Source organism: Arvicola amphibius, chromosome 7 (assembly GCF_903992535.2).
Source record: "Arvicola amphibius chromosome 7, mArvAmp1.2, whole genome shotgun sequence".
Taxonomy (NCBI): domain Eukaryota; kingdom Metazoa; phylum Chordata; class Mammalia; order Rodentia; family Cricetidae; genus Arvicola; species Arvicola amphibius.
Genome location: NC_052053.1, coordinates 34,080,303 through 34,224,481, shown reverse-complemented (window position 1 = coordinate 34,224,481; position 144,179 = coordinate 34,080,303). Strand labels below are relative to the sequence as shown.

Below are 144,179 nucleotides of genomic sequence, written 5' to 3'. Positions count from 1 at the left end.
TACTTCCGGTGATAAGGAAGGTCTACATATTCAGAAAGACCAACCATATGCCTACAAGCATACTCTCTTCTTGATCATGTAGCATTTTCATTGTACCTGGCCTTATGCTGAGATCACTGACCCATTCAGAATTATAAGAGATAAGGGTCTAGTTTTAGTATTCTTAAAACTCAAGTTTTGAGTGGACTACCACATTTCCCATCAAAAGGATCAAGAGAATTAAAAATCTACCAAAAATTTATTAAAGTAACTACAAATACAGAGTCTGGGTATTTTCAAATATCAGTGTCTTATGTACATATATGCATATATAAATGTTGACATGTATATATATATATGCATATATATATATATATATGGGAATTTGTTAGAGTGACTTATAGGCTGTGAGCCAGGTATTCTAGTAATTATTATCACTCAACAGGAAGACTAAGAGTCTGGTATCTGTTCAGTCCATAAGACTAGATGTCTCAGTAGTCCGTATCTGGTGTTGGAGTTCTGCATTATTCTGAGAGAGCTGTCAGTTTTCAGTCTACATTGGAATCCCGGAGAAGTATGTTCCAATACCAGAGAAGAAATAGTTTAGCAATAGGACAAGTGAACTTGTGAGTGAGATTAAGGGCAAACAAGAAAAATGCATTTTTTAAAAATATTGAGTGCCACCAAAAACTATTCCAAATTAAGGGAGGCTTTTCCCACCTAAAATCCAGTGAAGAAAATCTATCATAGACAAACTTAGCTGCTTGGGTTTTAGTTGTCTCCAGAGTAGTCCAATTGAGAAGCAAAATTAGCCATCACAATGGCAAAGCCAATGTTTTCTTATATTTTAATGGAAAAGATATTTACTTTTTTTGGTAAAGTTCTCCAGAGGGACAGAACCAATTATATGAATAATTGTAAACATTTTTACATCTAATTTATTAATATACCATTTATCATGCTATATTCATTTACAAAATATTACTATATAACATATTAAGTCAAAATACATGTATGTGTAAATAGATCAATATTAATCAATTTATTGAGTCAGCTTTTAAATGATAGCAACAGCAGAAGAGTAGTCTCACAATGACTGATGGCCAGAAGTTTCCGAGAGGTTCGCTGGTCCCTGTGACATGATGAAGACTTAGAAATATCAGTTAGTTCTGGTATCAGTGAAGAAGTCATCATCATCATCATTACCAGCAGCAGCCGCACAAATTAATAAGGCAGCAGAACAAAATCTCAAGTAAGGTGGCCTTTCTTTGGTCACTCTACCAGAAGATGCCTCCCATAATTGTGCCATGCCTTTCCACATCAGTTAAGGATGTCAGAACACTTTAAGAAGGGCTCCCTCCTCAACTGTTTCTAATTTGTAGTATATTCACACCTAAACCAACCATAGCCAGATTGAATGGCCCACATCTTTAGTTCAGACACAGGCAAGTTGATCTCTGGAGTTCAAGGTCATAAGCTCTCATAGGAAGTCCAGATCAGCTAGAACTATAGAACGTGTTTCTACCCCTTTCCTCTCAGTTTCTGTTTCTACCTCTTGTAAATGAAGCCAACCATAGTAAGTGCTTAAGCTGTAACTCACTAAACTAAGATACTGCAAATGTAAAATAAACAATTTATTTTTCTGTGAATTTGGTAATTCAGTCAGTGTTCTAGGAAATTTGATAAAAGAAAAGGAATCTAAGGAACAGAGGAAGTCACTTATATCCTTAACTATATCCATATTGGGTTTTTTTCTTTGTTAATTAATAGAAATCTTTTCTTTCTTTTTTGCTGAATATATTTATTTTATTTATTATTATTATTATTAAAAATTTTCACCTCCTCCCATTTCCCTCCCCCTCCCCCCACTTCCCTCTCCAGTTCAAAGAGCAGTCAGGGTTCCCTGCCCTGTGCGAAGTCCAAGGTCCTCCCTCCTCCATCCAGGTCTAGGAAGGTGAGCATCCAAACAGACTAGTTTCCCACAAAGCCAGTCAATGCAGTAGAATCAAAACTCAGTGCCATTGTCCTTGCCTTCTCAGTCAGCCCTTCCTTGTCAGCCACGCTCAGAGAGTCTGGTTTGATCACATGCTCCATCAGTCCCAGTCCAGCTGGCCTTGGTGAGTTCCTATTAGATCAGCCCCACCGTCAGAGTGGGTGGGCGCACCCCTCACGGTCCTGACTTTCTTGCTCATGTTCTCTGGAGGCTGGAGAGATGGCTCAGCAATTAGGAATGCTGGCTGTTCTTCCAGAGGTCCCGAGTCCAGTTCCCAGCAACAACATGGTGGCTCACAACCATCTGTAAGGGTGCCTGCTTCTGACAAGTAGGCATACATGCAAGGAGAACACTGTTCTCATAATAAATGAATATATCTAAAAAGAAAAAAAAAGGAAATAAGAAGACACGAGAGCAGCTGTGGTGGTATATGCATTTAATCCCAGCACTGAGGAGACAGAAGCAGGCAGATCTCTGTAAATTCGGACCAGCCTGGTCTACAGAGTGAGTTCCAAGACAGGTTCCAAAACTACAGAAAAACCCTGCCTTGAAGAAAAAAAAAAAAACAGCAAACATGAATGAATCCAAATGTGGCCTTTCTGCCACCCTCTAAGCCTATGTCTTCTTTCCAGTATGTGGGGATTACTGTCCCTCAAGAGCTCCATGGGAAGAACTCTCATCCCTTAACATCATAACATGCCAAATTGCATTGGCAATCATATGGATTAAAGTCTCACTGTACCTTTAAAGGAGAAACACTGAAAGGAATGCAGATTTCTCAAAACAAAACAAAAAAATAGATTTAAAATCCCGAAAGAGGAAAAGTTTAAGCACTGGAAACAAAAATGGGCAATACTTAAAATAATGAACAAATTCAAGCTTCATGTATGCAGGGTAGAGTGGCCTTGGAAACCAAGGTTCCATCAGCTTATATAAAAAAAATCATTTTACTGTTACCAGCAAGATTTTCAGATTTGATTTGTGCAGCTTTTAGTATTTGAAGTTTTGTTTGGCTTCACATACTGTCATTTTCTTTCTAACCTTTTTTTTTTTTTATTACAGAAACAAGATTTTGTTTAAAAAAAAAAGCACCCCAGAACCTTAATCATATGCATGTATAATGTCATTTTGTAGGGCTTACATTTTTAATGTAGTCTGATGGTCTAAGTCAATGTTCGCCTGAGATTCTCTAACTGAAATAACATGGAAATTTTGTAACCTGCAATTATAAAAAAACATAGTTACAGGAAAGAAATTTTTCCAGTCTCTTCTGGGAACTCTACATAACTTACTTATTGACCCCACATTTGATTTATAGCAAATGGAATGAATTGCCATCAAAATCCCCCAAATTTAATTATTCCCATAGGTCACAGATCTAAAATGTGCTGTAAGAAGTTCAGGCTAGAAGCATCTAAAATCTTTAGTGTTATCCAAGTCCTTTAATGGACAAAGAACAACAAGAAAATAATGTCAAGAAGGCTGGCTCAGTGATTTGTTTAAGATAGTAAAACATTAATTCAGAAGCCGTGCTTTCTTGCCCATCCCTTGGTCCCTCATACAAATACATTTTCTCTAAAACAGACAAAATGCCACAAATCCTCAGCATCTTAAGTTGACTGTGTTCCTTACCCTGAGAATGAGATATTTTTCAACATTAATGGTGGGTGCTGTGGGACACAGAAATTTCCATTAATTACACACTGCATTTTACAAGATCACGTCACACTAGTGAGGGAGAGAAACAGGAAAGAGAGGGGAAGTTATCTGCGTTCTAGCATATGTGCCTTAAAAGACCGCATTAGAAGGTCTGACCATCTTAGCCTTTATAAGAAGTACAATCTTTGATCTGAGATTTCATACTGAATTCGGGATTATTTATATCGAAAGATTTATTACAAATGCATGCATGTTTTTAAAGGTTTGCTTATTTATTTTATGTTCATGTGTGCTCTATTGGCATGTACGACTTTATTCAAGAAGGGGGCATCAGATTCCACTATAGATGGTTGTGAGTCACCCTGTGGTTGCTGGGAATTGAACTCAGACACTCTGGAAGAGCAGTCAATGCTCTTAACTGCTGAGCCATCTCTCCACCCCCAAGTGCATGCATTTTTACTCCAAGTTTTATAACGTTCTGTGTGTTAACATGAGAGATTTTCTGCTAAGGTATCAATTACCTGGAAACGACCTCTGTAGTGCTTTAGCTTGTAGGTTTGCTTAGGGCCAGGTCCTGAAAACAGTGTATTGTTACTTAGCTTCTTAAATGCCAACACATTTTTTCTTGGACAGTGCAGAAGAGGTTTAATTTCTGTCCAAAGGGGCAGATGAAATATAGGTTAGTTAGAAATAAAAGGGTATGTTTGAAAAGTTGTGGTTCATAATAAAAATACACTTTTAACTTCTTCTTGTATACCTATAGGTCATTTTAAAACTCAATTCTAATTTTGTTATCTAGAGTAAAATATTTAACTATTGAAAGAGATTGCTTTAAAGTAGCAACTTCAATGCCAGCTATTTATGGGACTTAGCTGGGTGACCTTGCGGAGGACTGCTGAGATAATTAGTCTGATATGTCATATAGACATTGGGCTTTAAAAACTTCCAACAGGTCATTGTAGTTTCAGGTGGGGCTGGAAACTGGCCACATAAGATGTTTGTGTTGCCATGGCTTCGCTGTCATTTCTGCCTCTGTTGCTCCTGTCCATTTGACTTAGAGCTACAGAAGCTTCTAAGTCCATGTTCTGATTTACTCTTTGTCTCTCCTTCCTCTTCTGTCTCCTAAAACTCTGAACCTTCTTGCCAAAATCATAAAGCTTCCTTTAATAAATACCTTTGCTAATTTATTTTATTCCTCCTGGCATTTAAAATATTTATGAAATGGAGACACAGCATGTGGCTTTCATACTCTTTGAATAATCTTAACCATCTCACTTTGGCTTTATTCCCTCTTTAGAATCTCATTCTCAAGTAACTCCATACTTGTCTCCCTTCTTCTTCAACCATAGGCTTTCATCTAAATCTTCAAAAAAGCATCAGGGCTATTCCTGTCTTTCTTTGGTGTAATTTCCATTGCCCTAGGAATGTAAGTTCTTACTTGGTGTTTTGTTTAGGTTTATCTTTCTATACCACCTCTCAACTGTATTATTCAATTATTTTATCTAAAATAGTAGCTCTCTTAATTTCTATTAATTCATAGTATTTTGGGTATTCTTAATTTCTATCAAACTAAAATTAAATTTGTTCCAGTTGTTGACATTTTATAAAATTTTACTCTCTCAATGAAATTCTAAAGTATGACATTTTCCTATGTCTGCATTTTCATATTTACAATGGTGCTTAGATTATCAGAGGTGTTCTGGGTGCACTGATGAATAAATTCATAACCTTACTGAACATAAATTTTTTTCTTTTCTGTTTTTGTTGTTTGTTCATTTTGTGTAATTTTGACACAATATTTCTCAGTGTGAAGTCCTAGCTGTCCTGGAACTAGCTCTGTAAACCAGGCTGGCCTTGAATTCACAGAGCTCTCCCTGCCTCTGCCTCTTGGGTGCTGGGATTAAAGGCATACACCACCATGGCCCAGAGGAAATGAAAAGTTTTCGAGAAAGAACTACTGGTACATATAGATAAACCAGGCTGTGTTCAGGATTTAGTATAATTTTATGGAAGAATGAGTGAATGTTCTATCTAGTTTTTGTTTAAGTATCACCTTCTCTCTCTAGTATTTAGTATACTAAGGGAACGTTTATTGATGTTTTAACAAAGTTTGAGGACAATGAAAGACAATTGTGATTTTTTAATTATAATAATTAAGGTTAATATTTTTACTTCTTACATTTTAATTTCTCTTGGGCAAAGACTGGCAGACACTCCTGTAATCACCTGAAGAATGATGAAAACTGCTCTAAGTGAGGAGGAAAATATTGCCTATGTTGTACAGCTTCTAGTCCCTTACTATTTAGCTAAAATCTTCATCAGTCATTAGAGAAAAATAGAATGTGTGCGTGTGTGTGTGCGTGCGTGTGTGTGTGCATGTGTGTTTGTGTGTGTGTGTGTTTGAGACAGGATCTTCCTGTGTAACCCTTAAGTTTAAAAACTTGCTCTGTCAGCCTCCCAAGTGACAACATTATAGGCCTGCACTACTACACCGTGTATTCTTTGGAAATATAATGTTATTTTATAAAAAATAAGTGAATCACTTATTATTATTATTACATGAGATATTTAAATTATTCCACCTTTCAAGCATTTAGTAATTGTAGAAAGTTTGTAGATCAGAGGGTGTAACACGATTAATAAAAACCCAGAGACAGATATTGGGGTTCATCCTGAAGGTCAGAAAAACAAAACAGCCAGACAGTGACTCTTACCTCTACCTCAATCCAAAATGGCGATCCTGCCTCCAGGAATCCTCAGAATCAGACTTTGTGTCCAAGAGCTCTCTTCTCCCATCTCATATTCCTTTCTAGTACTGGTATTAATAGTGTACACCACTACCACTTGGTTTCTATGGCAAACAAGTTTGGCTACTGGAATTAACTGCGTGTGTCATCGCTGCCTGGTCCGTAAGCCTGACCAGGGTGACTGTTTTATTCTCTGATCTTCAGGCAAACTTTATATATCAAAATACTTATGAAATTTCACTATAACAGGGCATTCATTACATTTCTTTTCCTCATTCCCAATCTTTGACAGAGTGTATAATTATTTATTGTTGATAGGAACTTGATCCTTTACCAAAAAATTATGGATGCAATTAGATTTCTCCCCTTAAGGTTCACTCTGAAAAAAATTGAAGTTGCTTTATTCATCATTCTCTTAAATAATAAACTGTAATGATAAAAATCCAAATTCTTGTTGAACAATTTCAGATCATGTAACTGCAATAGATGTTGGTTTCTGGAACTCTTACTTGTCATCTCAAAATAAAGACAGCTGTTAATAAGTTGTCAAAATTCATCAATAGCTAAAATAAACTGACTTGGAACTTTGTACTCTTCTTGGAAATTATTTTATTTGAAGTAACTTCTACAGTACTTCTACTACTAGTGTAGCCTTTACCACTGATCGGTTCTCTAGAGTAACAGAAATTGTCTCTGAGGGAGAGAGAGAAGAAGAACTTAAAATAAATCTAAGAAAATTTCCCTTCATTATTCTCTTTTGAAATAGAATATCAGTGAATAGCTATTATTTTGCCTCATATCAGTTGGTAAGATTAAAATATACCTGAATTGGAATATTTATTTCAATAAAAATGGAAAATGTTTAATTTCATATTATAACATTTTTAATTTAGTTGGGCCCTAATACCTAGTGATGTGTTATATAACATATACTTAAATCTCAAAAATGAATTCAGCAACCATTTTATATTGGTAAAGGCTAAAATTTAAAATCTCTATATTTCCTTGTTGGAAAAACGAATATTGTATTTAAAACACTGTAGGCTTCATAATCTTTCTTCCATTTTCATATATATCTTGCTTTTATAACAGTAAAAGAAAGTTAAAATTAGAAAATATGATATAGAAACCATAAAATAGGACAAGAAAAGCAGTATCTGCTTGGAATAAGTGACACTCGATGAATACCTACAAATTATCCTGATGATTCCGATAAGTTTTGCTAAACCAGTTGTGCAAGCCTGGAATTTTCAAAAGCTAAACACTCTCAAATAAGACGCCAACCATCTCGCAATCTGTTTTTTTCTTAAGAAATGCAGTGGGTGCGATGAGCACTCCTAAATAAACAAAGCCTGCTTCAGGGAAATGTCATTTTACATGTGCAAACACCTGTGCTGCACTTCAGCCCTTCTGGAGAAAGTTTCCTCATTCTGTGCTGTGTTTGCTTGTTCCTCAGCGGGATCTGCTGATGCTAATGGACTCACAGCAGTGCATCCTACATCAGTTATTACAGGTCTAATTCAGTTATTAACATTTCATTAATGGACAAGCCCCCTCGCTGCCGGCAAGGCTGTGTAGATATTGATGAGCTCTGCTTGAAGAAGCTAGTCAGTAAGGTGGACTGTTTCTGGCCGGGAGTGCTTGCGTCAGCTTGCCCTGGAAGATACAGGGAGTTTGCTGAGATTGTGTCTGTAGCTCCATTATAACCAACTAGAGAATGTAAGAGCTTTGATCTCCACCCTGGAAGATTCTGATAAATTTTATCAACATCCCAGGAAAGATAGCTTACTAATTATGAACCCCTGATGGGAATAAAAGCAAAATATCATGCTTTTGTCCCATATAAATATTGTAGACCATTTACTGATGTGAATTATAATTTGTTTTCAGCTACTAGGTACACAAACTTGAAGCATTTGAATGAAGATGTAATTTAAGCTTTTATTTCCCTTCAACTGTATTACAGAACAGCATGGCAGGACTACTGCCTCAGTCACTTTGTATACTTTTCCACCTCTAGCCATCCCTTCCCAGGTTTGAGCCTAATAACTCTGTCAATGTACAAATGTCAAAAAACCAATGGATTCCATGTGGTAAGGCCAAGTTGCCATGCAAACTGACATTTCTGTGTGATGTTGTAAGAGCTTTTGGTACAGAACTAAGCCTGGTTCTCTCAGGGGCACAGTGTTCACACTCTAGGATGTTTGACCACCTACAGGTCTGCAGCTCCCTTTGCTGGTTCCTGCCCTTTTCTCAATACCTGCAGTTTGAAATAGACTTTCCAAACTTCATGGCTAAATCCAAGCAAAGGGTGTGAAGTACCATTTCTGTACATGAAACTTCAAATCTAGTACATATTTTTTTACTCCAATATCCTTTTGTGATCGCCAGAAAGTTACAAAAAATAATTTTAGATTTTTTTTTATTGATTCACTCTCTAGGCTACGTTAGTAAGATCAAAGAACTTCCTTTAACCTCTACTTTCTTCTCTGTGGAATAAAGTTGTTGAACTATTTGATCTCCAAGGCCTCTTCCAGCTGTAAAATTCTATGACTGGGATTCTAAACTCTGCATAAAGCTGGACAATCGGATCTTCGAATATGGGCTGTATCCCCAGTTCTCCTATTAAACAAATTGCTGTCTTCCTGCGCAACTGTGGCTTGAAATGTATTATGTCATACCAATTTCTAATGCGAGTGCTTTGTGGAAATTACTAATTTGATACCACAATTATATTTGCAATGTAAAATTATTAAGTATATCCATATTGCTTATAACTGTACATTGAGCTTATATTGTTGCAATAAAGTGTGTTTAAACTCCATTACATAACCTTATTGTACTCGCTAATAGAATCCACAATTTAAATGGGGAAAAAGGAGAGGGAAATCAAAAGAAATTGATTGTGGAAGGTCAAAGCCTACTCCGAGGTTTCAAGGGAATGAATAGAGAGACTTCCATAAGCACATTTCAATCGTGTTTATGGTCAATGCATTCTAAGCATGGTCCCCAAAAGGAATAAGGTAAGAAGTCACTTGAAAACATTTTGAATGAGATATCTATAAAATGTATTCTGCCAGGTAGTGGTGGCACAGGCCTTTAAACCCAGCACTTGGGAGGCAGAGGTGAGTGGATCTCTGTGAGTTCAAGGGCAGCCTGGTCTACAGAGCAAGATCCAGGACAACCTCCCTCTAAAAACAAAATAAATAAAGAGAGAGAGGGGGGCAGAGAAGTAGGCAACAATTATAACTTCTTTCTCTGAGCTTCACACAGATCTAGGATGTCTTTGCTTATTAAAGTATAAACAAAGCAATATCTACTTAATCAAAAATGATGGCAGTGTGAAAGAACGTGGAATTGTTCACTGAAAAGTCTTAACTTTGTTCTTTTGAAGTAACCATTTGGTTTCATTTTGAGTTTCTTATAACTAGAAGCTTTCATTCCTTTCAGATAGCAATGTTTCAAGTTCATAAACTCTATAGATGCAGATGTGATCCCTGTTAAAAATAATAAAAGCCCAACACAACTTAATTTCTAAATGTGTAAAGAAATACATGGAGTAGAATGTTTAGGTTGAAGTTGCAGTATTTATCAAAATCCAAACAAAGAGTAGAAGACAAAAAAAAAAAACATAAATCCTCTCATCAGTAGACATGATGATAAATATCTATCAGCTAATATGTGCTAAGAGTATAAGCTAATATTTCATATTCTCCTGCATATTATCATATTCGGTGTAGGCTAGTTTTATGTTCACTTGACAGGAGGTAAAGTCGTCTGACAGCAAAGGGACCTCAATCAAGAAAATGCCTCCATAAGACGGGGCTATCGGAAAGTCTGTAGAGCCTTTTATTTAGTGGTTTACAGGAGAGGGCCCAGTCCACTGTGGATGGTATCATCCCTCGCTCGATGGTCCTGAGTTCTGTGAGACAGCAGATTGAGCAGTTCAATAGAAGTAAGTCAGTAAGCAGCATTCCTCCATGACCTTTGCATCAGTTTCCACCTCCAGGTCTTGGCGTTGTTTGAGTTTCTGTCCTGCCTTACTTCAGTAATGAACAGTGATTTGGAAATGTAAGTCAAATTAACCCTTTCCTGACTATGTTGCTTTGGTCATGGTGTTTCACCATAGCAATAGAAAACCTAAGACACATGCATATAGCATAAATATATTTTATTTTAACTCAGTACCTTCCTATTAATGAGTCTCTACTTACTTTATAATTATAATTTTATCAAGTACCATAGCAGAAACGTTTCCTCATATTAGATCATTTTCTGTCTTCTTTGTTACCAGATCTCCATGATGTGATCTATGTACACTGTTCTACAGGGCTCATGTAACACTGGCCTCTACTCTGCCTTCAGCAAGGCAAACACCTCAGCTCTTTCTGGGACACTAGTGTCTCTTTGAGAAACTCTCACAATTTGTACTGTTGCCTAGGAGTCTCTTTTAAGCCCAAACCATTGTGATGTTAATTCAGAGAACATCGCATAAATATAGCAAGAATTGAAGGTATGAGAATTGTTATAAAAATTTAATTGTTGACTATATTGGAAATTTTCTGACTAATTAATGATGTAGAGTGAATTTTCTTTCTTTTCTCAGAAGTCCTAAGTTGAGGCTCTAACCCTCAATGTAATGACATTTGGAGCTCAGGCTTAATTATATTTAGATGAGGTTATGAGACAAAGCCCTTATGAAATGATTAATGCCCTTATAGACAAGTTCAACAGAGGTACCTCTCTCTCTCTCCCTAATTTTTTTTTTGGGACAATGTTTTTCTATATAATAATCCTAACTCTCCTGAAACTCACTCTGTAGACCACACTGGCCCAAAACTCACAGTGATCTGCCTGTCTCTGCCTCCTGAGTTCTGGGATGAAAGGCATGTGCCATCACCATTTGATAAGTTGTATCTCTTTTTCTCTCAAGAACCCAGGGAGAAGTTTGTCATCTGAAGATCAAGAACATAATCCAGAGTTTTAGCTTCCCTATATCAATATTCTAGGCTGAGTCTTCCCCACCAGAACTACGAGGAAAGAGTATGTGTGTTTTTCAAGTCACCCAGTCTATGATAACATTTCCTGGCATCCTGAGCAGACTAATGCACTTAATAGCTTCACATTTTTTCCTAATACATTGTCTAGTATTTCAATAACAGAATCGAGCAGCCAGGAAATATGGCAGGCTTGAATATTCACACCTATCTTGATTTTTTTAAATTTGTTTTCCCATCCATCCATACATTTTCCTATAATATAATATAATATAATATAATATAATATAATATAATATAATGCAGGAGATGCTAGAGAGATTACTCAGTTGCTGTAGGATTTATAGCACAAGCATAAGAACCTGAATTTTCCCACAAAACTCATACAAAGTTTCTTGTAAAACCAGATCTGGATTGTAGGGACTGTAAGGGGAGTAGGAATCAAAGTAATTGGTCAATTAGACTATCCTAATTGCTGAGCTCTCTATATTCAGTGAAGAGCTAGACGCTGTCTCAGAAATGAGGTGGAGATAGCTATAACAGGACATCAGATGTTGATTAATCTCTTGCTTCCATACACATATGCATATATGTGTTTGTGCTCCAGAGCACAAACATTCACAAATACACATGCACTTTCTCTCTCTCTCTCTCTCTCTCTCTCTCTCTCTCTCTCTCTCTCTATCTCTCTCTCACACACACACACACACACACAAATGCATACACACACATGCATGTACACATACACACACACACACAAACAATATTACCTAGGTATAAAACAAAACTGAGAAAATATCTCATCATTAAATTTTGCTCATAAATACCCAAACATTAATATTTTTAGTATCATTCTTGTTTTTGAAGTGGAAGTCCATTTTGCATTATTGAAACAAAGGCTATTTTAATATCTCCCGTTCCTCCTAATCCAGTCAATAGGGTTTATAAGATGGGTGAGTTTGTATTTGCAAGCAAAAGAGAATTTCAACTTACCTTCTATGGGCAATTAGCTTAAACCAGAAGGATGAAGATTGATTTAACTTTACCATATTCACATTGTGGCATGGGCGATGTTATTAGTGGCCATACAATTGCTTAGTTCTATGTGTGTGGATTATTTCAATAAATGATCCCTTGAGCCAGAGATGCTGCAGGTTAACTGTGTTAACTATATGCTGTCTGAGCAAATGTTTCATCTTGTTTGGTCTGTATTTATTGCTTTTTAAATCCAATTAGGGTCTCGCTGGTCTTATATTTCACCCAACAGTGAGAAACGAATGGTCAATGGTCACTGGACTCTGAAGGAGAGACTCAGTTCTTCACATAGCTGAAATAATTCAAAAACTCAAATTAGCTCCTTCCCTCTTTATTTAAAATATAAAACACGTATATTCTGATTCCCACTCACTTTTATTAGCCTTAGGACTATCCCAGGTTTAAATAAGTATTTTTCTAAAGTATTGAAAAATAATCATCCAGGAAGAAGAGAACTCCCTGGAGCTGCGGAATTGATCCCACACAGGAAGTGGACAGGATAGCTGGTTAATCACTTCAGCTGGGTCTGGAACAAGATTGGGTGAGAAGGTGAAGTCAGTCAGGTGTCAGGGTTTCCTGTGTGATTCCACATGACTGCTCTCGGGAGTAACGGCTGCGAGCCATCAAGTTCTGTCAAGTGGAGAGGGTTTTCTATCGTGATCAGATACTTGCCTTGCCTTCACTCTTCAAAGCTGTGAAACAGCAACGGGGTCATGAGCACAGAAAGATTGTTGATTTGGATGAAATTTACACTCTAATACTAGCTAAACAAAATCTCTAAAGAGACAAACACTTTGTGCACTTTTATAAATAATACATTTTAAATTTAGATATGATGTGTGTCTTTATTTTAGAATGCCCACAAAGGTTAGGAAACTAGTGAGGTACCACGGGAGAGAGGGGTCTCCCAAGGAACTAGAATAAAATGTTAAAGGGAGAAAGTGGAAATAGGGAACAGGGAGGATAAAGTGGAATGGGAGAAAGGAAGACGGGTAGAGGAGGGACTATGGGGAGTGATTGAACTTTAAACACCTTTTGAAAAAGCCATGTTGAAAACCTACCACTGTGTCAACTTCCTAAAATATGTACTTATACATATTTTAAATTCTATATGGAAATGATTTACCCTAAAATTAGGGAACAATACCCAACTAAAAACCATATGCTACTAAATAAAACTCCTCACACAAGGAATAGTTGTCTTTTTTTCTTTCAGTTGTTAGTCAGTGGGTTCCTATAGACTTCCCAAACATTATAGGCGAATGTCAATGCATGGGTTACCCTCAAGAATTTGCTAAGAGTCTATTGGTAAATATATCACATACTTGAATAATAGAATATGGGGAAATCTATCTGGTATTCAACTGGAAGCTTTATCCCTACTGGCTAACATTTGTAATGCCGGGAGATGTTTTGTATATTATTGGAGGAGAAAATTAATCACTAATCTTCTTAAATATGAACCATAAGAGCTACAGTATCAACCTGCCTGGCAAGATAGGCCTATTGGTGCAATGATATGGGATTCCTTTCTGTATTCTGTGAATATGTTTTATTGCTATTGGTTAATAAGGAAGCTGATTTAGGCCAATAGCTTAAAAGAGTAATGTCAAGCAGAAAATCCAAACAGAGATGTAGAGAGCGAGAAGGCAGACTCAGAGAGACGCCATGTAGTCACTGAAGGAGACAGATGTTGGCTGGAACCTTACCAGTAAACCTTGAGCCTCGTGGTAATACACAGAATTAATGGGTTAATTTAGGATGTAAGGCTGGGCACTGGTGGCACATGCCTTTAATCCCAGTACTCAGAAGACAGAGGCAAGTGGATCTCTGTGAGCAAATTGGGAGCATGGGAACCATGGGAGAGGGTAGAATGAGAGAGAAGAGGAAGGGAGGGTCCAGAGAAAAATTATTAGCTCACTAAAATCAATTTTAAAGAGCTTAAAAAGAATATAAGAACCCTAGGTGGTGGTTCTGGGAAAGAGGGTTTTTTACACCGACAAGACCTATTTACAGATGAATTCACAGAGATTATGACAGTATTCATCAGATCTACATAAGAAGAAACCAAACAACCCACTGAAGACAAGGAAAGGTGAATAGAGAGTCCCACAACTAGCAGGAAACTTAGCTGCATTTCATTGCTTTTAGAAGAATGAGAGTTAGTAAGTTAGTTAGTTAGTTTTCCAGTAGGGTGACACATGGTATATTGACTGCTGTCCAGGAGAGGATCCATGCCCGGAGTAATCAGCCAATACAAATCAGACAAGTTGTGGTTTATTTTTAAAGAGAGAGAGAGAAAAAAAGAAATGGGAGCTGGGAAAGCATTACATTGGATAGCTGTGTGTGTTGGGAGGTGAAGGAGGAATTTGGGAAGAGCTGGGGCAGGGAAATTAATATTACCAAAATGCCTTATATGAAATTCTGGAAGAATACATAGTGCCGCACACAGAGACACCCCTCCCCCTGCCCCACTTCCCGCCTGCACTCTAGGCGCTAGAACCCAGTTCGTGAGCTTCTGGAGGTTGAGGAAACACACAGAGACAAACCAACACATGGACCTCCAATCACTGGTACCAAAAGCCCCCTTTAATAACACCATGGAGGCATAAATACCCTGCAGTCAATGGCCAACAGATGAAAATCCCATCCTCTGATCCTCTAAGCTAGGCACAGCTTCTAGTAACTTCAATTAGAAGGCTCAAGACAAGGAAGGGCAGCTGAAGGCCAGGACTTAATTGGTCCCAACAACATAGAATCATTATTTTAAAGATAATTGAATATTTTTGTGACATACCAACATGAATTCATAGTCATAGGATGATATAACAGAAAGTCACACAATAATCTGACCAATTCTCAAAAGTATCTTTACCTATTTGATGAGGTTTGGTGAAAGTTAGGAAATAATTCATCAGCATAACTTTGTGGGTTATAGTAAAATATTGCAAACAATACAAAAAGATAAAGTGAAGTAAATTCCTAATTACAAAAAAAGGAAATGCAACAGCTTTCACATATGCCTTGAAAAGAAAAGGCTTTCCTCAGTGATGACAATTATATTTAACATAATGAAGCTGAAGTTCATAAGCCAAGTCATTTAGTGCTTGCCTCATTGTCTTGAGTCTCAGAAAAGATTTGGACTTTGAACTCGAAAATTATTGAGACTGGTAAAGACTGTGGAATATTTTTACCTCAAAGGAAGTTCAGTTTGCAAGAAGCCTGTAGAACCCAGGGAATAGAATTTAGAGATTTGAATGAAAATGGTACCATAGGCTTATATATTTGTTTATTGGATCCCAGTTGGAAGAACAGTTTTAGAAGGATTAAGGGGTGTGGCCTCATTGGAGAGGTGTGTCACTAGGTTGGGCTTTGAGGTTTCATAGGGCTTATCATTCCCAGTCTTTCTCTTACTGTCTTCCTCCTCATTGAGGATCCTGATGTGAACTCTCAGCTGTTCCAGCCAGCATACATTTTCTCTCCATCACAGTCTCTAAACCTCCAAAACTATAAGATCTATCAAATAACTTCTTTTACAAGTTACCTGGTTCATGGAGTTTTGTCATAGCCATAGAAAAATAAGACTGCCTTCAGGGCTTGCAAATTTTATTACAGTCTCAGTCACGAATGTTCATTCATAAACTTTCTTATGCTTGAGCTTTGAGACATAAAGAAAAGTCAAGACCAAAGGAATAGGGACTAAAGAGCACTGACTTTTCTTCAAGAGGTCCTGAGTTCAATTCCCAACAATCACATGGTGGCTCACAACCATCTATAATGAGATTTGATAGCCTCTTTTAGTGTGCAGGCAAACATGGAGACAGAACACTTTATATATAATAAATAAAATAAATTAAAAAAAACAAAGTAGCAATGCATGAGATATTGTTAGAAATACAAAAACAACAGCCTTCCCTTATTGTTTGTGAGTATAGTGGTAAAACTACTTAGAAAAAAAAGCAGTTCTTCTCATATCAATTTTACACTAGACTCTAATAATACATAGAACAGGGTCACTAAGCCAATAAAAACACAACAGCCACTTAATCATTTAGTAAGACTTACTTCTTGCACGATCCCATCTCATTAAAAATTTCAATATTGCTTTTAATAGTACCTTTGTGGTTTAAATGAGGGGATAATGCCTGGTGACTCAGATGATCAAGGGCATGGCACGGTGCTGTATTTAACAATCACACCAATAAGTAGATGAATGAAAGTCTGGATGAATGGTTTCATGGAATCAGGAGTTGTTTTTGAAGTTTATCATGTTTTTTTCTGTCATAATATTTCTGATTAAAGTTCCAAGAGGCTGTGGTTTTGCTGAGTATTACTATAAAGGCTTGCAATTGGCTTTGTTTCTTTTTCAAAAAAATGCTGTAGATTTTTGATTTATTTTTATTGTCTTTTAAAGTTTTATGGGTTTTTTTTGTTGTTGTTCTTTTGACTCCATTTTGTAACTAGACCTTTTCCAGGTATGTTCAGCAATTTATAGTACCAACCTCAGTCTTCACCCTACTGACAGTGAGGCATTACCTGCTTGCACAAAAGGAGGAAGCACTTAGTGCTTCACCTACAAACATACTAAACAAGGTCACTGAGCAGCAGGCTCCAACCTTTCACTTGCCTACTCAGAAGCTATGGCACCACATTTTGAAGATGAAGGGTTTAATTTTCAAGGACTTTCACAATTATCGTTGCTAAGGATCTGCCTGAACCACCTCATGACTTTGAATAAAACTTTTAGCATAATGGAAATGCAGAAGAAAGTATTTAGAAGTACCAATAAGCAAAATAATATCTATGTGTGATGGTATATAAGAATTCATAAAGACTAAGAAAAGGGATACAGTATTGACACGATATTGCAGTTATTAAAACTCCTGTTTGAACTGACATTTGCTGCTGTCACCGACCATGTTAATTACCCTACTGTCTTGTAAGGAAAGATCAGTCAAACAGGTAAAAGTACAGCGATTCAATTAAAATGAAAACCCTTCAGATCCTACTAGCATACCTGAGACGTTAGTAAGTTAATTTCCAAATTAGTCCTTTCTCTTCCTCTCTAAGCTTGTCTGTTTATAGAGTACGAATGTTTTTATAGCAATGTGCTCAAATTTTGTGCTATTCAGCACAGTATTTTGCTTGTTGATAAATAAAAGAAAGTATTTTTCATGCCTAGAATGGGAGAAAAGTCTACAGTCAAACTTTACCCACACTTCATTTTAACACTTTCTTTATTCATTTAGAATTCTCCTGGGAGAAACTTAAAGTACAGTGGCCAGCACAGCAGTTGTAACTAATGGACTGGTGACCATGGATCCTTTAGCATGAGCCCTTTAGTGCCCGTATTCTACCCACATGGCATTTCTGTAGAGGAATGGCCATTCAGGGAAGATAGTATCAGAGAGGATCTGTGGTACATCCAATTCTAAACAAAAAATATTATAGCTAAATAATGTATAATTTCATCTGAAATCAATATACAGCAAATTCAACATGCCAATGTGTGCATGGTTAGCATACATATGCATTTTACATATAAATATATGCAGAGGAAACATCTATAGACATTTTCCTTATGAATGTATTTCTTTGCCTGAAATTGATGTCCTCTTGAAAAAACTTGTAACTGCCTAGCAAGTCCCCACCCTCAGTGAATTAGCTGCTATTTGAACTTCTTAAAAAATAAGTTCTTTCAAACTTATTTTATATTTGTGAGGATTTTGCCTGTGTTAATGTATGTCCCACAAAATAAAATGATCAGAGACAACAACTTGTTGGGTTTTTTGTTGTTGTTGTTGTTTGGTAAAAATTTTTAAAAGGAAGAAAGAGAATGGTTTGTCTTTCTCTGCTTCAAACTATTTGAGGTTCTAGGAGAGAAATCTTGAAAACTACATGCTAGAGGAGTAATTTGAAGGTTCGCTCATGGCGGTGACTGATCTGTGTCCACACTGGCTGATACTTGTGGAGGTCTTTTATTTACAACATTGGAGTATCTCCTATTGGAAGTAAGGCAGCAATTGCCTTTTAGGACTCAACATTAGAAATCACACAACAGTATGTGTATACATGACTTCTGCATTTTCAGGGGAGAGCAAATCGAGCATAGTTTTTGATGAGCAATGAGACTCTCACTGTATAATATGAGAGATCCTGCTTGGACTATTGAAAACTATAATGTGATTTTCAGTAACATCCTTCACACTAAGCAGAAACAGTGTTTTTTTTTTTCAGATAACAATCATAGATCTCGTAAAAAAGAGGAACTCGAACTCTTTAAGGGATATTGTAGTAGGGTAAACTCGAACAAAATTATAAAATTTTAGTGAAATTATATGGTAATCTTTCTTGTCTGGAGATTGGATAAAATTCAAGTTTGGGGCATGAAAATGACAATCATATTATGCTCCTAAAATATCTATCCCTTTTTCTTTGCATGTATGTATGTATGTATGTATGTATGTATGTATGTATGTATGAATGAATGGATATATTTATTTATTACCTAATATGCATGTGGGATAATATGTTTTAGTGCATGTTTGAGAAGACCTGAAGGCTACTTGAGATAATTTACTCTCTCCTTCCATCTTAACTGTTCTAATTTCCAGGATAGTCAGCATATGCTTTTACTATTTTAGCCATATTGCTGGTCCCAGATCTATCGTGTTCAGGACCATGCTGGCAAAAAACACAAAGGAGGTAACAGTGAGTAAATGAGAAAATTATAGTTCAACCCAAGGTGAACAACAATTTTCTTCAGTTTCTAATATAACCAGAACATATGCATGAATTATGAGACTAAGAGTTTTACTTTTTCCAACACAAAAATGATTGGGCAGGATTTATATTGGGATGCATTGGTATTTTTCAACATTCTCTAGGAACTTGTGGATATACATCTGTTCATATCATATGTGATGCCAACAACAGACCAAAGAATTGGTGACTGTATGCATTTATTTGGAATGTATAACAGGGACAACAGGGAAGTCAAAAGCAACTGCTTCACTGAAAAGCCTATGCAAGGTGAAGTGACAGCAAGTGAGAGAATGGGGAGTTTCCTGTACAGTTTGTTGGCAACTTCACTGAAGAGACTTCCTCTCATTCGCCAGAGTGTCCTCTTCCCTAGTAATTGTGCACTATTTGCAGAATCTGAAGAGCGCCTCAGCTTGTGTGTTTTATACATCTCATGAACATCCTGGTTCTTTCAAGTTTAAGGAGCTTACTGTAGGCTGTTACTTTCCACTTCAGTACAGGAAAGAACTATCTCGAAGAGGAGGAGAAAGCCACCCAAAGATAAGTAACAATCTAAACAGAAATGGGTGAAGAGACAGGTTCCAAGAACTCAGTAAGCATAGGGAGAAGAAAGCAATGAAAGCACCCTTTCATTATTGGCAATGGAAGGAGTTGATGCACCAGACAATGCAGCAGAGAGTTCTTTCCACTGGGAGTCTGAGCCACTCTCCCAGCAGAGCGGTCTTTTGCCAGTCAGTGGCACATTGTGGTGTTGCTGTCTGAGGCAAAAGATGCAACTCAGTAGGAAAAATCAAGGATGAAGTCCAAGCTGAAAGATGTCTCCCCTGGATTCTAACAGCAGCAACTCATGGAAAGACTATGCCAAATCCTTATGAGCAATGTCCACAAGGTGACAAGGACATCCAAACTTATTACCTCTATCCTTTTACAGAATTAGAAAGGGGGGCAGTTCTGAATGCAACAAATTTTATGGTGCCTCAGGAACTCAAAATTGGACCCCTCAAAGATGGACCCAAGACTCATCCTTTCTTTCTTCCATCTAACCAGTACCAGAGTATCCTATATGCTCACAAAGCTGAATGTCAAGTCTACTGAAAAACCATGAACTGAACTTGGCTATATTTTCCCTGTCTATTCCAACGTGGAGTTGTTTCCTATGCATAGCTGGAGAGCAAACCTGCTGTAAATTTGAATGTTACAGGTTAATGCTCATCTTAAATGCATAGAAAAGTCACTTAAATATATCTTAAAACCTGTTTGGCAAGGTGTGTGAATGAAATATTCAAAACTTAGCAAAAGAATGTGTTTTTTTCCCAGTTTTTCTCTCTGAGGCAGTTGTATTTTTAGAGTAGTAATAACAAATGTTTGTGGAGGAAAATCACTGTGAGAGAACATGACATTCTGATAACAATGACCTTTTTTCCTTCAATACATATCTTTGAAATCATCTGTGACATATGTGGTTCTTGTAACACTGACCAATTTTTAAGGACCAAGTATCATTTTCTGGATCTTTGCTTGAAACAAATTTCTTAAATTTACTACCTACACAACCAATATCTTTCAGAGGATGTTGATTTATTTATGCAAAAAGCAAGATAATAGAGAGTGGCACCAGGGAATTATTTCCTTTCTGCCCTGAGCCTTTGAATCATAGGCTCCATCATGCTGTTCAGCTGTTGACTCTGGACAGAGTCCAGAGCAGCACAGCACTGCTGAAGATGCCAGAGAGATACACCTCCCTATAGCAAACAAAACAAGACTTATCTACTCCATAAGCTCAGGAGGATAACAGAGTGATTTGTACTGCAGTTGATATGCAGAACATTCATCCTTAATTTTCAGTGTCGGTCAGGGGCACTTGTAGTTCACAAGATGGCTTATTGCTCTCCCAGGAAGTGGAAGGAAGGCAGGCTTTTAGAGAACACTTTGTGTATCGTTGCTGATTGCACCCTAATGTGGTTAGGCACACAGAAATGATTTCTACAATTAGCTTTGCTAGACTTTCTTTCCAAGGAGGTCAAGGGCAATACTAAAGAATAACAAAAACTGATTGCATGTCCCAAGGCCCATGGTGGAGCAATAGGATACCTACTGTTCTCATTGTCCGTCAAGCATCTCTCTGCTAGTAACTGCACAGGTAATGACACTGGTGTGTTCCTCTCATTTTCTGTGCTGAGAGTGTTAAGATTGCTGTGTTTTCAGAACTTGCTCACAGCTCTGACGGGCAGCGTAGTTATGTTTGTAGTCGCTTCCCAGGACTAGGGATCCTGCCAGGTATTGCAGCTGTGCAAAAGGATGAAGTCTCGTTTTGTGGGAGAGACTTCATGAGATTGCCTTGCAGTTTCAGAATGGAGAAATACTTGGCACTTCAGGAAGAAAGAAATTGTTCTGAATTTGTTTTGGCAGAACTTCTTCATGCCAAAAAAAAAAAAAAAAGTGCCTAGAAAGCATGATGATTGTGGCCCAAGTTGTTCCAAGCCCCAGTGCTTTGAAAGGAAATTGCAGCAATTGTTTGAAGGTGTGCACATCTGTCCAGGTTGGATGATATGACCAGGAAGTTGATGTCTTTGTTCAGTGTGTTTTTCGTTGTCATGTAGGGAGTGGAACATGTAAGTGAATCCAAGAAGCCTTCCATTCGTGGCCAGACGGGCCTTGATTTATTTCTAAAGGGTTTATTATAGTCTTGTTTGGCAAGGGAAGAACAAGTGAATGAATACAAAAGCTAACAGAAAATACAGAGAGATATTTTAGGTTATTTTTAAATGTTTATTGTTTTAATGCTCAATTTAAAATAGAACAGCACTCTGAGAAGCTGACTTTATTCCTGCTGGTAACTGAGCCACATGAAGACTGAAAATAATGATTTTTTTTAAAAGGGGGGTAATTTAGATTTTTTTTCCTGCATCTGCCTATCTGGATTACATTTGGGGGCTGACTTCCTCTCTTTGTCCTGTGTTTTCTTTTTTTTTTCAGAAAACTTTGCTTCTGTACCTGTAATGCCTTCTCATCTTCACCAAAGTTCTCTAGTTTACATTATACCACAGAGCCAAGCCATGCAGATATTGGGCAAATCCCAGGTGTTCAAGAAATGGGAGAATGGAAGGAAATCTTTTTTGTTTGTTTGTTTTTGTTTTTGTTTTTTCTCATTTTTTTTATTAAAAATTTCCATCTCCTCCCCTCCTCCTCCCCCTTCCCTCCCCTCCCTTCCACCCATACCCCCACTCCACCTCTCTCCAAAGACAAAGAGCCATCAGGGTTCCCTTCACTTAAGTCCAAGGTCCTTCCAGCTCCCCCTAAGTCCAGGAAGGTAAGCAACCAAACTGACAAGGCACACAGTGAGCCGTCCATGCTGTAGAGTTCATGCTCATTGCCGTTGTCCTTGGTTTCTCAGTCCGCCTCCACCGTCAGCCACATTCAGAGAGTCCGGTTTGGTTCCCTGTTCCATCAGTCCCATTCCAACTGGACTTGGTGGTCTCCTGTTAGATCTGTCCCACCGTCTCAATGGGTAAACGCACTCCTCACGGTCCTGACTTCCTTGCTCATGATCTCCCTCCTTTTGCTCCTCATCAGGACCTTGGGAGCTCAGTCCGGTGCTCCTATGTGGGGCTATGTCATTTTCTCCATCCAATGCCAAGTGAAGGTTCTATGGTGATATGCAAGATATTCATGAGTATGGCAATAGGATCTGAACATTTCTGGCACCCTCTCCTCAGCTGCCCAAGGACCTAGCTGGGGGCGTCTTCCTGGACACCTGGGAACCACTCTAGAGTCAAGTCTCTGCCAACTCTAGAGTCAAGTCTCTGCTTAACTAAGATATATAATTCCTTGTTCCCATATCCACCCTTCCTATATCCCAACCATCCTATTCCCCAAGCTCTTCCCATCCTCCACTTCACACTTTTCTCTCCCCATTCCCCCTCCCCCCATCCCACCCCACCCCCATGTTACCATTTTTTGTCCGGCAATCTTGTCTACTTCCAGTATCCAGGAGGATAACTATATGTTTTTCTTTGGGTTCACCTTCTTATATAGCTTCTCTAGGATTTTTTTATGAATTATAGGCTCCATGTCCTTTATTTATGGCTAGAAACCAATTATGAGTGAGTACATCCCATGTTCATCTTTTTGGGCCTGGGTTACCTACTCAGGATGGTGTTTTCTATTTCCCTCCATTTGCATGCAAAATTCAAGATGTCATTGTTTTTTACCGCCGAGTAGTACTCTAATATGTATATATTCCACACTTTCTTCATCCATTCTTCCACTGAAGGGCAGCTAGGTTGTTTCCAGGTTCTGGCTATTACAAATAATGCTGCTATAAACATAGTTGAACAAATGCTTTTGTAATATGATTGGGCATCTCTTGGGTAAATTCCCAACAGTGGGATTGCTGGGTCCTGGGGTAGGTGGATCCCAAATTTCCTGAGAAACCTCCACACTGCTTTCCAAAGTGGTTGCACAAGTTTGCATTCCCACCAGCAATGGATGAGTGTACCCCTTACTCCACATCCTCTCCAGCAAAGGCTATCATTGGTGTTTTTGATTTTAGCCATTTTGACAGGTGTAAGATGGTATCTCAATGTTGTTTTAATTTGCATTTCCCTGATTGCTAAGGAGGTTGAGCATGACCTTAGTGTCTTTTGGCCATTCGAACTTCTTCTGTTGAGAATTCTCTGTTCAGTTCAGTGCCCCATTTTATAAATGGGTTAATTAGCATTTTAAAGTCTAGTTTCTTGAGTTCCTTATATATTTTGGAGATCAGACCTTTGTCTGTTGCGGGGTTGGTGAAGATCTTTTCCCAGTCAGTAGGCTGCCTTTTTGTCTTAGTGACAGTGTCCTTTGCTTTACAGAAGCTGCTCAGCTTCAGGAGGTCCCATTTATTCAATGTTGCCCTTAATGTCTGTGCTGCTGGGGCTATACGTAGGAAGCGGTCTCCTGTGCCCAAATGTTGTAGAGTACTTCCCACTTTCTCCTCTTTATTAGTTTTTTTCATTATGGAATATCAATAACTACATCCTGAAAAAGACACTGTTCTAGAAAGTATATCCTTTCAAGGAGGCAAAATTGATCACTCATAAATGTACAATAAATTACATATCAGATCTCCTTTAGAGACAGTCTTTGTTTCCATATTTCTAAGACATTGCAAATTGATGAGTTCTTGCAATGTTTGCTATTTTTTGGTGTAGGATGTCCTTCTCTCTATGTGTTGCTTTCATTGGTTAATAAAAGAACTGCTTTGGGTCTATAGCAGAGCTGTAGGGGTACAGAGGAGGCAGCGAAAACTAAATGTTATGCTGGGAGAAAGAAGGCAGAGTGAGAGAGAAGCCATGGATCTTCTGCCTGAGACATACGCCAGTTAGAATCTTTGCCGGTAAGCCACTGCCATGTGGCAATGTACAGATTAATAGAAATGGGTTAAATTGAGATGTAAGAGTAAACCAATAAGAAGCTAGAGCTAGTGGGCCAAGCAGTGTTTTAATTAATACAATCTCTGTGTAGTTATTTTGGTTCTGGGCAGCCGGGACAAACAAGCAGCCCCTTCTTACATGATTTAAATAATTAGTAATATAAACTGTGAAAATATGAAATATTAAACTTTACTGTTAAAATGTGAAATTGGAATCAAGATCCTAGTATGCACCACAAAGACAGATTTTTTTTAAAAAAAAAAAGTCTCAGAACTAAAAAAAAAAAAAAAAAATTAAGCAAAGTAATAATTAAAAAGAAATGCAACATTTACCTTTTTCATTTTTCTGTATTAAAACTCTTCACAAATACAGTTATATACAAGATTAATCTTAGATTAGTAATTAAGAGATATCAGGGAAAGCTCTAAGGTAAATATTACATTCAGGGCTGTCATTCTAGTCTTTTTGTAAAATATAGCATGTTTTAATTGCCAAAGATATCAAGATTCAAAAATGCTCTATAGAATAATGACTTAAAATGTACAAATAAGGCTGAACAGATTGCTCAGTAGGTGAAATATATGCCTTATGCTCCCAAGATCCATCCCCAGAACATGCATAAATAATTCATTGGTGTATGTTCTTATTCTTAGGTCTGGGGACGCAGAGACAGGAAGATCCTGGAACATACTGGTCTTGTAGTCTAGCCCAGTTGGAAGTTCCAGGGCAGTGTGACCTTGTCTCAGAATACTTAGACAAACCTAAATATGATAACCAATGGTGTTTTCGGGTCTCCATCTACTTGCAGATATATTTCCATGCCCACTTGAACAAACATGTAGACCTCAGTATACAGAAGTACACACACACACACACACACACACACACACATACACAGGTACACACAAAACATCTAAATAAGTTTCTTTCTTAATAATATTAATAGTCCATTATTAAGATATACTACCTCCCATATACTATCTTCAATATTAGGGTACCAGTGTCCATTAAACACCCATGATTTTCTGATAAAGATGAAAACATCAGCAAATGGGGAAATGGGTGTTTCCAGAGCCTCTAACCTGACTGAGGCTTGAGGCAAGTCTGGCAGAAGTTCTTCTTACAATAGGGATCAGAGTGTCAAAATAAGCCGTTCTTTTCTTCTGATATCTGTCTGTTTACAGACAACGATGAAGCATTTGCAATAATGAGGCACATTGTAGAAGGGATATTGTAATGACCAGAGGTAGAGGATTTTAGTATGAACAAGAAGATGTAGAGAGAAAAGCCATGACAAAGGCCACTAACTATAACAAGGCAGAGACTGCTCATTCATCTCCCAGCTGTCCAGACCCAAATAATCACACAGAAATTATAGTAATTGCAGCACTGTTTGGCCAATAGCTTAACCATATTTCTTGCTAACTCTTACATCTTGAATTGACCTATTCCTATTAATCTGTGTATCACCGCTGGGCTGTGGCCTACTGGGAAGGGTCTGGCTGGTGTCGTATGGCGTCTTTCTCCTTTAGCAGCTACATGGCATCTCTTTAACTCTGCCTCCTCTCTTTATATATCACTGTTCGGATTTCCCACCTGGCTTTACTCTACTAAGCCATTGGCCAAAACACCTTCTTTAATAGCCAATGGTAATAAAACCTATTCATAGCATACGGAGGGTAATCCCACGTCACTATAAAACTCTGAATATTCTTGAGCCTCTTCAGGAAGACAACGATCCATTAGGCTAAGTTGTAAAGATATGCATGGTGCAAAGCAGAAAGACAGTGTTGTTTGGAAACCCCCTGTGGAATAGTGGCAACCTTCTGAGAGAGGGCCCCTGTCAGTTAGCATGCAATGTGTCAGATGACTAAGGAAAGAAATTTCAAAATGTTCTGGCTCTCTCTAAAGAGCCCCGAAGGTAGAAGAAGATCAATGGCAAAGAAAGGATAACAGAGAAAAAGGAAATGGGATGGGACTTGAAAACAAGGAGCTTTCGAAATTGTATTAGGCATTTAAAAAAAAATGCTCAGAAGTGGGAGGAAAGAAAGAGATAGCATATGGTGATTTAACAATTACCATTTGTTTCCCACAGTAGTGGGCTGTGGAGTTAGATGGCAGATTTATAGCAGGTCTCGTATGTATTGTCAGAGAACTTGGACTTTATCTCTCAGGCTGTAGAAGATACAGAAAACTTTTAAACAAAGGATTGATTTGTTTTCAGAGTGAGGACATACTTGCAGTTCTGTCCACAGAACTTCTGTATACCACAATACGCCTGGAGCCTTGGGCTGATGATGCTACATCAATCAGGGGCAGCAAAAAGACATCACGATTTCAACAAATCTCATCATCCCCCAAAGGCCTTAATAAGTTCCTGTCATCAAAGCCATTCCAGCAGCTGTGTTGTGTAAACAAAGTGTCTATGGCAAAATATTTTGGAGTTCAACAGTAATCCTTTCTACTTTGCAGAAGGATAAGGATTGTCAAACTTGGTATTCTCTCTCCAAGCACATACTTTTGGTAGTAGAAATCAGAGAAATCCTGCATCTTACAACATGGCTACATTCAAGGACAGACTGATGAATATGGATGGCACCAAAGACAGATATGGAAGAGAGTTGTGAGATCCAGATTTTCCTAGTAGGGCTCCCGCGTGCACTCAAACTGTTGATTGATAGCCAAAAGAACAAGACTTTATTCACTCCAGTAATCCAGAACTTCTTTGCAACCTCCCTTTAGTTTATTCACTTATTTATGTGAACTCACAGACACACACACACACACACACACACACACACCACGTGTCACTGCTACTGGCCTTGTAGAATTTTTTTCAACTTCATACAAGCTAGGGTCACCAGAGAATAGTGAGCCTCACTTGAGAAAATGTCAGTAAGAATGCCCTCCATCCAAGTCTGTGGGGACATTTTCTTGATTAAAGATTGAGGGCCCAGGTCCCTGGGGGTGGTGGTACTCCTGAGCAAGTGATCCTAGGTTGTGTAGAAAATCAGTCTAAGCAAGCTATAGGGATTAAGCCAGTAATTAGTATTCCTCTGTGGTCTCTGTTTCATTTTCTGCCTCAACTTTCCTATATGCAAAAAGATGAAGTAAACGGTTTTATTCCCAAACTATTTTAGGTCATGATGCTGATCACAACAATAGAACACAAAGATACAAATTGGTATGAAAAAAGTGAGCTGTTGATGCAGTAGACTTGACCATGTTTGAGGGATGTTATGGAAAGACACCAAATTAAATGACATTAAACCTCTCCCTTAAGAGGACAATTGATGATGGTTAGCTGGGGCCAAAAAAATAGGCAGTGATTAAGAAAAGACCAACACTACTAAGGCAAAATCTCCCTGCCAATATTTCCTCAGGCTGAGCATGCAAAGGAGCCAGGCATGTATTTTCTGCTGGCAGCTGAAGTAGGTAATATCTAAGAGTCTCTTGGATGGTGTTTATTTATTTTAGTCCCCTGAGAGATCATGATTGAAGGTGCTGTGGAGAGAGTCTGAGGTTTACTACCATGTAGAGTTGGAGTTCCTGAACAGAGGTTACGATGTCATTTGTCAAAGTGCATGCTCAGTTGCAGTGGCAAAATAGGGTCCCAGAAGTACCAGGACTGTGGAGTGCCCACTGAGAACAGCAGAATAAAGAAGCCTAACTTGGCCCCTTCTTCAGATGCTTTCAAAATTGTGTGTAGCAATTCCTCTACTTTCAGACAAGGTTTAGTCAGAATTTCCTTTGGTATGACTTCCCTTCTCTTGAGTGGGCTGTTGGTTGCAGCCAAATTGTAAGTGCTAGTATTAGACCTTTAGGGATGTTTTGCTCTGGCCATTGTGGTTCAGATGTGTCACAGCTGGGTAGGATCATTGATTGTTTCCTTCCTTGGCAGTTTACATAGCACTTTCTGGAATGTACAAGGGAGGAGGCTTTCTGGTCAGTTCCAGCTCAAATTTTTTCAGTACTGTGTTCAAAGTAGGTGGTGTCATCAACAATAGGAACTTTCAACTTTGGAAAGTCAACCAAGGGCAACAAAAATAGCCTATATTGTTTGAGATGGGTTTCTTGGGCTCCCCTGGCTAACAACTACAGACACACACACACACACACACACACACACGGGAGGGGGGGGATTCATTAGTGCATGAGGCAGTCACAGGGAAGAAGATTACTAGCTAGAGTGAATAAAAGGGCAGCAAGACAGGGGCCTAGACCTTATCTTCTTGGTCCATCAACTTCCTGATCTACGTTCACCCGTTCTGTTCTGTGACTAGTGATTGACTTTTAAAAAATTGTTTATTTATTCATTTAGGAAGTAGATTCTTCTTTCATTCACTACATGTTAGCAAGAGTTCTCTCTCCCTCCATTTCTCCCAGCTCTTCCACCTCCATTCTCACAGGGATCCACTCCCTTTTACACATTTGTAATGATTCCTAGTCTCCATTGCTCTTTTAGTTGTGAGTATGCTATTCTGGGCGTCTGGCTGCCTGAAAAAAGTTGAAGATGAATAGCACGGGCTCACACTGTGTTTGGGGGAATTGGAAGGGAGCTTTGGTTACCTTGGGGTTTGTACTTATCCTTGGTTCTAATTACATGGAACTTCACTAGTACCTTCTGGTTTTTTTTCTAGAATAGGGTAGTAATGGCTCATCATTGTCCAGATGCACAGGGAACCTCTGCCACTTCCATCTGCTCGCCTTATCACTGGATTTTCTACTATTTTCTATCAACTTTTTAAAGATATAGCTTGTTTCTTACTAGAAACCTGATTGGTGAAACAGAGACTTCTAAAACATAATGGAAAAAAAGAGTGATATGTAAGACAACATCAGAAGAATACCTAAAATTCAGGCAGAAACATTGAATCATATCCACGTTTAAAAATATGAAAGAAAATTTAAAAAGAAAGCAAGAATAAATGAATAAAACACTACCAGTGAATTCTAATATGGGTCGTCTGCTCTTCTAATAAGTAAAGCCAACACAGACATACAGAGAGGCCATTTTCATGAAATGAGTGGGTGCATTTCTCCAGCTATGTGAAAATGTCATCATACCATGCATCTCTGTTGCATTCACTTCCAACGGGGATTCTGAAAGCTTAGAATGAAACACAAGAGACCAGAAGCAACATGATCCATGCAAATAAATCCCATATAAAATTGAGTGCTTCCTGATGGTCAGCAAACTGGAAGAAGAAGAAGAACAGAAAACTTTAATAACTCAAAATTGGCTTAATGCAAAATTATTAACAAGCCACAAAATGCATACTCTAATAGAATTAAGGCACACATTTTCTCTTTTTACATTTTAATGTTTGATTGCCAAGTCAGGACCCAGCCCTCTCTAAGATACTTGCTCAAACATTACACTTCGATGTAAACCCAAAACTTGCTGTTTCCTTTACAGTCTAGCTTAAAGATTGAAAATTTGAAGGAATGCCTATTCTTCATACAGTAAAACACTAAAGTATTTTGTATATATGTCCTTTATTGTTTATTTCTGACTTATTTTGAGTCAGCAAAATAAGCACAGAATTAACTATATGCAAATTGTGATCACTAACACTTGCCAAAAAGGCACAACAAATGAAGAATGATAAAGGCTTACATATCCACACATACCTGCAGTCTTGCTGCTTAGACACATAAAACCTCATTCTTTAAGTCAATTTGTTTTATAATAATTTTAGATAGTTCCATGCAAGACAATAACTCACTGTGCATATAAAACTTGAAACTATTTTATTTTATTTTCATATTTATGTAAAAATTAATTCTGTGAGTTTAAGCCCACATGGATTTTTTTAAAGACTTGCCTCTTTGCACTACACTCATACAATTTACCTCAAACAACACTGTAATTTTAAATGTACTGAATTTCGTAATCATATGTGTTCACTTATTTCATTATTAATTAATTTAACTCTCACTCCTCAAAATAAATATTGGTATGTATTTTGAAAAATCATCATAGTGGTCCTTGCATCCCATAATAGGACCATTATTAATTGTATAATAAGAAGTGAAGTATGATGTTTATCTGTTTGCATATGCATTCAACTGTGTATTACTATGTTTATGATTGTAGCCATTCCACCACTTTCCACTATTTATTACTTGGCACGTAATTATCTCCACATCTGTTGTATACAGCTCTATAAGCTATCTATTTTATGATATTTGTCTCTAAATAACTAATTATATTATTGAAAAGTAGATAAGATTTTAAAGCCAAGAATGTTAAATTCTTTTTTCTTCCCACCACAAACTTCCTCCTCTTCTTTTATCTTCTAATTTTTCTTTTGTATGTGATTATTATTTATAAAAATTTTTCTTACTTCATATTTAAAATGATTGATCATACCTCTATGTATAAGTAGGAAAGGAGGAGGAGAGCATATCAAGAAAGAGAATTATGAAAAACAGAAAAAGTCAGAACATCTGAATGTTTACTTCATGAACTGTTTTTAAGAGAGAAATAGTCATAAGAGGTAATAATTTGTAAAGTTTGTTTAACTTAAAATAATAAATTTATCACCGATTTTTAAAAAAATGATAAAAACAAAAATCAGTGATTCATTGATGCACCCTTTGTCATAACTGCTGCACCTGGTTAGAAATATTAGAATATCCTAAACTAATTCAGGCCCAAAAGAAAAGTCAGTGCATTATCTTCTCATAACTTACTATCAGAAAATTGTTCATAGGATATTTAGCAAAATTTTATATCTGACTAAGTTTGGTATTCAATGAGATTCTTGTGAGTTAATTGAAAAAATATTTTAGCAATATTTTTATTTTAAAAATATAAGGTAATTATATCATTTACCTCTTTTTATCTCTTCCATTTAACTTCTCCCATGCAATGCTTGACCTCTCAGGTTCATGGACTTTTCTTTATCTGTGTTACATTAATGGTATATATTCCTAAAATCATATTTTCTTAATATAGCCCATAAAATATTACACAAGTATATGATAACAGGAATGATCATGATTTAATTAGAAATCATTTTATTGTACCTGCAGAAGATGTATCCTTATTTAGTTGGATCTCTGAGACAAGACTACATATTTTAGAGAAAATAGAGTTAGAGGGAAGATATAAAAGCCCTTCAAGGCTAAGAAACCACATCAAAAAGAAAACTGTAATGACAATCAGAAGCAAAGAAAGAGAGCCATGAGAAACAGTGGTATAATTTGGAAGTAATGAGTTCACGTCCTATAAAACCCAACCTGTCACCAGGTGATGGAAGCTGACAGTTGAGAGTGGTGTCAGTCAATTGTGTGAATTTTTCCCATTTGCTCTTCTGTGATGGTCTTGGCTCACAGAAAGTGAAGACTGGATGTCCCCAACCAGAGTCTGATCCAGTGGTGCTGAGATGAGATTAGAATGGACACTCCAAATACTTTGCAAATTTTACAGATGTTGGCTTCCCAAGCAACTAAAATAAGGTGAAAAGTGCCACCTTTAATATAAGAGAACAGAGATGTGATACAGATATTTCTTTATGGAATAAGAAATAAAAGAGAGACCCTGACTTATTTTAGGACTTCCAGGAAGAAACTTGTAGAAAATGCATGGCACATTTACTGTGGAAAGCAGGGAGAAACAAACTTTCAGCACCACTGGAGAATAGAACTGTGGAGGACAAGCAATATTGACCTAAAGAATGCTTTGGTCCATTCTACCTGAGTTTTGCAGTTGATGGGAGGCTTCCTGTTTGTCACTAATTGAGGTAGATATCCAGTCCCTTTGCAAATTTCACTTATTAATCATTGAAAAGAACTAACACCACTTGGGAGGAATACATTTTGGTAAATATTTACATTGTTTATAGAGATTTAAAGTGTTGGTTTTTAAAGCAAATATTCCAATCATCATAAGAAATGAGTGTTTTATTCCTGAAAGGGAAGTTTAAGTGAAAGACTCCAGTGTCTATTATGTATGCATTTATTGCATATATAAATTTCATTCCTCAAAATAATTTTTTTATTTACTTTTTGTCCTTTATTATGATTAACTCTACAAGAGGAAGATTAATGAAAGAATTTTAACATTCGTCATCTCTATCAGGACTTTGGCTACTCACAGATTATAACTGTTTTTTTACTAATCTCATTCCAGGTTGATTTTACCTTTTACTTATATTGATGATGGGCTGGGTAGATTATCTCCTGAGATGTCCTCATCCTTCATCTCTGAAAGTTGGGAATTTACCCCTAATATATCTTTCTCAAAAATGGGTGAATAATCACTTAGAGACATTCCAGTTGAATACCTGGGTACAAGTCTATTCTTTCTTACCCCCATCATCAACCACTGCCACTTTTGCAGTTAGAGCCAACTAAAATATGGTACACCACCACTCCTTTCTGTCCCCATTCACCTTTTGAAAATGTTGATTACAATCAATATATCAACTTTGAATGTCCAGTGAGAAAGGTCTTTTTTATTATTGTTGATTAAAGAATACCACTCTGGGAATGTGTTTAATATGATAGCAAGAGGAAATTGTATATAAATCTATATAAATTAAATTGAATTGCAGGTTAGTTTCTCAGTCACACAATCCCTTTTCAACATGCTCTAAATCCACATGTGTATGATACAGGTAAAATTGAATATAATGTCCTTGAATTTATTTTAGATATTTCCACTGTAGACACTTAGAGGATCAGGAAAAAGAGGAAAAATTTCTTAAGCAAGGTTCAGCTCATTATGGTAAGTGAAAACAAACTTCTACATTCATGTACTCTTCCCCAGGTTTGTAAATTTATATCATTGTAACAATTAAGGGTATAGAAATCACCCCATTGTTTTCAGAAGGCAGTATCTGAGCAGTATGTTGATGGCCTTAATCACACGATCATTACTTTACCTCCTCACTGCAGACATGTTTATGGAAAGTGGTTTATTCTTCTGTGTGTCACTGAGGTCATCCCTACCCAGCTCCTTTGTTGGTGGTATTCTTGAAGGCAGGATGGAAAATTTCACGCTTAGAGTATGTGTCAACCTAATGATCAAGATTACTTTTTGGCTTTCCTGAAGAAGAAATAATTAAAAATATTCCATCTATGATGAAATTGTAAAAATACCTATTTGCAATTTAATGGAGTTAAGATTCTTGTGTGATGCTGGAGATTCAGCAGTTCATAGCAGTAAGATTTGACAAGTTGTAGTTCAAAGATGGACTTCACAAATAGTATATATTGCTATCACCATTCCCAATCTTTTTATGATATATAAAATCTTTGTAATTTTAAAAACTACCTAAATTATTCAGCTTAAGTAGATAAGTTTTGATATTCTCTTGAATGATGTCTCAGTTAATACATAAACAAAGATTTTTGTATTCATAACTATTCCAGGAAGTTCTTCCACAAGATTCTCCCTCAGATCCTATCTTAATGCTTCATTTTACTCATAAGCCCACAAAAACCTCACCATAACACTTACAATCAGAAATAGTTTCTCATTGTTTTCTGATATCTAGTCACTTCTCCTTCTAAAGAAGGCAGAGGATTAGGTAAGTCATCCAAACCTGACTCAGAGGTATCACAATCATTTTTATGTTGCTGTGTTAAGATATCTTCTAGAAGGAAGAGTTTATTGTGTCTTCCATTTCTGGAGTGCTGAGTTCATCATAGAGGAGGGGCACAGCAGCAAGCAGCATGCATGGTGACTGAGAAGTCTTGGCTAACTGCAAGCACAGAGCAGGCACTAACTTGAAATAGGATAAAGCTACAAACTCTCTGAGTCTGCCCCCAATGATGTACTGGTTCAGCAGGACTTCATCTCCTATAAAGGCTCCACAAAATCCCAAGCAGAGAACAAGCCTTCAGATTCCCAAGTCCTTGCAGCATGGTTCTCATTCAGTCCACTGCAATGAAGATTTTCTGAACAACTTAGCTTCAGGGCCAATCTTGTATGGAAATAATGGGACAGAAAACTGTTTTACTACATGTTAAAAACAGAAAGGCAACAAAATAAATTCTGAAACTTGTATTTTCATTTTCTCTCTCAGCCAGGTAAAATGGTGTGTTTTTTTTTTTTCAATCATAGATATGAAGAGAGTTGGAAGTACAGATGAGACAGTAGAGAGTCATGTGTGTCTGTTCCATTTCTTCCTGTGGCTTCTGTATGCCCTCTGGTTCCAGCCATGACACTTGCCTTTTATGATGGATTGATGTTGAGTCCACCAAGCTGTGTCTCTTTTCTCTTTGACAGAACCTAGATCATGATGAATAGACCTGACTACTCAGTCAAGTGTTATCTCTTCATCAGACACTCAGTGGATAAAAAGTCTTGTTATAGGCTGTGTCTTATTTGGAAAAAAAGGTGGTGAGTTATTTCTTACAGGTGGCATGCCTCTTAAAAATCATGGGACTAAAATTCAGAGTTCCTTACTGAGATTTCCTCTAAATACTACATAGTTACATGCTAATCACAGTACTTTCAAGAAGTTTTATGAACTGTCAGATTACCTGAAAAAATGCTTCCATGTTATCATTGATATTTTCAAATAGGATATTTGTCTAAGACCTCACATAGACATTACTTCTCTCCATATCACCATGTAAAGACTAAAGCATTTATTTCCATTGGGACTAATGCTTCTGCTAGACACCTCAAAAGCCTAATAAGCCTTGTTCTTATTTCTTAGTGGTACAAGTTAGAAGATAGTCACCCATCATTTTACTTAGTTCCTCAAGAACATCATATAGTACGTTTGGGTGGTATTCATCCCACGCCCTTAGCTCCTCTCAGCTCCATCTACACTCCTCTACCCACTCAGATTTTGTGTCGTCTTTATTTCTTTCAATCCCATTAATTCCAATTTATGCTATTCTTGTACTCTTGGAAATATGGGTTTCCAACATAGTATGGTCTATCTTACCAGGGATTACAATCCTAAAGAAAACTAACCTCCCTTCTTCTAGAAGCCTTGAATTCTCAATTGTTTCTCAGATAGGGGTAGAATTCTGTGCTGGCTTGCACCACACCATGCTGACATTATGGCTAGTTTGAGCTTGTGCAAAATTTGTGCATATTGTCACAACAGCTGTGAGTTCTTGTGTGCAACAGCAATGTTGCATTAGAAAGGTTTCTTTGACATCATGAACTGTTTCTAACTCTGACAATCTTCCTGTCTTCTCTTTTGTGACAGTGACTGAGTCCTCTATATGATTGGGGCATGATATATATGTATCATTCCTCAATCTTCAATTGTCTGCACTTCAAGCAGTTCTGGCTCTTTTGGTTAATTATCTGCAGTATATTTATTTATACACTAAAATGTTATTCAGATCTTAAGAGAAATAAAACTATGAAATTCACAGGCAAATAAATATATAACTAGTAAAATTCATTTTGAAGAGACAATCCAGATGGAGAAAGATGTTTTTATTCCAATTTATGGATATTGTTTTGAATCTTCAGATGTATTTTTTTCATTTAGAATCTCCAAAGTGGTTAAAAAATTATTTAGAGACCATGTCAGGGATATTCAATTAAAAAAATGTAGAATGTAGTAATATAAAAAGGTTAAAATTAATAATGAAACAGGAAGAGTTAATTTGGGGTGTAGGATTGAACATCTTGGTCAGGAAGGAAATATGATAGAATTACTATCACTGAGCACATTTGAAAAAGTCATAAAGAAACCTACTACTCTGTAAACAGCCTAACATATATAGAAACGTATATATAAGCTGTTTCTGTGTAGGTACCCTGTAACTTGGTACCAATACCCCTTCTAGACATGGTAGATTGACCAATAAAATGCCTTGTCCAAGGTTGCTTGCATATATTGGAATTGTCGGACAGTGTGGTTGGTCTTACAGAATTGTAGGCTATTGCCAAGCTCATTGTTACCCTCCAGTACTTGATGTAAATTCTGTTGCTGAAGAAAGACAGAAATTGCTTGGAAGCTTTAACTCTACTCGCTATCTATTGCTGAAGGTTCTACACATGCTATCATGGGAGACTACTATCTTCAGTCATTCTCAGTATGAACCAGGGGAGTTTTAATAACAACTATCCCACCAAGACATGTTCAATGTTGCAATATTTAAATAAACATCATGACAATAACCAAACATATTCTGATTGAATTTAAGGTTCATTCCACAAATAAAAATCCATACCTGGCAACATTGTCAGGGTGAAACCTATGACTAGACAGGTGACTGTATATTAGAAAAGAATCTAATAGTTTTCTGTTACATGGACATAATACAAAACTGACTCCTAATGACTTGTCACTATACAGCTCTCATCCTTCATTAAAAACAAAACAAAATGAAAAACTCTGTTCCCAGTAATTGGTGGTCATCTGGCTTTTATTTTGAAGAAAAGTTCTGGTATATTCCACGCAAACAAAATTATAATGATTTACATTTGAGACTTACATGATTATACTCCAGAGTACATGGGTTATAGCAAATCCTCCAAAATATGTGCCACTTCTTGACTATCCAGTCTGATTCCCGTTGTAGCATTTGACTCAGTTTTCCTTTATGGCAACAAAAAATTGAAAAGAGGAGATTTATTTTTTTAAAGTTCTTCTTAATGAAAATCACTTATTATAGAAACCTACATCAAAAACTATACAAGGCTATTAACATAGACACTCAAGAAAACCCTTGCTCCGATACAAATCCTGCACATCTCAGTGAACTTCTAATGTCACAATAGTCAGTCTGAAGCCATGAAGTGTCTGTTTGGATTATATTTCTTCACTGTCAACTGTTTTTCTATGAACTTATGTAAAACACAGACACACACACACACACACACATATACATACATACACACATACAGACACACACACACATACAGACACACACACACATACCGAGAGAGAGGGAGACAGAGACAGAGAGACAGAGACAGAGAGAGCAGGGGCATTCAAAATAGATACAAAACTGGTAAAACAATTAGCTTTAAGAACTATCACATTATTTAATCTGCATCCTGTCTTCCTTATCACCAAAGATTCCCCTGTATTGATTTTCTTTCAACGTATTATTCTCTGCCTGTGCATATTTGTTTACAAAAATACAAGGATACATTATAAATTATGATCTATATCTGACAGAAAACTTGATTGTTTTTTCCCTGAGATTCAATGACTTTGCTTAGCATTATACATTTTAAGTCTACTTAATTTACTACAAGATTTGTAATTCTGTATTTTTCCTTAGAGGTGAATAATATTGTATTTAGACTTTCATTATCCATTAATCTAATGAAGAGCATCTAGGTTTTTTTTTCCATTTCCTTGCTATATTTGAATAAAGATGCAGTGAACGTGGTGTCATTGTATTTTGATCACAGTCTCTGACTTGGGCGAGGTGGTATCTGAAAGTAGTTTTAGTTTGAATTTTCCTTCATTTTTCTGAATTCTGAAAATTTTTGAAATTAATTATTATACATTTTTATTTTTATTCCTTGGTATTTAATTTCTATAGCTCTTTGTAAACTCTGGACAGTAGACACTTGTCTGAGTTACATCTAATAGTAATATCAATGCTCAATCGTGCCACAAGGACATGTGCTCAACTATGTTCACAGCAGCATTGTTTGTCATAGCCAGAACTTGGAAACAGCCTAAATACCCCTAGACAAAAGAATGGATAAGAAAAATGTGGTGCATTTACGCAATGTATTTCTACACAGTAAAAAAAAAAAAATGACTTCTTGAAGTTTGCAGGCAAATGTATGGAGCTGTAAAACATCATTTTGAGTGAGGGAACCCAGACTCAGAAAGACAATTATCACATGTACTCGTGGTTTTTAAACATAAAACATAAAAATCAGCCCAGAAATCAGAATCCCAGAGAACCTAGACAACAATGAGGACCCTAATAGAGACATACATGGATCTAATCTACATGGGAAGTAGAAAAAGACAAGATCTCCTGAATAAATTGGGATCATGGGGACCTTGAGAGAGGGTAGAAAGGGAGGGGATAGGCAGGGAGGGAATCAGAGAAAAATGTAGAGCTCAATAAAAATCAATAAAAAAGATTTTCTTTAATTTTATGGGCTGTCTCTATGTGTAGAGTAACTTCATAGGAGGATAATGCTTTGGAATCATCCATTACTTTGAAATCATAGGAGGACACTGTTTTGAAATAATTCACCACATTGGACTCTTTCTGCCTCTTCTTTTCATAGATGCCTAAGCCTTGAAGTTTGCTAGAAGCATCTCATGTAGGCATGATTGCTCTAAAGCCTCTCATAGAGTGAGTTTTTTTTTAACCTCTAGTTACTTTTTTTTCTGGAGAAGTGTTCACAGTCACACCCAGGGTTTTTTGTTCTTTTTTTTTTTTTTTTTTTTTTTTTTTTTTTTTTTTTTTTTTTTTTTTTTTTTACTAATGTCTTAAACCGATAGTCTCTCCAATAAAGTTGATTGTAAAGACTAACCATCCAATTTTGAACTGAGTAGACTAGTGCTGAGCAAAGTTACTTTGGGGCAAAAGCTCAAATGTACACTGTGCCCATTTTACATAAATATGAATGCTAGCTATTGTTTTTCATAGTTATGTAAGTAAATATATGAGCCAGATCAATATGCCCCAATTGTGACAACTGGTTCCAGTAACTATATCATATGCACCATAATAGCTGCATTTGTGAATGTTTAGAAGTCATTTTTCATTAATTTTCACTTCTTTTGGGTAAGATACAGACATTTAAATGGAGATGATTATCATTTGCATTCTTTCAATTACAAAGCTAGACTTTATATCTGCTACTACAAATAAATTTTAAAGTTGATTTTTCAAGAAGGATGCTTAAAATAAATCCTACACTAGCTCAGAATTGAGATTAGTAAAGGGTTATTTATTTAGAGGTAGACTCACAGACCACTATCCTCTGCTGGAACAGGCAACAGCAAACGAATCCCACAGCCGGAAAAGAGGCCAGACACTCGCTTTACATTGGCATAAATAATATAAGAGGCCACACCAAAGTGGGCAGGTAACTTAAAGGCTGCTGGTGGTAGAAATTCCTATAGAGATTTTCTATTATTTTTATTAAGATGGTAACTATACTTCTACTGTACTATACACACCAAGAGAACTCAAATATGTCAGCAAGGAGCTTTTCTTGATGATTGACTCTTTGAATTTTTAGATTTGGAAAAACAAAAAAGTAAGTCAGAGAACACAGGTGACCATTAAAAATCTGCCTCTCAGGGCTGGAGAGATGACTCAGAGGTTAAGAACACTGGCTGCTCTTCCAGAGGTCCTGAGTTCAATTCCCAGCAACCACATGGTGGCTCACAGCCATCTATAATGAGATCTGGTGCCCTCTTCTGGCATGCAAGCATACAGGGAAGGAATGTTGTATACATAATAAATAAATAAATCTTTAAAAAAAAAAATCTGCCTCTCAGTCCCTGACCCTATCCCAGCTCTAACGTGGAGACAGGGAGATGCTTTAGGTACTTTAGTATTTATTGTCAACTTAGACTGTGAAATGCTGATGTGTTCCTCTTTCTAAGCACATGCCTACCTACATGAATGAGAGACTATGCTTCCTTGTTGGGATGGTCAAACAAATTGGGGCTGATAAGGGTTTTGTCTACAGCTCCAGTTCCCTGCATGTTTATAGATGTCTATTTACCTGGGATATGGCAAAGAGCATAAGCTGGAGAACAATAAACTGGTAGTTATCTTGCAATTGCCACCCTTCAGAGGGCAGTCAGTCCTCAGATATTCTGGTTCTCTTCATTCCTTTTCCTTTCCTCCACAGTGAGTGGTGATCAATGCTAAGATCTGTCCTTTTTGCCATGACAAGGCACTCCGAGAAGGTGAGGCTTATGTATACAATTATTTGAACCATGAAGAATGTACTTCTTGTTTCAAATCAATTTCTTTACTGGTAAAGTTCTGTTTGTGCATTTCCTTTCTCCTCTCCTAATATTCTAACACATTAAATCATTAAATTGATAGAATCCCAAAAGTTTGCATAACAAAAAAAAAAAAAAAAAAAAAAAAAAAAAAAAAAAAAAAAAAAAAAAAAAAAAAAAAAACATTGCCCCGTAGACTTTCTGGGATGTCAGAGCTGATAGTCATCTTAGATGTGACTTATTGTTAGTTGATGAGGATCTGGTTCCCTAAATGTATTCTCTCTAGTTTTTATAGTTCTCTAAGCCTTCTCCTTTCTTTCCTGCTCTGTGCTGCACTCAGCAATGTACTTCATTCTGTATGGACCATTGCTTTTTCCAAGCTTCTAAGAAACACACAAAGAACCGATTTGCTCCATCTCTTAGAGATCTTGCCAGGATGTTAAATGCTGCATCTTGGAAGAATGCTCATATATGGATTAGCTCTCCTGTATTCAAGTTTGTAATTCATCCCCCTTAATCCAGTATCTTTAGTATACAGTCCCAAACATATTCCATGGACTACATTTAGGCCACAGTGTAAAAATATGTAGCCTTCAGCTTTCTAAGCATATATTCAGATAGCATTTTTTATTAGCCTGTTTGTTAGAAGTGGAATTTATTGGTAGAGGCTGAAAAGAAGGTGTTCAAATAGTAGTTCTTCATATTGCTTTAACCAGAATAGAAGAACTGGCTTTGAATAGAGAAACTGAGCCAGTTCTATAGGTCTAGAATGTACAGGAAGATGTACAGTTTCAAAATTCTTGAGAGTGACAAGTCATAAACAGTGAATGCAAGTCTAAGAGTTCCATACTTCTAACTGATGCTGTACAGGTTTGGGCAGCGAATGTATTGTGGTTGAGAATTTCAACCTGTCTGGAGATCTATCATTAATTAATTCTAGAATTCCTATGCCTGATTTTTGATTCATCCTCCCTTCTGGATTTCAGAAATAATCATATCCTTTTTGACGCCCTATACCTTCTTTGATGTTCACAGATTGTTTGACATAAATAATTATCTACTGCATATTAATTTATTGAATGGTCTTCATTGAAACATTTTCTATTTTCAAATTCTATAAAATAGTTACTTGCTTTGGTCAAACATCTGAGTTATACCACTGGCCATTGCTTTGTTTTAGACTGTTTTTAGCCTTTATTAATGGTCAGAAAAGTTTCCTAGCTTGTGCTAGGACCTATCAGTAACAGGATCTTATCAGTCCCTAGGAATAAGTATCTCAGTACCATTAGACAATTGGCCTGGCACTCAAATTTTATGTTAGGATACCTCAATCTTAGCATTCCTAGAAACATACTCTGATGAAAATAACCAGGTATTTTATTAGAAGTTCTGTAAGGAATAAGACGTGTCAAAGAATGTGACAGAATTGCACAAAGGAACACTCTGAACTATGAAAGTCGCAACAGCAGCCTTAGACAAAATTTATCTCATGAGGAGTCCTGTAACTGAAAACAGACTTCCAATTGGGACAAGGAGGTCTTCTGTAGTCTTTTCATAGTTCTTCTTCCATTCTTTCTGTCTCTGAAAAGGCATTGCACATAGAGATACAGATCTGGGAACAAGAAAACAACACTCTTGGAAGCTATTGAAATGAGTGAGTGTATTTGAAATGGGGTTTGTATGACACATCATGCCAGAAAGAAATCTCATCAACTGTTCAATTCAGAGATAGGAATATTGGTTATGTTTAGCTATATACTGACTCACACAAGATACAAGAGTAGAAATTGTCAATATCCAGGCAATGGAAAAAGTAGGGGAGGAAGTAAAGACTGGTATCTATGATATCTAGTCAATGCATGAAGAAAAAAATAATTTCCTAGCTCCATATTTGACAACCCCCCCCCCCCCAAAAGCCTCTGGTTGAAAACTAGTAATATAAAACCATGGGCAAGTTTAATTTTTCTTTAAATGCTTATGTGGAGAAGAGCTTACTAGTAAAGTTGCTTAATCTTCTATGCATGACCTTGGGGAATGTAATCTATTTTTAATTGAAAAGTAAATACAGAATGGATAAGGAGTTAAGAGAGGAACAAACTAGATTATTTTTGAAATAGTGGTCATTAATCAAAAAATGAATTGTTGAAGGTAACACGAAATAATAATTTTGGTACCCAATTTTCCCATGAGACAATAATTATGATGGATTAAAAATTAGTATGAAAATTCACATTCTGAAGAACTAAAACTATTGAGGGAAAAACCTGAAGTTATAAGAATAAAAGATAGTTTTTTAAAAAGACTTTCTGTACCCTTTTAAATTTAACTACCTGATTTGAGTTATAAAAGCTGGTACTGTGTCTGCCACATTTGCTACAGGCAGACATAGAGAAACAAAAACAAAGGAACATAATATTTGCTGTACCAGAGTAGTGTGTGTATCCCATGAAATTTCTGGAGGTTTGACAAAAGCCACCATTCCTCGGGACCTTATAAAGCCAGCTCCCCTCTACAAAAGAAACCCTTTCCCCTTATCTTGGGTGGAAGGGATAGATGGCTATCTGTGTGCCTGTTAGCATACCAGAGCAAATTATGGCCTCCAGCCCCCCTCAGTATTACAAGAACCCAACTCTTCTCACCCTCCCCTCTACCTTAAACTCCCTCCATCTCAGAAGCTTCCCTCCATGCTGCAGCATCCTCTTTATAACCCTGCAACTTCTGCAATGTACTAGCTGTCTCGCTGTCTCTGACCTTGTGTGTGTGTGTGTGTGTGTCTTTCTCTCTCTTCCTTCTCTTGATTCCTCCCTTTGTCTTCATCTCTTGTTTTCCCACCCCCAACCCTCTTTCATCTCCAGACCAGGCCCAGTCTATTTACCATCTTCTGTCTACTACTTTCTCCCTCTGCTCTAGACTGTTCCAGTTGCCTTTGGCATTTCTCTCCCTCATGTCTGCATAAACAGCTGCATAAACCTCATGTCTGCATAAACCTCTGCATAAACAACTTTGGAGAGATCATATTGTCAGTTTGCACGTTAACTACTTATTTCTCTTTCTAAATCCTTCTTATGTGGAACCAGAAACTCATATTTCTGGGCATTTTTAGTTAACATCCTAGACTAAAATGTGCAGATACCTATGATTAATAAAGTACGTGCTTTCTCCCAAAAATTTCACTGAGGAATATTACAGATGGGAAGAGCCTTGGCATGAAGCATTAGAGATTTGTTATTAATAGTGTTCTATTAGTTACTGTATTATTGCTGTGATCAAACACTCTGACCAAGACATCTGGTGGAAAAACGGTGTTTTGGGCTTATGATTCCAAAGGATAACTGTCCATGATGCAGAGCCAAGACAAGTGGCAGGTGGCTAGAGCAGCAGCTGATAGTGCACATTTTGATCCACAACAAGAAACAGAGAGACATAATTCCAAATAGTCCAAGTCTTTTGAAACTTCAAGGCCCATCCTTAGTGACATATTTTCTCCAACAAAGCAACACCTCCTAATCCTTTCTAGACAGTTACCAGCTGAAGACCAATGGGGACCATCTCTAACTCAAACAAAGAGAAATGCAATACAACTGTTCATTTGTCTATGGCAACAGAAATGCATAATATTTTCAAAACTTGATTCTGAAATTGATTTCTTAATGATCTTTGTATATGTTGCAAAGTAATATCATAGCAATACTTGTATTTTCAGTTTTCTCTCAAATTCTTCAAATGTCTTTTTTTTCTTAAAACTGCATGCCAAATTTCTTGCTAAGTTATAGTAACTGTATTAGAACAAATACTTGAAATATTTTATTTATTTAATATCTTGTGACTTTAAACTTTCTTTTGTCATTTTAATGATTGTATCTTCTGTTTTTTTATTTTAAATTATATCAAACTATTTGTGAAAATAGGATTGAAACTATGTTATAGAAAACTTTGGTTTCACATTTGTTCAACTGTATACTACTTTGAATATATAAAGTTTAAAAGTAATTTCAGTATCTTTAATGACTAAAGTGGAAGAGGGTAATAAATATTTTATTTTGTTTGTGGCAGATAGACCTGTGAAAATTATGTGAGTTTGAGACACAATGTAAAATCAACACTCATAGACGATGTTTTTTCTATCTCAAGGCAAAAAGGTTGAAGTGACTGGATTCTTAGACATCGGGATATCTGTTGGAGCAGCTAAAAGAATGACATCTCACACTTGTGGACTGAAAAGGATGCAAAATTACTGCTCGTCTATTTTATCACTGTCAGTACATTTTCAAATAAACTTTCTAGAAATGGAGATGTGCTTTGGTGACGAGCATACCCACCATGTGTAAAGTTTAGTAGAATTTCCCGTGTCTACCTAACACAGCATATTTTAGATGGCTGGTAAGATAACTTATGCATCTTCTCAAAATCTGAATATGTTAAGTTCCACCTCAGTTCTGAGTACTATATTTTGAGATAGGAGTTTTTCTCAAGTAAGGAAATATAATTTCTATTATTATGAAAGTTTTATTTTAGGATTTAAAAATCAATTTCATACCATCATTGTTGTGGTACATTTTAATTTTCATTATTTTGTGTCATGAGGAATTGCATAAAGAGATATCTGCAGCACAGTAGACACGTCTCTCTGAATGTGGCCAACAGCGGGGGCTGACTGAGAAGCAAAGGACAATGGCTCTGGGCTCTGATTCTTCTGCATGGACGGGCTCTGTGGGAGCCTTCTCAGCTTGATCGATCACCTTCCTGGACCTGGGGGGAGTTGGGAGGACATTGGTCTTAGCATAGATTGGGGAACCCTGATGGCTCCTTGGCCTTGAGAAGGAGGGAGGGGAGGCATGGGTGGAGGGGAGGGGAGGGGAGGGAAGGGGGAGAAGAAGGGGAGGGAAGGGGGAGGAGGAGGGGAGGGAGGGGGGAGGAGGAGGGAAGGAGATGGAAATTTTTAAATATAAAAAAAAAAAAGAATGGGTCCTGAATGCTGTTATAGTCTTCATTCAGGTCCACATTTCTAAACTGCTGTTTCCCCTAGTTAAACACTCTAAATGGGCATTATAAAAGAAATATTGGAGCACATGTAGAGATGGAGGTTTGCATCAAACCACACTCTGCATACTAAATAATGGAGAGGCATCATGAAAGCAACCAACTTTATAAAGAATGAAAGAAATGACAATGCCAGTTTCTTTGCAGTGAAATTTAGATTTATAAAAATGACATATTGGAAGGGATTTTTTTCTTGCACCACAATTAACACATGAGAAATCTTACCAGTACACTCATTCCCAGATGAAATATAAAACATATTAGAAATGGCCATGTAATCCATTAGTAAATGAAACTGCAATACCCATGTATTTCTTCTTAGAGGAAAGCACATTCTGCCATTGCTTATAACAAATGAATAAAATGTAGAGTTGACATGAATGGATCATAGAAACAAATAAAGAACAGAAAAGCTTACAGGGAATTCACAGAAAAGTAGAGGTGCTATACAAGCATCCAAAGTAGGGAAGTAACCAAGAGTTCTAATGAACTACAAAGCAAAAAAATGACCAGCACGATACAATATCCCGAGCCAATTACCCAGTGCTAGTACAGTCATGAATTTTGGAGGGGAAACTTCAACTAGCAATTTATTATATCAGTACAATCCCTGACAACAATCTATAAATGTGTCTTTATAGACAAAAATAAGTGTAAATTTAGCCATCCTCAAGAAAACTTCTTTTTGAAACAGATGAAAATTTTTATAGAAAAGAACAAGCAATTAAATTTCAGACTTGTGAATTTCAGTCCTAACTTATACGCGTATAAGACAATCCCTGTACCTTAAGCTGAGGGATTATTGCAGAAGAGACATCATGGTGGAAAGATTGTAAGAGCCAGAAGAAAAGGGATTATTCTGTGAGAATTGCATCTTCTAGGAGTTTCATAACATATGCTCATGGATTCTCTTCAATGTGACTGCCTAAACATAAACTGAGTAAGGGTGACAAATGCAGCCATGCTGAAGCAGACAGAAAAGGTTTATGAATCCACAGTCCTACCAAGCAATGACAAGAAATGAAGGAATGCTGAAATCTGGAAAAAATATTCTCCTCTAGGGAAGGACATTTAGTTACCCTATATCAAATGATCTGCCCTAAAATCATATTCATATGATTACTATACAAACAGCATATCCATACTTCATGTATATGAATATTATACAGATTGAGAAAAAGGTCTACACATGAGCGTTTGAAGGAAGGAATGAGAAGGAGAAAATGATGTATTACTTGAGTTTTTGTTTGTTTTCCTGTTTGTGATTGTTTTTGATTTTTAACACAGTGTTTCTCTATTTAGTTTTGGAGCCTGTCCTGGCACTTCCTCTGTATACCTGGCTGGTCTGAAGCTCACAGAGTTCTGCCTGCCTCTGCGTCCCAAGTGCTAGGATTAAGGGCATACACCACCACCACCCATCTTAAAATGATGTAGTTATATTATAATGTCAAAATTATTTCTAAAAATACTAAAAAAGAAATACCTGGAAGAAGATTCAAAATAAGAAAAGCTGGGTAAATGTCCAAGAATTATTATATTTCATGTTCGAAAAATCAAACATTCTTTCAAATCACTGAGAAATGCAAGTGCTCTGCCCAGCTTCTATTTAGCACTTTGCTATCATATACTATAAATTCAACTTGTCTACACTTTATATATAAGACTAGTTGGTAGTTCTTTACGTGTGTGGCTTATTTCATTTACCACGTTCATATCTATTTCCACCCATACTATGACAAAAATACATCAAACATTTTTATAACTTAATAGTACTTCAGTGTGTGTATAGATTGTATTTTATTTTAAAGCACCTTAAGTAGACAGATTAATATTTTAGTGCCTTTAATTGTACCATTATTCCTGTTTGATAAATGGGTATCTATATTTTTATTTGACACAATGCCCCATAAATTATGTAATTAACCCTGTAAAGAAGTTGATTCAACATGTGGTGTAATTTCACAGGACAGAAGACATTGAAAAAGAAAGAGATAAATATCTGGAGAAGGGAAAGCAGAGAGCAATAAGAAAGAATGGCAAAGTTCATATGAGGGCAAGAGACAGATATGTCTGAGATGAGTTGGTAGATAAGGAACTAGTTGATCAGTCCACATAGACTATGTCATATAAGAAGTGGAAAAATGGGAAGTCACATCTCTGTCATGTGAATTTCCCAAGTGCAAGATGATATTATGATATGCTGGTTAACTGCAATTTTAGTTTATGCTTTTTTTCTTGACTGACAGCCACAAAGTTTCTCAAAGAAATCATTAAGTACATATTTTTAAATTTCATCAAAATTGGCTCCATCAGAAGTGTTGGCATAGAGCTTTCTGTTTCCCTCTTCTGGAACCTGAAAGCCTAAGGTTAAGGTACTGGTGTCTATGTTCCTCTGAGTCCACACTCTTTGAAGATGGCCATTCACTTGCTGATTCTACACAACCATCCCTCTGTGCCTCCCTGGCTTTCTGCATGTTCAAATTTCCCTTTCTATAAAGACGCCAGCTATGTTGGAATAGTAGTCAAACAAAGACTTCCTCTAACCAAGTAGCTTCCTTACCTTTTACCTATTTTTGCTGGAATATATTTATTTAATTGTTTTCAAACTTTATACAGATATTTTCACACAAGTATGTATTTACTGTGACTACTATGTATGTACTTCTTCCATGCTCCTCCTTTGGATATCGTCTCCTCCCATTAGTCTTAATTCTGCCATTAATTTCACTTCTACTTTCAAGGAACATACAAGTATGTGATTTTGTATATGAATATAAAATATAGAATAAAATAAAAATAACATAATATTCTTCTTTCTGAAATTGACATAACTAGTTTGATATGATAATCTCTAGTTGCCTCAATATTCCTGAAAATTACATAACTTTGTTTTTATTTATGACTGGATATATTTATACTATATATACACACAGAGATACATACACATATATACATATACACAAACACATTATGCTTTCTTTATCTGTGTTTTGTTAATAGACATCAAGGTCTTTAATCTCTTTAAGGCTCCTGTCTCTTATCACAGTAAGATTTGGAACTAGTAACTAAAATGTAAGCATTTCTGGTTGGGAGGGAAATTCAGTACATAACAATGAAAATCAAGACATTATTCAAAATATAGGGAATAATAATAACTATACATGCTTGTTTAAAAAATACAGAAAGAAATAACTCTTGACTGAAAAAATTAACTGGGAAAAACATATTTGAATGAACCTGAACTAAAGAGAGTGATCTCTACCCAGGAAAGTGTGTTATTTGACAGACAGATGTCCTTCCAATGGTAGTTAAGCAATGCACCAGTCTGGATGACCAAGGGCAATCTTTTCCTCACAGTTATAAAAAGATAAATATGAACATGTTCTATTTGTAGAACATTTACATAATAAGAAATATATATATTAACAACATACACATACATGCACATGTAGACACACATAAACAGACACATATACATTGTACACGCAGATACACATGCTCAACAACAAAAATAGAAAATATGACAGCCATGAAAATGGCAGAGCGAATTATGGGTGCAGGCATTGACATGAATATGAATACAGCGTCTTTGATCTATGTGTTTCTGAAGAGTAGCAGAAAAAAAATTTCAGCAGCCTTTAATGAAGCAACATGTTCTTTCCAGTATTCAATAAATTTAAATTATTCCTGAGACTCTGATAATGCCATTAATTTAGAGAGGATGGAATGGATAAAGCAGAGGCATACTGGACATGAGTTTAAAGAGGTAAATCAAAGGAATTTGAATAAATATCAGCTATAATTAATATGACTGTAAATTCAAATGTATTGCTCCTTCTCTCTGTGAGTGTATCCTTAATATGGTAATAGATGTCAAAGGATAGGGAGAGAAAGACTGCAATCATATTCAATATGTGATAAGAGGATTCCATCTTTCAGCGTATCAAGCCCTAGACCTGTATTTTATTTCAAGTTTGGTGAGCAGCAATCAGTTCCCATTTGTGATTAGTTTCTATCTTTTTACTGAAGAGAGGGTTGAGACACGGCTTTAAAGGTTATTCTACACCAGACAAAAGGAGGACATAAAAAATAAAAGGCTTTTCAGATGATCTAAAGAGCACTTGAATCTGCCACTTTGATATCATTAGCAAATTGTGATTGATTAAGTATCATAGTTAAATCTCTTACAAGATTTGTGATAGAAAAGAGGGTGCAGCAAGTATGGGTATTCCCAGCATGGGGCACTATTTTTTAAATTTACAAGTGATATTTGTCAGATTGCATAATCCTATCTTTTATTCTTGAAATTATGAAGTGAGTTGGAATCCTGAGGGTAGTTGTTCCTGAATCAGGGTTCATGCAGGTGATGTCTTGACATTTCCAGCTGGGCATTAATATTAACAGTCTTGGGTTGATGTTGAAGATCTGCTCATGGACGAAGCATTCTGAGTAAAACAGGAGCCGAGCACTGTCAGTTCAAAGCTTTTCCTTGCCATAAGATCGCTTCATTTCAGCTACACAGATTGAGAATATTTCTTTGTTTCTAGAGGCGAAAAGGTGTCACTTTCTTTAATATTGATTAAAAGTGCACCCCAAAGGTCTCTGATGCTCATCAAAGTTCTCTTAATATCCTGATAATATCATTAGATCAAATGACTTGATATTCAAAAGACCTTTTCATCCACGCTGGTTTTTGTCTTTTTCTCTGACAATGTGATTGTGAGAAAAGTATATCTCAGGAGATAAACAAAGATTAGTGTATTACAAACTTCCATAGGACTACGGAGCTCATGACAAAAGGAGTGGAAGCTAACCACTGGAAAAGAGACGTGTGGCAAAAGGACGAGTCCAACACCCAAGTCCAGCGTCATTCTGTCAGGGTTTGCTTGATTCATATTAATCTCTTGTCCTACATCTTGGAGACTAATGTCCCCCTCTTCTGTGACTTCTTGCTGCTCTTTTACTGCATGGAGTGCTCAGAATTAAGTGTCCACGATTCTACTTGATTCCCTTTTTGACAGTTCACCAGCAAAATCCTTCCTGGAGCTTGTAGTTTATTCTCAATGAAGCATGTGCAGTATCATGTCTGTATGCATTTTGAAATGAGCACCAGTTCACAGAAAATAATCATGAAGATAATGATGTGGACGAAACAGATGTGTGTTAGCCTTACATACAGGAAGGGAGTAGTTGCTGCACAGCAATGAAAGTTTCTGAACAACGCTGACCCTTTAAGTTGTCATCAAAGGAACACACTGATCTGAGTCATTCTGATCTCAGCGTGTCAGTGACACCAGCCATTTTTAGGGAGATTATGGGAAAATAATGACTGCTATCTGAGATGCCGTGGTTGTTGCAGATTTGTTGGAACAGGACATAGGTCTTCCGAGTAGCAGGAGAAAAACCTGAATTTGGAATCCCTATTGGTGATGGCCATAGAACAAAAACAATAGACATCATAAACATAACAAGGAGCTCCAGAGAGTTATTGCTATACCATAGCATATACTAATTTGAATAATGTTTTAACTCTGGGATGTTATTTTGTATAATGACACAACCATTTATATGGCTCATAATACAGCATGATTAGAGTTTTAGAAGCTATTTTTAAAAAGAAAACTTCAATTGAATTATAAGCAAAATGAATCTTCAACTTTATGTAGCAAATGATTAAAATAATCATTCTTTGAGTTATTTCTTACTCATTTGATGCCAACCATCTGTATTTTACAATTATTATTTGTTAGGGACAGTTTCAAAACTTGCAAAAAGTTATGCCTTTTTCTAATTGGTATTCAATGTCATTTTAATTCTCTATCACGATAGTGGCATCACAGTCTGCATAACTGCAATTCTTCTTAAACAATTGTTGAAAGCCCCCAATTATCTCTACTTTTTGGAACTTTACTTAGCTTATTTTCAAAAAAAATCACATTCTCTATAAGTGTTTCATGTGTAAAAGAATCTTGTTTTATTTTTATCACTGCCACTCTTTTTCTTCATTATTTTTTCTCTGTTCCCTCAGGTGCCTCTTGTTGCCATATCACCCTAATGTAGAATGTTTGGAAAATTGTTTCTCATTCAAGTGCCCACTTAAGCCCTTTTCTCCACTCCCCGTAAATTGTTCCAGCACATGCGCTCTTCCCTGACGTGTTGTCATTTACATTTCATATCACATCTCTATCATATTGAAACCACCTTTACCTAGTTGTGCAGCACATGTCCGCTAGGTTTCAAACTGTGAGGTACAGCAAACTCAGACTCTGTGTGTCATTTAGTGCTTGAAGCTTTGTTTTTGGAAGAGTATCTGTTACTCCCTCAGTGATGAAATTACAAGTGATATATGTATTGGACATTGGGGAGGGGTCCCATAAAGAAACAGTCAGAGAGAAGGGACAAAATGCTAAGATGATGAATTGTTTATACACAGGTTTTCTTGAAGAAGCTTTTCGGTTGGTTATGCAATCTGAGATAGTATGAGAGTGGGGGATGCTTGCGTAACAGAGCTCTGAGGAAATGTGCTTCGGAAGGAGGGAATGATGAAGTAGATATGTAAAGAACATAACTTGCCAATAAACAACATGAAAATGTTTATGAGAAATGACTATTCTATGTCAAAGTATGTGCATTTAATTGGATATGGCCCCAAAAGCTGTGGAGTGATTTTCATATGGCAAGGAGCATATTGTTGATGGATTTTTTTTTTCTGTTCTGTCTGCCTGCCCTCAAAGAACCACTCAAAGTCTTACTATTAATTATAAAGGATCAGTCAATAACTCAGGTTTATTACTAACTAGCTCTTACATTTTAAGTTAGCCCATATTCTTTATTTGCACTTTGCCATGTGACAATACCTTTATTAACATGGCACAGTTCATCTTCTGCTCCCTCTGTATCTGGCTGGTGACTCCAGCATCCCATGGCTCCACCCTTCTTCCACCCAGCTATAAACCAATGATCTCTTTATTAGCCAATGAGAATAATACATATTCATAGTGTACAAAAAATTGTTCCATAGATTTTCCCTCTTTTTGACTAACTAAAAAGGTTTTATCAGGTGGTGGTGGCTCATGCCTTTAATTCCAGCACTCAGGAGACAAAAGCAGGTAGGTCTCTGTGAGTTTGAGGTCAGCCTGGTCTAGAAGAACTAGTTCTAGAACAGACTCCAAAGCTACAGAGAAACACCATCTTGAGGGAAAAAAAGTTTTAACTTTACCCCGAAAAACTATATATACTCTGTTATCTCTCTTATCTTGGTGAGTCCAAAGTTTCATATCTAATTTACCTAAAATAACAAAGAAAAATCATAATTATAACTATCTAATTTTCAGATCCATTAAAAACCACAGAATGATACAATATTACTTGAGTAAGCAGGAAGTACATAGCAACTGACTTCCAAAATCTAGAGATATGATAGAACAGCTGGCTGTCTGGACATTCACCCAAGTTTCTGGGGCATACATCTCTGGCCTGCATGTCTAGACTATCTGAAAGACTTTTTTGAGGAGAGAATTTTGAAGGATTTTCCTCATTTGTCTTGGTAAAGTTTGGTAGTCTCTTGCTTCTTCTTCTTCTTCTTCTTGTTATTTTTTGTTTTGTTTTTCATTCTTTTTTTGCATCTTGTTTGTTCAGTTTAGACAGTAATGTCAGCAATTATTGAAGCAAAGGCAATTTCTTTGCCCACATGGCTAGGCTTTGCCATAAGCAAAATAAAGTCCATATGAAGTTTTTTGATGCCAAGAACAGATGTGTCTCACATGAAAAGATTTAGGTTATTAAACATATTAAAAGCCATATTCTATAGGCATTTCAAACACATTGAAGTGTTTGAAGATCATCTATTTATTTAAATATATCTATCTGAATATGACCTTGAAAATATACCTAATATTACTATATGTTGACTCTTATAGATGACTATTAATTTGTATTTCTTAATTATATATTACATTTTAAATGAGTTGCATAAGCACAATTTCCAAAATAAGAATAGAAACATAGTAAAGTATAACAGAAATAATTTTAAGTTTGTATTAATAAACCAAAATATATAACAGTGTAAAATATTTAAGATTAATAGTATTTTTTGGATTAAAGTAGATTCAATAATCTACCTTTTATCCTACCATTTTTATATTCCTCCTTTATCTTTCAGAAAAAGAATCTTTTTTTATTTTATTTTTTCCCAGTTTATTTATTTTTTATTAAAAATTGCCATCTCCTCCCCTCCCCTCCCCCTTCCCTCCCCTCCTTTCCACCCACACCCCGACTCCCTCCCTCTTGAGGCCAAACAGCCATCAGGGTTCTCTACACTATGTTGAGTCCAAGGTCCTCCCAACTCCCCCCAGGTCCAGGAAGGTGAGCAACCGAACTGACAAGGCTCACACAGAGCCCGTCCATGTCGTAGAGACCAAGCCCATCGCCATTGTTCTTGGCTCCTCGGTCAGCCTCCACCATCAGCCACTTTCAGAGAGTCCGATTTGGTCGCATGTTTCATCAGTCCCAATCCAAGTGGACTTGGTGGTCTCCCATTAGTTCTGTCCTGCCGTCTCAGTGGGTGAACGCATCCCTCCTGGTTCTGACTTTCTTTCTCATGATCTCTCTCCATCCGCTCCTCTCTCTGAATGTGGCTGACGGTGGAGGAGGACTGAGAAACCAAGGACAACGGCAATGAATGTGAACTCTACAGCATGGACGGGCTCACTGTGAGCCTTAACCTTCACCTGGCGATGGATGGAGACAGAGACAGAGCCCCACATTGGAGCACCGGACTGAGCTCCCAAAGTTCTGATGAGAAAAAGAATCTTGAATCTAATCTCCTTCGTTCAACTTTTTTCCTGATAATGACCAATAATAATTTGTAACCAATCCTTCTTAAATGATGAGAAACATTCATACTTAATCTTTAGGGAATGCAGACATGGCTCTCTAGACTACTTCCTCTTTTGTGGGCACTTCCATAGAACCTTGAGAAATTTGGTATAATAATTAAGTCCCAGCTGATGTAGATTGTGTGGATGGAAAATCTCAGCCAGGAGCAAGGAAGCTGTTTTGGATGTTGGATTACTTGGACCATCTGTTTTCCCTAGTGTTTGGTCCCCTTTCTCTGAAGATACATAAGCTTTTAAATGTCTCATACATATTTACATTAATAAATTTATTAACTATGCATTGTATATAAGTCAGTCAAAGATGATTTTTGTTGTGTGTTTGATCAGGAAAAAACGCTATCTTGTGTCTTACGGTTCTTTTAGGTCTATTTTTTTTCATGTTTGTAGCCAAAATTTTCAGGGATCTTCCTCAATCAAACCCGATTTGCTTTAATCTGGAATGAAGCCACAGCTTATCATTTTATATATAAATCAAGGCATAACCTATACCCCAAAGCAACATACCTTTTTCTTTAACTTTGAAGTCAAGATATTCTTTAAAATATGTATGTTTGCTTAATCTAGCAACATTTTCACCATGTCTGTTAGCAACCATCACTGCTAACTCAGCAGTCAGAAATCTGAAGAAACACAGTGACATACAGTATCCAGAATCTCTGTGTATTTTCTATCTTTATGGGGCTTTCTTTACATTACTTTATTACTTTTTAAATAACTTTATCATTTAAAAATTTTTAATTTAAAACGGTATATATTCTTTTCTTCCCTCTCCCAAGCCTTTGCATTTTATACACACTATCATCCATTTAGAGTTTTCTTTCTTTTTCTATCTGAGTCTGTCTTACTGTAATTTGTAAACTTTTCTCTCTGCATAAGCACAATCATGCTGTTGGAGCTTGCAATGGCATTTCAAGTCACACAGGAAGCAGCTCAGAGAAGCTTCTCTGTACTGTGGCCCCTGTGAGAGACTCTGAAATCTGCAACTTACCCCATGGTTGTTTGTGGCCAGCTTCATTTTGCAGACAGCTGTTGGGGGGCACAATTTTCCACTGCAGCTAACATGATACTGTGAGGTTATAATGCATTGTTTTACTCCATTTTTCATATGTATAAAACTTTTAAAGCTTTTTTAGATCTTATTTGAATCTATGCCCCATATTGGGCACCACTTGTAGATGGAATTTTTCTGTCCTGATTGCCTGCTCCTAAATAACCACTCAGAGTCGTAATATTAATTATAAAATCTCAGCCAAAAGCTGAGGCATATTACTAACGAGCTCTTACATCTTAAGTTAACCCAACCCACATTCCTTATTTATGCTCTGTCACACGGCAGTACTTTTATTAGCATGGTATGTTCATCTCCTGCTCTCTGCCTTTGGCTGGTGTCTACAAACTCCCAAGACTCTGCCCTTTTTTTCTCCCGGCATCCTCTCAGTCTGATTTTCTCACTCACCTAACCTCCTCCTGCTGTGCTATAGGCCAGTCATCTCTTTATTAGCCATTGAGAGCAATACATATTCATAGTGTACAAAAGAATCATTTCACAAAGGAAATGTTAGCATTTGCAGTTGGTCTTGGAAATAATATGGAACATCATTCAAGAACTTATTGTGACAATTTTAAGAAGATAAACTATGTAGCTGTAGAAAAAAGGAAGGCCAGTATAAAGCATGAAAAGATAGTGGTGTGATGTGACAGAGGTTATGAAGGAAGAAAAGAGAGAATAGCCATACTGAAGCTAGAAGTCAAGTGTATTAGTGTTTAGAACATGGCAATGAAATATCTGACAGAAGCAATATAAAAGAAAAAGGTTTTATTATATTTCTGATTTAAGAAGATTTGATCCATCTAAGCAGCATGAAGAAACATGAAGAACATCTCATTTCATGGAATCTGTACATTGTGGCTGAAAACATAATGGACTACAACACACACACACACAGACACACACACACAGACACACACACACACACACACACACACAGAGAGAGAGAGAGAGAGAGAGAGAGAGAGAGAGAGAGAGAGAGAAATAGATGGCATCTCTCTATCTACCCACAGCATCCTTCCTATCTATTTCAGCTAGTTTTACCTCCAAAAATTTCCATCGCCTACCAAAATAATGCCTAGAACCGGGAATCAGTTATTCAAAGCATGAGCCTAACAGGGCATTTAGGATTCAGACTTTATTCATTTGTTTGTTTTGTTCTATTCAGATTTGTTTGTTTTATTTATTTTATTTTATCTTATCTTATTGTATTATAAGTATTAGTAAGTTGATGTCTTTTTTATTCATTCATGTATTTATTTATTTATTTATTTATTTATTTGAGGCTTTTGGAGCCTGTCCTGGTACTCACTCTTTGTCCAGGCTAGCCTTTAATTCACAGAGATCCACCTGACTTGGCCTCCTAAGTGGTGGGATTAAAGACATGTTCCACAACCAGCTGACTGCCTGTTTGCTTTCTAATGAGGGCCAGAAAGAAAGAGTGTGGATTTGGGTGGATGGGAATAGGACGAGGAGTTGGAAAGAGGAAAATTGTAATTAGAATATACTGTATGAAAAAATATATTCTCATTTAAAAACAGAATCACGCATACTGCTCCAGGACTCCAAATTATTTTCACTAAAGCATAACACAAAATGCATTTAGTCCAGTTTCCCCTCCAGTATTCCAATGTGCAAGAATGGATGGATGAGAACTAAGCGACAGATAAGTAGGCAAAGCAAATGTTAAACTCTGTCCAGCATCTGCGTCCCATGCCTTGATAGGAACTCCTGTGGGTGTGGGAAGTCTTTCCTATGGACTCATAGTTTGTTGCTCAGTTCCATTTTATTGGGTTATTCTTCTTCGTTGCCTGAAGGTTTTAATAAAGGATGTTACACATTTGTGGCATATCCAGTATCTTGGGAATGCCATACAAAACTTTAATAAGAATTAGGCTTCACCTTTAAATCTTCTAACATTCTCAGGACTTCCAACAGTATATTTGACTCTGCTTGTGACTAGCTCACAAGTTCTCCTTGACCAGAAAGATAAATACCATATTTCTCTCTCATATGTGGATCCTTACTCCAAATATTCAGTTGTGAGTATATAATCTGAAGTAACTGCAAAGCCAGCAAAGTAGAAGGCACAAAGGAAGGGCAAGCACTGGAGTGGGCAATAAAAAGATATAGGGGCATGAAGGAACAATGTGGTAAATGGGGGAGGGGGCAGATGTCTTATTGGCCTGGGAGGAGAGAGCTCAATACCAAGAAGAAAGAGGAGGAGCAAATAAAATTAAGAATGTTTAAAACATGTATAAGTAAACATGTTTTCCTATGCTTACCTAAAATTGTACATAATTCATGTAAGTACACACATTTTTTTCAAAGAAGTTATCCTACTTGGAGTGAAATGCCTACTCCAACCCCAAAGGCCATAGGCTTTCCAAGAAAAACTCTAGTTTAGACACAAGAAATATTCTTTCTTAGTCAGGGCAGTACCAGAAAGTTCTCACATAGTATAAGCTATTGCTGGGATATTGTTGCTATTATTATTATTATTATTATTATTATTATTATTATTATTATTATTAATCCCAGAAGCTGAAGTTAAGTTTATAAAGTTCTGACATAACAATTGGAAGATCCCAGCTAGATCTGATCCGAAAAGCCTCCTCCATTAGAAGTAGCTCTCACAGTACTGCAAGCTATGGATCAAGCTGCTAAGGGAGGAGGGAAGTAATCAGTAGGATTACCCAGTTGTGACAACAATGACAACAGTGGCTAGTATGGCAAAATACCCCTAAGGGTGCAATAGCAGCACCTTTTATCATGGAATTAACCAGAAGCTTTTTTTTTGTTTTGTTTTTTGTTTTTTTGTTTTTTTTTCACTTAAATTTCACTCAACGGGAGAAAAATCATCCCTGGTATTAGAAATCTACATGTGACTAGTCAGGTCATGATTTACAGATGGGAACTGATTATTGCCACTTTGCTAAATGTAAATGGTGAATGCACTGTTGTTTCCTGGCTGCCTAAACCGAATAGTCACACAGAAATAAATCAATTACAATACTGCTTGGCAAACTGTTCAGGCATATTCCTAGCTAGCTCTTACATATTAAATTAACACATTTATATTATTTTATATTTTACCGTGAGGCTCATGGTTTACTGGTAGGGTTCTGGTATCTTTCTCCTTTCGCAGCTACATGGCATCTACCTGATTTTGCCTACTCCCTATTCTCTCTACCTATGTCTGCTCCTATTTCCCACCTGGCTATATTCTGCCCTACCATAGGTGTAAGCAGCTACTTTATTAAACGATGGTAGTAAAACATATACACAGCATATGGAGGGGAATACACATCAAATAAACAACTATAATTCCTAAATATATTCTAAATACCTACCTTTACACTCAAAGTCAAGTATGTCTCCCACTCCAAATCAAAGAAACTTTTTTTTATAGTAGAAGGAGACCATTATAGAAAACCACAACAGATCTCTAAATGCAAGGAAAAGCTGACTGTGGGTGTCCACTCCCAAGGGATTCACCTACAACATAACTCATACCAAAGTATAAGAACATTGCGGAGAAGTATGTGGGGATACTATAAGAGCCAGAGGACTACGCAGTCTGTTGTGAGATTGTGTCACCGATAAATACTAGGAAAATAGCTCCCATGATATTTCAACAATATGGCTTCCTAAACAAGACACAAACAAAGACCATACCAATAGAAATGCTAACATGAGAGACAGGAGTAAAGTCTCAGGGGACTCCGTCTGTAGGAAGTTACTATAGGCAACTAGCGACGGACGAGAAAAGGAAAATTAGTCTTCCCTAGGGACAAGCCCTCTAATTGATTATCCAGTAATTGGTAGGTAACCCAGAAATGATAGCCATACAAACAGCATTAAAACAGCAGCAACAGTGACCAAGTTACTTGAGGCGTATCCCGTAACTTACACACTTCCTGCCTGCAAAACAAGGAAACATGGGATCTTCTGCTTCAAGATCAAGAAGTAGCTGGGACCCTTAGGCCAGTGCTGCATCATAATGGGGCAACTGATTCTAGGGAAAAACTTTTTTTCTCCAGGTGGTCCTATTTGAGCTGTTACTCTGATTGCTAAGGCTGTTGAAACACTGGCGAGCAGTCTTATCAGAGGCTCTTCAGAATGACTTTACACCCTGGAGAGTATGACTAGGATGGTGTGTGTTGAGTGGTGGCTGGGCTGAGGGCTGGGTTTCTGGAATATTTATATTGTCAAATGTTTCCTATTATTTCAGTGCAAAACACAGCGTGGCTTGTTTTTAAAGGTAATAATCTCTTTAACAAGTATAGCTTCTTTGTTTGGGAACAAACACTAGGATGGGATTTGGACTAGAGTGAGCTGAGAATGAATTAAAAAGTAATGGCATTGTTATTGAAGCATGTCTAAAGCAAAATTTTAGTGGGAATTGGGGGGAAATGCAGAGCACAAATGAATGAAAAGTACAGCTGGAAATGAAGACTTCAGGTTTAGCAGTCGGCCAGATGAAAACTCCCATACACATTTGTAAATATACTATTTTAATTTTCTGAAAACACAGGTAAATTAGACTTTTTGCATTTTAGTTACTAAATTTCTACCATTTCACATTTTATTGCCATTTTATTTGTCTTTCATTACACAAGTTTTGTTTTTGGTAACTTGGGCATGGGCTATTTTTTTTTAAGAGGATCTCCCTTTTAATATAAGATTAGAATGAGCCTTAAATTTTGGAGTTTTTTTGTTTTTTTTTTTTGTTTGTTTTGTTTTGTTTTGTTTGCTTTGGCCTCCAAAGGCAGATAGAAATGAGTCATAACACTAAATTAAATGCCTTTCTTCTCTTAAAAATTTCAAGACGTAGAAAGAATAGGTTAATAACAAATGAACAAAACCTCACAAAAAAACTGACAATAAATTCTGGATATGGGCTGAGGTGAAACCTAGTTCACTGGTGGCAGGATTGCTAATTGTCTGGGCCCGTGGGCCTGGACATAGAAAACTATTTTCCCTTTTCCCTAACTGGACTGGTACGGAGGCGCAAGGAATAACCAGACACAGCTTACACCATCATCACAGAAGGGCATCTCAGGCTTCTCTCCTACCTGAAGATCTACCCGCGTTTATTATATCAAACATCTCTTAATCTCCCCCCACTCAACCGAGGTGGATACCTCATTAATATTCACAGGAAGCAAGGCTAGGGAAAGCACCTGCAACTAAGTCATGAGCTTCAGCAAACACCTCTCCCCAGGCAATCTACATTTATAACAGAAGAGAAAGGAGTAGCACATCCTGGCTAATGTGAGGGCAGTGACAGGCTGTCTGCAGGTCTACGTGACCACCTCAGGTGGACCCCCCTATGGCTTCAGAGCCTGGCTGCCACACCATGTAGAAATATGGGCTTACAGCTAATTCGTATAGCCACTTTGGGAATCAGAAAAGAGAATTCTCTTAGTCTCTTCGGTACACTCAACAAGAGAGAGATCATACCTGATATTAGAAACCTAGTCAATTATATATAGTTAGGGAGATCATGGTTCTTAGATGAAAACTTACGACAGCCACTTTACTATACCAGCATAATTCATAATTACATTCTAAAAACTTATTTTTATATCTACAAAAAAGTGTAATTTTAATTCCTCATCAATTTTTTTTGTAGCAAACAGAAACTATTGCAGAAGTCCTTAAATAGTCCCAAGATGTAAAGCAACTGGTCATGAAATATCCACCCTCAACAGGTAAGTCTACAAGACAATCACCAAACTATAACTCAAACAATATCAAAGAAAGGGGGAGTAGAAAGCTTAGAAGAACCAGGTAATTAGGAAGACTGTTATGGGAAGGTGCTTCATAAAAATGACAGGGGAGCTTCCTCCATTACAACTCAGCAGTATGGCTACTTAGAAAAGACACGATTAATAACACCATCAATGGACATCCTAATGTGGTAGGGAGAAGTCTCTTGAGGCCTTACTCCTAGACAAAGAACAATCCAATGACTACTAAAGGAAGAATTAAATTTCCTCAAATAGGTGTCCAAAATCGGTTATCTAATAGAAGTACTTCTGAAATCATATGCATATAAGCAAGACTTATTAGACTCCGTAAGTTGCATAAGTATGTGCTTATGTGTGTGTGCATATACATAAAATGTGTGTATATATATATATATATATGTGTGTGTGTGTATACGTATATATACGTATATATACACACACACACATATATATATATACACACACACACATATATATCACAATAATAATATGAGAAGGTTATGGAATCAGGAGGTAAACCATATAATTATATTTTTATATTGCAAATACTTCATTAAAAGATATTTGGAAGAGAGAAAAAGGAAAAATAAATAGATCTTTAAAAAATGTTGTAACAGTTTCCTATTCACCTTCCAATGATGTTATGCATATGATGCACTGGCTAGCCTTATGTCAACTTGATGCCAGCAAGAGTCATCAGAGAGGATGCAGCCTCAGTTGAGAAAATGCCTCCATAAGATCTGGCTGAGGATAAACTTGTAGGGCATTTTCTTAATTAGTGATAAATGGGAGAGTCCCACTTCATTGTGGATGAAACCACAGCTCTATTGATTTCTATAAGAAAGCAGGCTAGCCAAGCCAGTAAGAAGCAGCCCTTCATGGCTTCTGCATCAGTTCCTGCCCCCATGTTCCTGCCCTGCTTGATTTTATATGCTGACTTCCTTTGATAATGAACTGTAATGTGAAAAAATAAGTTGCATAAACCCATTCATCCCAACGTTGCATTGGTCATGGTATTTTATTACAGCAGTAAAATCCCTAAGTATTTTGAATGTGCAAGGTATTATATTTTGTTTTATAGATGAAATATCATTGGTAACATAAATATCTTGCTATAATGTACTTCACTCCATAGCATATCACTTGATCACTAATCATGTATAATACTGTACTTTGTGTTTTGAAATTAGCGTTATATGTAACCAGTGCTTAGTAGTGTTAGAGCCTCTTTTCCATACCTTAGTAGTTACTTAAGTCACCTGTGGACCAAGAGGCAGAACCAATGCCTGTAGCAATTGGAGGAGGAGATGGGTAGACACCAATGCAAGAATATATTGAGCAACTTAAAACACAACATGGTATACCAGAACCCAGTGGTAATATATCAGGAAGACCTGAACATCCTTACACAGAGGAAGCAGAAGAAAGCAACCTTAAATATAACTTTGTGAAGATAATAGATAGATGATAGAATGAAAAAGTCCCTTAAAGAAATTGAGGAAAGATGAACAAAATATTGGAAGAAATCAATAAATCTCTCAAGGAAAGACAAGATAACCGAGAAAAAAACAATCAAACATGTAAAGCAAACATGTCGCGACTCAAATAGACTTAATAGACATCTGTAGAGCATTTCACACAAACACAAAAGCATATACCTTCTTCTGAGCACTCATGAAATCTTCTCTAAAATTGACCACATACTCATAACAAAGCAAACCACAATAGATAAAAAAAAAAGATGGAAAAAAAAACCCCACTTTATCTTATCAGATCACCATGGCTTAAAGTTAGAATTAAACAACAACGCTAATTACAGAAAACCTACAAACTCATGGAAATTGGACAGTGCTCTACTGAATCACCCCTGGGTCAAGGAAGATATAAAGAAAGAAATTAGCCGGGCAGTGGTGGCGCACGCCTTTAATCCCAGCACTCGGGAGGCAGAGGCAGGCAGATCTCTGTGAGTTCGAGGCCAGCCTGGTCTACAAGAGCTAGTTCCAGGACAGGCTCTTAAAAAGCTGCAGAGAAACCCTGTCTCAAAAAACCAAAAAAAGAAAAAAGAAAAAAAAAGAAAGAAATTAATGACTTCCTAGATCAATGAAAATGAGTGCACATTATACCCAAACCTATGGGATACTATTAAAAGAGTACTAAGTGGAAAGTTCATAGTACTAAGTATCTATGTAAAGAAAGTGGAGAAATCTCACACTTAACAGCACACCTGAAGGCTCTAGGGAAAAAAAACGAAGCAGACTCACACAGGAGGAGCAGGTCACAGAAAATAATCAAATTGGGAGCTGAAATCAATAAAATAGAAACAAGGAAAACAGTACAAAGAATCAATGAAACAATGATCTGGTTCTTGGAGAAAATCAACAACATAGACAATGGCTTATTCAAACTAATCAAAAGGCAGAGAGAGAATATCTATATTAAAAAATCAGAAATGAAAGCAGGGACATAAAAACAGACACTGAGGAAATTCAGAAGATCATACTTCAAAAACCTTTGCTTCAAAAGTTGGAAAATCTAAAAGAAATGAATAATTTTCTGGATAGGTACCACATACCAAAATTAAATCAAGAGCATGTGAACAATTTAAATAGACCCATAACCCCTAAGGAAATAGAACCAGCCATCGAAAGTCTCCCAAACAAACAAAAAAGCACAGGGCTTGATGGTTTCAGCACAGAATTATCTCAGAACCTCATACAAGAGCCAAGACCTATACTGCTCAAATTGTCGACACAATAGAAACAGAAGGAATATTGTCAATCTCTTTTTATGAAGCTGCAGTTACCCTGTTACCCAAACCACATAAAGACACAACTAAGAAAGAGAATCACAGAACAATCTCTCTAGTGAACATTGATGCAAAAATAGTCAGTAAAATATTGCCAAACCGAATCCAATAACACATCAAAAAAAATCATTCTTCAGTGATCAAGTTGGCTTCATCTCAGAGATACAGGGATGGTTCAACATATAAAAATCTATCAATGTAATCTACCATATAGCTAAAATAAAGGAAAAATATGATCATCTCATTAGATGCTGAAAAAGCATTTGACAAAATCCAACATGCCTTCATGAAAAAGGTCTTTGGAGACATTAGGGATTCAAGGAATGTATTGAAACATAATAAAAGCATTTTGCAGCAAACCGACAGCCACATGGAAGTAAATGGAGAGAAACTCAAAGCGATTCCACTAAAATCAGGAACAAAACAAGGTTGTCCACTCTCTCTATTCAACATAGTACTCAAAGTTCTAGCTAGAGTAACAAGACAACAAAAGGAGATCAAGGAGATACAAATTGGAAAGGAAGAAGTCAAACTCCCACGATTTGCAGATGATATGATAGCATACATAAGTGAATCCAACAATTCTATGAACAAACTCTTACAATAATAAACACCTTCAGTAATGTGGCAGGATACAAGAACAACTCAAAAAAAAAAAATCAGTAGCCCTCCTATGTACAAATGATAAAGGGGTTGAAAAAGAAATTAGAGAAATATCACCATTTACAATACCCACAAATAACAAAATGGAAAGATCTCCCATGCTCTTGGATAGGTATTCAACACAATAAATGGCAATACTAACAAAAGCAATATATAGATTCAATGTAACCCCAACAAAATACCAACACTATTTTTCACAAACCTCAAAAGAACAACACTCAACTTCATCTTGAAACACAAAACAAAAAAACAGGATACCAAATAAAGAAAATAAATTATTTTTATTTCTGTAAAATAAAGAAACTTCTGGAGGCATCACCATCTCTGACATTCTTTGTTCTGCATTAGTTATTTTGTTGTATTTGACAAAATGTGTTTTGTTTACTTGAGTATCATATAACTACACCTAATAACTATGATACAGTTATTTCACTTACACTTCCATTGGTGAATGTTGGAGTTGTTTTCTATTTTGATCTACAATGTAAAAAAAAATATGCTGTGAATATTCTTTTGTATGTATGGGTCTGCAAGATGACAAGTGTGGTCATTTTTATAGGGACCTCCACATATTTTGGTAAAGTCCTACATGTAATTCAGTTGCCAAGTACATTGGTTGAAATTTCATCTTCCTAATAACTCTGTCCTCCTTTTTTTTTTTCTTTTTTTTTTTTTTTTTTTGGTTTTTCGAGACAGGGTTTCTCTGCAGCTTTTTTGGAACCTGTCCTGGAGCTAGCTCTTGTAGACCAGGCTGGTCTCAAACTCACAGAGATCCGCCTGCCTCTGCCTCCCGAGTGCTGGGATTAAAGGCGTGCGCCACCACCGCCCGGCTTGTCCTCCTTTTCTTAACTTAGTTAAGGATGTGTAATATACCTAAATTTGGTATTAATTTCAATTTCCTTGGTGAATAATGATGTTGAGTAACTTTTCATATGCTTATCGACCAGTTAGGCATTCTCTTTTATTATGTATACAGTATTCTGTCTGCATGTGTGTCTACAGACCAGAAGAGGGAACCAGATCTCATTACAGATGGTTGTGAGCCACCATGTGGTTGCTGGGAATTGAACTCAGGACCTCTGTAAGAATAGTCAGTGCTCTTAACCTCTGAGCCATCTCTCCAGCCCCCAGGCATTCTCTTTTGTAATGTGTTTTTTAAGTCTTTTAACAATTTGTCAAATGGATTGTCAGTCTCTATGCCCCAATTGTACGAGTCCTTTCTATATTCTGGATAAGAGTCTTTTGTTGGATATATGCATTGCAAATTTCTTCTCCCACTCTCTCTCTTGCTTTTTCACTCTTTTAATATTATTATATGATGAACAGAAGTTTTAAATTTTAATATAGCACATATTACAAATCTGTTCCTTGGTGATTAGTGTTTTTTTATTCTGCTTAAGAAATCTTTGCCTGTATCATGTTTGCAAAAGTTCATTCATGTGTTATCTGTAGCATATTATCTTTCAAACTTAGATTATGACATAGGACTTTGAAAAAGTTATAAAATATTGGTCAAAGCTCTTTTTTCTTATCATTTGAATATCAAATTGACTGAACACTTTTTGTCAAGGGTATCTATTCGCTAAAATGGAATACTCCCTTTTTCTCTAGCAACTAAATATATATATATGTGTATATATATATATATATATATATATGTATGACCTTCTTTCATTTCTTTTCTGTTTTGTGTCTTAACTATTTCATTTTTCTAGATTTATTATGGTTTTAATGTACATCATATGAACTGTGAAATTTTGTTTTAGTCTCCAAATTGTCTATGCTATTCTTGGTCTACTAAATATTTTAACCAAGCTAGGATCTCAGATATCATAAACAATAAATGACATGAGTCAAAATCTTGTTGCTTAGAGTTAGCAACTGTTAGTTTATTATGGGCATACTTTTAAAGATTTAAGAAAATTGTCAAAACTAATCATAAAAGAATTCTAACTGGAAACTTGTCAAAATATATAGTTTCTAATTCTCTATTAGTATTATTATAGATGTATGCCTATGTGTGCTCTTTACTAGTTATAAGACAAAATTGCCTTATCTCTGAAATATTTTTGAACAAATTACATGTTCACTACCAAACCTTTTCTTCCATCCCTGACCTTTTATTCACAAGATTATTTTGTTTCTAAATTTGAGTTAGTAGAGTCTATATAGTATTCTCCTAACAACACACTAATGGGTACAAGGTAAGAGAGAAATCTATTTCTCTTCTCTCCACTAACATGTCTGACGATAGTCTTTGGAAATAAAGGAGTATCAGCATAAGGAAGAGAGAGGTCATGGTCACATAAAAACCACCCCAACAAAAACCCTCATAGATAAACTGTCTTATAACCCATCCATCTCCCAGCAGCAGATGAAGTAATACAAACAACCCTTGTACTTCCCGACAACCAACTTATTTAACAAAAGGTGATGTTTGTATGCTTCTTATTCTTCTGGAACATCATGATGTATCCCTCAGTCAAGTCACCAAATATCAGTAAAATGGATTCATTGATAATAAGGTTCTCAGTAGTGTTCACCTTGTACACTGGACTGAGACTCCCTTCTGTAAAGTGAGATACCATGTACCCGTGTAGCACTATCAAAATTTCTGTTACCACGGGTCCTGGCTTTGTTTGTTTGTGCAGGCTGAGCACTCAAGTACTGCACCAAAGCCAAGGATAGGAAGGTTTTGACCCTAGGGCTACATGAATTGCATGTAGTGGTACAAATAAGAGTGACAGCAGAAAATAGCAGGTTAATTAAGTCCTGTACATGTTAAGTATTTATTTGGTTTTTTTTTTGTTTGTTTGTTTGTTTTTTTGTTTTTCGAGAGAGGGTTTCCCTGTAGTTTCTAGAGCCTGTCCTGGAACTAGCTCTTGTAGACCAGGCTGGCCTCGAACTCAGAGATCCACCTGCCTCTGCCTCCCGAGTGCTGGGATTAAAGGCGTGCGCCACCACCGCCCCGCTTAAGTATTTATTTGTACAACAATCTCCCTTGGTAGATCTGAACTGATGTTCTAATCCCAAACAGTTGACTATCTGATAGTATACTTAACTAAGATGTAAATACAACAGTTAAAATGCTTGAAGTTTGCTTTTGGAAGTCCTTTTGGGGGACAAGGGGCAGAGTTTGACACAGAATTTCTCTGTAGCTTTGGATCCTGCCCTGGACCTTGCTCTATAGACCAGGCTGGCCTACAGAGATTTACCTGTTTCTGCCTCTTGAGTGCTGGAATTAAAAGCATGTGCAAGAACCACCCAGTATTACTTTTGGAAGTCTTAAATGATACCAAGAAACAGGAAAAGCACAACTTCTGTAATAAAACCGCAACGCATAGATGTTCAAACAATGGTGGATGTCATAATTATCTGACCAAGATTTTAATAACATCATAGAGTATCATTGTTAGCAAGAAATTCAAAATTCTACTGAAAAGAAATATTAGAAATCCTCAGTAAGAAAGGGCAGTTATAAAAGTTACCAAAAAACTAAAGAACTTGAAAAGCATCCTGTTGATAATAAAAACTTCCTTCAATGGGCTCAATTGTAAAATGTCAATGAAAAGTTAGAGGCAATAAACTTGAAGAGAGAACAAAAGACTGAAAATGTGCTCAGAGAAGCAGAATGGTCGAAAGAACAAAACGGAGTTATTGCGACAACATCCTGTAGTGTATGGACTGTATATAACACTTGCCTCATTAGCATTCCAAAAAGACAAGAAACACAACATCCCAATGGCTATCTAAATAAATAACTCCGAAAAGTTCCTAGAACTCACTGGAAATTTAAATATTTAGAAAGAAGAGGCTAACCGAAAGTCTAAGACGGGAAACAAACAAATCAAAATTACGTCTATACACATTGTAGTTAAACTGCTTAAAACAAGCACAGGAGATAAACATGGTGATAGCCTGGAAGAAGCAGTCTATCGCTCTAAGGTCATTTCTTTTCAAAATCAGAATTCTTATCCATTCTTTGATAATTTCACACAATTTTTCCCTACATAACATATTTTCACAGTACTTCCTGGTCCCTAATTGATCTCTTGTATCCTCTCCTCCAACTTGCTCTGGAATAGTTCTTTCTAAAACAACCCTCTCCGAAAGTTCTGCCTTTTCCTAATGCCGCTGAATTTAATGAGGTTGGCTTGAATGTGTATTGGCATGGAATTAATAGTGTATGGATAACATCAGCAGCCAATAACCTTTGGAAAACATAACTACATATTTAGGGAAAATATGTGTTGTAATGTCATACAGGATTCATTTTTACCACAGATATTATAAACTTCAAATTAAAACCTTTAGGTCATCTCTCACTATTAAGGGACTTTCACGTTTTAATTGAAATGAAGAAATTTAGGAGCATCAAGTGATCACGTGAATACCACCTGTGAAAAGCAGAACAGTTGATCATATAACTAATACAGGCATTAAGTGGTAAACATTTAGAGAGCCTTTCAAGTATGAATATACTGTACTTAATCATGCCTCATGCTTTGAACTATATAAGGACTGACATTTCAAGATTTTTGTCGTACTATTCCAATTTATGTGCTGTCTAAAACTTATGTAATCTTTACTTTTTAAATATTACATTTAAAATTGCTGGACAGAATTGATTCATAAGTAAATGATACCAAAAAAAAAAAAAACCCACCAAAAGTATTGTTCTACAAGGGGCACTGAAACTCAAATGGATTTTAAGTGAGTCTCTTAAGGATATGAACAACAACAGCAACAAAAACCTGGAATATGAAAGAGTTTTTGTCTGTGTACGTCCAGTGTTTTACACACCTGAAAATACAACTGTGATAAAGGAAGGATTAGTGGTTTATAGGAGTAAGGGTGCCTTTTTCAGGAAGTGGAAATTTTTGTAAATGTATCAACGTATAATGACCAAATTCTGAAGAGTCCTTCCCATTATGGCAGCTGCGTGGGCTTGTGCAGGTGACTGAACAGCGCAGACGCACAGGAACACACAGAGACACGTAAGTACAAGTGAAGCTGTAAGACGAAGATGATCAGGCAGCTGTTTTCAGCAATGGCATTTTGTCTGTGGTGATCTTGTTACCGTCCAGAGCAACTAGATGGAGAGTACAACAGATTATCTCTACAGAGTTGCTCACCGCTGGGGGATAATCTACCATTATCTCCAGTTCAAAAAAAAAAAAAAAAGAAAAAAGAAAAAGAAAAACAATGTACTTTAGCACCATATCATTATTCTGTTGCTATAAACACCATTGTAGTATTGTTTTGAACTTAATTGGAGGAATATACAAGCATAAACACACACAATACACACATATGTAATTTAAACAACACTATTTTGTATGATAAAACATGCTCAAAATGTTTTATCTATTTTTTATTTTTTTTAAAAATGAAAACAAACTATCTTTTTTCATCATACATACCAATCCAAGTTCCCCTCCCCCCACCTGCTTACACTGCTCCACCCATCACTCTTCAGAGAGGCAAAGGCACATTACTTTGGGGAAGGTTCAAAGCCCTCCCTACTATATATAAGCTGAAAAAGGTATCCCTCTAAAGACAATAGGTTTCCTAAATGCCAGTACAAGCAGTAGGGATAAATACTGATGCCATTGCCAGTGGCCTCTCAGTCTACCCCAGACATAGAATTGTCAACCACATTCAGAGAGACTACTTTGGTCCTATGCTTGTTCCTTTCCAGTCCGGCTGGTGTTGGTGAGTCCCAGCTTGTGCTTTAGAGTTTCTCTTTTGGTCCTCTCTCTTGATCCTCTCAGCAGGAAACTCTCTTGCATGCTGGCTAGAGATGCTGAGGCAGTTGGGGGAGGGGCCAGGGGATTTGCGCCAATATAGAGTCTAGAGTGTGGGATATCCTGGTGGGTAGCTGAACACTATCTCTTGGCCCTCTTTGTATTGTAGCAAGATGTGTTTTAGAGTTCCACCTAGGTTGCAGGAGGATAGGCTAGTTTGGGAACAGGATGGGGCTAGTAGCTTGCAGGATCCAGTGTACGGGGTGGATATTGGGACAGCCTACCTGCAGGAAATTCTCCTGCTGGCTGGCTAGAGAAGCCAAGGAAGTTGGGGGAGGGGGCTGGGTTTTCTCTGACTATGAAGTACATAAGAGAGTGGGATGTCCCACCACATGATTGGTCACTCACCTCTTGGTCTTTTCTGTGTTGTAACAAGCTGTGTTTCAGAATTTCACTGAGGTTTCAGAAGGACGAGCCACTCAAAATATTTTTTTTTAAAGAAATGGAAAGGGCTTGGGAGAGATGGCTCAGTGGTGAATAGTCCTTATTCCTCTTCAGGAGGACTCAGAGCATGATACTCAACATCTACGTCTTTGACTCAAAAGAGCCACAGGATTCTTCTTCTGGCCTCCACGGGCACTTTCACACACATACACATACCACTCCTCATCCCACCTCCATACACAAGTACAATAATTAAAAATAAAGTAAATTTTAAACAAATTATTTAAAAAATTCCAAAGCTAAAAGCAGTCCAAGTGCAGTGATGCCACTGCCCCATAGGGAATGTTGCTATTTGATAGTCCTTCCTCCACACCAAGACTCCCTTTCAGCCCTGGAAACTTCAGTTTACAGTATAGTATATGGTTATAGGTTTAAATTTTAGAGCACTGTACCAAGTAGCATCTCATTTCAGAAACTGAACTGTCTCTATTTTTAAGGCTTGGTAATTAGCCTTCTCCCATAAATTTTACCACATATAACTTAAGGTGTATAAATCCAAGGTATAAGTATTCACATACTTATGTGAGTATATTAAAGGTTAGTTTTTCTTTCCAAGGTTATCAGTAGGCACTATGGGTCTATCAGTTTCAAGAATGGGTGAAGTTGTACTATATTATTGCAATATTGAATGTTTGCTTTAAAATTCGTTGTTAGTAAAATGAAGGTGTAAGAATTGGCAGGACCAGTTCTGGTAGTATGTTATTGCCATACTGTCAAGCAATGTGTGGGTGTCAATGCTGACAACACTGGGTGTGTTGTAAGTCAAGCATGAGCTATGGATTTCTTATGACAATAATTATTTCAACCCTTACCATATTACCAAATTTCTTGGACACCACAGGATAATATAATTAATTTTTTTTACTGCTTGTATGTAAAATTTCAAGTGATGTAGCCAAACGCAGTGAGAACACAGAGTTATTTCCTGACATTGGTTTTCTAATCATTGAATCGTGAGAATTTGAATTTCCAAACCCTTGTCCATCTTTGTGTTGTGTCAAACGTTACCTCCTAATTCTATAGGTTGCATTGAAGGAACCACAGTACTAAGTTTTATCATACAACAGTTCCTTTTTCTCCGGAAATTGCTATAAATTCTTTGGATATGGAATATGTGTCTTATGTCGCTGGAACATGACACAGAAATTTTAAGAGAGAAGTCATGGTTCCTTTAAAGACATCATTTAAACCCAAACTACATTTAAGGCTACAGAAACAGTGTAATATACTAACAAGTGTTGGGCTAAAATCAAAGTCACATTGTATATGTTCTGGAAGTAGGAAAAAGTTGAATCATCTTATTAAAAGCAGACTGTGTAACAATAGAAATGTGTCAAAATCTTTTATTTATCTTTTTATGAGAAGGTTAAATACTTCAGGAAAGGGGATAAGGTTTTCTCATGTTAACTAATCCGGAAAAAAGTGAAAAGAAATTTCCTCTCTTCAGCATTTATTGATATTAATTGCTTTATTGAACTAGCTGTGGGAACAGGGATTCCCAATGCCAGCATAGAGGATCACAATTTATAAGCTAACTGATCCCACAATTTCCACGCTTAGCTTAACATTTCCGTTGGAAATATGGAATCCTTTAAAACTGTTATATTTCAGCTTTCTTACTGGATATGAGATCACATGAGCTAAATGATAAAACACTTTTTTTCACACAAAAAAATGGGAATTAGAACATCTTATATACTAGGTCCAAACCAGACCTTGAAAACAAGTTTATTATTACAGTTTTCTTCAATTTATTTTTAATTTGTCCATTTAGGTGTATTACAGGTGCCCCTAGTTATAACCATCAGTAAAAACAATACATATATGTAGCTCATCAATCTATATTTGTACTAAAGCATGGGAGAAAAGTATGATCAATGACAACTGCAAATTGCCTTCCTCTGAGCACTTAGAAACCCTTTCCATGTTCTGAACTTAGGGTCGTAAACAATAAGCTGGGTCCCGTGTGAAAGGTTAGTAGGAAGTCTCTGCATGTTATTTCTAGTTGAAACTATGGCAGTCAAGGCAAAAAGTTCCAGGTTATTTAGAGCATGGAATGACCTGGTAATCAAGATTTGGTATAAATAAATAAATAAATAAATAAATAAATAAATAAATAGTGAGCTACCAATTACACTTATTTGTACAAACTTAGAAAGTCCAGATAGGTTATTGTTGAATATGACAGGAATGTTTTATTCCGAAAGGCCTAACCTGGCACAAAGAAAGGCCTTTACTTTTATTCAGATATCAAAACTGCAATGGAACCTCAGGCAACACTGTGACTAACAAGGGCCAAGGCTCAACTGGATATTTGCTTATAATGTCTAAATTTCATGTTTAACACATCAGATGCTTTAAATCACATCATGTTGAAATGTTGTATGGAAATTATATTTAATGATTTTCTTCTTTCTCCACTTTGTTTTGATAATTGAGAACCTGGTTCTAACAATATTCTTCTGACATGAAATTCAGCAACAGATACAAAGGAGCACTGAGGCTGTTGCATATTATATGTGATAAATTGCTAGTTTATTCTACATTTTGCTTTCCAAATATTGCTTTAACCAATGATCGATGAATACATTTGTTCATGAGAGAAAGAAGTTTTCCTAGATATAAAAATATTTAGTCATTATTGTAAATTATTTTACACATATGGGAAAAGTAAATAAATTAACATCAAAAATTTAAAGTCAAAAAATTTCTGTAGTGCTTATGGGGCACCTTAGACTTGATTATGAAGTTACTGTTTGAGTAGACATTCCAAGACCATCAGAGAATTGGTGAACTATACTGAGAGGGTCATTGTCTCTTTTTTACAGTACTTACTTCTCAGAAGTTTTATTAGTTGCAATAGTAAGTCGCTCAGACACAAGGTTTAAATTATTTCCTTGTAAAGATAATTCTATAGCTATATCTATCTTTTGTGCCATTTTTCCCTCTTAGAACATTTATACCCAATCCTACTTCATCTCTCATCAATTATACAGCATTTGTCTTTTTGTTTTCTATCATTTGATTTTTGTTTATATATTCCAAATTTGGTAAACTTTGACCATATTCACAAAGAGACAAATAACAAATGGGATAAGTATTAGAAAAGTTTGGGTGAAAAAAGATTATAAAATTTTAAGTAAACCACAGAAAGAGAACATTTAGTTTGGCTTAAAACAGAGAAAAAAATCATTTAATCATAAACAACCATTCATTTAGAAAAACTCAGAAATGATTTATTACTCAAGGTTGTCATTCAACCCCCATAATACTCCAGAATCCCACCCATCCCAATCAGTCTATGCATTTTAGAATATCAATTAAAGAGGTATTCATGTTTATTTCTGGGTCCCAAGGATTTCTTGGTGTTACAAGAGTATGACAAGAGTATTTTCAGGAGCTGCTTGACTTTCTGAAATTTAGACTTTGAGAACAGGTTTCAGCCATAAGACAGTATCTCTCATAGAAATAAGGGGATGCTCTCATGAGCAGAGAACCCTACACAAGACTGCTTTTCATCAAATGAAACAGGATATTTCTCAGTTAACACTCAGAATGGAAGCTTGGAGTAGTAAAAGGGTTCTGATTTGAGATCCATAGTTTACTGGCTTCCTGAGTAACAATGGGCATATAGCTTCAAAATGTCCCTTTTCTAAAGCTCAGGTTTGAAATTTGTTTTTATTAAGGATCTAGTAACAGCAAGATACATTACCTCTTAAAAAATTACTAATTTAAAATGAAAAGACTAATTAGGTTATCAATAAATGTTTAAAATCAAGCTGGAACTGATCTAGAAGCTTCCACTCTGCTAACTAACTTCTGTGTCACTAGAAGGTACAATGCTAGAGCTGGAAGGAACAGTCATAAAATTATAAATACCAAACTTTGAAACCTATGAGATCCAAAAAAGCTTAGCAAGACATTAGCAACAATGTGACAAGAATGTTATGGGTGTAACCAGCCACTTTTTGCTTAGATGTAAGGTTCACCTTGTTAGAGAAAACTCATTCCTGGTATTGTAAATCTAGTCTTTAATCAATGGCTGGGAAGGTCACAAGTCTGAGGAATGCACCTACTACTATTATTTTATTAATAAATATAGTATCAAACTACCTTCTAAATATGTATCTCTATAACAACAGATTAGTAGAGTTCTCAGTTCCCATCAGATAGTCTTCATCATTGTGCGGTGAATCAGAATTCAGATTAGAAATATCTACAGTATGTTTGACTGTATAAGGGGCATCTCATCATATTCGTTCTTCCTATAGCTCAGGTAATATTGAGAAGGATGCAGCAGAAAGATGGTAAGAGCAAGAACTAAGGGAGGACTAGGGCAAAACAAGGTCAGGAGAGCAGCTTTGCATTCATAAAATCAAACCAGCAATGGTTGCCTGTATTAGACCTGAAAAAGGTCAAATTAATCACAAATTCACGATGGATGGGGAAGGGGCACAGGAGTCACCACTCCTAGATTAGAAGCTAGTAAAAGTTGGTAGATGCTATGAGAGATATTGTTCTTTTTAGGGTGTGGTCCTTGGTAGGTTAATGATGAACCAGTGGATGATGACCCCATAGCAATGTATGAACAAATTAATTTTAAAGGTATATAAATAAAACAGAAGTTGAAGTGGTGCGGAGAATGTGGAGGATGGGTAGGAATGAAGGTTGAACCATGAGACATGGTTCTGATCAAAATATCTTGTATGTATGTATTAAATTCTCAAACGATCAATAAAAAACTAGTAAAAAGAGCAAATTAAATTTAATAGACCACCGATAATACCTTACTTTTTAAAATGTTGTCAGAATCTTGAGTGTGAAAACATTAAAATCATTTGAAGACCTGCAGAGATTTGAAGTATAGACAACTATAAATTCTAGAAAGAGGTCAGCATTTAAAATGTGTTTTGTCAAAAATGAATGAACTCCAAGCAAACTACCAAACACAAAGGCATCGTGATCAGTAGTGCCTCAAATTAATTTTAACTAAATAATGTTGGAGTATTAATTAATCACTGATAGAAAGATAGGTAGATAGACTGACAGACATTGTCATCCAGACATAAAATTTTCATGATGGTTAAACTGTCCAAATAACTTTAGATAACATCATTTTAAATCAATAGGAAACTTATGAGTATATATTTTCTTTCCAAATTTTTAAGTTGTGAAAATATTCACAAGTGAAAAATTGACAGGTTTTAAAATATAAAATAGAGTTTTTAAATGTCATGGTAAAGATCAGTAAAAAAGCTACTGCCTAGCATATTCAGATCTCCAATTTCATTTCTCAGTGCCAGAAACCAAACAATAAAAAATTTAAATATCAGAACAACATATTAAACATATTAAAGGCCAGAAACAAGTAACTATAAGGAAAACTTTGCACAAAATCACCATGGCAATAATCTTAATACATAAAAATTTCTGGAGTACAATACAGGATCAATGTGCAATAAAAATTGAAAACAGAAAATTCATAAAATAGAAACCGTCATTAGCCATTGCGTGCATTAAAGTTTATTCTCATATTACATTGCCATAAATATTTATATTTTTAACCAGAATATTTTTTCAATGTACCATCTCTTTTGAACTACAAATAGGCTTATTAGTTTTCATAATTTTTATGGAAACATAGAGATTTTGGGAAATGGTTGCCACATATTTAAAGATAGGACACCGAAATTTTTATTAAATTTTTATTAAAATTGAATCATTTAGAAATTTGTTAGAATTTTATTATTCACACACTTGTTATATCTGTCCTTAGGATAATAAATCAACAGGAAAGGTGAATTCCCTCCTAAAAGGCATCATTATTTTTGTCCATGGCTCTATAAGGGAATAGCAATAACATAACAAAAAGCATTGTAAAACATTTTTAAGTAAGAAAATATACAAAAATCAAGGAGTGGGAAGAATATAGGATGAGTTAGATGAGGAGCACAATGACCAGAATATATTGTATGAAAACACAAACTATCAACAATACAGGAAAATTTGAGGAAATATAATCAGAATTCGAATTAATTTTACTTTTATCATAATGTAACTAGCCTCAAATTTTAAGCAAGAAGATTTGGAGAAATGGCTCAGAAGTTAAGAAAACTTACAGAACAAACATGAAGACAGGAATTCCGATGCCAGCACCACATTCTGCCTTGAAATTCTACTCATGTATGTAATTTTAATAGCATGAGTGTGGATACAAGAGTATTCAAGAGAAAGTGACTGCTATCTTTTATCCTAGCCAATAAATAAGGAAATAAATAGTAACAGAAAGGCAAACTCCAGGTTCAGGGAAAGAGCCTTCTTCAAAAAGAAATAGGCAGACTATGATAAGGATTCTGACATGTTCTTTTGGCCCCTGCTTAAGTGAAGTTATGCATCCTTGCAAAGAGAAATGCTCATGCATCCCATACATACATATGACACTCATAATTTACATGGAGATAAAAATATGACTTTTGTAATAGAGTTTTCAAAGCAGGAAGTAAATATATCAAGAGTAGAATTATGCTTTTATTTTTCCTTTTTTACTTTTGAAAGGTCCATAACTAAAATCTAGAATTTTATTACTGGCGGTTTTGTAGGGAAAATAGTGTTCATTGTGATAAAGTAAATTGGGAAATTAAAATTAAAAGCAGCATATATTTCAATGGTTATAATGAATATGATATATTTTCTTCACGTAAGGATAACTTTCTTGTTAACCATATATTTATTAGTATTTTCTTCAAACAACCAACTTTAATTTATCTAGTAATCTTATAAGAACAATTGACAATGATAGATTTCCTCAAGACTATACAGGAGTTCAATAAAATTCTATGGAAATGTTAGATTTAAGGAGATTCAAGGTAGTAATAGTCTCACATGGCATGCATTCACCTTTTGAGAATCAGGTCTTAAACTCTGGTCAGTTTCTGATAGAATTTTCCCTAATGACTGCATAGACTTGGTTAAAGCTGTTTTAGAGCCTGGTCCACAATTACAATGAAGTACCTGATTCTGAGAAGGGGCTTAGAAAATTGAATAATGAAATAAGGCTAGAGCTATGGAAATCTCCCAAGATCAACTACTTAGAGAGGGAGATTATGATGATGTACAATGGCAATCTTTATATGATGACCATGACCTGAATTTATGCCATGTAGACTCCTTGAATGCTAGAGACAGAATTGGAAAAATTAGAAAAAAAAATGAGTCATTTACTAAAGTCATGCAAGGCCCAAAGAAAGACTTCAAGCATTTCTTCCAAAGTCTGACCTCATTAATAAATAGAATGGTATGAAATTCAGAAGCTAGACAAATAATAATTGAATATATGTCTTTTGAAAGTGCTAATTCTCAATGAAAATGATAATTAGGCCTTTTTATTTTTTTGATTTTATTAAGCTTTATATTTTTCTCTGTTCCCCTACCTTCCTCTCCTCTCCCCTTCAACACTCTCCCATGGTCTCCATGCTCCCAATTTACTCAGAAGATCTTATCTTTTTCTACTTCCTAAGAAACTACATCCATGTATGTCTCTCTTAGGGTCCTCATTGTTGTTTTGGTCTTTGGTATTGTAATTTGTAGTCTGGTTTTCTTTGCTTTATGTTTAAAAACCACCTATAAATGAGTACATATAATATTTGTCATTCTGGGTTTGGGTTACCTCACTCAATATGATGTTTTCTAGATCCTTCCATTTGCCTGCAAATTGCATGCTGTCATTATTTTTTTCTGCTGTGTAGTACTCCATTGTGTAAATGTACCACATTTTCTTTATCCATTCTTCAGTCAAGGGGCATTTATGTTGTTTCCAGGTTCTGGCTATGACAAACAATGCTACTATGAACATAGTTGAGCACATCTTTGTGGCACAATTGAGCATCCTTTGGATATAAACCCAAAAGTGGTATTACTGCATCTTAAGGAATGTTATTTCCTAATTTTCTGAGAAATTGCCACACTGATTCCAAAGGGGTTGTACCAGTTTGCACTCCCACCAGCAAAACAGGAGTGTTCCCTTTAAACCACATCCTCTCCAGCATAAGTTGTCAATAGTGGTTTTGATCTTGGCCATTCTTACAAGTGTAAGATAAAATCTCAGAGATGTTTTGATTTGCATTTCTCTGATGGCTAAGGATGTTGAGCATTTCCTTAAGTATCTTTCAGCCATTTTAGATTTCTCTGTTGAGAGTTCTCTGGTTAGGTCTGTATCCCATTGTTTTATTTGATTATTTGTTCTTTGGTTGACCAATTTCTTGAGTTATTTGAATATTTTGGAGATCAGACCTCTGTCTTATGTGGGCTTGGTGAAGTTCTTTTCCCATTCTGTAGGCTACCATTTTGTCTTGTTGACCATGTCCTTTGCTTTACAGGAGCATTTCAGTTTCAGGAGGTATTATTTATTAATTGTTTCTCTTAGTGTCTGTGCTACTGGGGCTATATTTAGGAAGTGGTCTCCTGTGCCAATATGTTCAAGTGTACTTCCCAGTTTCTTTTCTATGAGGTTCAGTGTGACTGGCTTTATGTCAAGTTCTTTGATACATTTGTACTGGAGTTTTATGCATGGTGGTAGATATGGATCTATTTTCATTCTTCTACATGTTGATATCCTGTCATGCCAGTGCCACTTGTTAAATATGCTTTTTTTCCATTTTACATTTTTTGCTTCTTTGTCAAAAATCAGGTGTGTGAATTAATATCTGGGTCTTCAATTCAGTTCCCTTAGTCCTCCTGTCTGTTTTTATGACAATACCGGGCTGTTTTCAATACTGTACCTCTATATTAGGGTTTGAAATCAGGGATTGCGATGTGTCCAGAAGTTCTTTTATTGAACAGGATTGTTTTAGCTATTCTGGGTGTTTTGCTTTTCCATATGAAGTTGAGTACCATTCATTCAAGGTTTGTGAGGAATTTTGATGGGCATTGCATTGAATCTGTAGATTGCTTTGGGTTAGATTGCCATTTTTACTATGTTAATTTTACCTACCCAAGAGTATGGGAGATATTTCTACTTTCTAATGTCTGCTTCATTTTCTTTCTTTAAAGATTTAAAGTTCTTGCCATACAAGTCTTCCATTTGTTTGGTTAGAGTTACTCTGAGATATTTTATGCTATTTGTGACTATTGTGAAAGGTGACATTTATCTGATTTCTATCCCAGCTCATTTATAATCTGTATAAAGGATGGCTACTGGTTTTTTGAGCTAATCTTTTATCCTGTTACATTACTGAAAGTGTTTATGAGTTGTGGAAGTTCATTGGTAGAATTCTTGGGGTTGCTCACATGAATTATCATATTATCAGGAAATAGTCATGGTTTAACTTCTTCTTTTCTGATTTGTATCCCCTTTATCTCCTTTTGTTGTCTTATTGCTCTAGGTAGGACCTCAAGAACTATGTTGAATAGATTTGGAGAGAGTGGACAACCTTTTCTTGTTCCTGATTTCACTGAGATCTCTGTGAGTTTTTCTTCATTTAGTTTGATATTGGCTGTTGGCTTACTTTATAATATATTTATTATATTTAGATATGTTCCTTGTATCCCTGGTTTCTCCAAGACCTTTATCATGAAGGGATGTTGTATTTTGTTGAAAGCTTTTTCAATATCTACTGAGATGATCATGTGGTCTTTAATCTGCAGTTTGTTTATACGGTGGATTCCATATATAGATTTTCATATGTTGAACCATCCCTGCATCTCTGGGATGATGCCAACTTGATCATAGTGGATGATGGTTCTGATTTTTTTTTTTTTTTTTGGTTTTTCGAGACAGGGTTTCTCTGTGGCTTTGGAGCCTGTCCTGGAACTAGCTCTTGTAGACCAGGCTGGTCTCGAACTCACAGAGATCCGCCTGCCTCTGCCTCCCGAGTGCTGGGATTAAAGGCGTGCGCCACCACCGCCCGGCCTGATGTGTTCTTGTATGTGATATGCCAGTATATTATTTAGTAGTTTTGCATCAATGTGCATGAGTGAGATTAGTCTGTAATTCTCTATTTTAGTAATGTCTTTATGTGGTTTGGGTATCACGGTAATTGTAGCATCATAAAAAAGTGTTTGGCAATGATCCTTCTGTTTATGTTGTGTGGAACAATTTGAGGAATATTGGTATTAGTTCTTTAAAAATTTTGTATAATTATGAGCTGAAACTATCTGGTCCAGGTGTTTTTTTTGTTTGGTAAGTTTTTGATGACTCTGTTTCTTTAGCAGTTATAGGTCTATTTATTTCACTTACCTGGTATTGATTTAATTTTGATAAGTAATATTTATCCAGAAAGTTGACCATTTCCTTTATGTTTTCCAATTTTGTGGTGCACAGGTTTTTGAAATACGACATGATGACTCACTGTATTTCCTCCATGCCTGTTGTTATGGCCCCCTTTTCATTTCTGATTTTGTTAATTTGGATATTATCTCTCTGGCTTTTGGTTAGTTTGGATAAAGATTTGTCTATTTTCTTTATTTTCTTGAAGAGTCAACTCTTTGTCTCATGATTCCTTGTATTGTTTTCTTTGTTTCCATTTTGTTGATTTTAGCTTTCAATTTGATTATTTCCTGCTGTAGTTCTCTTGGGTGAGTTTGCTTCTTTTTTATTCTAAAGTTTTTAATTATTCTGTTAATTCACGAAAGCTGTTAATTCCAGCTTCTTTATGTAGGCATTTAATGCTATGCACTTTCCTCTTAACACTGTTTTCATTGTGTCTCAAAAATTTGGGTATGTTGTGTGGTCACTTTCATTGAATTCTAAAAAGTCTTTAATTTCTCTCTTTATTTCTTGCTTGACCCATTGATGTTTCAGGTGAGCATTATTTTATTTCCAGGTGTTTCTGGGCTTCCTGGAACTAATGTTGCTGTTGAATTCTAGTTTTAAGCCATGGTGATCTAATAAGATATATTCGTTTAGTCCATTTTTTGTATCTGTTGAGGTTTCTTTTGTTACCAAGGATGTGATCAATTTTTGAGAAGATTCCATGAGATGCTGAAAAGAAATTATATTCTTTTATGTTTGGATGGAATGTTCTATAGGTGTCTGTTGAGTCTGAGTCAAAACATCTGTTAGTTCCCTTATTTCTCTGTTAATTTCTTTTCTTCTGACTGACCTGTCCAGTGGTGAGAGGGGAGTGTTGAAGTTTCCCACTATTAGTGTGTGTGATTTCACGTATGATTTAATCTTATAAATGTTTTTCTTACATATGAGGGTGCCCTTATATTCAGGGTATAGATGTTCAGTATTTAGATTTCCTCTTGATGGATTTTTTCTGTGACTAATATGAAAGTTCTTTTGTTGTATCTTTTTGATTGATTTTAGTTTGAAGTCTATTTTGTTAGGTATTATGATAGCTACAACAGTTTCTTTATTGTCTGCATTTCAGTTTTCAAGTCTTGAATAGTTTCATATGTTTGATTGCTTTTCTTGATTTCATTTGTTGATTTCTTCTATTTTTTATTTGTCTTTTCTTCTATTTCTCTTTTAATTTCTCTTTAATGGCCTCATAATTTCTGCTAAAGTTATTTTTAGGTCATTTTCTACTGCTTCATCTATATTTGGTTGTTATAGCCTTGATGTTGTATGGTCACTAGTTTTTACTGTTGTGTTACTCTTTGTGGTGCTGTACGTGTTCTTACCTTGTTTACCCATTTTTTTCAATGATACATGTAGTTGGGGATGTCTGTGACTCTGATGACTAAACTTCCAGGTGCCAGGTTGCTCCTCATGGTGTAGTCATTGCTATTATTCCAGTCACCCCCTTGGTCACTCTGTGTTCCTGGATGTTGCTCAAAACTCCTGGAGTTTGCTCTGCTCCTGTGGAGTTAGCTATCTCAGGGCCTGCTCCATGCTAGGTCACTGGCTTAGTCCTGTTTCTGTAAATATCCCTGACCTGGATCTGCTCCTGCAGAGGTCCCTGGTTTGGGGTTGATCCCACAAAGGTCTCTGGCTCTGATATGCTCCCTCTGATGTCCCAAACTCTGGTGGGCCTGAACTCAAAGTGGTCCTGGCTCAGGCCTACTACCTCAGAGGTCCCAGACTCACACCCAGACCTGCAAAGGTCTCTGGTTCCTTCCTACTCCCTCAGAGGTCCCAGTCTCACACCTGAACCCACAGAAGTTCTGGGTCAGGCCCACTTTCTCAGCAATTGCTCCCCTGTACCTACTCCTGTGGAATTTGCTGTATCAGGCTTGCCCCAGCATAGGTCGCTGGCTCAGTCCTGTTTCTGTAAATGTTCTTGTTCTTGATCTGCTTCTGCTCCTCAAATTTATTACTTTAAAATCAATGTTATTAGGGAAATGGGTAAAATTGAAGAAATATGTATTTAGGCAATCACCAAATTCTATGTTTAGCTTCATAGATAGTTATGGGGAAAATATTTCATTCAACAACTATGAAAGAGATGTAGTCAATAGACAGCTCACCAAAATCAAAGAATGATTAGTTTGGTTTCACTCAAAGTATATTTAGAGTATGTAATAACATTAATTGCAATGCTCTTAAGATCCCAACACTTTAATTTTTTTATTTGTGCATAGAACTTAGAAATAGAAAGGCAGACATGTGTAGTTAGTCCACTCTAGAGATATGGAGTGATAACTGAGTAACATATTCAACCCAAAGGAAATAAAGAAGCAATAATAAATTGTTTAACTCCAGCTTATTATTTCTCAACTCAAGGAAAATAGTAAAACCGAAAATATGCATAAAAAGCAAAACCAAACAGCAACAACAAAAACCTGGTCCCCAAATTGTTAGCAACCACTTTACTATCTGATGACGTGTGGTTTGCAATTATTCAGTCTGATTTAGGACCAAGAAAAGACTCATTGTCTTCTACTCCCACACAACAGGCTGCACCAGAGCCCAGTTCTGTGACTTTATTGTTTTCTGTACAGTGACTTTAAAGGTCTGCCTACCTTAGTCACAATCCCATGATTGCACCCCTAGGCATCCTCATCTTCCTTCTTAGATTTCAATTTCCAATACATGGGCTCAAGGAAATAAACTCTTTACTGTGCTTCTGGAGAATCCAGGCTGCCTGTGACGGCAGATTTAGTAGTCTTTACTCCAATAAGGATGAATAAACTAAAGTGCAATATCATTTCTTTAATTTAGTCATTGAATTCTTCATAGGGACTTAGCATTTCTCATAGAGAATTTGTAAATAGGGTTTTTAGTGATTGCACCCAATGTCCATATTATCCTGAGAGAAGTCCAATTTCAAACTGAAGTCAGTTTTTAACCAACCCCATCTCTTCCTTATATTATCAAGTACTCTGTCACCATGGCTTTGCCTCATGCTGTCAATAAATAAGTTAGTTTATAAACTCTGAATATAAACACTAAGAGCAAGTTTTCCTGAGCACAAAAATGAAATTAAGGTTGAAAGCAATGAAGTTACATTAAAAAAAAAAAAAAAACAGACTGTGCTACTGACTAAACTACTTACAAAGGTTTTTGTTCACATAGTCATCAAATGTTTCTTTAAATTAATATACTTAGTCCCTGCTATAACTTCCAAGAACATATTGTTATATAATCTTCCTGACTTTCATATAATAGAAAGTTTTTCTCATTTCAACACTAAAGAAGTCATTGTATAATTATAGAACATCACAATATATGCATGAAATGACAGAGTAAAAGTCCTTGGTATTTTTATACACACAGATATGTTGTGTGTAAATACATACATACATATCTGTTTGTGCATATATTTAAGTGACACATGCCTCATGTAGAACCTTGAAAATTATTTGCAAAAGAACTTCATGGTGAGTAATATATAATAGATGAAATCAATGTGTTTATTAAATCATCATATTTCTAATTCTGGTCCTACTTTCTTTTCTTTAGCATTCCACAAAGACTAGAATATCAAAATGTGATTTAAACTTCACTGTTTACTTGGTGTGTTTCACTAACTACATTTGAGTGAAAGTCAGCATGACAGTATTACGGGAAACTCTTGTTGCTAACATTTTGCAGGCAATGTTTTGTGATGGGTGTGACCTTGGATCACTGGCTGTACAGACAGGGAAGTGGTTCTAGGGACAAAGAATATTCCCAGACAGTTAGTTTATTTATATACTGATATTTTTGGATTGAGTATTGATGGAGAAATGCTCAAAAAGTGATTTTCACTGCATACCGTCTCCCACTTTATTAAAACATGATTTGCTAGCTGCGTCTTTGATTTTTATCCGGGTGGGCTATAAATAAACTTAGTAAACACATCAATTCCTTTACTTTAATTTAGGTTTAGTTCTTAAAATTATTTTTTTATATACATCTTCTGATTCTGTATAGGTACCAAATAAAGCATGACACACATAGAATTTTCTGAGTTCCTTTTTAATTTTTATTTCTGAAAGAAGTTCACTGTAGAAGCAAGATGAGTTATACTGCTACTGATAGAATATGCTCCTAGTCTTGATGCAACAAAATCGTCGTAAAGAAGAGCCCTGTGGTATTAATAGCCAGTCTGGGTAACTCATGAACATAAGATTTTTTTTTCTACTTCTATAGTTTTTACATTGTTTTAAATCACCAAATAAAGTCTGTTCAGTGTCTCCCATCTCTTTTAGGAAATATTTCTCAACGAGTCACTGCAAAGGAGTGTCATTTTAGTTCCGGATGCCACTATGAACACTGCAGTTACTCATTTGTGTTTCTCTCCAAGTGGAGCACCTCCTACTGGGATCCAGCACATACACAACGTACTTTGTTTCTCCTACATTTCCTTTAATCGTTAGATAAAGTCAGATATATAGTTTGTGACTAAATCTTGTCAAAAAATGAGTAAATATAAATTGATAAAACACATAATTTATAACTTTGAAATTAATAAAAATGGAACATTCTTACGTAGAATATTGAATCCAGAGTCCAATTATTACTGAAAATTCTTATTGAAAAATGGTTAAAATTTGGAATTTTAACTATTTTAAATGGGTATTCCTAGTAGCAATAGCTGAGTGAAATTGGTTTAAAATGCAGCTAATGTATTTGAAATAACACTAGATTCAACTGAACAGGAAACTGTGTAGAATAATAAGAATTCATCAGTGCTGACAAGCTTTATTGGCTTCTAGTCTACTGCTGATAACTGCATTTCCAAAATTTAGTTGCTTAATCTTATCTGAGATGTTTTGCTTTCAGCTTCAGAGGAACTGCAACACTAGTTTTATGAGCAAAGCTTCCCAGGACACTTGAGTCACCAAGTCCTGATGGAAGCATAATCTGTAAGGACATTGCCACTGGCTGCCAATGCAAGGGAAGAACAAACTAAATCGTTAAGATTCAGTCATCCCTAAAATTGCAGCTTGATCTTGAATTTTTTTTTTTCTTCTTCTTGGCCATCTGTCCACAATTTTGTTGCTGTTTTTGTTTGGTTGATTAAAAAATGCTTTACTGCAGTACACACAGAATCCCCACAAAAAGTATGGTAGTAAAACAAGAATTTGAGTGCATGAAATTTATGGTGAAGATGACATACTCACTGACACTGTGTGAATCATGAAAGCACCACTCGTTTCTTACTGGCCCCTCACTAAGAAGAGCGAGAGCAGATTCCATTAGCTTGCAATTGTCTCAAACAGTGTTTCACAAACACCAACATGAATGCAAAACCTCATGGGATCGTGGAATGCCGCAGATGTGACTGAGAAAGCTCTCAGGATGTGAGATCTTAGCCTCTGCAATTCTGATCAGATCCAAGGTGATGCTGATGCCACCAGGCAAAGGACTAGACTAGCCAGACTGTGTTTCTAAACTACTCTTTTCCAATCTTTGTATCCACATTTACAAGTTTTTTCTGTTTTTAAACATGAGTTATCTCTGTGTTTCTTCTCCCAGCTCCTGACTTTTGAAGAAATAAAATTGGATTAATATGAAAGTGGGTTTAAGTAAAGGTTAGAAAACACTTTAAGCACACAGAGACCTTCCATCTAAGATGACTTTGTCAACCACCTCATGCCAAACTCCAACAGGCTCCCCTCCGGCAGGACCTTTGAAACTCTAACCCTTTCCCATTATCAACCAAATTACTGTCCTCTACTTTGCTCCCTGTCATGATTCTGTTTGCGGATATCCCACAGAAGCGAAGTGTCTTTTCACATATCTATAAACAATGGGTGAATTGTACACTAAATAGGAAAGTTTTATCATTCATCGTAGCAGGAAATCCAGAACTCACAGTATTATGTACATAATATCTGAATACACAATCAGACTCTTTGAATTACACTGTAGGATCAACGAACATAGCAAAGATCCTACAAAATCAGTTTCTCTCAGGACATTCACAGTGCAAGCGAGCCATGATGAAGATGGTTAAAATTCACTTATTAGGCACATATGAATATATAACCTTTAATTTTCAATTTCAACTTTCCAATTTAATGCATGACATTTATTACAAAAGAAAAATATAATGTTCAGTGCTGTGGAATTACATATGCAGCCTACAAGCATTCCATAGAATTTTCTATCTGTCCTTCATCCTAGACTCCAATGTACTACATATTTACCTGTAAATACAAGAAGGAAATATTATGTGGAAAATTGTGTCTCTGAAGCCCATGTATTGTTCAAAAATATTTGAAGATCCAAGAATGTTCTACTTTCTTAGATTATTGGCTGAAGAAAATAGTATTGTAGTGTTTGTAGAAAATACTACCACCACCTACTGGCATATGCTGTACATAAAATTGAACAAGTCTCTATATCACTTTTAACAGGTTAAATAAAGTCAAGGAATACAAGGAATATATAATAGTCATGTTACTTCAATTGTATGTCCACATATATCCAAATGAAGTTTTTGCCATTATGACAGAATAACATAAACTTCTATTATCTAAACATACAAAAAATAGAGAAAATACAAAGCAAAAATAAAAGATATTAAAATTTTAAAATACTACAAAACAGTAAGATATCCCACTCTGAATGTGGAATAGTTTTTCCTTTTTTTTCTTTCCCTTGTGAACATGTTCATTCTATTTCAGTAAACTCTAGGGGAAATGCAAGATTGGCTTCAGTGTAGAGAGTCTATAAGAAAAACAAAATAGCATTATTTAAAATCATAACCAACCAAAAGAACTATTCAAAGCAAGAAGTTCGATTAAGTGAAACAAAAACAAGTTATAAGCCTACTGAAGTGTTCATTCCAGTTAATTTCATTAGCCTCTATCTCGGCATTAAATCCCTGTTTTCTTTAAAACTTCCCCTGAGAAAGCATTAAATCACCAAGCTGTTTCCTCAGTTGCTCTTTTGAAATTTATCCTCAGACAATATTGTCTTTTGTTCTACAAATTTCCTATCTTTCAAGAAAGTATCTCTTGCATAGAATCTATTTTCTTGTTCAATAGTTTAATATTTTGCATCAATGAGCTGTGGACCCATGGAAGGATATAGGATTAAAGGCAATAGTTCTCTTCCCAAAACTTTACTGTGACACCCCTATTTGTCAGCATTTTAACAAATTATCCCTTCAATGAACAAGAAGGAGGATATATTTTAAAGAAATCTAATGGTATAGTTAAGAAACATGCAGGATTGGCCATAATAAATTTTAAATATTAAAGAAAATACTTCTAATATTAAGTTACATTGATACAATCAATGTTGGTCCTACTTTTCTCATGTGGATATTAAATACTATAGATAACAATTTTATAATGTTCCTCATTATTTTATGTAAATAACCACCAATTCCCTACCAACAGATTGTTCAATATTTTGAAAAAAATATTGTTCTCCAACACTCTGTCTTTATACAGTAAATTGGGATTTACTATTTAATAGTGAATTACTGACTTTGTTGAGTAGTTTGACAGTGTGTATATTTACTTATTTGTCTCCTTTGTACCTTACCACACCTTGTGTCTTCATTTCAAGTAGGCATTGTGTAACTACAACGTGTTCCGTCTTGATTAGCATAGCTGACTCAATGGTGGGTGGTCACAGCAGACAAATTGCTCAATCTTTTTGCACTTAAAATAAAATAATGGAGAGAGGCAGCACAGAAGTCAGATGCAACAAAGAAAGAACACAGGGAAAAGGATGGAGAAAGGATACATTGTTGTAACCGTGATGATTGAGAAAGAGCAAGAGAGGAAGTGTGAATGGGAAAGATCTCCTGAGAGACAGCAAAGCCACCAACACCAACAACTGACTCCCAAGAAGCAGCTTAATTCTATATGATTGCTCAAGTATACTTGTTTAATGAAGGAAAATGTATTACCTATTACGAAAAGTTAAAATAAACACCCCCAGCTCTCTCTGTCATTGTTCAGGTAACTTCACTTCCATTCACAAAAAGTCACAAGTTGGGTTTACCCTGACATCATGCATGTTCTGTTTCAATAATGACAACATTTTTAAGTAGCAGTTAATGATGGTTTAATTTCTTTTGGTGTATACTCATAAAACATAAAAGAACAGTTTTATAATAAGTTAAGATGTCATACTGAATAAAGACTGGGAATTTTGGAATAGAGTTGGTAGAAGAATGAACACCAGTTTTGAGAAGGCAAGGTTTTGCCTCCCCTAGTTATTAATAGAGTACTTCTTTGTAGTTTTAAGTGTCTGTTTATCTGCTTTAATTGTACTACTATGAGAAGAATTCCTCTTCTTTATTCAAAATCGAAAAAATACATATTTACAATGTCCAAAAATGTAGTAATAACTTGACACAGAGTGCCAAAAGTTAGTGATTAAAGGAGAAGTTGGATAGATTTGAACAATTAAAATCAATGTGCAAAAGTGGTAAATTATATGGGATAGTAAGAAGTGAAAACCAAAGTTTTTGAAATTCTAGATGCCCATCACATCTGCATGAGAGTAGCAGCTAAGGGGATGTCAAGTTAGTGGTGTCAGTCTGTGCACCCGTTCAATGTGAAAGGAGGGGACATTCGGTTTGAATGTTCACACATATGCTACAAAGTGAAGAAAGCTTACATTACGAACAAGAGGAGAAGGCAAAAGACAAGAAGGAGGAGGAGTATGTTGTGTCTTTATTTTCATTAAATTCAAGAAAGACTTTAATTTCTAGTTATCTTCCTGGATACTGGAAGTAGACAAGATTGCCGGACAAAAAATGGGAACATAGGGGTGGGGAGGGATGGGGGGAGGGGGGATGGGGCGAGAAAAGTGTGAAGTGGAGGATGGGAAGAGCTTGGGGGAATAGGATGGTTGGGATATAGGAAGGGTGGATATGGGAACAAGGAATTATATATCTTACTTAAGGGAGCCATTCTAGGGTTGGCAGAGGCTTGACTCTAGAGGGGTTCCCAGGTGTCCAGGAAGACCCCCAGCTAGGTCCTTGGGCAGCTGAGGAGAGGGTGCCAGAAATGTCCAGATCCTATTGCCATACTCATGAATATCTTGCATATCACCATAGAACCTTCACCTGGCATTGGATGGAGAAAATGACAGAGCCCCACATAGGAGCACCGGACTGAACTCCCAAAGTTCTGATGAGGAGCGGATGGAGAGAGATCATGAGAAAGAAAGTCAGAACCATGAGGGATGCGTTCACCCACTGAGATGGCAGGACAGAACTAATGGGAGACCACCAAGTCCACTTGGAATGGGACTGATGGAACATGTGACCAAATCGGACTCTCTGAGGGTGGCTGATGGTGGAGTCTGACCGAGGAGCCAAGGACAATGGCGATGGGCTTGGTCTCTACGACATGGACGGGCTCTGTGTGAGCCTTGTCAGTTTGGTTGCTCACCTTCCTGGATCTGGGGGGAGTTGGGAGGACCTTGGACTCAACATAGGGTAGAGAACCCTGATGGCTGTTTGGCCTCAAGAGGGAGGGAGTGGGGGTGTGGGAGGAGGGGAGGGGAGGGAAGGGGGAGGAGAAGGAGAGGAAATGGCAATTTTTAATAAAAAATAAATAAACTGGAAAAAAAAAGAAATAAAAAAAAAAGAAAAGTTCTTGACAAGGAAAAAAAAAAAAGAAGGAGGAGGAGGAGGAGAAGCATGCAAGTACATTTTGACATAAAGTGCTAACTTACAAAATAACAAAATGGGACCATTAAATTTGCATGAGGGATTTACTTTTTTTTTTTTGTTGTTGTTGGTTTGTTTGTTTGAGACGGGGTTTCTTTGTGTAACATTCTTAGCTGTCCCGTAACTAGCTCTGAAGACTAGGCTGGCCTCAAATTCAGAGATCCACCTGTCTGTCTTCAGAGTGCTGGGATTAAAGGTGTGTGGCACCATCACCCAGCTAAAGATTTACTTTTTTTTTTTAAATAACTTGGATAGTTTTTGCAAAAACTACCTTATTTTTTATCTGATTTAATTATATATTTATTCATTCATTCATTTATTTTGATTTCATGGATCTTGGAGAGTAGGTAACTGAAGAGCATTTATCTCTTTAAAGGACTTTGATGATTCTTTGTTAAGCTCATCATCTTAAAAGACTAGGTAAATCTTTTTTGGATCAATTTATTTTATTTTATTTTTTATTTATTTTTTTATTAAAAATTTCCACCTTCTCCCATCCTCCCATTTTCCTCCCCCTCCCCCCACTCTTCCTCCCCCTCACTCTCCAGTCCTAAGAGTAGTCAGGGTGCCTTGCCCTGTCGGAAGTCCAAGCCCCCCCCCCCCCCTTCATCCAGTTCTAGGAAGGTGTGCATCCAAACAGACTAGGCTCCCAAAAAGCCAATACATACAGTAGAATCAAAATCCGGTGTCATTATCATTGGCTTCTCAGTCTGCTCTCATTGTCAGCCACACTCAGAGAGTCCTGTTTGATCACATGCTCCATCAGTCCCAGTCCAGCTCGCCTTGGTGAGCTCCCATTAGATCAGTCCCACCGTTTCCGTGGGTTGACGCACCCCTTGCGGTCCTGACTTCTTTATTCATGTTCTCCCTCCTTCTGTTTTTCATCTGGGCCTTGGGAGCTCAGTCCAGTGCTCCAATGTGGGTCACTGTCTCTATCTCCATCCATCGCCAGATGAAGGTTCTATGGTGATATGCAAGATATTCATCTCTGTGGCTATGGGAGAAGGCCAGTTCAGGCACCCTCTCCTCTACTGCCCATGGACCTAGCAGGGGAAATCCTTTTGGACACCTGGGAACCCCTCTAGAGATAAGGGAGAAGGGGAGGATTCGGGAGAGATTGGGGGAATGGAATGGTTGAGATGGAGGAAGGGTGGATATGGGAGCAGGGAAGAAGATATCTTAACTAAGGGAGCCCTTTTAGGGTTGGCATGAGACTTGCTTCTAGACTAGGTAAATCTTACAGTTTATGAATCATTTTTCACAGTTTTAAAATAGAATCAGGTAGTCTCTAGTGACCCAGTATAACCATATAAATACCCAACTACTAAGTAAAGAAATCAAAACAAATTTTAAGGAAGAGCATATTCTTAAAAAAAGGAAGTGTCATGAAGATTTACCCAATTACTCCATGTATATGCAAATATGGTTGTGAGAATTTTGGAGCTCAGTATCAGAAAAACACAATGTGATAAGCCTTCGTTGAGTAAAATACAGTTTCTGCATTACTTCGAAGACAATGTTCTTGAATGAGGCTGACAAAAGCAGAGAGCAAGACAAACTTTTAAGCTTAATACCATTAATACCATGGGGTTTTTTTTGAGACCCATGTGGCAGTTTTTAAAAATAAGTAGGAAGAATATCTACAATGTTTAGTCAACCAGAAAACTTATTCAATAATGACAAGTATATGCCTAAGGAAAGGCCAAGTATAAAACAAAATAACTTCAGAATACAGAATATTGAAGTGTATACCTAGATTCACCATAAATACATCAACATAATGTTTACCTACAGTGATCTTTGATTATTTTGAAATTTAACTTTGTTTTTGCTCTTAGGTTTAGGACGGCTTCTTGGTAGGTTTTGATCAATATCAAAGCATGTGTTTTCAAGATGGGCTTGGCATCTCTAGAGAAACGTGGTTCCTTGTCCATTTTACTCTTTTACATGCATTATGTATGTTCTTTCCCTTAAATTTTTATATAAAAAATGATAGATACTTTAAATCCTTTCCCTCAGAAACACTCATATTCATCTGAGCACAGAAACAATTAAGGCTCCTATGTTAAACTAAACATTTCATTATTCCAATTATTTCCACTAATTTTCCATTTTATTTTTAGGTAATTGTTGCATAAAAAGCTAAAATATAGACTGCGAGAAATACTTTTCAGGCTTACTAACTAAGTAGTGAAGAAAGTCAACCAAAATAATAGTTTAATCTTTAGAATCATTAATCTATAGTCCTTTATGCCATCCATAATTAGATAGAAGAGTCGGTTGCTCCAGTCATTGAAGAAATGCACTCATTTGTTAAGATGGTACCAAGCTAAAATCTTTCCAGAGTGTTTGCTTGTAGCATTCCAGTCGGAGGCCTATCCCAACTTTGTCTTCATAATAATCATTAAATTCAATTCAAATGCTAGTCATGGGAATTGTTACTTGACATTTATTTATTTTGCAATTTATCTCAAACTGATTTTAATAGGGGAAAAAGCACGAAGGAAGCCAATCTGCTGCCTCAGCACTTCCTTGTTTGTAGAGTATTTCAGCTGAGGTGACCCCATTCTGGTGGGAAACTCGATGATTAGAGCTCTTTCTGTCTCAGTGACCAGTACATACACTTTCCTTTTTGCTGAAGATATAACCAAGCTTTTAAGGGAAACAAAATTAAGATAACAGGCATTATCAAATGGTCAAATGGAGGACACACTTGAATTTTTAAAATACCTAATAATTTTAAGGTAGGAACTGATTATGATCAGATAACTTGTCATTTGATATATTGGCGTAGCACATTTGTTTCGAATAAAAGAAAGAGAAATTTGAGAAGTTGTAAGTAGAATTTAAGGGCAGGCTAACAGCAACAACAAGATTAATGCTTAAGTGTAAAATACACATATTATAATAATATCAATGACCTTGGGCCTCGGAATTTTTTTAAATAATCTTTTTCTTTCTTTTTGAAATAGCCCCCAGGTCTGGAATAGTTGTATAACACAGATTGGATTTCAGATTCTGGTTTTTGTTTATCTTTTGAGAATAAAGGAGAAAGAACATGAAGTTAAAGGGGTAGGGAGGTTGGGGATAGCTGGAAGGAACTGGGGAGAGCAAGACTATAACCAAATATATTGTATAAAATTCTCAAAAAAATTAAAAAAAACATTTAAAGGTCATATATGAAATGGAATAATACATATTAGAGACATGTATATGTATTCTTGGGATAAACAATTCACTCCCCGTTTTTTCCTTCTAAGTACTGTGATGTTTTTCCTAATACTTCTCCTAATAACTACTTTTCCCTAATACTTTGCTATTGCAATTCCATTCTGATGCAAGCAAAGTCAGGATAGTGAAGGTTCTGATACAACAATTGTTTCTTAGAGATTATGTTTTATCAGAGGTTAAAAAATAGATAATAATTATGACTTCATTTTGTTTAATTTCCAAAGGAGTCTCCATAAAAATATATTGTTTTACTACTTTGTTTCTCTCTGTTTCAAGTGAAAGGCTTGAATCCTTTAGTGTTGATTTCTGGTGTAACAATATTGGCACATACAAACACACTCATAAAAAAGAAACAATAACTAAATAAATGAAGAGAAATCAAAATTTAAAAAATAGCTAGAAAGTTTCTGACAGCCTTTGAACTCAAGAGCAAGCATATGAATTGCAGAGTTAGGAATTCATAGGAAGTTATTAAATTGTATAGCATTAGTCAATTCTTTCATTATACAGGAAAAGATGAACCCAAATGTATTAAGTAAGGTTTGGGTGGTGTTGTTTGTTGTTCGGTTTTACCTTTCCTTGATTTCATTTGCTCTTAAAAGAAGGGAGTATGCAGGGTGCATTGTTGCACTAATTTGTCATCCTAATGCTTGTGAAGTGAAGAAGGGACAGTCTTGAGTTCGAAGCCAACCTAGACTACGAAATGAGATCTGGTCAAAAATAAAACGCAATAATGTACTGACACTTTATTGGTGATAAGATATGATATTTCAGTAAGCATCTCAAATAATTAAGGTTCCCCAATCAGGGTGTTCATTTCTGAGGGGAGATAAATTCACCTTTTCTCAACATTTTTTAACTGCTTAGAGTTCTTCATATAGTGGCAAGATCCTAAGAAAAAGGGAGACAAAGAAAGGGAATAAGGAAGAGCAGGAAGAAAATTGATGTAATTATATTTAACACACAAAGAAAAAAATGAAACTAGAAAAATTGGTTGAGAGCTGTATTGATTCATGTAGCCATGCATTTGGTTAATAGTTTACTGTAATGTCCACATTTCAAATGAGCTATTTTGTGTTACTAAAACTTACTTTCTGACATTTCTTTATAGATAAGAGCAGCCCACCTCATGCAGCAAGGAAGCATGTAATAGAATTGTGTACTCATTCTTTGGGGGCTGAGTGCTGTCCCCATGTTGTCAAAATCCCATGAGTCATATTTACAACATGTGCCTTTCTCTTGGAGGATTTTAATTTTTGCCTCCTAGAATGGCCCGAGATACAAATAATTCATATTTTCTAATAAAAAAGCTAGAACAACCACCTTCTCACTTTGTCAACTTTTTTGCTCATTTCAAAAAGATACAATTTGTAGAAAGTAACAAGCAGAAGTGTAAAATGTTCACCAGAAGACAAGCTGCTCACCATGTCTTGCATCTACTTCGTCTTACCTCCTCTAATGTTCAAGTCCCTCCGTGTCTTCTTAATGGTGTTTACACGATCTTTAAAAATACTCTATCCTGATCTATGGTTGCATTTAAGTTTGTGGGACTCTTCAGGCTACATTCCAAATGGTACCATTTAGCAGTGGTCAAATCGCCTGTTGTGACCTTCTAAAATATGCAGAGTTCATCATAGAAACCCTGACAGTCACTGGAATATTACGTCTCTTTCAGCATTGTTTTAAAACATGTTTTCGAAAGAGAAATGTTCTCAGTTAACTACAGTTCCCAGAATACCTTGTAGAATATTCTGTCTCTATTGATCATAAATTGGCTTGGCTACCCTGCTTTCATTGGCAGAGTTCTGAAGGAAGAGAATAAACACATTATGTAATGTGACAAGACTTAAATTATGCAACAGTGCTGTCGTGCAGCTTCTTCGGTATTTTCAGCTCCTGGTACAAGGTAACTCTGAAATCTGCTTCTATCTAAAGGACTTTAGTAAATCAAGAGAATTTCCTGTTGCTATATGTCGTTGTTTGAAACAGAAGTGTCTGATAATACGCCTTATCAACAACAGATAATGAACCCAAACTAGATGAGCAGTTCATTGCAAATTCCTGCAGTTCAAGAAATACTACTTTAGAATAGGCCCACACATTTGAGATGCAACGTTTTGGTGTAGTTTCTATCCATTTACCAAATCTTAGAGAATTTTCAGTGCGTCCCCTTGCTTATCATTAACATATACTTCGCCTAATAATATAGAATGCTTCAGGTTCGGAATGAAATGTTAAGTGGGAGATTTAAATTGATCGCAGTGTGTATAAGTATATGCAGTTCTATAAAAATTTAACTTTTTAATTAAAGTAAAATAGAATTGATGTAGACTACCAACATTAAGAAGTTCTTCATTTTACTGTAAATAGTGTAACTGTTCTCTTTTATTAAGGCAGGTAAAATCTAATTGAGAAAAAGAATATGATATTAACCTTTGTTTCTTTTATGTAAGCATTTATTTGGTGGAAAGGAACTCAGAGGTGCTTACAGCATTTAAACTCTATATGGGAAGTTTCTTCTAGAATTCTAAATAATGGACATGAATTCTTGACTAAGCTTTGACATTTGTATGCAGTAAAGATAGAAGTGCCAGTCTTTTTATCCCTGTGCCTTAGTGTCCTCTTCCCAGTAAGGACTTTTAAAAACACAGGACACTTCATAAAAATATGTGAAAATCTCTGAATAGCTTTTGCTCTCCTGGGTGGAACCACTGCTCTAGAGAGAGCTGTGGAATTAACAACTTGCTAGGATTTACTGTGTTCTAGAATACTACCCAGAGATTTCTGTGGTTTTTTTTTAAATTAAAAATTAACCTAATTTTGTATAGCTTTAATTTCATTGATTATTTATTTTGCAACCTGACAGCAGATTCCCTTCCCTGGTCTTCTCCCACTCCCTTCCCTATATCCCTCTGTGCCCCCATCTACCTCTCCTCCTTTGGCACCAAGCACCTCCCCATGTATTCAGCCTGGGCAAGGCAATCCAGCATGAGGAATAGTTTCCCAAGAGCCAGTCAAAGCACCAGGGACAACCTCTGCTCCCTTTGCCAGGAGTCGCACAAATAGACCTAGCTACGCAACTGTCAAATAAAAATTAAAATTCAAAATTATCCTAATTATTTTAAGGAAAGTTTATTTCATGGTTGTATTTGTATAAAATTTTATTTCATGGTAGTGTAAATCAGCCATTACAATTCTGAGAACATAGTAGGTTCTCGGGAAAACAGGTAGTCATTAGCTTCCCAGTGAAAACTGATTCCATTATGTGATCCAGGCAATCCCGGCTTTCTATGAAACTGTTGGTACCACAGCTAAAATAGATTCCCAGGCACTCTTCAATGGTATCTTTTTAAGGGGACCAGAAGTACTTCTGTCACATCATCTAGTCCGTATCCAGTTTTGCTCCCAGAACAAGTGACCAGCTGTGCTATTGGAGTGCCCTAGTGCGAAGCCAACATTGGAAGCTTACGGAGGAGAAACTCAGCCCATGTGCCAGTGGAAGGAACATTCCAGTGACTAAACAAGAGGGAAGAAAACAGTATTAAAATGGGGCACACTCAGATCGTAGGAAGGAAGAGTTTTAGTCCCATGTCAGTTTTGCATAACCCCCATTTTCCTGCCAAGGCTTCCCCAAAGGTTTTCCTGGACTGGGACCCAGCCTCTGTTCTACAGCAGCTCTGGCTTTTGCATCTTCAGTATGGAATACAGCCTCTATGAAATGTCCCCACACCTGAGCAACTGCAAAAAATTCAAATCCAGAAACTTAGATACTTAAAATAATAATCATGCTAGTAAGATCTCAAGTTATTCTATGATAGTATTGTTGTTTATTTTTGTTCCGAATACATACCCTTAAGTTTTCCCCAAGAGCTCAAAACTGCTAGCTAACAGCCCTCACAATTTCCTCCTCGATAACCATTCAGTAAGTGTCATCTGACCTGAACAACTCACAACAATTGCATAGAATTCTGCAGAATGGCTGCTACCATATGCACATCAGAGATTTTGATATTTGTATTTTATTTTGAGTAGTATGAAAGCAATTTCTAAATTGGAAAGCTTTCTAAATAGGTGAATTCTGAGCAGGGGGTTAAGCTCTACGGTAGGGGCACTTGCCTAGTGTCTGTGAACTCAAGCAACTGTAAAATCTACAGAAAAACAAAAAAAAAAAAAAAGAAAAAATAAGAAATAAAAGAAAAAGTTAAATGTTAAATAATGCTTCTACCATTTCAAAGTGAAAAATAAGCCCCAAGGGCTTTTGAAATGTAAGGGTCTGTTTGTCCTCATGAGTGTGGTGAGCTTTGTGCCATATCCGAATCCATGCACTCTCATGCAAACATAAACTTAAAAATCCATTTCGACAGATGACTTGCAATAATGGGATTGAACTCAGAAGACTGCAGTGTCTTAATTCTCTACTTTTCTGTCTCCTTGTCTATGAGTTATTTACAGAGCAGAACAGAGAAGTCTCACTGATCTTTCCCTTCAAGTCAGATTATCTGATGTATTTCTCACTGCATTTGTATTTGAGAAGTGCCCTTGTAGCAGAGGGTACTCTTAACCCTTTTGATTCTTCTCTGCACAGAACTCCTGGACTTCAGAAAAGCATTGTTCTCCCTCCGTTGAATTACAAATAACTATGCAATTTTCTTTTTAGCCTTGCACTGTGTGTCATGATATGGGGTCGCAAACCAAATTTCCCACTTGTCTCGTTTACAGTCTAGCGCGCCCATCCTTGAGGCCCATCCCTCACCCCCCAAATTCTAGTGCTGAAGTCAAAGCGGGCCACCCTTAGGGAATACCACAACTCCATTTCTGAAATCTATTTGATTCTGTCTGGCTAATCTTGCAGGCTTCCGTGCTTTTCCTTTCTTCCCCCCTACACTGCTGCGTGCTTTAATTTCACGTTCAGTCGGTAGTTTAAAAACTTTAGCTTCTAATAACTGGAAAAATGGTTATTTAAAGATAACTGCAGCTTGCTTTACATGCCAGGCTATCATATGCTCAGTGCTTTGAAGCTGCAAATTAATGACGAGCAGAAACAGTGACTGTCTTTCAGAGGAAACTGACCTCTTTCTAATGGCACATCGCTAATGTCATCTCTCTACTGCATCTCATTCTGGGAATTTCACGGAGTTAAAAAAAAAAAAGAGTATCTTAAGGCTGTGCACAAATAAAAAGGCCCTTCCAGTATTAAGCACTTTGAAAATTTTTGATCTCTCAAAATACCTTCCTTAGATACTGCTCCCCCTTTCTGTGCACAGCACACTGCTTATATCATCTATTCTCTGTGACTAATTATGTTAATTTTGTGCCATAAAAGTAACTGAAGGCTGTTAAGAATAAAAGCTTTGGAGTGGCCTTATTTCATAAACACCCTTTTGAACAGGCACATTCAGTCATATTTGCAGTAACAGAAAGGGTCTTGTGCTAAAAATACAACAAAGGCTCTTGAATATGGCCATTTATTCCCACTTTATTAGGTAATTTATGAAAAAGTATGAAGGGAAGTCTTTTTGTTACTGTAATTTGCATAAAGCTGGTGCCCCATTAATGAGATAACTTCCTGCCTTTTGTGTATGACCAGCTGGAAATAGAAATGGACGGACTTTTCCGCAGCCCAATTACTTAACCTGCTGAGTTCAGAGTTGGAAAGCAAACAGGAACCCTGTTTGCCAAAGAACTTTGTTGTTTTTTTTTTTTGGTTACTCTAACTTGATTTTTAAAAATTGATACCAAAAAAAGATGAACAATAAATGTTAAAGTTAACTAGATTTCACTAACACTTATGTTAGCTCATACATCATCCTCTGAGAATATTAGATATTTAGAATTCACATTATCATCATCTATACAAAGTCGTATTTTGCTTCCTCTTTTGTTGGGTGAAAAAAGTAACATTTGATGATCTTCTGAAGCATATAGATAATATGCAAATAAAGCAATGGGAGAAATGAATAACAAAATCTAGATTTAATTTTTCAAGAGAAAATAGGACAAGCATCTATTTATAAAATGCAATTCTTTATTGAAAGTAATTAAATAGTTTAAAGCCAGAGCAATGTCTTATACTACTGAAGATATTGCAGTTATATAACAGCCATTAGGTATAAAATAGATTCTCAATAGGATCTAATATCTCCATATGGAAAATAAATTGTGCACAGGTATAAAATAACAAGAGAATAAGATGGAGACAGCGATCATGGGTGAATATGAATTTATAACATGTTCATATACATACTTTCACAGTATTAGAAAAAGCTAATCAAAACCTATAAAGAGAGTCCACAAGGAAGAAAATGCTCCTTACTATAAGCAACATCACCTGGGTCAGTCTTTGAAAATTACAGTTTTATCAAATTTACCCATTACACTTTTCTCTCCACTATTTCCAGTCGAATCTATAAAAATAGCTTCAAAGACATAATTTAAAGTTTGTTAGTGGAAAATAAAGAAAGGTTAAGAAGAGAGAGCTAAACCACTGTATTTTCCTAGGATTTAGAAGGAAGTTCAATACGTGCATGGCCGGACACATGGACTAGAAAGATGTTTTGACTTCTCTGATAACATTAAAGGAGTTATTTTTAATCACTGTAGTTGAAATCCTGATTTTTTTCCTAAGCATCCTTTGTTATATCTGAGATAAACTACACTTCCTACACTAATAGTTTGGATTGTAAGATGTTGACTTTGGAAACCATAATCATTGGATTGTATTTGTGTGTGCTCAGCCTGGGGACACGTTGGCTACCTTAAGATTAAGCTCAAGCATACATAGAATGTATTTTGTGCACAACCTTGCTATAGCTCTATACCAAATGTGACTTTCACTGTGTGTCATTCCTTTCATTCTTTTGCATTTGTTATCTTATGCTTTGAGTGGGAATGAAGCATGTCCTACAAATTCTGCCATTATATCAGAACGAAGTATCCCACAGTTATTACCTGACACCTCTGTCTCCTACAGTTTCTCATATACCACAGAAAACAAGTAAAGGAAGATACTTTAATGTCTAAAATACTCCCCTGAGAAAATACCTATTTAAGTCTATTGAGGTTAAGTTTACATTGTTCACTTGAAAATCAATAGCTAATGCCTAGTACAAATAAATTCTACTCATCCAATCAGCTTGCTTTTTTTTTTCTGTTACAATATTGAATGTTAAGTTAAATTATGAGTAAAGATCTGGGACTAAGTGACTATAGAGAATAACTCAAAATCCCATAGAATCATATAAAACTTTTCCAAGGAATTGGTTAGTCTTCAAACACTTTCTAATTTGCCTTCCCCCCGTCGTTGCCTGTTGAAAGAAGTTCGTCACTCACAGCTAAGTCATAGTTTCCAATTCATGTGTGACAAAATTTGTCACTTGGATTTTTCATAAGGGTTACTCATTTTAACCACTGGAAGGAATATATAGAGGTAGGAGCTAGTGTAATGGATAAAACTTTCAGGACTAAAGCAAACCCTATGCACAGTTAGTTATACTTGGTAGACAAAATAGCCGGGGTTGCAAGGTAAACACACAGCTGAAACATTTCATTTTAGTATTTTTTGTATTCCTACTAGTTTTGACTGATAAAAGTATATAAAATATTTATATTTTGATAAGACTTTTCCGTATTCTGATTAATACACAGACACACCTGAAAATCAGCTTATCTTACAAAGTTGAAAGTATGTAGAAGAATTTTACCTTAGTTAGGTAATAGATCTTGTAAGCTTTTAGAATAGTAATCACACAACAGCTTTCAGACTTATTAAATAAGCCCATTTTAAAGCACTAAGGTCTTATTAATATAAAGGCAACTATTTCTCCCTCTGTTATTTTTCTAAAATCCATTCAATCTCTTTCATAGTAGCTAAGAAGAAAAGAAATCACTCAGCACAAAGTTAAGACTCCGTAAAAAGCTCCGCAGAAGGACCAGGGAGGATGCAGGGGAGTGGGAGTCCACAAATGCTTTCTGCATCCCTACTGGAACTCCACAGCCTTTTTTTCCTGCTCCTTTTTCACCCTCCTTGTCTGTTACAAGTTATGATGTGTGGATGAAGGCTTTTTCCCATGCAGTAATGACTGTATACTGAGATTTCAAGGGGCTGTTCATGACAATCCCATTTTCTGTGTAATTTCATGGTTGTCTTCTTGAATGAAGATATTGGCTGCTCTGAGGCAGGGGGTCAGCCTCTCTTGCTCCCTTTCAGTATTGTTCCGGAGTATGTTTCCTTTCAGCTGATGAAAAGTAATTCATCATTTACACCCCTGAATTCTGCCAGCATTTTTTGAACAACTTTTCTTTCCCTGTGGTACCTTAGGCCCTTGAAAGAGATAAATAGGTTCAATACAACACTAGGCCCGAGATCCTGGGAGCAGGTTAGGCCTCGGAGGCCCGGAGCTGCCCCTTTCTCATGATAGAGTTTGTCACCTTTCTACCTCGAGAAGTCAAATCCTGTCGACTCAGCCATCTTTCAGGCTCTCTGAAGTGGCTTTGGCACCCACTGGGGCATGTGAGCTTAAAATTGATTTTTTTTAAGATCTGTCAAGTTCCCTTAAGGGACGGAGTTGACAGCCAGCAGGCCTCAACTATCACAAAGCATTCAATGTGTAAAAGACACCTAAGGAACTTCCTTTGAGGGGCCAAAGGGCTTCAGACTTTGTGACACATTGAGAGGGTGCTGTTGCTTAGAAACTGGCTTTTGGCAATAGGATTTCCCTGCAGCTCTGTCACGTTGTGAAGTGTGTTAAGGTACCTCTCTTCTCAGGGCAGAAGACATCACCTATTATAAAAAACAAGTTAGGCCACAAAAAGAATGCTAAAGAGATCATGGCATGGTTCTTTGACTCACAACGCCTAGCATCTCTGCGGTTTAGAAATTACTGAGTGTGTAAGTGTGCCAGCTTTCAAGAGAAATCAAATATTTTTTAAATGTTTAAATAATCAAACAAAATCACTTCAATACCAGTCATTTGCGTTTTTTTTTTTTATTAACAGACACCACCTCTTTAGAAACCTGAGTATAATAGGATATAAGGAGGGAGACACTATGCTTTCCTCATTATAGAATAAACAGTGTCTGTTGGTCTCACCAGGAGGAGTACCGCCATTGCTGGAGTCGATGGCCAATGCTTCTGACCACAGTTTGTCAGATCACAAGACTGTTAATCCAGTCTTTTGCTTAGTTGTGTTTTCCGATTTTATACATTCTCTTAGAAGTCAAATTAACAGAAAACATATCTGACTGTATGGTTTTAAAACCTAAGGGGACCTTTTGTTATTTCTGATATGACTGCAAATGGCTCAATATGGCAGGTAGGTTTTGTTATTGTTGTTCAAAGTGGAGAAAACAATTAGGGAGCATCCACAGTGTTAGCACTTTTTCTAAGCAGGCCAATCATGAAGAGCAAGCCCAACCTCTTTTGGAAGATCAGCAAGTCCTCAGAAGAAGGCAGGGGACAGATTTTCAAATGTGTCTCCAATCTGTGTGTCTTGAAGGCTGTGACACTCTCAACAGCATTATAAATACTTCACTCCTCTCTCTCCGGAGGCTAGATTTTGGTGACTGTATGTGAAAGGCCACTTGTATAACCAGGTGTATGTCTGAGTGAAAGATTCGATGGCATTAATCTCCCTTTATGGAATCTTGGTTTCCTGGGCTGTTGACAAACATAACTGGGTTTTGTCTGACAACAGCAGCAGTGTCTGTCCTTTCTGTAGAGCAGTGCTTCTCAGCCTTCCTAATGCTGTGAACCTTTAATACAGTTCCTCATGTTGTGGTGACCTCCAGCCATAAAATTATTTTTATTGGTACTTCATAACTGTAATTTTGCTGTTATAAATTGAAATCTCAGTACATAGTAAATCCTAGCAGAAAAGGAAACTTCTGTCTGACTTTTCCTGACTTTTCTTTTTTTTTTTTTTTTTTTTTGGATTTTTTTCAAGACAGGGATTCCCTGTGTAACAGTCCTAGCTGTTCCGGAACTAGTTCTTGTAGACCAGGCTGGCTTCGAACTCACAGGGATTCCACCTGCCTCTGCCTCAATTGTGCTGGGATTAAAGGCGTGCACCACCACCGCCCAGCTGTCTGACTTTTCAAAGGACAGGCTTGATGTGTGTTTGTGGGGGAGTCAGAGTAGTAAGGAATAAAAGAGGTGAGGTTCTGGGGTCAGGTAATACTAGAAATAAATACTGCCTTTTCTAAGCTGTGTTGTCTTAGCAAAACTTAAAACTGTGAGTGAAAACTTCCTTGTATATAAAATGAGGTTTTTGTGAGAAAGACTTACCATATTCATTCGCTTCAAAATTAAGCAAGTCCTATATATTTTTACTTGGATTGACCAATTATATCCTGAATCCTCACAGTCAATGCCCCTAAAGCTTAGACTGTGGCTATTAGTTATGGACATTAAGCAATTACCCTTCTAAGACCAAAGTTGTACATGCCAATTTCTAAACTGGCTGGCTTATTACCTGGGGCTAAATCAGTGCAGCCCTGACAGACACAAAGAGGTCCTCTGGTCATAATATGAAAGGGACTACTGAGACATTATTCAAACATTGATTGACGTAAACTTATCCATGCCAATTTTCAGTCAAACAGAAGCAGGAAAGAATAGATAGATGCTGGTGTCATTCTGCCCTCCTAGCTATACAGAAATGTTCCTGGCTTTGCTATGAGTGGGTGGCATATCCCTTGTCCTGTAAATGTTGTTCCACTTCAGCGAGGAGTCAGCTGGTTAATTCTCCTAGTTTCCTGCTTTCTTTAGTATTTGTATTGAATCTCATCATTTTGGAAAAGTCTATCATTGATTCTAAATTCCAACCTCAGTTTAGCATTATTGCCCTAGATTAGCAATGCCAGTAACTACTTACTATTTTCCCCTAAAATACTCTACATGCCAGGAACCATACCTAAATTTGCAGAAAAAAATATTGCAAATTTATTGTAGTGAGCATGAAGTCATTCAACTTCTAAAGACAAAAATTAAGCTGCTGGAATTTAAGAAAAATGGGAATCTGAAATATCAAAAGCCATTACATTTGTATCACTCCATTTCTTCTCGATGATCAGTGATTCACAGAAGTGCCCTGGACAAGTGGTATCATTTATTTACCATGTTTACGAAGTTTCCTTTAAGTGATTGCCCATGTGCACACACCAAAGACGTAAAAATGGCTAAGTTTGAAGTTTACCTTTCCAGTGAAAATTAAGGCTATCCCTTCCCGTTCTATTGTAATTTTCCTCAACTCAACCAGTCATTTAGATATGGGGTTCTGTATTCTCTAACGTCCTTCAGTTCTCCCTTTCCACTGAAAAGTGTCTGTGCAGAGGAACTGACCATACAGGAAAACTATATAAAATCCAAAAATGGCAATAGCTGAGGCACTTATCTGTATATAAGCATATATACATGTGTTGTGTGTATATATATGTTAGACTATTTATAATAGAATATATGTATTCTATCCTTAATAAATATTATACACACAAACACACACACACACACACACACACACACACACACACCCATGCAGAGCGCACTTTGTTGTTTTCTGGTGCTGACCTGGGCTTTGTGGATAACAGACATTTACCTAACACGCATTTGCTGCTTGTCAGTAAGTGAGCTGTTCCCACTAAGGTTTGGCATTTTAGAAAATCTTTGTGAGAAGAGCTGATTCATTTACACACTGACATGGAAAGAGGATGTGCCTTCTCCACCTGCTTCCTCTTCTCTGACAAGAATTCAGGAGGGACACTTTTATCTTTGTTCGCGTGAAACATGAATCTTTATATTAGAATGCCTTCAGAGAGCACTGCAAAGTATCGCAGTACGATAGTTGTTAGAATCTTGTGGAAGTGCATCCAAAGGATGAGGAGCAATAAATGCTTGGTCTACCTTGAGCATCTTTACAGCTGTACTATCTCTGATTAAGAAAAACTGCAAAACATTCCGTGCCACCCCTGGATGCATCTATCATTTGGGGGGTCATCATATTACAGTCATTATGGCAGGGGATCACTTCCCTCCCTGGTCTATTATAACTGACCGTAATGTACCATAGAGGCTCTCGATGTTCTCTTCTTGACTGAGCCTGGAGAGTATCTATTTCACAGTATATTCCCCTTAAAGGGAGAGTCTAAAAATGGCAATAGCTGAGGCACTTATCTGTATATAAGCATCAGAGACAGAATGGGAGCAAATGATGCACTTCATGGAGTTGCGTTACTTCTTCAATACAATTTGTTGCCATAAAAAAAAGGAAAGTAATTTGGTAAATTGACTGTACTGGCCTGAAAAAGTTAATGTGTATTTTCCAGCTGGAGACAGGCAGCAGTTTGTATGGGGCAATCCCTTCTCTCCAGAGCTGTATCACTGTTGCAAATATCTGAAATGGATCTTTGAGGACTCCCATTAGGATGGAGTAGGAGGAGTTTCTTGTAGTTAGTACTACAGGAGAAGTTTGCAGCATTTTCCATGTTATTTTATATTGTCCCCCAGAAATACTGCCCTGGAGAAGGTTGAAAGACTTGCTTTCTTAACTTTGGTGTTGCTGTATAATAACCCTGTGCTTTACTGCTCTCCCTTCATCCACCCCCAGGGAGGAATCATGCAGCTGTTCTATATGCAAAAAGGAGAACAAACAAACAGAGCTACCCTGTCTTTCAATATTTTGCAAATGCCCAACAATCAGCTTCCTTCTAGATTCAATTTTCTTTATTTATTCTGTCTTTAGATTTTATGAGGAGAGATTTGCTTAGACTTAACTTTAAAAATTATGTAATTTCTGTCCTGGAATGATTTTAAATGGATATTAATGCATGATAACATTTTAATTAAAATATTTTTTCTAATAAATTATAGGTATATTATGACATTTGGAGAAACGTTTGGCTTTTCTTGCCCTCTTTCCAAAATATTTTTCATACAAAATTGCTCCCAATTCATGTATTTCACAAAAGGGAGATAGATGTTTCAGTAGCATATATCTCTCAATTTATCTGTATGTTTTCCTGAGTCTGAAGTGCTACTTCGTAAGTAATTTTTCTTAGCTCACCATAATGATAAATTGTTCATTTATTTCCTGAGAAGTCCCAATTTTGCAGAAAGTATTTTATAAAGAAAATACACATATATACAGTCCCTATTCTATTTTCTCTTTATTTCATGGAACTATATTTCAACATTCACAGATCACCTGACTGTTCCTACTTTCTTTATTTTTTATCCAAACTGTATCTGCTATGTCAGCTAAAACACTTGTGACTTTCCCTCCCCTCCCTTCTACCTTCAGTAAACATATTCTAGCATTTTAAACCATCAGCCCATCCTCTGACTCCAATATAGTACTGCTATTTCAATAATATCATGCCCATCCATGATACTTACATATCATCAATAAGGCTTTGATGTAATAAATCCTTGATATAATATCATACTTATCCATGCTTCGAGATATAATCAAAAATGAAGGCAGAATCTTAAGATACAGAGGAAAATATATTACTTGCCAATTTTCCACAGTAACTTTTCATCATTACTCCAAAATTACTTTTTAATGCAAAGAGTAGTTTCAATCACATTGAGGCCCACATGATTCAGATACTATCATAATCACAATTAGATTACATTACTGCAATCACGAATGGAGATCATTAAGAGAAAGAATATAAATTGCTTTAGTTTTACAAGTACTGAGCTAGCAAAATTATAATTAATCTCCATTTATAATCTTTTCTTTCATAGAACTGCAAAGCATGCTACTTTTTTTAGGCCATCAATACAAATTAGAACTAAGTAATAAAGCCCTAACAACTACGACTGAGCTGCTCACAATCGAAAAGGCTTGCACATTATGTAGAGGAAGCTTTGGAAACAAACAGCGCCTTGGAGGAGATTGCTTCGGTGCAGAAAGCACAACTATTACAAGGTGCCTTGAGAGCAAAGTGCTGCAGAAGGCAGCCTCTTGCTCGGAGTAATCAGTGTGTGCACGTCATTTCTTAAATGAGATGGTGCGACTCATGAGCTGAAGTAATGACTTAGTGATGGCAGTAAATGCATCATGCTGTACGTTCTGAGGTCTGACTATAATTGGCATGATACAGCAAAACAAAAAATTATGAAAAATAGATAAATTTAGAGCACATTGCCCTTTCAATGAAATTAATTACTATTATTCTCTTTCATGCTTTTAAACGGAATTTCATTTGGCTATATTCAACATTTCATGCCGCTTTAAAATCATTTACAAGTCTTTTGTCTACTGGTCCTTAAAATTCATCAGACTTCATAGTATTTTATTGAGGTAAAACAACACTAACTGTAGACAATATGGGAGGTTAAGCAGGTGGCTACAACTTGTCTCATGATGCTGATGCCCAAAGAGTTCTAAGATTCAGACAACTTTTTTCATATTTACTCAGTACCAAACAGGCCCCATCTATTCATAAGATGGGACACAGACTGATTTGGTAGCATAACTTGACCAAAATTTCGAAGAAGTTACTTATCATCCTTACCCTCTATTTGAAAAAGACTACCTGCATGTGCAAGCTGATGATATTGTGTGTATGCATATTGTGTATGTGGTTACCACAATCAGATAACCTTCACCTCACACAAACAAGCACTTTAGGGTGAGTGGAGGAAGCACTTAGGATCTAACCCACACATTTCACTAAACACACGCCTTCAGTTGCAGTCATTAGCACATTTGATTTGAAGACATCATCCCTTTGACAAGATGAGTTCCGGTTACTAGCCCTTGCCAGTTACCACATATTCTCTAGCTCCATCTCATTCCTTTTCTTACAAATATTAGAACTCTCAGTATTTGTGTTCTGTGACCAGTTTGCCTAGAATGTCCTATGTAGCACATGTTAAGAAATGCGGCAAAAATTCCATTTTTTTTTGTTTTGTTTTTTTTTTTGTTTTTTTTTTTTTCTCATGGTTTAATTTTTTTTATATTTAAAAATTTCCATCTCCTTCCCTCCTCCTCCCCCCTCCCTCCCCTCCTTCTCCCCTTTCTCTCCCCTCCTTCTCCCCCTTCCCTCCCCTCCCCTCCACCCATACCTCCCCTCCCTCCCTCTCAAGGCCAAGGAGCCATCAGGGTTCCCCACTCTATGCTAAGACCAAGGTCCTCCCAACTCCCCCCAGGTCCAGGAAGGTGATCGACCAAGCTGAGAAGGCTCCCACAGAGCCCGTCCATGAAGAACAATCAGAGCCCAGAGCCATTGTCCTTTGCTTCTCAGTCAGCCCCCGCTGTTGGCCACACTCAGAGAGACGGGTTTGGTCGGGTTAAGGCTAATTTTCTAGGGTTTTAGTATCATGTTTTCTTCACCCACTCCTCTGTAGAAGGTTCTTCTATATTATAACCTGTTGCAACTTTCTTCTGTAACCAATTTTGTAACCTTGATATACATAACTTTCCTATCCTTCATAGCCCTAAAATTATTTATCTATTGACTTCTCAGCAATAGGCATCCTGACAAATATGGAAAGATTGCCATTGACTTTGTTTTATATTTCCCTTCTGATTTATGATTTTGAAAGCTTTCTATATACCTGTTGACTATCTGAATTCTCAGGAAAAAAATGCTATTGATATTCTCTTCTCAACTATTAAAATCATGTTACTTGAGCTTATATTAATAAGTTATCTCAGATATATATATATGTGTATATATATATATATATATATATATACATATATTGAGATACAGTTTCTCTTTGTAGCTTTGGTGCATATTCTGGAACTTGCTCTGTAGACCAGGCTGGCCTCAAACTCATAGAGATCCACCTGCCTCTGCCTCCCGAGTGCTTAAATTAAAGAATCCGTTTTTAGTCTTTCCTATATGTGTATGAGTTTATGGATAATCTCTTGTGTGCTTCACAAAGATTTATTGTTGACAAGAGAGAGCTCTGCTTATCTCTGGGCATAAGGATACACACTTAGAAATGCGCTAATATTCTAAATAGGAATTATGCTGGTGTAATAAAGTGAGAGCAGTTGTTGGCCCTCAGAGATCCGAGACTCTGTAGTCTACATATAATTGGCTATGATTTTAGTACCTGGGATGCTCTCCTTTCTATGATGAGGACCTTTAAAGCACTATTGCACCTGAGAGAGAGTTTTCCATTCTGCTCAGCCTTGTACATAGGTGTCACCATTTTGTCACAGTGATTGATTGTAAGAAGGAACAGACTTCTAAGAAATAACAACCAAACATGAAAAATAAAATAAAATATAGGATGATACAAAAGTTCTCATATTGAAGTTGGGCATGACGATGCAACAGGAGGAGTTCCAAGAGAGCGAGCAGGCACAAGAGTCTGAGACCCATCAGGAGTCCCATAAAATACTGAAAACTGTAATATATATGTAGAAGACCTTGTGGAGACCTATGTAGGCTCTGTGTTTTCAGCTTTAGTGTATGTGAGCTCATATACACCTTGCTTAGTTGATTCAGGTGACTTTTTTCTCCTGGTGTCCTCCATTCCCTCTGACTCTTGCCATCTTTGTGTCTCCTCTTCAGTGAGTTTACTGAGTTCTGAGGGGGAAGGGATTTGATGGAGGCATCACTTTTAGATCTGTGTGTTCCTAGGATTCTCTCTCTCTCTCTCTCTCTCTCTCTCTCTCTCTCTCTCTCTCTCCATCTCTCTCTTTGTGTGTGTATTATATCTGACTGTGAGACTCTGCATCTGTTCCTGTCTGTTTCCAGAGAGAGCTTGTCTGATGATGACTGGAGAAGGCATTAATCTATGAGTAGAGGAGGATATCAATAGGAGTCATTTTATTAATATGTATATTTTTTAGAACAGTAGTGTTTGGTTTTATCTTAGGTCTCTGAGTTATCTAATGCCTGGTTCTTGGTTAATCAAGCAGTGCTGGGTATAGGTTCCCTTTCAAGGAGTGCATCCCTTAATACTTTTCCAACATCCTCCATATATTTAATTCTTCCCTCCTCTAATCTTTCTCTATATTAATCTCCCTCTCCCCTCACCAGTTAAAAGTCATGTTTCCCATTTCCTGATTTCCTCTTTTATATCATTTCTATCCTGATATTACACTCTCAAGCAACCTTCTCAGTCGTGATCTTTTATTTTGTTTTCTGATTTCTGAGGTTACTCCAGGCTATAGACTCAATTTGACTTTTTAAGCTAGGAATCACATATGAGAGAGAGAATGTAGCATTTGCCTTTCTGGGTTTGTGTTACTATTTCACAGTTCTATCTATTTATTTATGTATTTCAAAATTGCACTGTTTTTACAGTTGATTTGTATTCCATTGTGTGTGTATCACATTTTCACTGTACATTTTCAGTTATAATGATATTACCACTTCCTAGCTGTTGATGGCTCTAGAGGCAGACTAAAATCTCCTGCAATAGCTAACTTCGTTCAGAACATCAGACAATCTAGACTCTGAGGGTTAAGAAGAGTCACATGACCCTTCTTACAATCACAAGGACAAACTACATGTGACAGAAAGCTGCATATGACGAAAATATGTTTTTCTTTCCATGAAGCCTTGGAAACAAGTAATACGGCCAGCTGTGATGAATAATCTGGGGGAAACTCACTCTTATCTGCTACACCTGGGAGTCGCACGAAACACAATTATTCACAGATTGCTGTGGAAGAAGATCCAGCTAGCTGGTAAACTATGGAATTTTCTTATATGAAGAGAATTTCTGATTGCAAAAGATGTGAAACCGCTTCCATTCTGCAGGTAGATACTTACTTTATTGGTCATTCATCTAAGGGTATATGAAGGATGCATGATTCAGATATTTAACAATTTATCAATCTATAGATACTTCTTTTTTCTCTGCCCAATAGGTGGAACTGGGTGTTTTGATTCATTTATTATGGTTAATTAATAACCCTTAAATGTCATTTGAACAAGTTGAAAAATTAACCTGCCCTATTTTTACTTCTCCAGAAGGAAATTGGGAAGTAGTAAGCATCTGTCATTATAGAAGGATCCACCAAGATTTATGAATTTCTCTTTGGCTCCTCTAACACCAGACTATCAAGGACAATAATTGAGGGTAGGAGACAGTGGCAGTCACCAGAGAGACAGTAAACATCCAGCTAAAGAGAAAAAAGAGACATCAACCATATCATCAGAAGTCACCTGGGGCCGAGATAAGGTCCTATGTACCAAGAAAGAACATATTCTACTATTAACTCTGGGCTTATGGCTGGACCTTAGGACTGTAATAGACTCATTCATTAATCTAGAGAAAGGACTGCATTTTATTTCTCCTTAGGATTAAAAACATTTTTATTTGCATAGGACATCATAACATTTGTATTCCTATTAAAGAAAAAAATAAAGGCTGAAATTATACAAGGTATTAGAACCAATCATATGTGACTCTTTAAAAGATATTCTCTAGATTTTTCTAATCAATATAATAATATTTATAGAAGGAAATTGATCCTTTTTTAGGCTTTCCTGTTTGGTGGTATATAAATTCTTAAAATACGTCTTACAAATTCTTGGAATTTCCTCAGTGTTGGTTATAAAGCTGGTTTGGGATAATTGTCTATATTCTGTCAATTATGTTTTAAATAAAAGCTGATTGGCCAGTAGCCAGGCAGGAAGTATAGGTGGGACAACCAAACAGGAAGTAGAGGTGGGCAAATAAGAACAGGAGAATTCTGGGAAGAAAAAAGTTCCTTCTTCAGTCCTGTCCAGACACAGGAGAAGCAAAATGTGACTATGCTGCAGAAAAAGGTACTGAGCCATGTGGCTAACAGAGATAAGAATAACGGGATAATGTAAGTTATAAAAGTTAATAAGAAGCCCAAGCTAATGGGCCAATCAGTTTATGATTATTGTGGACCTCTATGTAATTTCTTGGGGACTCAACAACTGCGGGGACCTGGCAAGATAGAAACCTCAGACAACATAAAGTCTAATTTTCACTCTTAATTTCATAAATTAAGGTTTTCTTTCTCTGTGTTTTAGCTAATTTGCCTAAGTGTTTATGAATCCTCTTGATTTTCTCAAAGACCAAACTCTTAGTTCAAATGATTTTTGTTTGATTCTGTTTCGTGCATTTCAGCTCAGAGGTTTTTATTTTGGGCATCTTTCCTTTTTGGATACTTTTTGTCTTGTTGCTTTAGAACTCACAAGTGTATTGCTAAACTACTAATATGTGATTGCTTCAATTTTTATGTAGGGATTTAGTGATGTAAAATTGCTTTGAAGAACTTACCTTCATTATGTACGTCAATTTTGGTTTGTTATGTTTTCATTTTTATTCAAATCCCCCCAAAATCAATTTTCTTCTTGATTTCTTTCCATTAAGTAGAGGATTGGGACCCTTTTTTGTCAGTTTTTAGTTTTTGCTGTTTTGATTGCATCCAAACAGACTAGGCTCCCACAAAGCCAATACATGTAGTAGAGTCAAAACCCAGTTCCATTGTCCTTGGCTTCTCAGTCAGCCCTCCTTGCCTGCCACATTCAGAGAGCCAGGTTTGATATGTAGTAACCACCTGGGTTGGAAATTTCTGTAGATACTTTCTATACCCATTTGATTTATGACATTACTTAACTACTACATTTCTTAGTTTAATTTTGCTTAGATACCCAGGCCTTTGGTGAGTGTGGGTAGGGATTGAATTCACTTCCTGTCACTGTGTGTGAGTCAATATGTGATTTTAGCTGTATTTGTGTTTCTTTTATAAACTTGACTTTCTACATGTTTGGTGCATAAATATTTGGAATTGAAATATCCTCTGCATGGATTTATTCTTTAATGAGCATTTAGTGTCCTTATCTATCTGACTAGTTTTGGATAAGTCTATTTTGTCAGATATTTAAATGGCTCTTCTTGCTTTTTCATTGAACCATTTGTTTATAAAAGTTCTTTTCATCCTTTTGCTCAAAGGTGATGTCTATCCTTGAAGGTGAGATGTGTTTTTAAGATGCATCAGCTAATAGAGTCTTTTATCCAGTCTCTGTAATTTTATTAGGGAAATTAAAACAATTAGTATTGAAAGTTATCAATGAGCTGTGCATATTGATTCATATTATTTTGTTGTTATAATGTGGATTTTCCACCATTTTTGATTTATTTTTCACTGATAATTATGTATGTCTTCTTGTATGTGGTTAACCTAAATTGATATACAGAAATTGTTTACATTTCATTTATTATGCAATGATTTTTTTATTAATCCATTGATTATGATCAATAGTTTCTTATGTAGGCATTTGTGGTATCTTGGAATTTGAGGAACAATTGTTTAGGCCCTTTTGGCTTTCAGAATATTCATTAAAAAGCCAAGAATTAATAATTCAATAGCCCTGTCTTATATGTGACTTGGCCTTTATTCCTTGCAGCTTTTAGTATCCTTTCTTAGTCTTATATATTTAATGTTTTGATCATTACTTGTCATGGGGAACTTCTCTTCTGGTCCAGTCTTTACAGAGTTCTGAATGTTTCTTGTCTTTAGGATAGACACTTGTTTCTTTAGATAGATAATTTTTTTTCTGGCATTTTGTTAATAATATTTTCTGGACCCTTCTTTTTATTGTCCCGGATTTCTTTCATATGTGTAATTTTTATATTTAACATTTTCTGTATGACTGGCAATTCTCTTTTTCATGTCCTTTAATTTGTTGATGAGGTGTTTTTTCTTTTTACTTTTTATTTGACATCCCAATCTTTCAGTTTTTACTTGTATTGTGTTTGGTTTCCTTGGTGATTATTTATCTATTTTTGTTTGATAAGTTGCTTTTATTATTACGTTCAACCTTTTGTGTTTTCAAATAAGATATTTATGCATAATGTCTTTAATGTCTTTAAACGTAATACTTGATATTTTGAATTTCTTGTTTTGTGAGGAAATTAAATCACCACAACGTTCCTGACTTCCGGTGGAGGCATATTGTCTTAGCTATTCATGACTGTACTTTTTCACTGGGGTTTAGGCATCTGAAGTTATGATGTTTGAAGTGGTTTTTCCATTTTGTTTTGTTTTGGGTTTTTTTTATGTAGATATCTGGACTTTTCTTTGCTCTGTTCTTTGGATGCTTAATCTCTTCTCGGTTTAACTTTAATGATTTGATGAATCTGGCAATGTTTGTATTTCTTTTAGATTTTTTTAATTTTAAAACATTCCCTTGCCGGGCGGTGGTGGCTCACGCCTTTAATCCCAGCACTCGGGAGGCAGAGGCAGGCGGATCTCTGAGTTCGAGGCCAGCCTGGTCTACAAGAGCTAGTTCCAGGACAAGCTCTAGAAACTATAGGGAAACCCTGTCTCGAAAAACCAAAAAAAAAAAAAAAAAACAAAAACAAAAACAAAAACAAAACAAAACAAAACAAAAAAAAACCAAAAACATCCCCTTATTTTAGCCTGAGTTTGAGTTTTTTTTTTAAAATATTTTGTTGTTCATTTCTGATTCTTTTAATTTTGGTTATCTCTTTCTTTCCTTTGGGTAATTAATCAAATTTTTTTTTCTTTTTTCTTTTCTTTTTTTTTTTTTTTGTAAGCTAGTGTTCTTTTAATGTGTCCTCAAGGTTTTGTTGTCTTTTGTTTTCATTCTCTTTCATTTCCAGGCCGTGTGAATTTTCTTGATATTTTCCTTCGATTCTTCATCATTTATAATGTGTTATTTAATCTGCATGATAAACTGTGATTGATAGAGCTTTGCGATAAATTTTAATCGTCTTTTTTTGGTAAGAAAAGATTTGTAAATTTATTTAGTTTTTTAAGCTTGCTTTGTGTCTCGGTTTATTACATTTTAGTGAATCTTCTATTGGCTGCTGAATAGAATATGTTTTGTACTTGCTTGGATAGAATGCTCTGTAGATAGTTCTCCGTTCTCTTTGACATACTATCACTTAATTCAGATATTTCTCTGTTTATTTTTTTGTTCCAATATCTTCTGCATTTTAGAAAGTAGAGTATTAGAATCTTCTACTATTATTGACTTGAATTTACCTACTATTATTGGATTTGGATTTCCTGTATTATCAAATCTAGTGGCAAGCTTTTTACAAAATTGAATGACTACAGTTTGGTTCATATGCTTAGGTTTATAGTATCTCCCTGGCTATTTTTTATTAATGTCTGCTTCTACCATATCACTTCCTAATTTATGTTTCCAAACTGCCAATATGTGTTTTTCCCTTTTGTCCTCTAATTATGAAATATGTTTATTTTCACTTGGAGGCAATGTTGATGAAGCAACCTACTCTCTATTATATAATAATTTTTTTGCCTCTGGGGAATGTAGTCTTTTTATTGTGACATAAGCATAGGTCTCCTCTCACTTTGGTGTCCATTTGTGAAATATCTTTCACCGTCCCTTAATGCTCATATAATGCATACTCTTAAACCTAATTCAAATTACATTTAAGTAACATGTAGTTAAATATTGCTTTTAAACTAATTAACACCAAGATTTATTTTAAGTGGAGATGATAAATCATTTATATTTGTAGAAATTGTTCATAGTTAAGAGTTTGCTATTTTTCTTCAATGTTATATTGCTATTTTTTGTTCCCTATTATTGTCTTCTTTTGTGAATTAATGTTTTATGCACTTCTCCCTCTTTTCAGGGGTAAGTGCAAAGATTGTTTCTCTTTCATTTTTGCATATCTACTATGCTTTCTATTTCTAAATTGTGGTAGTTATGGAGATTCTGCAAAACATCTTACCTTATCAGGATCTATTTGAAGCTCATAGCAAGTTAGTTTACTTTCACACAAAAATAATTCTTTGTGCATCCCAATTTTTATGATTTTTGTATCATAGTTCATCTATTTCATATCATTTATTTATAAGTCATTGTAGCTTTATTTTTCCTTTAACCATTTTCTGATTTAATTTGTAAAATATCTTGATATGTACTGTATAGTTATCATTTCCAATAAACATTGTATTTCCACATGCATTCAAATTTCCAATTAGGATTCCGTTTTGAAAAAGCCTTCTTAGACAACTAAACCAAGCTAATGCAAACTCACAAAACCTAGACTGACAGCTCTGAAGCCTGCTTAGGACCAAACTAGGTCCTCTGCTTGTAGGAGACAGTTGTGTAGCTTAGATTATCTGAGTGTCTCTCTGGCCGTGGGACCAGGATCTATCCCTGGTTCATGAGCTAGCTTATTGGAGCCTATTCCCTGTGGTGGGATGCCTTGCTCAGCCTTGATGCAGGGCGAAGGGGCTTGGTGCTGCCTCAACTTAATGTGCCAGGCTTTGTTAACTCCTTATGGAGGCCTTAACATTTGGGAGGAGTGAATGGGGATGGGCTGGGAAGGTGAAGGTGAGAGGGGTGGAAGGAGGAATGGGAGGGAGAACTGTGGTTGGAATGTAAAATAAATATAAAAATAATTTTTAAAAAATCTTATTTTATTCCTTAAAAACAGATCCTCTTTAGCATTTACTTGAATGTAAATCTAAGTGGTAGTGAAGTCCCTCAGTTTTTCTTTTCTGGAGAAGTCTTTCTCTCTTATTTCTAAATTGCAATAGGAGAGCTCTGGAGCCTGGAGCTGCAATAGGACAGCTCAGCCCTAGAGGAAGAGGTATCCTGATTTGTAGGGAAGCCAGGCTACCTGAAGTTGTATGTGCTGGGGTATGGTCTGACCTCAGGATATATCAATTCACCTGGAATTTCAGGGAGCTACTGATCTCTGCTCTGTTCCCTTAAGCTATCCACTTCTCCTTTGGCCTAAGGTGTTACTTCTTTTCTAACACTCTGCTACATGCAGTAATCTCATCCAGGGAAATGTTGCTTTTTTCTGCTCAGCCTTGCTCAGATCCCCTAAGGGAATATCCCAGCAAAATTCTTCTGTTCTGCTCAGCCTTTCTCAGTCCCCCTAAGGGTCCATCTCAGCAAGGGTTTTCAGCTCTGCCCCTAAGTGATGTCCCATCGGGTTCTTGTATTCTGTGCTGTTGAATGAAGATCATCACCCAAGGCTCTATTGAGAAAGATATTTATCTGAAATGGAGAAGTCCAGGAGGATGGCTGTCTCTGACAGCATGATGAAGGGCAGTTTGCAACTGAGCTGGCAGAGGGGCTCATATAGGGTTTCTTAGGGGTGGAGTTTTCCCAGGAAGACCCTTCGTTTATTTATTTGTTTGTTTGTTTGTTTGTTTGTTTAAAATTTCCTCCTCCTCCCATTTCCCTTCCCCCTCCCCACCCTTCTCCCCCCCCCCCCAGTCCTAAGAGCAGTCAGGGTTCCCTGGCCTGTGGGAAGTCCAAGGTCCTTCCCACTCCATCCAGGCTAGGAAGGTGAGCATTCAAATAGACTAGGCTCCCACAAAGCCAGTACATGCAGTAGGATCAAAACCAGTGCCATTGTCCTTGGCTTCTCAGTCAGCCCTCATTGTCAGCCACATTTAGAGAGTCCGGTTTGATCACATGCTCCATCAGTCCCAGTCCTGCTGGCCTTGGTGAGCTCCCATTAGATCAGCCCCACCGTCTCAGTGGGTGGGCACACCCCCTGGCAGTCTTGACTTCCTTGCTCATGTTCTCTCTCCTTGTACTCCTCATTTGGACCTTGGGAGCTCAGTCCAGTGCTCCGATGTAGGTCTCTGTCTCTATATCCATCCATTGCCAGATGAAGGTTCTATGGTGATATGCAAGATATTCATCAGTGTGGCTATAGGATAGGGCCAGTTCAGGCACCCTATCCTCTTCTGCTCAAGAAACAAGCTGGAGACATCTCCTTGGTAAACAAGCTGGTAACCCCTCTAGAGTCAAGTCTCTTTCCAACCCTAAAATGACTCCCTTAATTATCTACTTCTCTGCTCCCATATCTACTCTTCTTCCATCCCAACCATCCCACTCCCCCAACCTCTCCCCATCCTCTCCTTCCCAGGGAGACATTTTTCTGCTCAGAGATTGGTTAGTTTTTCCTGTTCAGGGATTGATTAGTTTAATTATTGGGGGGCAGACATCGCTCTGATTTCAGAGCCAAGCTGTGTACACACCATTATTAATGGTCCCGTTCTGAAACTCCTTTAGGATATACTGCTGTTCCCCTAGTCATGGAGATCCTGCAGGTCTGGTTCTGCAGGACCAATCCCTTCACATACAAGTCATAGATTGGGTAGATGTTAGGGTGGACCAAGCCAAGGCTCAGGATGTGGACCTGGGTGATAGCTGAGGTGCTCTGGCAGGGCCTCTGAAACTACCTACCTCTCCTATGCCCTTTAGTGAGGGGTAGGATCATCTGTCTCTAGTGGGCAGGGGAGCTCTCCCATGATGGGTAAGGCCTGCTATTCTGCTGCAGTATCCATCAAAAGGCAGGGCCAGCTATTCCAGGGCCAATAAATAGTGGAACCAGCTGAGCACAGCTCTCAGATTTTAATACACGTGGTTCTTTTGGTCATCTATTGTAACAGAGTCCATGGATAGCAACACAGACCCCAGCATTTTGTTTTGTTTTGTTTAATTAATTAAACATTTTCATTTATTTTACATCAATATTGTAGTTTCCCCTCCCTCCTCTCCTTTCATCCCCTCCGCAATCCCCAATACCTTACCCCCACCCCTTCAACTCATCCTCTGTCTCCATTAAGAAAGGGTGAGGTGTTCTATGGGCATAACAAAGCATGGCACTTCAAGTTGAGGCGGGACCAAGCTCCTCCCCTTCCATCAAGGCTGGAACAGGCAACCCAGTTTTAGAAACAGGTTCCAAAAAACCAGTTGAAGCATGAGGTACAGGTCCTAATCTGAGGTCTAGGAGCCCCACAAACAGACCAGCTATCCAACTGTGGCATACATGCAGAAGGCCTAGAACAGCCCCATGTGGGCTCCATGGTCTAGTGTCTGTAAGCTCCCAGAAGCTCAGGGCAGCTGTCACTCTGTGTTTCCCAATCATGACCTTGATTCCCCCACTCCTGGCTCACACAATCTCTTCTTTCTGTCTTCAACAGCACCCCTGGAGCTCAGCCCACTGCTTGACTGGGGAATCACTACATCTGCTTCCATCAGTTACAGCCTGAAGGTTCTCTGATAACAATTAGGGTACTCACCAATGTGATTAAAGGAGATGGCCAGTTTGGGCAGCCTCTCCACTCTTGCTGGTAGTCTTAGCTGGGGTCATCACTGTGGATTTTGGGACTTTCCCTGGGACCAGGTTTCTCCTTAACCCAGAAATGTGCCCCCACATCAACACATCTCTTACAATACTCTCCCACTCCATCCTGTTCCAAACTCACCCAAATGATCCCTCGTGTTCCCATTCCTCATCCCCTCTCCCTCACCCCACCCTCAGCCTCAGGAACTAGAGGTTTTGTTTTCAATGCATCATATCCAGTATGCCTTGTTCTCTCTATTGATTAACCTTATTCACTGCATTCACTGTTTTCAAGTCTCCCACAGAGGTATGCACACCACACAATTGGTGGTTGTTTATTACATTTTAGAAAGAAACAGAGAACCCCATTTCTTCCATCTTTCTGAATGTATTGCATTGGCTGTAAATATTCTTATTAAAAGCCTCTAAGGTGTTGAAAAACCAGTTTGGAACTTAAGAGCATAGGCCAGAGAAGGCTGAGCTTTGGCCCAGCATGACTTCTGTGGAAGCAAACAATTCTGAACAGTCTATACTGAGCATAAAGAACTCTGAGATTTTCTTCCCATTAATGTCTATTTCTTTCATTGCTCTGGAAATATATATATATATATATATGTATATATATATGCGCACACACATATATTAACACATATATTTGCGTTTTTGAAAATTGCATAGTGTATGTTGTATTTATATTAGTTCCTTTCCTTCTGTTTCTTTCAGTTCCTATTGCATTCTCCCACTACTCCCACTCTAATTCACGATCTCTTATTCTTTAATTATCATTGCTAGACATTTATAATACAACCTGATGAGTTCATACAGTATGGCTCCTATGCATGTGTGTTCAAGGCTAACTGCACAGGATTGGATAAACTATCAGGTTTTATGATCCTGAGCAATAATCTCCATTTCAGTCCCTAAGAGCAACCATTAATTGTCAGTAGTTCTTCATCGTGGGGTTGGTGCTTTACCCATCATTGGAAGTCAACTATAGTCATTAACATGTCTTCTACAATCAACTATGTGGTTGAGATTTCAAAGACTGAGCTTCCTTGTCACATACAGAAATAAATATATTACAAGAGGGGGGGCCTGATCCTTATAATATTTCTGATCCCTCTTTGGTGATACTCCCTGTATAGGCATTGTATCATAGCTGAATCAATTGTGGGTGGGTTCCCCATGGTCAATTGTTTTCTGCATTTTGACCAGTTGTGAATTTCTCTAATGATCATGACCTGCTCCAAAACAAAGCATCTTTAATGAGACGTAAGAGCTATATTTAATCATGGATTTAAGAATATACACAGACTGCAGTTCGAAATTCTATTGGTTTAGGAAAGTGACTGACAGTAGTGGCTCTTCCTCTAAGTTCTGTGAGTAAGGGACCCTCTTTCCAGTACTAGGCATAAATTGCCTCCTATTAAAGGGACAAATATGAAGTCCAATTAAACGGCCATTGGTTACCCGTAAGATAGATGTGGTACTATCTTTTTCCTTTTGTAATAGTGTTCCTTTCAATTGTTATTGTGCTTCATCGCCATTCATCTGGGTAAAACTCATGATGGTCTCTCTTCCTTACCGGCTTACATACCTCCTTTTGGTACCAGGCTAATTTGTTGCATCAATAAAAATGGTATAGGTATTAATTAATATATTAATTCATACATTTATTCCATGATTTAAATAAGTCTATATTAACATTAAATTGAATAAAACAAATGAGGGTCGGGAATATTTTATGCCATAGACATTGTAGCAGACAATGTAGTCAGAAACATTCAGCTAATCAGAGCTGAAATAATTAGAAGATCCATATAAAAATTATTAAGTTTTTTTGTCTGACAGACATTTATTTTTACTAAATAATTAAACATATGAAATGAATGCAAAGAAAATAATTAGAGACTTGTCAAATTTATGCAGTAAAAATATATAAGGCTTAAAATAGCATTCTAAAAAATAGTAAGAGATTTAAGACAGTAAGATTTAACAGTCTGTAAAGTGAAGAGTAAAGAGTCTAAGAAAAATTTATAGCTTTTGTTAAAAAAATAAATGACATCATTAATTGCTTAGGTCATAAAATTAATGTAAAATATAGCAAAACAGGAAGAAAATTTCAAATTACATGAATATTTAAAGTTGTGTGTGTGTGTTTCAAAAATTTCTGAGCTTCTGTTTATTTCTGAAGATTGAGTACATGTATTCATAAATATATTAATAATAAAAATATACATGGGTATATATATATATATCTTAGAGTGTCATTTATTAATAAATTCATAGATTACAAGTCTTTCTGTATTTATTTCTCAATATTCTAATCAAGAAACATTTTTATCCTTTAACTTTAAGCCAGATGCTGAGAATTCTAAGATGAAAAAGAATCTTTCCTTTTCCTTAAGGGAAAGGCCATTAGAAAACACATTTAACTGTATGTTTCTGCCACAGGATATGACAAAATAAGAGGGAAAGAGGCACCAATTCTATCTGAGATGTTTACACTCTTCTGTCAATGTTGTAGGAGATTATTTTCATCTTAATCTATATAGTGCTTAATTTTCAAATCCTGTTTAAAAGAATATTTCTTTTTAATTAGTTTAGGAGTTATGGTAGATTATCCACTGAAAGATTAATGACATGCTTTCTAGTGAAGTACTGTAAACCATAAGTTTAAAGTTGGACCAGATGCATCTTAGCCCTGAAAACTCATTAGCCATCTGACCCAATTGCACATATGGCAACAAAGTGAAGAATGTATGCAGTCAAACGCACACAAACACTTCATCATTACAGGGCAACTTCTTCTTAAAACGCGCCAGTAATCATTCTACTTGTGATAACTACAAATGTCACAGGAGAAGCGGTTTCAAACAGTGAACGTGTACGCATTCACTGGTGGATGTAAATAAAGATGGTGGTCTCTGGTCGATTGTTGTTGCAAACTTCAGCATCTGATTCTCTGAAACTTGAGTTTAAACTAACCTTTAGATTAAAGAACAAAATCTCATGTTAAGAGTGGACATTTACTCTGCTGCTGAGATCACTTGTAATTATTTTATTTGCAAAATATTGTGTGACAACCAAGTCTTGTTATTGTGAAGACTGTTCTTTTCATCAGGAAGATTTCAGACTCGAAGCACATTTCAGATTTCCTCCTGAATTCCAGCTCCTATCAAAGTGCCACCACTGTGAGAACAAGCAATGTGTGCAACCATTCCCCAAGGAGAAGATGTCAGCTGGCCTTAACAAACTGAAACATGTGCTCGGCTTCAGATGAAAGCATTAGAGAATTCCATGTATACAGTTGGAATATGATTGTACATATTTGACACTATGGACCATACTTTAACTTGCACATGATAAAGGCACAGATGACAGGTGAAGCAATTGCTTATTAGGCACAGGACTGATCTTTAACATCACAAAAAAAGGAAAAGAAAATACACCATGCATTTAGAGGGGCTAACTAAAATTGAAGACCTTTTTTAATTGGAAGATCTATATGATTATTTTAAGTTTATATATTCTAGGAGACTTATATTTCTGTATTTCTGTTAAGTTAAAGAATTAAATGGATTAGAAGAATTAAAAGAGAAAATAGTGAATTAAGACTCTAAGAAAAATTGATAGTTTTGATTTCTATTTTAGGTTAGAGGTTACTATAAATATTCTGCTTAAAACAGTTGAATATTTGATGTTCCTTGCACTTTTAAAATAAATTAACTTCTGATAGACCAGTTTCCTTGATAGAACCATATGTAAAAGAAACATTAATATTAACCTTTTATTTAATTTACTCTAAACAAAAGAATAGATACATTAATCTCTATAACTCTTATGACATTAATAATGTTGCCATTAACACTGATAATCAGTAAAGCAAGACATTGTATTACTTAGAACCACTCTGACTAATTCTTTTTTGAAACTGTAGCTTTTATAAAGGGAAGTGAAGGGGAGATGATCACTGTGGTCTGAGCAGACAGCTTCTTATGCTCACAGGTACAAATGGGATTCAACGATGCTCAGGAATGACAAAAAGAAAACTTATTTCCCTCAATAAATCTGAATAAATAAATGGTAATTTGACTTGCTATCTGTTCTACTTTGAAATATAATGAATAGAACTGATGATAATTACAAAATTCCTCATTATAAACACAAAGTTGCTTACATGATTTTACTGAAAACCTGAGATATTATCTCCCCTTTTCGATGGGGTAATTTTAGGGTAGGAATGTTTTATTTGCTGATGATGAGTGTTTATTCTTGTACAAGGTCTCAAAAGAGTGAAGAAATCTATTGAAATAAAGTGATTGAGAGAAAACAATATAGCATAGAATACAAAAGAAAAGATTCATAAACATTTATGCTTTAAATATAACTTATCAATTTTCATATAAATTGATTTCCCTTATTTTCTTTTCTTATAATGAGAAAAAAGGTTGAAGTTTACCTAATAGTCACAGAGTGAAGGAATTATAGAAATAGAATTGGGCAGCATCAATTAATTAAATAACTATCCAGACTATTTGAACTGTGTTATATTCACAATATAGACAATGTATGCTTCTTGTCACAGAAATGGGTTTCCTTGTACTTACGAGTAAACTACTCATTTTCTTTTATATTTCTTTTAATCCTTGGGCATCACTCTGAACTTCACACATGCATACTTCTCTTTGCTCTTTTTCACATTCATGCCCTCTTTTTTTCATTAATTGGTGCTTCGTATATTTATATATTTGTGTAGACATGGATAAAAAGTGAATATGATCGATCAATCGCTAGATAGATAGAATGAGTTTCTAACCAGCTAATCTGAACAATTAATTATACCTGCGTGTTTGTTTTCATTTGATTAAAAAAAATAAGTTAAGGGCTCATCATTTTGTAGGGACACCATTTCTGTAGTTTCATTTTGGTTGTTGCAACAAGTAACCTTCTACAAAGCAGTATAGGAGAGCAAGTGTCAATTTGGCTTATAGTCTGTCACTTTCAAGACGTCATGGCAAAGTCTCCAACACCTAACCACATCATACCAGTTTTCTTGGGTGTGTTTAGTGTTGTGATAGCTTTCCTTACTACAACTATCCACAGACATGCTTCAGAGTTAACCTGATGTAGATAATTCTGCAATTATATTCTTCCCAGATGGTTTTAGGTTGAGCCAATTCATTGCAAAAGTAAACAGTGCAAATATTTTCTTAGTGTTATATTTATAAAGTATATTACAAATTAATAAATGTAAGTGAGAAAAAAAGCAAAATTAAAAAAATAAAGAAAACTTCATTATGTACCAAATTATAGTCTATGCATTCTATATTCTAGTTGAAATTTTCTTTGGGCTGCCAACCATCTCTCAAATAAAGACATGGAGATTTATTATTAATTATGAATGCTCAGCCTTAGCTTAGGCTTGTTCCACTAGCTCTTTTAAATTAATTTAACCTGTTTCTATTCACCTACATCTTGCCTTGGTGCCTTTTACCTTTCTTTCATTCTGTATGTTTTACTTTCCTGCTTCCTTTGTGTCTGTCTTACCCCTGCCATATTTTTTTCTTTCTTTCTGTGAGGCTTGTCCTACTTAACTCTGCCCACTTGGAAGTCCCATCTACACCTCCTGTGAGCTATTGACCATTCGGCTTTCTCACACCACAATCCAAAAACACCTTCACACAGTATACAAATACATCACAACACTATATATTTACTTGCCAAAAAAGTCTGACCACGGCCATTCTACTGGTCAGTGTCACTAGATGCGAAATTAGTTTTTTAATTTCAATGCTATTTGTAAAAAGCAAAATTACTTGCTCAGTACTATTTTTACTAAAAAAAGAGAGAAATAGAATGAAAATAACAAAATTGATAATAAAATATCAGAAACTACAGTCCATTTGTATAGTCAAATATTTTTAACATTTTAGCACATTGATATAACTAACTGTAGGAAAGAGTGGTTTGGATATTTATTAAGAAAATAGTAAATACTTAATGAAGATTTGACCAGAAAGCTAAGCTACTATTATCTTATTTTAATTAGATAGCATATTTCCATTTGATATTTTAAAAAAGATTTTAAAAAAGCTTCTATGTCAAACTGTATCATGTAAGAATTTGCTATTTAAATCTTTGAAGAAAGAAATTGAAGAGGACACCAGAAAATGGAAGTCTCTCCCATGCTTTTGGATAGGTGGAATTAACATTTTTAAAATGGCAGTCTTATAAAAGAAATATACAGATTCAATGCAATGCCAGCAAAATTCTTCACAGACCCTTAAAGGGCAATACTCAACTTCAAAGGGAAATGAAAAAAAAGATGGCCAAACAGTCCTGTAGAATAAAGGAATTTATGGAGGCATCACAATCCCTGAATTCAAACTTTACTACAGAGCTACAGTAATGAAAACAGCCTGGTATTGGCAAAAAAACAAAAAGAAAAAGAAAAACAGATAGGAGGACCAATGGAACAGACTTGAAGACCCGGATATCAATCCACATACCTACAAACACCTGATTTTTGACAAAGAAGCAAAAGATATGAAATGGAAAAACAAAGCATATTCAACAAATGGATAACTGGATATCAACATGTAGAAGAATGAAAATAGAACCAAATCTATTGTAATGCACAAAATTCAAGTCCAAATGTATCAAAGACCTTAATATAAAACCAATCACACTTAACCTCATAGAAGAGAAAGCGGGAAGTACACTTGAATGCATTGACACAGGAGACTACTTTTTAAATATAGCCATGGTCAACAGTCAAAATGGCAGCCTACAGAATGGAAAAAGATCTTCACTAACCCACATTGGACAGAGGATCGATCTCCAAAATATACAAAGAACTCAAGATTCTGGTCATCAAATGAATAAATAATAATAATAAAAATAATGGGTTACAAACCTAAACAGAGAAATCTCAACAGATGAATCTAAAATGACTGGAAGAAACCTAAGGAAATGCTCAACATCCTTAGCCATCAGAGAAATGCAAATCAAAACAACTCTGAGATTCCTTCTTACACCTGCAAGAATGACAAAGATCAAAAACACTGATGACAGCTTATGCTAAAAAGGATGAGGAGTAAAGGGAATACTCCTTCATTGCTGGTATGAGTGTAAACTGGTACAGCCCCTTTGGACATCAGTATGGCCATTTCTCAGAAAATTAAGAAACAGCCTACCTCAAGACTCAGCAGTACTACTTTTGGATATATACCCAAAGGATGTTCTATCATACCATAAGAACAGGTATTCAGCTATGCTCATAGCAGTATTATTTGTTATAGCCAGAACCTAGAACCAACCTAAATGCCCCTCAAGCAAAGAATGGATAAAGAAGATGTGGCACATTTTCACAATGGAGTATTACACAGTGTAAGAAAATAATGACATCGTGAAATTTGCGGGCAAATGGATGGATCTAGAAAACATCATATTGAGTGAGGTAACCAAGACCCAGAAAGACAAATATAATATGTGCTCACCCATAAGTGGCTTTTAGGCATTAAGCAAAGAAAACCCAAACTATAATTTACAACACCAGAGAAGCTAGACAACAAAGAGGACCCTAAGAGAGACATGCGTGGATCTAATCTACATGGAAAGGATAAAAAGACAAGGTCTCCTCATTAAATTGGGAGCATGGGGACCATGGAAAAGGGTAGAAGAGGAGGAGGGAGTAAGGGATGAGAGTAGAGAAAAACATATAGTTCAAAAAAACAAAGAATTTGTTTAAAGTAATAGCATATTTTATTATTACAAAAATTTTGTGATAATTAAATCTTCATTTTTTTATTTTTTGGCTTTGGATTAAAATAATAGGCAACAGTCTGGGTAAATGTGGGAAGACTTTTCCTGGAATGATTTACTTGTTACCAGTACCTAAAGAGAAAAGCCTGAATAAACCAAATGGTGGGGTCTTTATTAATCACCAATGGGATTGCTCAAGCATATTAGCAGGGAGCAGTCCCAACATTCAGATCCTTTGAGTTTTTAAGGGCAAAAAAAAAAAAAAAAAAAAAACCCCACACATTGTGACACACAGAAAGCAAGCACTGATGATAGAAGTGGGGAGTTTTGGTCAGGTAGTATACCTTTAGTGCAGTGTCCTGTTTTATATGAATGTAGGGCTGGTCCAGAGACCAGCTCACCTTAGAAATTTAAATCTGGTCCACACACTAATTGTACCTTAAACTCTTTTAGCACTTAAATTATTCATGAATATAAAAGGGCACAACTGTAGTTCTGCCTTCTATCACAAACTGAGGGAGAAGACCTGCCTGCCCCAGAGAAGGCAGAACCTTTGGGTGGGTTCAGATATAAGATCTGCAAGAGAACAGCTGCTTTTACGCTCATCATGTGCGACTTGCCTTCTCTTCTCACTGGTGAGTGCACCTGTCTATGCTGCTATGATTCTTCACTGGCATCAGGGTCCAGATCTATTGACAATCAATTATATCCTAAGAGTCTTCAAGGCCATCAACACCAGATCAGGAACATTGACATATCTGTCTTTTGGCTTGAGTGGCAACCATGTTCTCTGATGTTCTAGTGTGCATATAACTGTTGTTGACCCACATATCTTTCATCATAATCCGCTCTAGTAAATCTGCATAGATTATACATTCCCCTGGCTCTATTCCTATAGAGATCCTTATAAAATATAAACAGTGATTCTGAAAGAACAGAATTGTAAGGATGAATTTTGCCACAAGTGATTTTTCCCTTGAAGTCTCTCTTGGTAGTGCAGAGACGGAAAATTCAATGCAAAGTGTCTGAAGAGCTTTGCAACGTGAGTATAATCAGTTTATCCTTTGTGAAGAGCAAGGAATTTGGGGACTCTCAACATGAAAGCTTCGACTATTTCTGGAAAATCAAGGAATTGGGTGATGCTGGCTAATAGTTTCTTCTTTTTTCTTTTGGTTTTTCGAGACAGGGTTTCTCTGTAGCTTTAGAGCCTGTCCTGGAGCTAGCTCTTGTAGACCAGGCTGGTCTCGAACTCACAGAGATACACCTGCCTCTGCCTCCCAAGTGCTGGGATTAAAGGCATGCGCCACCACTGCCCGGCTGGCTAATCGTTTCTAACTTCTCTGGGTAAACTAACACAGAAAAAAGATTATCTCAGGCATGGCATTACCTAGTTACTGGTGTGCATTTAAAACAATAAATTAAAAAAAACTACAATAACAAAAAATAACTAACTGAAGACTTGTAAGAGCAGTCTAAAAGAAACTTCTCTGATACAGACTCAAATCCTTAGCATATGATTATCCAACTTATAATTCCAGTTTCATTCCCATGCTCCAAAGCTGTCATCTGTTAGTGTAAAGGTACTGTGTGGAAATGAGGGGGTTGCTGTAATTTGTAGTGGAGACGTATGACGCACCCTGATGTGGCTGAGGCCATAGAACTCTCAAATTCCTTGATGTCATTGCCATTTTTCTATTTTAGTCTTTGAGAAATAGTCAGTCACTGAACTTCCTCACCGTTTCAGCTAGGTTGACTGGCTAGTAAGTGTTTAAAGAAAAACCAGAGTTTTCTTATGAGGAGATGGTCACAGGCACACTTGTGGTCTGTCATTACTTCTTTCTGTGTATCAGACCGTAATGTGAAATCCATAGGTGCTCAACTAGATAAATTAAGTATGTTGGTCTTAAGCCGACCTCCTGGAAGCAAGCGCCCAGAAACAAGTATTGAGTCACTAAAGGTAAGACTGGTGTATTTACTGCAGTGGGCAACATAGACAAAGCAGCTGTTAGAGTTGTCTAGCTGGTATAGAAGATTTCCACCAGAACATTAAGCAGGATGTTTCAAGAAGTAAAATATCCATGGTATGATTGAGTTACTGCTCAATTTTATAAAAGAAAAATTCCAGAATGAATTATTGAAAGGCTTCTTCAAATAATAACAAAAGAGAATCACAGTCCCTAAACTAATTTCCAGACTTGAGTTAGTTTTCAGACCCAGAACCATTTGAATGGGAAAGAAAACCTGTCCTCTTGATGAAGGCCCTTGCTATAATGCTGAAAAGTTTGACTTACGTAATCCACAGGTTTTGACTAGCGTAAGAGTATGCTGGGGCCAAGGAGAAAAGCAGCCCTTTCAGAGTCTACTAGAGACTGGCTCTGACTGCATATTGTTAGCCTGCAGGTCCAGTTCTCAGGTGATAGAGTGATGAATAATTTTAGATGAGGTACAACTCAGGCTGTCTCCATTGGCTACCAGAGTCCAGCCTGTGGTAATTCTCCTAATCTCAGAATGCAGAATTTGGATAAACAGGAAGGTGACAAGATCTCCACGTTCTTTCTCTGGCATGCAGAGTGGGAGCTTTACATTTCAAAAGACTCGGTGTAAACCATGAGGCACGTCTCTACTAGGAAATATGGTGATAAGAAACAGACAACACACAACAAAATAAAAAGCAAACACAACCCCCAAACTGCCAATATCACATCCCTGGGGAAATAACAGAAATTAGTGCTATCATCAAAGAATTAATGTTGGCAAGGGTAGCGGTTCTTGTCTCTTGGGAAAACTCAAGGAAGAAATTCAAGCAGGAGCTCAGAAATCATGGACAAATGCCTCTTTCCAGCTTGCTTATCCTCATGCTTGTAAGCTTTCTCTTTTTTATTCCATGTGAAAGTTTTTTTCTATTAAGAATTTTTAATACAATCTGTTCTCATTTTGCACAGCTGTTCTCATTTCTACTCACTCCCTTCCTCTTGTCCCATCCTTACCCCTACCCTCCATCTCTCATCTCCATCCACTCCTCAGAAGGGTAAAGCTTCCCTTGGGTAGTCAACAAAGTCTGACAATCCACTTCCAGGCAAGACTAAGCATGTCAACACAACTCACCTAGGGAATGCTGGTATCCACAGTGGGGTGGGGCATTGTTCATCAATCAGTCATTAAGCTATCACCCATAATAATACTCACAGGCCAATTGATGTTTCTTCTTATAAATGATTTTAGGTTGTATCCATTCTGTAGTTAAAGCTAATTAGGATACTACCCTTCCATAAAAGCCACCAGGGACAGTTTGCTTTTCGTTGGCAAAGCTGGAAGTAGATGTTTATGGTTATATTCAGTAGTATTTTAATTCCAAGAACTTTACCATTACTTGATCTTGATCTTTCATGTCTCCCCAAAAGTATTACCTTGTTCCATTTTGTTGATAAAATTGTGATAAATGAACTAAGCATTAAGTACAACTTTCTGGGGTAGTTGACAATATATATAATATCCAGGTAATATGAAATAAATCTATGCAAAATTCAAGGACTTTCTACCCAAGTAGAGTTTACAGGAGTCTTGTGGTATGGGGTATGTAGATATAGACTTTAGATACGACTCATTGTATCTGGACCTCTTTCCACCAAAGAAACAGCCCACACATAGTAGGCCTATTAGATAGATAGATAGATAGATAGATAGATAGATAGATAGATAGATAGATAGATAGATAGATAGATATTATATCTCTCCTCAACAGACCACCATATGAACACGCAACCTGAGTTGCCCATAATAAGCTATGTTATCTGATTCACAAAACAAGAAATCTGGTTTGCATAGTAGTAATCCATCATCAAATAAGTGTGGTACATGTTTATTCAGGTCTGAAAATGTTATAAGGGAACAAATGCTTTCATAAGGAGTACAAATGTCTATGCTCTTATTTTGCAATTGACTCTTGAGGAAAGTGACTGGTGTGAGAAGGAAGAAAGTTTTGCTTAGGTGCAACAATAGCAACTTGCATTTACCAAGGCTAATATGGATATGACTGTTGCTTAATACCAGATATGCCAGAAGTGAAGACCACAAGAAAGTCCCAATATGGTGCAATGTCCCAGTGTCACCAGACAGTGACAGGATAGCACATTGACTCTAGTGGACCATTTCCATTATGAAAAAGATAATGTTTTGTGATTGCTTGAGAAGATACTTCCTCTAAGTATTGCTTTTCCTTTCTTGAATAAAGAATTCCTGCCAAAACTACAGTTCAGGAACTTATAGAATGCCCTATCCTTTACCATGCTGTTCTGCGCAGCGTGGTTTATAACCAGACAACACACTTCACAAAAGTCCTGAGTGAACAGATGCTCTTGTAATTCCTCTTTGCACTATATTCTTCACTCTTCTCTAGTGGCTGGCTTCATGCAACAATTCAATAATTTGTCGTTGTTGCTGTTGTAGTGCTAACTTCAGTGGCAACCCTTAAGGCCTGGAGCAGAGTTCTTCAGAGGGCTGTAAAATTTCTGAATCTACATCTGACGTATGTAATGTTTTTTATATAGCCAGGACTCACTGATCTGGGAATGAAGTGTTAGAAATGGGTACTGCTCAATGCCACCTCAATTAACCCACTTGCAACATTTCTATTTTCTATTCCTTTCACTTTGTTCTCTTCTTACCTAGATATTGGTTCCAGAGGAGACAATGCTTCTACCTGGAGGTAACACGAACTTCCAACTATCCCCTTTTGGGCTGTGGTGCCCACTATTCAACAGGCTGAGAAAGAAATCACATTGTTAACAGAGGTGATTGCTAGAGACTTCTAGGAAGAAATGGGAGTGATCCTTCACAGTGAAGGTATGAGAGTGTATCTGGACTGCAAGAGATCCTTCCAGGCATCTTTTAGTGTTACCCATGTCTGGTGATTAAGATCAAAGAGAAACAGCAACCATATGATAAGCAGGCTGAAGAATGGTCTAGAATTTTCAGGAATTACAATGTGGGTTAACCTTCCAGTAAAGAATATAGATTTGCTGATGTGCTTGCTATGTGTACAGGATATACAGAATACATAGTAAGAAAAAAAAAGTAGTTATAAATAAAAGACCAGCCAGACATGTGATCAGTTATGGGACCAGGATTGTAATTACCACAGCTGGTTCATTTTGTAACTACACTCATACATTGGGCATAGAGTTGTGTTTTCTTTCCTCTACTATTGTTTTACTGTGTCTTATGACTTTGATAGAGATTATTAGCAATTAAGTGTAGCCAAAAGTATATTATTGTATTTAATTGTGAGATATTATAAGAGTAAGTATTACTCTACCATTTTTTACATCTGTTATAAGGAAAATAATATAATTTTGACTGGAATAGTTATGTTAGATAGAATTATGATCTTCATTTGAAAATAATAACATGAGATCTGATGGGGTGTAACATTGAATAGGTGTGGACTTGTGATAGTTAATTTTGATTGTCAATTAGATTGGCTCCACAATCAATTAATGGACTTACTTCTTGACGGACGTGTGATTACATTTCCAAGAAGGATTGTGCTAGGTGAGAAAATCTTGCCCCAGAATGGGTAGTACATTTTGGCAGCAGCCCAGACTTAAAACGGTCTAAGGGAAAAGTACTGCTTACTTACTTAGAGGGTGCAGCTACTTCTTTGAAATTTCCACTTTTCCTGACATCAGACTCCAACTCCTTCAGGGTCCAATATTGATTTAATACAACTGATTCCCCAAGAATCTTTGACTTAGTGCCAAATTGGGACTGCTGCAAAACTCAGATTTGTACACTGAGCAGCTACCATGATCTTACATTCGAGCATACAAATGGATATTATTGATTATCTAGTCAATATTAGGTGTAAACACTTATTGCTTCTTCTTTGTAATACATATGTACATTTTATTTAAAGAGAAACCTAGCTAATTCAGTTTATTAGTGTGTTTGTGTCTCTATGTTTTTGTGTGTAGGTCAGATGTATTTAAATTTTAATTTAGTTGTAGAGTTATTAAACTATCACCATCCACTCTTCTAATATTTTCTTTGATTTGGATTAAACAAGTTCTCTTTGGTTCTTTTCTCTTGCATAGCTATGTAAAAATGGAATTTCTTTTACTTTCCAATTTTCTTTCTAAAAATATGCCTGCTGTATAAGAAAAGATTCATTAAACATACTTTTCTAAAAGAATTAATTTATATTTTATTACCATTAGGTATACTTTTATATTGTTACACACAGAAACACACACAAACACATCCTGCTGAGCCCATTTAGTGTTACCAGATAAACTTCTGTTTAGGGTTGACCACTTAAGATTGGATAATCTACCAAGAGCTTGTCAATAGAGAAGATAGATTCTCCCTCTCTCAGCATCCATTGATTCCCTGCAGCTCTTCACTAATGGACAGGACCTTATAAAAATCCCATGTATACATATTAGCATATTGACTGACGTTGTTATCTTCCATACCTTGTTTAGGTAAGCTCATTGTTGAGATTTCATGGGTACAGTCTAGAAGATACCATCTCTCTTCTGCCACCCTAGTACTCTGGTTTTTACAACCTTTTCAATCCTTCTTCCATTGGGTCCTAGAAATCACATAGGCACTTTCCTCTGCTTTTTGGTGAGTTGTGGATCTCTGTAATAGCCATATTTCCTCAGTAAGATAGTCTCTTTGATAAGGAGTGAGAACCACAATTATCTCTAAGTATAATAGAATAGTTAGAATATAGAAAGTACCTATATTGGCTTTGAAAAATGATAGTAATAGGTTCTCCTCTATGATCATGACATACTCAACCATAGATAATTCACCAATTTTAGAACCAGACAGGAATTCCCTCCTATTTGCCATACTCTAAATCCAATTATACAACTTTTGGTTGTCCCAACATATAAGTGACACTAATGTAGCATGCATTGGAACTATATTGCCAGACTGCTGATTGTTGAGTTTCATAATTGTTTACAGCAATGTAAGACATTTATTGATTGTTTTCTTCATTTGATAGTTTGGGTAGCAGCTTCTAATACTGTGAGAGCTAGCAGGAGAATTTCAGGCCAGCTCCATCTCTATACCTCCAAGCCCTGTGTCTGAAGTGTGTGGTATCTTCAACAATAGGTCCTTAGGAATCTGTTGTTAAGTCTTTGTGAATTTGGATAATTTGAGGGATGATTTTGTTGTTGGATTTAAGCTTTATTACACTGGAGTATCTTATGGAGTCTGTGCAATTATATAAGTTTTCTGTATTTTTTGAGATTTACATTATGTTGCATTTTATTCTGTAAAAACTTTCATAAGATGCTGAGTATAGCTTGCATTGTTTAGTGTTTAGATGGGACATTTTAGATCTGTTCAATCATTTTATTTTTGATACAACACCATTTCAACTTGATGTGTTTCTGTTTATTTTAGGTCCAGATGACCTGTCTGTTAAAGAGAGTGAAGTAATGAACTCATCTACTATTGCTTAGTGATTTTTTATCTGTGCCTTGAAATTCAATAGCAAGATTTTGTGAAATTTTATGTGCCAAAGTTTTGTGCATATGTGTTTAGGATTGTAATGTCATGAAGAATTCTTTTCTAACTCTTCTGACTAATGTTTGTTCTAAGTCTGTTTTACCTGATTCAGTATAGGCATGCCCAATTTTATCATGGTCCCAAAACTTTTTTCCCTACTTTCAGTCTTTAGTGGTGTCTATCATTTAAGGTAAGAAAATACCTTTTATTCAACAAAAATAGATTTTCTTAACTTTAACAATTTTAATTAATACTTTGAGAATTCCATACAATGTACATTGAACATATTCACCTCCTTTTTCCAACTCCATTCAAAACCGCTCATTTCTCTACCCATCTCTTCTCACCCAACATTGAGTTCTCTTTTTGTTTTTCCTTGTCACCCCCAGATTGTGCTGCCTGAGTAGCCTTGAAAATAGTTGACCTACCACAGAATACATCATTAAAGATAACTGACTCTCTCACACACCCAAAAGTTGTCAAATATCAACAGCTCCTCATCTTATGGTGAGATTTTATACTCATCTTTCCTACTTTAAGCTGGGATTTTTGTTTTACTTGAGTGTATATGTATCCTTTTATACCATGACAACCACTTTGGGTTTATATGTGCAACTCCCCTGTTGTGCATGGAAAACACTGTTTTCCTGATATTATTTCAGGCATACGCTCTTGTAATCTTGCCACTCCTTCTTCCACAAAGATCCCTGAACATGAATGAATGGAGAAACATTTAGGGCAAAAAACTTCAGAGTCTCTTATTCTCTGGATGTTCACCAGTTGGGGGTCCCTGTGTTATCTGCCATCTATTGCAAGTAGAGGCTTCTCTGATGGTGGATGAGTATAGAAAGAGGTTATTAGGAGTTAACACTGTATTGATTTAGCAGAATAATAGTATGGAGTTCTCTCCTAGGACCTAAGGCCTATCTACCCATAAGTTCTTGGCAATTATAACAGTCCTAAGTTTGGGTGTTATTTCATGAAGTAGGATTTAGAAAGAATACACATTTCTTTTTTTTTTAATTTACGGGATATTTTCCATGATTCTGTTGAATATCTGATCTACATTATTAACCTAAGATTTTTCACCTTCTTCTGTAACTTGAATTTATAGTTTTTCTCTTTTCATAGTGTCTCAAATTTAATGCATATTCTTTCCATGTGGTTTTAAAAATCTATCATATAATTTGATTTACCTGTCCAACTCCTCTAATTTATTTTCATACTCAATATGCAGTTAACCCATTTTTTAGTTTAGAATGATTTTTCTAATGAGTTTAAAAATTTTGTTATTTAATAATTTTATTCCATGCTTGTTTTAGCTTTAGTTTCTCTCAGTGTTTTTATCTCTTTATTGAATTTACCTTTTATATCCTGGATTGTCTTCCTTTTACCAAGTCATATATTAGATTTCGATTGAGAATTATTCCTAAACTTTTCTTCATTTAGGTCTTTGTTCCATCTTTAAATCTCTTAAGTTCTGTAACTATTTTTATTTCTCTTTATCTTTATTGTTTTACCACTCAGGAAGGTTATTGTCATTGTGGAATATTTTTATAGAACTGGTGACGCAGACAAAAACATTGCATTGAACTTCCATGTTGCTTTTGCCATGTGACCTGTGTATGTAGATTAATTTCATTGTTGTTCGATAATTCTAGCCAATCTTTGTTAACTGGAAATTTTTGATGTTGCTCAAACTTGGCTAATTTCAGAGCAGGTACGAAGACTACTTCTGGGCAGCCTGTCAGGTATGTGCAGTTAATGTTAATTTCAAGAGACTGGGGTCATTTCCATTTACTGGAGAGGCTTCAGGGAGATCTGGATCCATGAACCAACTTTAAAATAGATGTCAGAGAATATGAAACATTCCCAGTTGGTAATTCGAAATCAACGAACAGTTAGGATTCCCTCCCAGAAAACACAAGGACCATAAGACCCGTCTTCAGTTGTAACCACACCTTCTAATGGTGTTTTGCCATTGTTATTATACCTCTATAAATGCACACTTCCAAATCATCAAGTTACTGATCTACAGTTAAATAACTGTAAATTTATGCTCTTTTAGGAAATTATTTACAATTTCAATTGTCCGTTTCTTTTATTCTTACTCGTATTTCCAAATGAACTGTTTTACATTTGTCTACTTTACACCACGTGCTGAACCAGCTTCCTGAGATCTAAAGCTCTAACTTCCTCTTGTCATGTTTGTCACCTTCATTTTTACTTTACATTAATAGACTGCTTTCAATGGGCATGGAATTATAGGCTCTCCACTCTTATTGCTGCTTTTTAACTTTAAATACTCAGTGGATTCCATTCCAACGTCCTCTAAGATCCGCTGTTTCTCAGTCTTATCTAGGTACTTGAATCTATATCCAATTTCCCCCAACATAGTTTTTGTTTCTTTTGTATTTTGTCCAGTTTTTAATTGTTTTTCACAAGTTACTGGTTCTGTGATATAAGCCATCACATCATAATTGTGAGCAGAATATCATTCAAAATAATATTTCAATCAGAAGCTGAAATAATAGAAAGAAAATATCAAATTTATATTTTTATTTAGGTAAGTATTCAGGTACCTCAGTATGTGCCTAACTTTGATGACTAAGAATGAACAGATACATTTAACCTGTTTATTAATTTGAAGTTATTTAATCTGAAGTAATACACGTTACTTCATAGAGGCTAGAATTTGTCTTTGTACCACAGTTCTGTACTTTGAAATTAACAGTTTTGATGAGTTCTCCCAGTCATAAATATGTAACCGCAAAAGAGTCATGCCATTGAAGCAGCAGAAATAACTATGCATTATATAATATAAAAACCTTGAAGGGGAGGGAAGAAGTAGGGAGGGGAACAGAGAAAAACGTAGACCTCAATAAAAATAAAAATAAAGATAACCAATTATTTAGATGTGCAGAAAAGTATTTTCACAATACTACCAACTGTTATGCCACCTAAGTAGTGTAATATATAGCGTTAAATGTGATAAATAATTTGAAAATTTAGCCAAAAAAGTTCATAAAAAGGTATCTTTACTTAAAGGAATGAAATTGGACAGGTGTTCAATATAAGACTTGGAATATTTATGAATGAGAAAGGAATGCTAAGTTTTCTATGAAAACTGACAATAAAACTGAAGGAAACTCAGAAGTAAAGGTCTAGGATGACAGGAGGAATAGAGGGAAATTGATAAAACAGGGCTTCTGCTTTGGAGAAGTAAGTAAAAATACATACCAATAAGTTTCAGAACTTATTGGAAAGAATTACAGCCAACCTTCAGGATTCCACTCCTTCCTTACCAAATGAATTTCTCTAGAGGGATAGACTGTCTAGCTTCAGTACCTCTCTCAATGTAGGGGTTTGAACTAGGGCAGACAAGCAGAAACTGCATCCACTGAGTGTTAGTCCAGGAACAATTTCCTGCCAGGAATGAAGAGGCGCACTGGATACCGGGGTTAACTGGGAATCTAACAGCGACCTTAGCCACTCAGTGCTCTTACTATACTACTTCAAGAGCAAAAATGGGTTGTTTTTATATAAAAAAAAAAAGAAAGAAAAAGAAAAAGTAGACTGGGAAGAGGAAAAATGTGGTTAAGGACTGACTGAATCTTACTTTGGGCAAAGTAGTGCATCTTGGCATGTAGTTCTACCAAGTAGCACAGAGAATTGCCTAGACTGAACAGGACTCTGGGTGACAGCTTCCTTGTAAAAGTTAGGCAGACGTTTAGTTCTGCTCTTCTTCTTGAAAGCACAAAATGACAAAGCTCCAAATTTTGAAAACTTCAAAGCATTGTTGGAAATTGATTAATACTGGAAAGCTACTGCAAGAGAGGTAAGTTTTGTTCTTTCACTCATTCTTCTCAGGGATGTCTGTAAATATTAAAGAAAAAGTTCACAGTTCATAGAAATAGTAAAATGAAAAATAATAGTATTCTTTAACTTATTTAACTGGCTTTGCTGCTTTCATACTACCATCTAAATATTATATAGGACCGATGAAACATACTTTTAAATGTGCTGTCAACAACTTGTCTCAGTATTACATTTATTATATTAAAATGATATGGCTAGATTTTTCAGTAAATAAAGAAAGTTTTATGGTTTTAGGTCAAAATATCATTTAATGCATTTAAGTACTTTTATTTTGAGTAGAGGTTTTCTTTTGTGTGCTTCTTCTCTCCCTCCCTTTCTCTCTTACTTCCACAGCAGTATAAATTTGACAAATGTAACTAATCTGGATTTACATTAATATAACTTATTTATATATCTACATTCATATATATATATATATATATATAGGCAAATAACTACATAAAATGTCTTTTGTCTATAATTTAAGTTCCTAGTTCTCATTTAATTCAATGCACTTATTAACCATTAGACGTGTGCTGCTCTGTTGAAATAGCCGTGGCTTTCATCCAAAGTCTGCTGTTTTTCTTTTGGTCTGATAAATACCTGCAAGGCATAATGGATCAAAGTAGTTCAAGTTCCAGTTATTTACCTTTACATGTAGTGTCAATTTGACAAGGCTTCACCCTGAGCCTCTTGGAGTTTAATCTCCAGATGCGTGTTTATATGCATATGCTTGTGTTTATAAAGCTAGAAATGCCATTACCTTGTGGGTATAGTGAATTTATCATGACTTTCATTTTCCTCTTACTTGTATGTCATGTGATCCCTCCAGCATTAATATATCAAAAAACAAACTCTGACTCTAAATGGATATTCATGCAGGTCTTAAACTGTCATTGCCTTTGTGATTAGAATCACCCGTATATAGAGTCTGCATCTATGTATAGAATTAAATAAGGTAGACGACGTTCACAAAGTTCTCTGACTACTCTGGCAACATTCAACCAGATAAACATACATCCAGCTACAGAAGTCTATATATAGCCAATTTCTTACTAATTGATTGAATGAAGTCATCTATGCATCTAAGTTTAAATCTAGAAAATTGTTTTTTTCCTCATTAAAGATAACAAATGTGAACTGATTGCTTTATATTAAAATTTGAGTTTTCAACAGTTCTTTGTTCATGTGATGTCATTTCTAATAATCAGCCTTGTTTATTGACTCTAGTGAACATTTTCATTGCTTTCTAATCATTTCTTTTCTAGGTAAGACCTAAGACGACAGTCAGATTTATGTTATAGTGGTACAATAAACACCATTTCAACAGTTGCCAGTGTTCAAAGCAGTAGTTTTATCTGATCCCCCCTTAGGTTTCTGCGTTTATTTTATTGATTTGATTTGAGTTTTGGCTAATAACTTGCAATTTTGTCATATTAAAAGGCTATATTCACCACTTGGCCATAAAAATCTCAGGCATTTATACTTATTTTACCATAAATTATCTTACAGATCTCCATATTTATTTCCTTAATCTTTTAATTGCCTTATCTATTACTTTTAGTGATAGCTTATATGACAATTAAATATCTACATATATAGGCTTTTATATTACTATGATTTGGAATTAATATAAGATCGTATGGATTTACCACTTAAACTACATGACAAAGAATAGAATTCTTAACAGATTTATAGGAGGAAAGCAGCATGGTTAGTATTTGATTAGTGTCACCCATTAATTGCTTTGTGTTGATAAATAGCTTTAGGATAATGTATTTGTCCCATGCTTCCTACATGAAGCATCCTTTGATCCTCATAGTTATCCTTTTAGGATCTCATAGCCACTGGCAATTGGCTGTGTAAAGTCTAGTGTTCATTTAGCTGTGCATGCGGCAGCACATCAATACAGCATCCAGTAAACACACTGAGTCACATGCAATATATTAATGGCAGGGATCTTTTCCTACAGCTGCCTTGCCTCCTTCAGTCAGTAAAAGATTACTAGACACATCATTTTTCTTGCTTTATTAAATAGAATTCACTACAAATTGCTTGGCCTTTCGTTAGGCTGACCTTTCTGGCCCATGAGTGCCAGCTATAAAAGACAGTCTGAGTATTCAGCCTGTTTTTGCCAGGCTTTTCATAAACCAATTGAGTATAAAGAGAATAAAAAAGAGGAACTGACAAATGTCTATGTGTTAATACACAGACATATGCCATTTTTATTTATTTTTAAAAGTGTAGAAATAGAAAACAAAACTAGAATTATCACCTATTTTCAGCATTGTTAAAAAGTCAAGGCCAATTTAATGAAAAATATGTAGTAGATTCCACCATTTGGAAATTCGGTCCAAACAATATTTTATATTTTTCTACATCTTGAAGAGGTCCAGCAATATTTCCCCAAGCATAAAATTAGTAGTAATAGTGGATTTTACAAAATAATGATTTCAAACGTAAGTCTAACTTTATAGATATCTTTTATAACTTGTAATAAAAACATAATCATCCGTAAACATACTATTCATATAACTTCCTCTCAAAGGATGAAAAATTCTCTATGTAAAAGAAATATTGTTACTGGGATAGGACAGAAGTCCCGGGGATTACAGACATTTACTGCATTTGCAGTGGACCTGGGCATAGTTCTCTGGACCCACCAGGTAGCTCACAAACTTCACACCAGGGGATCTGAGAGCTCGTCCTTGCCTCTTGTGTATGTAAACATAAATTCATACAGGCACACACTTGCAAGAAGCTCATCTTAACAACTCCAGAAGATAAGCATTTCCAAAAGCCAGTCCTTGAATCAGATTGGTATCTTTTATCTCATTTCCAAGCCTTTCAAAAATGGAGTAGCATAAACAACAACATGAGTTGGAAAACTGATGGTCAGGATTTAAGTTTTTTTCAGGATTTAATTTAAATGAATTGGAAAATATTTCCTTTGATCATATTAAGAGTATTTCTATAATCATTTAAATGTTTGTATTAGGAATAATTATGAAATTTTACCAACCATCTTTTCCATTCATAATAAGGTATTTTATGCGATATACCTCTAGGTGTTATATATTAATGTGCTATATAATCATGTATTGATAAAATTGAATTATTTAGTCAGTTATCTTCATACTCAAGGTAAATTTGGGTTAACTTTACTAAGGCACTTCTAACCTATGAATCATGTTAAATTATAGATTAGATGTAAGCTTTTGTTAATACAAAAGTATGTGTTGCTTTCTCTTAGATGCTGTTACTCATCCAATGCTTAAGTAGATTTTCATATTTTTGCTTCTCTTAAATGTTAATCAAATTTCTCTTTCCTCTTCCCCATTAGGTCAAACTTACTGTACCAAACTAATAAAAGAACAAAAGTATACGATAATAGAAGCTAAAATTAAATGAAATCCAATTATGATGGACAACTGAGGATCCTGCAATCAAAATTATTACTTACAACAGTGATAACTTTTGCACTAACATAAACAACTAAGACTAAGTCCTTAGTCTTTCTGATTGCTTTACACTTTGTTACTGTGAGAGAAACATGTACTACCAGAAACTGACCTAAATGAGTCTGACTGAGCCCTGGGGTCGCTCTAGGCCCTGTAAATATCATATATATATATATATATATATATATATATATATATATATCCAATAAACCTTCATTTATTTTTTTATTTATATTTATATATATATATCCAATAAACCTTCATTTATTTTTTTGTGGGATAAGAAAAACAGTCTTTTTGATTTGTACTTTCTAATACACATACACACACAGAGAGAGAGAGAGAGGAGAAGAGAAATAAAATAGATGATAGATAGATGATAGATAGATAGATAGATGATAGATAGATGATAGATAGATAGATAGATAGATAGATAGATAGATAGATGATAGATGATATAGATAGATAGATAGATAGATAGATAGATAGATAGATAGATAGATAGACAGACAGAAAGACAGGTAGATCCTATGAAATGAATTTGATAGCAGTTACTATTGGCAAGTTTAGAATGACAAATGTTTGTGAAGGTGCAAAGTGTAGCTGAATGTTGGTGAGGTTTAAAGAAAATAAGTACTACAGATTTTAAAGGTCAGAGATGGGGGTTGTCAAGAAAGTTTATCAATGTTTCTTACATCTGGAGAAATACAGTGTGGAAGGGTTCAATTCTAAGCAGCATTTGTGGGTCAACATGCCCCCTATTCCTGGGATTGCGAATCTGCTGGGGTTCATCTTAAAGTACTTTCAGACAATGAATCAGTCACTGAGTGAGAGACCTTTGTCACCTTTGTGCTACTTCTCAGTGTTTTATGAAACATAAATGTCTGCCTACGCATGATTAAAGGACAGCAAGCTTCGGGGTGATGTGAGACAGAGGAGGCAAAGCAATCCTCAGGCTGCACATTTTTAAATTAACTTATTTTAGTATATCTACAAAATCATCTTTATCTCTTAGAGAAAATTATCTATTAACCTATTGCTAATTAAAATTTTAATATAATTTTGGTTATATTGACATCAAAATATTTACAAGCACATACTATTTCAGATCTCAGATATTTTTATGTTTTCTACTCATTGGTGCTTAATATGATAATGTGTGTGGAAAATTTGTCATTTCTTTATAATAAGTGGTCATTGAACAACTACAATCCCAGAGTTTTACTTATTATATATTTCCCTTATAAATTCACAATGTAAAATGCAGGACATACTTGGAAAATGTTCCCTCCCCATGTACATTTACATGTGAAAATATGGTATCGTTTTATGCATAACATGATATTT

At 36.2% G+C, this 144,179-nt stretch overlaps 2 long non-coding RNA genes across 3 annotated transcripts; one reads left to right on the top strand and one right to left on the bottom strand.

Moving 5' to 3' along the window:
- Positions 1 to 40,366: 40,366 nt before the first annotated feature.
- Positions 40,367 to 134,546, top strand: LOC119819949. Of its 2 annotated transcripts, none has more exons than XR_005286305.1 (5): positions 40,367 to 40,425; positions 44,596 to 44,719; positions 61,088 to 61,166; positions 111,700 to 111,902; positions 132,658 to 134,546. It is a non-coding gene; the product is annotated as an uncharacterized LOC119819949 (long non-coding RNA). The 2 variants fall into 2 exon arrangements; XR_005286304.1 differs by having other exon boundaries at positions 44,596 to 44,844.
- LOC119819950 lies at positions 93,374 to 95,829 on the bottom strand. Its single transcript, XR_005286306.1, has 4 exons — positions 95,622 to 95,829; positions 95,011 to 95,062; positions 94,745 to 94,867; positions 93,374 to 93,592 (listed from the first exon to the last, which is right to left on the bottom strand). It is a non-coding gene; the product is annotated as an uncharacterized LOC119819950 (long non-coding RNA).
- Positions 134,547 to 144,179: the final 9,633 nt, after the last annotated feature.